The sequence below is a fragment of the Nerophis ophidion genome, linkage group LG01 (assembly GCF_033978795.1).
Source record: "Nerophis ophidion isolate RoL-2023_Sa linkage group LG01, RoL_Noph_v1.0, whole genome shotgun sequence".
NCBI classification, from domain to species: Eukaryota; Metazoa; Chordata; class Actinopteri; order Syngnathiformes; family Syngnathidae; genus Nerophis; species Nerophis ophidion.
In genome coordinates this window covers 14,707,350-14,832,556 of record NC_084611.1, presented here as the reverse complement: position 1 = coordinate 14,832,556, position 125,207 = coordinate 14,707,350, and the positions used below count along the sequence as shown (strand labels likewise).

The window sequence follows — 125,207 nt, the reverse complement described above, 5'->3', positions numbered from 1 at the left end:
GAAGACGGCGGTGTTTCTGGGTGTTGTTGATAAATTAGTTTTGCTTTGCAGAGTAGAGTTTTAACCTGCACTTACACAATATCATTGACGCACTGATGTCGGTTTTTGATGCAGTACCGCCTGAGGAAACAAAGGTCCGTAATATCATCGCTTACGTGCAGTGATTTTACAGACTGTAGATGTTGAAATCCCTAAATTCCTTGCAATAGCTCGTTGAGAAATGTTGTTCTAAAACTGTTCGACAACTTGCTTACAAATTTGTGACCCATAACCCGTGACTCATGCTCCAGTTAGTAATTTAGCATGGTAACTTGTTTGCCAATTTAGCAGGTGTACACCTCGCTGTCATATATTTTGGTATTTCACTAAGGCTAACTGTAAGCATGCTATAGTTAGCATCCTAGCACAATGCTATTAGCCTTTTCTACTTTTTGTTCCGCTCACATCCCTCATTTTTTTTGTTACTTGACGCTATCTGGTCAGCATGCTAATAACTGTTAGCATTTCAGTTAGCAATTCAAAATTCACACCAAATTTCTTCAGAAAATGAATTTTGCTGTTTTTTGAAAAAAAGCTGCTTTTTGGAGGTGCAAACTACAAAAATGGCCGCTGCATCCTTTGGTTTGTCAGTCTGGGGCGCTGTCACGCCAAATTTCTTCCCCCCGACAAAAATGTTCCCCCCGGAAGACATTTGGCGTGACAGCCCCTCTAATGCCTGAAGGACCCCAATGAGGGTGGAAGGACCTTAAAGCAGCCCACACAGCTGCCTGTTTTAAAATCATTATAATTGGCTGATTGTCATTGGTGAAAAATAACGGTGAGGAAAAAAATATTAGCATTCCAGCATGCTAACCTTTCAAGCTATTTTTGCTTCGCTAATTTTGCAGCTGTAACCCTTAAAAAGACTCATATAACTTGGTATTATCACGCCCTCTGTGGGGTCCTTCAGGCATTAGGGGGGCTGTCACGCCAAATGTCTTCCGGAGGGAAGGTTTTCGTAGGGGGTAAGAAATTTGGCGTGACACCTATCACGCCCTCATTGGGGTCCTTCAGGCATTAGAGGGGCTGTCACGGCAAATGTCCTCCAGGGGGGAAGGTTTTTGTAGTGGGGAAGAAATTTGGCATGACACCTATCACGCCCTCATTGGGGTCCTTCAGGTATTAGAGGGGCTGTCACGCCACATGTCTTCCGGAGGGAAGGTTTTTGTAGGGGGGAAGAAATTTGTCGTGACACCTATTACGCCCTCGTTGGGGTCCTTCAGGCATTAGAGGGGCTGTCACGGCAAATGTCTTCCGGGGGGAAGGTTTTAGTAGGGGGGAAGAAATTTGACGTGACACTTATCACGCCCTCATTGGGGTCTTTCAGGCATTAGAGGGGTTGTCACGCCAAATGTCTTCCGGGGGGAAGGTTTTTGTAGGGGGGAAGAAATTTGTCGTGACACCTATTACGCCCTCATTGGGGTCCTTCAGGCATTAGAGGGGCTGTCACGCCAAATGTCTTCTTTGGGGAAGGTTTTCGTAATGGGGAAGAAATTTGACGTGACACTTATCACGCCCTCATTGGGGTCCTTCAGGCATTAGAGGGGCTGTCACGCCAAATGTCCTCCGGGAGGAAGGTTTTTGGCGTAACACCTATTACACCCTCAATGGGGTCCTTCAGGCACTAGAGGGGCTGTCACGCCAAATGTCCTCCGGGGGGAAGAAATTTGGCGTGACACCTATTACACCCTCAATGGGGTCCTTCAGGCATTAGGGGGGTTGTCACGCCAAGTGTCTTCCGGGGGGAAGGTTTTTGTAGGGGAGAAGAAATTTGTCGTGACACCTATTACGCCCTCATTGGGGTCCTTCAGGCACTAGAGGGGCTGTCACGCCAAATGTCTTCCGTAGGGAAAGTTTTTGTAGGGGGAAAGAAATTTGGCGTGACACCTATCACGCCTTCATTGGGGTCCTTCAGGCATTAGAGGGGCTGTCACGCCAAATGTCTTCCGGGGGGAAGGTTTTTGTAGGGGGGAAGAAATTTGGCGTAACACCTATTACACCCTCAATGGGGTCCTTCAGGCACTAGAGGGGCTGTCACGCCAAATGTTGTCCGGAGGGAAGGTTTTTGTAGGGGGGAAGAAATCTGGCGTGACACCTATCAAGCCCTCATTGGGATCCTTCAGGTATTAGAGGGGCTGTCACCTCAAATGTCCTCCGGGGGGAAGGTTTCAGTAGGGGGGAAGAAATTTGGCGTGACACCTATCACGCCCTCATTGGGGTCCTTCAGGCATTAGAGGGGCTGTCACACCAAATGTCCTCCGGAGGGAAGGTTTTTGTAGGGGGGAAGAAATTTGTCGTGACACCTATTACGCCCTCGTTGGGGTCCTTCAGGCATTAGAGGCGCCGTCATGCCAAATGTCCTCCAGGGGGGAAGGTTTTTGTAGGGGGGGAAAAATTTGACGTGACACTTATCACGCCCTCATTGGGGTCCTTCAGATATTAGAGGGGCTGTCACGCCAAATGTCTTCCGAGGGGAAGGTTTTCGTAGGGGGGATGAACTTTGGCGTGACACCTATTACGCCCTCATTGGGGTCCTTCAGGCATTAGAGGGGCTGTCACGCCAAATGTCCTCCGGGGGGAAAGTTTCTGTAGGGGGAAAGAATTTTGGCGTGACACCTATTACGCCCTCATTGGGGTCCTTCAGGCATTAGAGGGCCTGTCACGCCAAACGTCTTCCGGGGGGAAGAAATTTGACGTGACACTTATCACGCCCTCATTGGGGTCCTTCAGGCATTAGAGGGCCTGTCACGCCAAACGTCTTCCGGGGGGAAGAAATTTGACGTGACACTTATCACGCCCTCATTGGGGTCCTTCAGGCATTAGAGGGGCTGTCACACCAAATGTCCTCCAGGGGGAAGGTTTTTGTAGGGGGGAAAAAATTTGACGAGACACCTATCACGCCCTCATTGGGGTCCTTCAGGCACTAGAGGGGCTGTCACGCCAAATGTCTTCCGGAGGGAAAGTTTTTGTAGGGGGGAAGAAATTTGGCGTGACACCTATTACGCGCTCTTTGGGGTCCTTCAGGCATTAGAGGGGCTGCCACGCCAAATGTCCTGCGGAGGGAACGTTTTTGTAGGGGGGAAGAATATTGGCGTGACACCTATTACGCCCTCATTGGGGTCCTTCATGCATTAGAGGGGCTGTCACGCCAAATGTCTTCCGGGGGGAAGGTTTTTGTAGGGGGTAAGAAATTTGGCGTGACACCTATCACGCCCTCATTGGGGTCCTTCAGGCATTAGAGGGGCTGTCACGCCAAATGTCTTCCGGGGGGAAGGTTTTTGTAGGGGGTAAGAAATTTGGCGTGACACCTATCACGCCCTCATTGGGGTCCTTCAGGCATTAGAGGGGCTGTCACGCCAAATGTCCTCCAGGTTTTGTAGGGGAGAAAAAATTTGGCGTGACAGCGCGCAAGCGGAAAAAGTTTCCAAGGATCCAAAACATTTGCAGTTGTTAATGAGCTGTAAACATTGCGTGGGTGAAAAGTACAAGTATTTGTGTAGTACTCGACCGTGTTCACACTTCCTGCAGCCCGACAACGTTTCCTCCGCGAGCGTGTTGAAAGTTCCTTTTGTGCGCGGCTAAATGACATTCCTGTTGTCAGAGTAACTAATCAGCAAGTAGCCCGGTGAGTATTATTGCACGGTTGCCACGGCAACCGCCGGTGCGAAGGCTGAAAACACCTCCTAAAAGTCCACAATGGGCACTTTCCCGTCCCGAGTGCTTCTGTGCACAGTGAAAGTGCAGGAGGTCAAACACTTTGACAGCCTCCGTACTAGAATAGAATAAAATAGAATAGAGTTTTATTGTCATTATTGCAGATCCCCTAAGATGCATATACAATATGATAATATAAATAGTAAAAATAGATAGAAATAAGAGATGTATCTATATATATGTATATATATCCACACACATGCATATATATATATATATATACATACATATACAGTGGGGCAAAAAAGTATTTAGTCAGCCACCGATTGTGCAAGTTCTCCCACTTAAAATGATGACAGAGGTCTATAATTTTCATCATAGGTACACTTCAACTGTGAGAGACAGAATGTGAAAAAAAAATCCAAGAATTCACATTGTAGGAATTTTAAAGAATTTATTTGTAAATTATAGTGGAAAATAAGTATTTGGTCAACCATTCAAAGCTCTCACTGATGGAAGGAGGTTTCGGCTCAAAATCTCACGATACATGACTCCATTCATTCTTTCCTTAACACGGATCAATCGTCCTGTCCCCTTAGCAGAAAAACAGCCCCAAAGCATGATGTTTCCACCCCCATGCTTCACAGTAGGTATGGTGTTCTTGGGATGCAACTCAGTATTCTTCTTCCTCCAAAAAGGTATATTTTCGTTTCATCTGACCACATGACATTCACCCAATCCCCTGCTGTATCATCCATGTATCCGTTTTGGTATAAACTCAACTCGTCGTGTTTGGAGGATGTCACGTGCAATACACTGCTTGTATCGCACATGATATCACACAAGTAAACACGCTGCATGACTGCTTTTATCACACATGATATTACAGACAAGTTAATACTCTGCAGGACCCCTTGGATTGCACATGATATCACACACAAGTAAACACTGCTTCTATCACACATGATATCACACACAAGTGAACACGCTGCAGATACTGCTTGTATCGCACATGATATAACACACAAGTAAGCACGCTGTAGGACTGCTTGTATCGCACATGATATCACACACAAGTAAGCACGCTGCAGGACTGCTTGTATCACACATGATATCACACACAATTAAACACTGCTTGTATCGTACATGACATCACACAACTAAACACGCTGCAGGACTGCTTGTATCGCACATGATATCACACACTTAAACACTGCTTGTATCGTACATGATATCACATAACTAAACACGCTGCAGGACTGCTTGTATCGTACATGATATCACACACAAGTAAACACGCTGCAGGACTGCTTATATCACACATATCACAAACAAGTAAACACTGTATCACACATAATATCCAACACACGTAAACACTGCTTGTATTACACTTGATATCACACACAAGTAAACACTCTGCTTGTATCGCACATGATATCACACACAAGTAAACACGCTGCAGATACTGCTTGTATCACACATGATATCACACACAAGTAAACACTCTGTTTGTATTGCACACGATATCATACACAAGTAAACACTGCTTGTATCGCACATGATACTACACACAAGTTAACACGATGCAGGACTGCTTGTATCGCACATAATATCACACACAAGTGAACACGCTGCAGCTACTGCTTGTATCGCACATGATATCACACACAAGTAAGCACGCCGCAGGACTGCTTGTATCGCACATGAAATCACACACAAGTAAACACGCTGCATATACTGCTTGTATCACACATGATATCACACAAGTAAACACGCTGCAGGACTGCTTGTATTACACATGATATCACAAACAAGTAAACACTGTATCACACCATATCACACACGTAAACACTGCTTGTATTACACTTGATATCACACACAAGTAAACACTCTGCTTGTATCGCACCTGATAACACACACAAACGCGCTGCAGGACTGCTTGTATCACAGATGATATCACACACATGTAAACACACTGCAGGACTGCTTGTTTCGCACAGGATATCACACACAAGTAGACACGCTGCAGGACCACTTCTATCGCACATGATATCACACACAAGTAGGCACACTGCAGCTTATATCGCACATGATATCCCACACAAGTAAAACACGCTGCAGGACTGCTTGTATTACACATGATATCACAAACAAGTAGACACTGTATCACACCATATCACACACACGTAAACACTGCTTGTATTACACTTGATATCACACACAAGTAAACACTCTGGTTGTATCGCACATGATATCACACACAAGTAGACGCGCTGCAGGACTGCTTGTATCGCACATGATATCACACACAAGTAAACGCCCTGCAGGACTGCTTGTATCGCAGATGATATCACACACATGTAAACACACTGCAGGACTGCTTGTTTCGCACAGGATATTACACACAAGTAGACACACTGCAGCTTGTATCGCACATGATATCACACACAAGTAAACACGTTGCAGGACTGCTTGTATTACACCTGATATCACAAACAAATAAACACTGTATCACACCATATCACACACACGTAAACACTGCTTTTATTACACTTGATATCACACACAAGTAAACACTCTGCTTGTATCGCACATGATAACACACACAAGTAAACGCGCTGCAGGACTGCTTGTATCGCAGATGATATCACACACAAGTAAACGCGCTGCAGGCCTGCTTGTATCGCAGATGATATCACACACAAGTAAACACACTGCAAGACTGCTTGTTTCGCACAGGATATCACACACAAGTAGACACGCTGTAGCTTGTATCGCACATGATATCCCACACAAGTAAGGACTGCTTGTATCGTTTGTACTATGTATTAGTACTATGTATTACTACTATGTGTTACTACTATGTATTAGTACTATGTATTAGTACTATGTATTACTACTATGTATTACTACTATGTATTAGTACTATGTATTAGTACTATGTATTAGTACTATGTATTAGTACTATGTATTACTACTATGTATTACTACTATGTATTAGTACTATGTATTAGTACTATGTATTAGTACTATGTATTAGTACTATGTATTAGTACTATGTACTAGTACTATGTATTAGTACTATGTATTAGTACAATGTACTAGTACTATGAATGAGTAGACGGGAGCAGTAATGAAGGTGTAGAAGTGGGAGGTGGATGTGTCGCGGGTAGAAAAGTGTGTTGATGAGAAAAGTGTCGATCCAGGAGATGAAAAGTTGATTGCAATGACGTCAGAGAGATTGCTGTGGTGAAAAGTTGACACTTTGTTAGTAAACAAAGAATGTTTCTTTCCTTCCTTCCTCTCATCAGCTCCTTCACCTCATTAGTTCCTTCCTCTCGTTAGCTCCTTCCTCTCGTTAGTTCCTTCACCTCACACACACGACCTGGCTACAAACACCACAACATCCGTCGTGACTTCTTCTCCTCTTTTCCGTACCGATTTTATTTTAACCCCCCGCGACCCCAAAAGGGACAAGCGGTAGAAAATGGATGGATTTTATTTTACTGAGGGAACGTTGTACGTTTGACTTTTCTTAAACTGCACTTTTTCGCAATTGCGTCTGTCCTCGCCAATCCTCAGGTCAAGCAAGAAAACAGGCGTTTTTCTTTCTTTATGCATTCTAACTCATAAATAAAAGCTAGCAAGAGTCAACTAACAGTGGAGCTGATGAGAGTCGATCTATTCCGCCTGTAAAGCACTCTACAAACCTCCATCGATATTTTATGCACACACTGTAAGTATGTATGGCATGTAGTATCCGTCACATTCGTAACAACATGTGTTATTGACACATTTTGATCATTTTAAGCGAACGGTGGTGTATTCATTTCACAGACGCACCACAGCGTTCACCTTTCTTTAAAAAAAAAAAGACTTGATGAGAGACAACAAATCAATCACTTACTGTACAATGTCTGCTCTCACTGGGATGTTTCTATCTTGCCCTTTACACAAACAATTCATCATCGTCATTCTCAGAAAAGTTGATACAAAAGTTGACCAACCCGTGGGTTTATGTCCTTAGCCTTCTACTATCCAGGTGAGAGGCGTGATGTATCATCTAAAATGACCTTTCACCAACTCCGAGGCCATGCAGCAGCTCAATAGGTCAATATAGCAGCATAGGCTGGCTAGCTCTCTCTAAAAGTAGTTCCTCTGCGTTAGCGCTGTAAAACCAATGTTGCTAATACTTGTTAATATTCAGGTCACAACATGTACATGGAGTATTGTTGGCCGTTTTTAGATGTTTTTTTTTGAGGACTTTATAAACTAGTGTACTTCCATTATCTGCATTTTAGCCATCTGTTCCTTGCCATATTTTACAATTATTATGTCTTTGTTTATTTACATTATTATGTCCTTAATTTTTACTATATATTATGTCTTTAATGTTTATTTATAATATTATGTCTTTAATGTTTAATATATGTTATTATGTATTTATTTTTGATATTATTGTGTCTTTAATGTTTATTATACATTATTATGTTTGTTATATATTATTATGTATTTAATGTTTATTTATATTATTATGTATTTAATGGTTATTATATATTATTATCTTTAGTGTTTATTGTATGTTGTTATGTATTTAATGTTTAATTATACTATGTCTTTAATCTTTATATTATTATGTCTTTAATGTTTATTATATATTATTATGTTTATTACATATTATTATGTTATTTTATATTATGTATTTATTTTTTATTTATATGATTATGTCTTTAATGTTCATTATATATTACTATCTTTAAGGTTTACTATATATTATGTTTGTATTACATATTATATATTGAATTTTTGATTATATTACGTCTTTAATGTTTTTATTATTATATCTTCAATATTTATTATATATTATTATGTCTTTAATGTTTATTTATATTATGTCCTTAATATTCATTTATATATTATGTCGTTTTTATTATATATCATTATGTCTCTGTTTATGTATATTATTATGTCTTCAATGTTTATTATATATTATTATCTTCAATGTTTATTATATATGATGTCTTTAATGTATATTATATATTGTTATGTATTCAATGTTTAATTATATTATATCTTTAATGATTATATTCTTATGTCTTTAATGTTTATTATATATTGTTCTGTTTATTGTATATTATGTATTTAATTTGTACTTATATTATTATGTCTGTGATGTTTATTATGTATTATCATCTTTAATGTTTATTATATATTATGTCTAATGTTTATTTTATATTATATATCTAATGATTAATTATATGATGTCTTTAATGTTTATATTATTATATCTTTAATATGTATTATATATTATTATGTATTAAATGTTAATTTATTTTTATTATGTCTATAACAATTTATTTATATTATGTCTTTGATTTTAATTTATGTATAATGTCATTTTTATCATATATTATTATGTTTTAAATGTTTATTTAAATGATAAATAAATAAATGGGTTGTACTTGTATAGCGCTTTTCTACCTTCAAGGTACTCAAAGCGCTTTGACACTACTTCCACATTTACCCATTCACACACACATTCACACACTGATGGAGGGAGCTGCCATGCAAGGCGCCAACCAGCACCCATCAGGAGCAAGGGTGAAGTGTCTTGCTCAGGACACAACGGACGTGACGAGGTTGGTACTAGGTGGGAATTGAACCAGGGACGCTCGGGTTGCGCACGGCCACTCTATTTATATTATTATGTCTTTAATGTTTATGTATTCATTGTTTATTATATATTTTTATGTATTTAATGTTTATATTATGTCTGTAATGTTCATTATATATTATGTTTATTACATATTATGTATTTAATGTTTATTCATATTATTATGTCGTTAATGTTTATTATATATTGTCTTTGTTCATTATATATTATCATGTATTTAATGATTATTATATATTGTTATGTATTTAATGTTATATTATGTATTTAATGTTTATAATATATCTTTACTGTTTATTATATGTATTTAATGTTTATTTATATTATCATGTCTTTAATGTTTATTATATAATATTATCTTTAATGTTTATTATATATTATGTCTTTAATGTTTATTATTTATTATTATCTTTAATGTTTATTGTATACTATTATGTATTTAATGTTTATTTATGTTATGTGGTTGTTTATTATATAGTGTTATGTATTTAATGTTTAATTATATTATGTCTTTAAAGTTTATTATATATTATAATATTATATTATGTATTTAATGTTTATTTATATTATGTCTTTAATGTTTATTATGTATCATGATCTTTAATGTGTATTATATATTGTCTGTAATTATTAGTCTTTATCATTAATGCTTATTATATATTATTATGTATTGAATTTTTATATTATGTCGTTAATTTTATTATATATTATGTATTTGTTTAGTGTATATTGTATTTTTATGTATTTATTGTTTGTATTATTATTTCTTTAATGTTTATTATATATTTTATATTTAAAGTTTATTCATAGTATGTTAATAATGTTTATCATATGTTATGTCTTTAATGTTTATTTGTATTATGTATTTGATGTTTTTTTGTATTATGTCTTTAATGTTTATCATATATTATGATCTTTAATGTGTATTATATATTTTGTCTTTAATGTTTATTATATTTTATTATCTTTTATGTTTATTATATATTATGCCTTTAATGTTTATTTTAATGATGTATATAATGTTCATTTATATTATTGTCTTTATGTTTATTTTATTATGTTGTTAATTTTTATTATATTTTATGTGTTTGTTTATTATATACTATTATGTTTTTAATGTTTATATTATTGTGTCTCTAATGTCATTGGTTTATTGTATATTTAATGTTTATTGTATATTATCTTTAATGTTTATGTAATATTATGTCTTTAATGTTTATTATATATTATCTTTAATGTTTATTATATATTATTATGTCTTTGTTTATTATATTTTTTTGTATTTAATGTTTATTTATGTTATGTCGTTAATGTTTATTATATATTATGTCTTTTTTTATTATATATTATTATGTATTTGATGTGTATTATGGATTATTATGTCTTTAATGTTTATTATATATTAATATATCTGTAATGTTTATTTTTAATATTATGTCTCTAATGGTTATTATATATTTGTATGTATTTAATGTTTATTTACATTATTATGTCTTTAATTTTTTTATATTATGTATTCAATCTTTATTTACACTATTTCTTTAATGTTAATTTTTATTAATATGTCTTTAATGTTTATTATAAATAGTTTCGTATTTAATGTTTATTTATATTATTATGTCCTTAATGTTTATTTTATATTATTATCTTTAATATTTTTTATATGTTGTGTCTTTATTGTTTATTATTATCTTTAATGTTTATTTTTAAGATGTATTTAATGTTAATTTATATTATTATGTCTTTAATGTATATTTATATTATGTCGTTAATGTTTATTTTATTTGTCTTTGCTTATTATTTATCATGTCTTTAACGTTTGTTTATATTATTATGTCTGTAATGTTTATGATATATATTTGTTTTTTACATATTACATGTATTAAATGTTAATTTGTATTATTATGTCTTTAATGTTTATCATATATTATTATGTCTTTAATGTTCATTATATACTATTATGTCTTTAATGTTAATTTATATTATGTCTTTAATGTTATGTAATATTGTCTTTAATGTTTATTATATATTATGTCTTTAATGTTTATTTTATATAATGTCTTTAATGTTTATTATATAATATGTCTCATTGTGTATTTGATGTTTATAAAATGTATTTAATGTTTATTATTATTATGACTTTCCTGTGTTTCATTTTGTTGTATCCGTTAGCATGCATATATATATATATATATATATATATATACATATATTGCAATTCAAATGGATGTTTTGTTGTTAAGTTTGTATATGCGTCTCTTGATGAAAGTCACGTGACAAAGATGATCATTGTTATGATTATCATATTTTGTTTTATTTTTAATGTCCTTCATATGTGTCTTTAAAGCTGGCTGTTGCGCAACAACAACATCCCTTATTTTGCCAACGCAGGCGGGATGTCGCGGCGCTTTTATTGTGAAGGCCGGAAGTGTGCGCTCGGCCTTCCTTCCGATGAAGTCATCTTTGTATCGCAGTCAAACACAAACGAAGTATCGACTTTATTCCACCTTTGAGTGTACATTCAGGCGCTAGCTTCAAATAAAACTAACATAAAAAACAAAACATATTCATCAAAAGAGAATTCACAAAATCAGCAGGAATAAAACAGAAAAATAAAAATAAAAAAATAAAAAAACTCACGTTTGTGCTCCAGCATACAAATACAGTATTTCATGCAGTATCAGAGTGTAGTACTACAGTAGTACACCAAACTATTTTGGCACTGATTAAATATTTAAATAAACACCTTGGAACAAAACAATATACAGTAAATACTTGGAGTCTCCATTTTATTTGATTATATCAGCAGGAATTGTTTATATTGTATTTTTGTATGTAGTGTGGGATGTTAGGAAAGGTCTTAACAAGTCAATTAAATAAAACACCGAACAAAAACCAACATATTTATTATTAACCTCCTGGAATGGAGTTATGCTGTCTTTAAGTTGAACTGGAGTGGTGATTGTGTTTGAATTAAGTCAAACAAAGAACAAAAACTAACATATTTATTATTAACTGTCTGGAATGGACTTATGCTGTCTTTAAGTTGAACTGGAAACAAAAACTAACATATTTATTATTAACTTCCTGGAATGGACTTATGCTGTCTTTAAGTTGAACTGGAGTGGGGATTATGTTTCAATTAAGTCAAAAAAAGAACAAAAATTAACATATTTATTATTAACTTCCTGGAATGGACTTATGCTGTCTTTAAAATGAACTGGAGTGGTGATTGTGTTTCAATTAAGTCAAAAAAAGAACAAAAATTAACATATTTATTATTAACTTCCTGGAATGGACTTATGCTGTCTTTAAAATGAACTGGAGTGGTGATTGTGTTTCAATTAAGTCAAACAGAGAACAAACACTAACATATTTGTTATTAACTGTCTGGAATGGACTTATGCTGTCTTTAAGTTGAACTGGAAACAAAAACTAACATATTAATGATTAACTTCCTGGAATGGACTTATGCTGTCTATAAGTTGAACTGGAAACAAAAACTAACATATTAATGATTAACTTCCTGGAATGGACTTATGCTGTCTATAAGTTGAACTGGACTGGTGATTGTGTTTCAATTATACTATATATTATACAATTATACTATTAATTAATTAATTAATCAAGTCAAATAAAGAACAAAAACTAACATATTTATTATTGACTGTCTGGAATGGACTTATGTTTTCTTTAAGTTGAACTGGAGTGGTGATTGTGTTTGAATTAAGTCAAACAAAGAACAAAAACTAACATATTTATTATTGACTGTCTGGAATGGACTTATGCTGTCTTTAAGTTGAACTGGAAACAAAAACTAACATATTTATTATTAACTGTCTGGAATGGACTTATGCTGTCTATAAGTTGAACTGGAAACAAAAACTAACATATTAATGATTAACTTCCTGGAATGGACTTATGCTGTCTATAAGTTGAACTGGACTGGTGATTGTGTTTCAATTATACTATATATTATACAATTATACTATTAATTAATTAATTAATCAAGTCAAATAAAGAACAAAAACTAACATATTTATTATTGACTGTCTGGAATGGACTTATGTTTTCTTTAAGTTGAACTGGAGTGGTGATTGTGTTTGAATTAAGTCAAACAAAGAACAAAAACTAACATATTTATTATTGACTGTCTGGAATGGACTTATGCTGTCTTTAAGTTGAACTGGAAACAAAAACTAACATATTTATTATTAACTGTCTGGAATGGACTTATGCTGTCTTTAAGTTGAACTGGAGTGGTGATAGTGTTTCAATTAAGTCAAACAGAGAACAAAAACTAACATATTTGTTATTGACTGTCCGGAATGGATTTATGCTGTCTTCAAGTTGAACTGGAAACAAAAACTAACATATTTATTATTAAATTCCTGGAATGGACTTATACTGTCTTTAAGTTGAACTGGAGTGGTGATTGTGTTTCAATTAAGTCAAACAGGGAACAAAAAAACTAACATATTTATCATTAACTGTCTGGAATGGACTTATGCTGTCTTTAAATTGAACTGGAAACAAAAACTGATATATTTGTTATTAACTTCCTGGAATGGACTTATGGTGTCTTTAAATTGAGCTGGAGTGGTGATTGTGTTTGAATTAAGTCAAACAAAGAACAAAAACTAACATATTTATTATTAACTGCCTGGAATAGCCTCATGCCGTCTTTAAGTTGAACTGTAGTGGTGATTGTGTTTGAATTATGTCAAACAAAGAAAAAAACTAACATATTCACATATAACACATTATTAACTGTCTGGAATGGACTTATGCTGTCTTTAAGTTGAACTGGAAACAAAAACTAACATATTTATAATTAACTTCCTGGAATGGACTTATACTGTCGTTAAGTTGAACTGGAAACAAAAACTAACATATTTATTATTAATTGTCTGGAATGGACTTATGCTGTCTTTAAGTTGAACTGGAAACAAAAACTAACATATTTATTATTAACTGTCTGGAATGGACTTATGCTGTCTTTAAGTTGAACTGGAGTGGTGATTGTGTTTCAATTAAGTCAAACAAAGAACAAAAAATAACATATTTGTTATTAACTGTCTGGAATGGACTTATGCTGTCAAAAAGTTGAACTGGAAACAAAAACTAAAATATTTATTATTAACTTCCTGGAATGGAGTTATGCTGTCTTTAAGTTGAACTGGAGTGGTGATTGTGTTTCAATTAAGTCAAACAGAGAACAAAAACTAACATATTTGTTATTAACTGTCTGGAATGGACTTATGCTGTCTATAAGTTGAACTGGAAACAAAAACTAACATTTATTATTAACTTCCTGGAATGGACTTATGCTGTCTTTAAGTTGAACTGGAAACAAAAACTAACCTAATTATTATTAACTTCTTTGAATGAACCTATGGTGTCTTTAAGTTGAACTAGAGTGGTGATTGTGTTTCAATTAAGTCAAACAGAGAACAAATATTTATTATTAACTGTCTGGAATGGACTTATGCTGTCTTTAAGTTGAACTAGAGTGGTGATTGTGTTTCAATTAAGTCAAACAGAGAACAAATATTTATTATTAACTGTCTGGAATGGATTTATGCTGTCTTTAAGTTGAACTGCAGTGGTGATTGTGTTTGAATTAAGTCAAACAAAGAACAAAAACTAACATATTCATTATCAACTGTCTGGAATGGACTTATGCTGTCTTTAAGTTGCACTGGAGTGGTGATTGTGTTTCAATTAAGTCAAACAAAGAACAAAAACTAACATATTTGTTATTAACAGTCTGGAATGGACTTATGCTGTCTTTAAGTTGAACTGGAAACAAAAACTAACATATTTATTATTAACTTCCTGGAATGGACTTATGCTGTCTTTAAGTTGAACTGGAGTGGTGATTGTGTTTCAATAAGTCAAATAAAGAACAAAAAGTAACATATTTATTATTAACTGTCTGGAATGGATTTATGCTGTCTTTAAGTTGAACTGGAGTGGTGATTGTGTTTGAATTAAGTCAAACAAAGAACAAAAACTAACATATTTATTAATAACTGCCTGGAATGGACTTATGCTGTCTTTAAGTTGAACTGGAAACAAAAACTAACATATTTATTATTAACTTCCTGGAATGGACTTATGCTGTCTTTAAGTTGAACTAGAGTGGTGATTGTGTTTCAATTAAGTCAAACAAAGAACAAATATTTATTATTAACTGTCTGGAATGGACTTATGATGTCTTTAAGTTGAACTGTAGTGGTGATTGTGTTTCAATTAAGTCAAACAGAGAACAAAAAAACTAACATATTTATTATTAACTGTCTGGAATGGACTTACGCTGTCTTTAAATTGAACTGGAAACAAAAACTAACATATTTATTATTAACTGTCTGGAATGGACTTATGCTGTCTTTAAGTTGAACTGGAAACAAAAACTAACATATTTATTATTGACTGTCTGGAATGGACTTATGCTGTCTTTAAGTTGAACTGGAGTGGTGATAGTGTTTTCTTGAGTGACACCACAATAATCCAAGTTGGATGATGCTGACACTTCTGTTACTGGATACTTTGCCTTGAAGACGTTTTGTAGGTGTGAGTAATTATTTGATAGTTGCTTATATATCGACTCATGTCACCGATGATGCCTCGCGAGCTTAGCCGCGGTGTAGCTGCACCTAGTAGCCTACAGCCTAGCATGTCAATGACTTTGGTATAAAAAAATAAAAAAACGTGGTCCTAAAACCCGCCATCTTGTGGACAGTGTATATAGTTAAAGAGACAGCAGTGGTCAAAGAGTCGCTGGTGAGGAGAGAAACCAGAGCGCTGCTTGGAGACTCGCCTCGTGGTCCTGAGAGAAGTACGACACGTTCACCCAACGTTCACGCGGCTGAGAAGTGGGATCTGATGGAGTCCTCTCGCAGCTGCCGGTGCTTCCCCGCGCCACAGTCCTCCGCCAGTGCGCGCCGCTCGATGCTTATCCGGTAGTTTTTCCTGCAGAAGACCCGAGGTCAGGGTGTGCGTGGCACGACTTCCAAACAGAACTCTGCCCCAGAGTGCCGCAGAAAGTTTAAAATATTGAAAATATTTTTATAATATTATATAGTATTATTCCTATAATATTTTAATATAATATTATAATTTATGATGCTGCAGAAGACAATATCTGACTAAACCGCATGTGTTTCCTTAGCGCCACATGGAGCCAAACATTCTCACATATATTGTATGCTTTTATACACCAAAATGCATCTAATTATTAAACTACTTCTTCTTCTTCCCCACATTTTGGCGCTCTCTACCCTCGACATTTTTAACCCGATTCAACTGTTCGGGAATGGCCGGCGTTTCCTTGAAAAATTCCCAAAAATTCCCAGAATTCCAGGTTTTCCGGGATATTTTTCCCCATTCAAAATGAATTGGCCATTTTTTTAAATCTTCCACCATTCCTACATTCTTCAACCCATTCCACCTTCAACACATTGGGGACGGCGTGGCGCACTTGGGAGAGTGAAAGTGCCAGCAACCAGACGATTCCTGGTTCGATCCCCAGCTTCAACCAACCTAGTCACATCCGTTGTGTCCTTGAGCAAGACACTTCACCCTTGCTCCTGATGGTGGTTAGGGCCTAACAAGTAACCCATTTTACCATTTAATTATTTTTCCAAGTTCAAAAAAATTTCCAGGATTCCTGCTTTTCCAAAGCCCTTTTTTCTGGCGACTACTCCTTCCACAGCTTCCAACCCACTTCAACTGTTCCACCATCAAAAAAATCCTTTTAATCAAATTAGTTTTTTGAACTGGAAAAATTTCCAATTTTCCCGAAATTCCAGGAATTCCGTAATACCATTACTACTACAACCTTTCTCCACCGATTTGAAACATTTCAACACCAACCATTTCAACTCATTCAGACCATTCAAGTTTTTCTATTTTTTTTTTTATCATTTTCAAAAAAATTCCCACATTTTTCCCTAAATTCCCAATTATTTCTGAAATTCTCCTTGAAATCAATGGAACATTTTTCAAAGTTCCACAATTCCCACATTTTTTATCTGATTCAAACTGTTCCAACTACAAAATATTCAGCATATTCAGTAATTGTGTGCTTTACTTCAACAATTTAAAAAAAAAATCCTGGATTTCCCATATTTCCTTTTTTTTGGGTCATTTTCCCCATTAAAAATGACTTGGCCATTTTTCAAACTTTCTCCATTCCCACGTTCTTCAACCCGTTCAAACCATTCCACCGTCAACACATTGGGGACGGCGTGGCGCGGTTGGGAGAGTGCCAGTGCCAGCAACCCGACGATTCATGGTTCGATCCCCAGCTTCTACCAACCTTGTCTAGGCCGTTGTGTCCTTGAGCAAGACACTTCACCCTTGCTCCTGATTGTGGTTAGGGCCTAAGTAGTAACGCATTTTACCATTTAATTTTTTTTCCAAGTTCAAACATTTTTCCAGGATTTTCCAGGATTCCTGCTTTTTTCCAAAGCCCTATTTCTGGCGACTACTCCTTCCACAGCTTCCAACCCACTTTAACTGTTCCACCATCAAAAAAATCCTTTTGATCGAATTTGTTTTTTGAACTGGAAAAATTTCAAATTTTCCCGAAATTCCAGGAATTGCGTAATACCATTACTACTACAACCTTTCTCCACCGATTTGAAACATTTCAACACCAACCATTTCAACTCATTCAGACCATTCAAGTTTTTCTATTTTTTTTATCATTTTCAAAAAAATTCCCACTTGTTTCCCTAAATTCCCAATTATTTCTGAAATTCTCCTTGAAATCAATGGAAACATTTTCAAAGTTCCACAATTCCCACATTTTTTATCTGATTGAGACTGTTTCAAGTACAAAATATTCAGCCTATTCAGTAATTGAGTGCTTTACTTCAACAATAAAAAAAAACAATTCCTGGATTTCCCATAATTCATTTTTTGGGTCATTTTCCCCATTAAAAATGACTTGACCATTTTTCGAACTTTCTCCATTCCCACATTCTTCAACCCGTTCAAACCATTCCAAATTCAACACATTGGGGACGGCGTGGCGTGGTTGGGAGAGTGGCAGTGCCAGCAACCGGACGATTCCTGGTTCGATCCCCAGCTTCTACCAACCTCGTCACGTCCGTTGTGTCCTTGAGCAAGACACTTCACCGTTGCTCCTGATTGTGGTTAGGGCCTAAGTAGTAACCTACTTTACCATTTAATTATTTTTCCAAGTTCCAAATTTTTTCCAGGATTTTCCAGGATTCCTGCTTTTCCAAAGCCCTTTTTTCTGGCGACTACTTCTTCCTCACTTTCCAACCCACTTCAACTGTTCCACCATCAAAAAATTCCTTTTAATCAAACTTGTTTTTTTTAAACTGGAAAAATTCCAGATTTTCCCAAAATTCCAGGAATTCTGTAATACAATTTCTCATGTTCAACATTTTACTACTACAACCTTTCTCCACCGATTTGAAACATTTCAACACCAACCATTTCAACTCATCCAAGTTTTGTATTTTTACCATTTTTAAAAAAAAAGTCCCGCTTTTTTCCCTAAATTCCCTATTTTTTCTGAAATTCCCATCGAAATCAACGGAACATTTTCAAAGTTCCATAATTCCCACATTTTTTTATCGGGTGCAAACTATTCCAACTAGAAAATATTTAACCTATTCAAAAATTGTGTGCTTTACATCAACAATAAATAAAAATAATTCCAGGATTTCTCATAATTCCTTTTTTTTCTGTGCATTTTCCCTATTCAAAATGAAGTGGCCATTTTTCAAACTTCCACCATTCCCACATTTTTCAAACCATTCCACCGTTGGGGACGCCTTGGCGCGATTGGGAGAGTGGCAGTGCTAGCAACCTGAGGGTTCTTGGATCGATCCCCAGCTTCTATAAACCTTGTCACGTCCGTTGTGTCCTTGAGCAAGACACTTCACCCTTGCTCCTGATGGTGGTTAGGGCCTTGCATGGCAACTCTCCCCATCAGTGTGTGTGAATGGGTAAATGTGGAAGTAGTGTCAAAGCGCTTTGAGTACCTTGAAGGTAGAAAAGCGCTATACAAGTATAACCCACTTTACCATTTATTTATTTTTCCAATTAAAAAAAAAAATCCAGGATTTTCCATAATTCCTGCTTTTTCAAAGTCCTATTTCCACCCTTTCTTCTGGCAACTACTCCTTCCACATCTTTTAACCCAATTCGACCGTTCCACCGTCAAAAAAGTCCTCTTAATCAGAAAACTTTTTAGATTTTCCAGAAATTCACGGAATTCCGTAATACCAACAATAATTCAACATGTTACTACTTCAATGTCTGCGATGAGGTAGCGACTTGTCCAGGGTGTACCCCGCCTTCCGCCCGATTGTAGCTGAGATAGGCGCCAGCGCCCCCCGCGACCCCACAAGGGAATAAGCGGTAGAAAATGGATGGATGGACTACTTCAATGTTTTTCCACCGATTTGAAACATTTCAACACCAACCATTTCAACTCATTCAATTTTTTTTTTTTTACCATTTAAAAAAAAAAAATCCCGCTTTTTTCCCAAAATTCCCAATTTTTTTCTGAAATTCCCATTGATATCAATGGGACATTTTTCAAAGTTCCACAATTCCCACATTTTTATCTCATTAAAACTGTTCCAACTTCAAAATATTCAGCTTATTCAGGAATTGTGTGCTCTACCTCAACACTTCTAAAAAAAAATCCCGGATTTCCCATAATTCCTTCTTTTTTATTTTTTTATTCCATTTTCCCCATTGTGAAGTGAATTATATTTATATAGCGCTTTTCTCTAGTGACTCAAAGCACTTTACATAGTGACACCCAATATCTAAGTTACATTTAAACCAGTGTGGGTGGCACTGGGAGCAGGTGGGTAAAGTGTCTTGCCCAAGGACACAGCAGCAGTGACTAGGATGGCGGAAGCGGGAATCGAACCTGCAACCCTCAGGTTGCTGGCACGGCCGTTCTACCAACCCATTCAAATTCAATTGGCCATTTTTCAAACTTCCACCTTTCCCACATTCTTCAAACCATTCCACCTTCAACACATTCCACTCCTCCTGGAGATTCAAACTACTTAGCTCGGTTGGTAGAGTGGCCGTGCCAGCAACTTGAGGGTTGTAGGTTCGATTCCCGCTTGTGCCATCCTAGTTACTGCCGTTGTGTCCTTGGGCAAGACACTTTACCCACCTGCTTCCAGTGCCACCCACACTGGTTCAAATGCAAATTAGATATTGGGTGTCACTATGTAAAGCGCTTTGAGTCACTTGAGAAAAGCGCTATATAAAATATAATTCACTAATTCACATGTTTCCGCATTCAACAAATTTCCAGGAATTCTTGTTTTTTTGGTAGCCTATTTCCACCCTTCTTAAATTCATCTACTCTTTACACTTTTATAATCTTATTTCAACTATTCCACTGTCAAAATTTTTTTCTTAGCCAGGACAAAAACCAAGTTGGTTACGGAACTAGAAAAATTCCCGGTTTTCCTGAAATTCCAGGAATTTCCCAATTAAAAACTGTTACTATTTCAACATTTCTTGACCAATTTAAACAATTCCAACACCAACCAATTCAGCTCATCCAGGACATTCATGCTCCAAATCTTTTTTTTAAAAATTCCAGCTTTTGCCAAAAATTCCCATATTTCCAGAAAGTTCCCATTGAAATGAATTGGACATTTTTCCAAGTTGTACAATTCCAACATTTTTCGACCTACTCAAACCATTCCAACATCAACACATCCTGGACAATCAAACTAACTTTTCCCAAGTTCCAAATTCTGTTTTCTCTGGAAATTCAAACTCTTCAACATTCAAACTATTCTTACATTCATACTACATTCTGTCAGCATTTTAGTTCAACTTAGAAATTGCCTCTTCTAGTTTGTTTTAATATTGTTTCTGTAAGAGAACAAACATGACCCGAACCTTCCAAATTGTTATAAATCCCACTGTTTATATGTAACATGCTTCACTGATGAGAGGATTTGGCCAACGCCGTTTTGTCCTACTAATTTGAACGCACCGCAGTGTGTTTACATGTACAACAGAAAGACGTGTTTTATGCCATTCCTTCTTCGTCTCATTTTGTCCAACAAACCTTTTATGCTGTGCGTGAACACGCAAAGGTGATCTTTGTTGATGTTATTGGAGCGTTAATTGGGCATAATTGGTCAGTGCATGACTGCAAGCTAATCGATGCTAACATGCTATTTAGGCTAGCTGTATGTACATATTGCATCACTATGCCTCCTTTGTAGGTATTTTTGAGCTCATTTAATTTTCTTATACCCTCGGTGTGTTAAATTTGTATTTACATGTCTCATGACACATTATCTGTATGTAATATTGGCTGCATGTCTGATACTTGTGTGTGCGCCATGTTGTTCCAGACCACAGTAAACGTTAAATCCATTAAATTGGACACACCAAGTTATATATTTATGTTATATATTTTGTACACACTAACAGTACACTATACTATACTTTGTACACACTAATAGTACACGTTTTATATTTAGTAAACACTAATTTATACTTTGTACACACTAATAGTACATGCCATTAAATACTTTGTACACACTATTTTATACTTTGTACACACTAATTGAACACACTATTATATACTTTGTAGACACTATTTTATACTCTGTACACACTAATAGTACACATTATTTTATACTCTCTACACACTAATAGCACACACTATTTTACACTAATAGTACACACTAGTTTATACTCTACACACTAGTAGTATACACTATTTTACACTTTATAAACACTAATATTACACTCTACTTTATACGCTCTACACACTAATAGTACACCCTATTTTATACTTTGTGCACGCTAATAGTACACAATTATATACATTTTACATACTAATGCTACACACTATTATATACTTTTCACACACTATTTTATACTTTATACACACTAATAGTACACACTATTTTACACTTTTCACACAATTATAGTACACGCTATTTTAAACTGTCTACACACTAATAGTAAACACTATTTTACACCCTAATAGTACACAGTATTTTTTATTTTGTACACACTATTTTGAACTCTCTACACAATAATAGTGAACACTTTTATACTCTGTACACACTAATAGTACACACTATCTTATACTTTGTACATGCTGATACGCAAGGTGTTTCAAAAATAGTACTGTGGATCAGACCCTGTATGTATAAAACACACAAAACGTAAACCTTGTTCTTCACAACAGGGAAGTAGTATTTGATATTCTTACCTAAAGAAGTAGTAAACAATGATCTAAGAAGTAGTACTTGATGTTCTTACCTGAAAAAGTAGTAAACTATGAGCATAACAGTTCCCAGAACAGTTCCCACGATGACGCCGGTCAAAGCTGACAATCTAAGTCCACCTGTGCAGAAAAACAATCAATGATCTCAGCAAACACACGCATTTTGACTAGGAGGAAGTAAGTATTGACAAGAAGGAAGTAAATAATGACAAGAAGGAAGAAAATAATGACCAGACAGAGGTAAATAATGACAAGAAGGAAGTAAATGTTGACCAAAAGGAAGTAAATGTTGACCAAAAAAGAAGTAAATATTGACCATAAGGATGTAAATATTGATAATAAGGAAGTAAATAACAACAAGAAGGAAGTATATAATGACAAGAGGGAAGTAAATATTGACAAAAAGGAAGAAAATAATGACAAGAAGGAAGCGAATATTAAGAAAGAAGTAAATATTGACAAGAAGGAAGTAAATGTTGACCAAATGGAAGTAAATATTGACAAGAAGGAAGTAAATGTTGACCAAAAGGAAGTAACTATTGATAACAGGGAAGTAAATAACAAGAAGGAAGAATACAATGACAAGAGGGAAGTAAATATTGACAATAAGGAAGTAAATAATGACAAGAAGGAAGTAAATATTAAGAAAGAAGTAAATAATGACGACAAGGAAGTAAATAATGACAAAAAGGAAGTAAATATTGAAAAGGAGGAAGTAAATATTGACAGGAAGGAAGCAAATATTGATGAGAATGAAGTAAATATTGACAAGAAGGAAGTAACTGTTGACAAGAAGGAAGTAAATATTGACAATAGGTGAGTAAATAATGACAAGAAGGAAGTAAATATTGACAAGAAGGAAGTAAATATTAAGAAGGAAGTACATCTTGACAGTAAGGAGATAAATAATGACAAGGACATAAATAATGAAAATAAGGAAGTCAATAATGACATGAAGGAAGTAAATATCGACAATAAGATATTATATATTGACTAGGAAGTAATTAATGACAAGAATGAGGTAAATATTGACAAAAAGGAAGTAAATATTGACAATAAGGAAGAACATTTTGACTAGAATGACGTAAATATTGATAAGAAAAAAGTAAATATTTATAAGATGGAAGAACATTTTGACTAGAATGAAGTAAATATTGATAGGAAAAAAGTAAATAATGACCATAAGGAAGTACATATTGACAAGAAGGAAGTAAATATTGACAAGGAGGAATTAAATAACGACAAGAAGGAAGTAAATATTGATAATAAGGAAGTAAACAACGACCTGAAGAAAGTAAAAATTGACAAGAAGGAAGTAAATATTGACAATAAAGAAGTCAATATTGACAAGAAGGAAGTCAATATTGATAAGAAGGAAGTAAATATTGACAATAAAGAAGTAAATACTGACAAGAAGGAAGTATATATTGACACTAATGAAGTATATAATGACAAGAAGGAAGTATATATTGACACTAATGAAGTATATAATGACAAGAAGGAAGTAAATAATGACTAGAAGGAAGTAAATATTGACAAGAGAGAGGTAAATATTTACAAGAAAGAAGTAAATATTGACAAGAAGGAAGTAAATATTGACACTAATGAAGTATATAATGACAAGAAGGAAGTAAATATTGACAAGAGAGAGGTAAATATTTACAAGAAGTAAATATTGATAAGAAGGAAGTAAATATTGACACTAATGAAGTATATAATGACAAGAAGGAAGTAAATAATGACTAGAAGGAAGTAAATATTGACAAGAGAGAGGTAAATATTTACAAGAAAGAAGTAAATATTTACAAGAGGAAAGTAAATATTGAAAAGAAAGAGAGTACATTTTGACAAGAGAGAAGTACATATTTACAAGAAGGTAGTAAACATTTACAAGCATGAAAGTATATATTGACAAGAAGGAAAAACATGTTTACAAGAAGGAAGTAAATATGGAAAAGAAGGAAGTAAATATTGACAAGAGGGAAGGAAATATTGAAAGTACATATTGACAAGAAGGAAAACATATTTACAAGAAGGAAGTAAATATTGACGAGAAGGAAGGAAATATTGACAAGAAAGAAGTAAATATTGACAAAAAGGAAGTAGATATTTACATGAAGTGTCTGAGATGTCAGGATGACTTCTCTGTATTTGTTCCAGAGTGAAGTGTTGATGTTTGAAGTTGGACAGCAGCTCCAAACTTTCATTTACACCAAAGTAATTGGCAACCACCTGTAATCAGACCATACACACACATACATATATACATGTATGTATGTATATATGTATATAGAAATATTTAATCCTAAATCTTTCATATTTATTCCTAAATCTTTAATCCTAAATCCTCCAATGGAGACAAGCCAAGAGTTATTATTGTTTATTGTTTATGTTCATCAAATCCAACATGACTTCATGTTTTAATACTTCATTCACCTTGCATTGGTACCAAGATCGCAACAGCATGCAATAAATACTTCAATACCTGCTTTTTGCAGTTTTGTCAGTACGTCATAGAATCTCGCATGCGATCAATAATCCATAAACGACAATGACTAAAGTGAGAGGAAGTGATCAATATTGGATCTTCCGGCTCCTGACCTCATAAGTTCCTGCCTCGGTGTCGGTCATCGCCATCAAGGAGAAGTCGCCGTTTCTGTCCCCGTTGGCGTCCACGGACACCTGGCCAGCGATACCTGAGCATCACATGACAGCCCTCACTCGTCACTGTTGCCATGACAACCACCACAGTGTTGCCACGACAACCCATTGGTGACACTCACACAGTCAGTGTGTCCAAACACCAACATGTTTAAGTACGTTTAATTGTTAACGACTTTTATACTACTACAACTACTATTAACTGCTTGGGAACTACAACTATTAATACTATTCACTACTTTTCTACTACTATTAACTACTTTTATACAACTATTACTTGTATTAACTATTTTCATACTACAAAAACTACTACTACTACTGTTCTACTACTACTTTTAAACTACTGCTGTTAGTACTACCACTACTCACTACTTATCGACTACTTCTACTAACGACTTTCATCTTACTGCTACTACTAATACTATTCACTATTTGTCTACAACTACTATTATTAACTACTTTTATACTATTACTGTTAATAAATACTACTACTACTACTACCACTACTACTATTCACTACTTTTATACTGCTACTTCTACTACTATTAACTTATTTCCTACTACTGCTACTACGAATACTATTCACTATTTGTCCACAACTACTATTATTAACTACTTTTATACAATTACTGTTAATGAATACTAATACTACTACTACTACCACCACTACCACTATTCACTACTTTTATACTACTACTACTACTACTACTAACTTATTTCATGCTACTGGTACAATGAATACTATTCACTATTTGTCTACAACAACTATTATGAACTACTTTTATACTATTATTGTTAATAAATACTACTACTATTACTACTACTATTAACTTGTTTCATACTACTGCTACTACAAATACCATTCAGTACTTTTCTATTGATACTACTACTAATACCTATTACTACTATTAGTATTAACAACTTTTATACTACTGCTGCTATTACTATTCACTACTTTTTTATTACTACTATTATTAACAACTTTTATTATACTGCTACTACTACTATTCATTACTTTTTTATTACTGCTATTATTAACTACTTTTATACTACTAATACTACTACTACTATGTACTACTCCAAAAACTATTACCTACTTTTATACCACCACCATTACTAAGACAATTAAAAAATATTCTGCTATTACTAGTACAACTACTATTTACTAAATTTCTACTACTGCTACTAATACTCACTACTTTTCTACTATTACTACTACAACTATTCCCTACTTTTCTACTATCACTACTACTACTTTTCTATTACATGCTTCTATTGACTACTTTAAATTTGTATTACTACTATTAACTAATGTTCTACTATAATTCCTATTTACTATTACTACTACTATTTACTATTACTTGTACTGCTACTATGTACTACTAATTACTAGTACTACTAATATTCACTAACACTACTACTCTTTACTGCTACTGGTACTACAACAATTTATCATTTACTACTACTAATACTAGTATTACTACTATTTACTATTACAACTACTACCATTATGTACTATTACTACTGCTATTTACAATTACTAGTACTATTTACTATTACTACTACTACTCTTTAATATTACTAATAACATATACTATTACTGCTACTACTACTTCTTACTATTGCAACTACTATTTAATTTTCCCAGTACTACCAATTTTTAATATTACTAGGACCACTAAAATGTACTATTATGAGTACTACTAATCTGAACTATTACTTGTACAACTAATATTTATTATTACTAGTGCTAATAGTTACAATTACTACTGCTGTTTACTATTACTGGCGATATTATTAGTAATATCTATATTTACTATTACTACAACTAATAACATGTACTATTATGAAAAATACCAATATTTATGAATGATAGTGAAAGTATGAAAGATACAATTTAATATTACTAGTATCAATATTTACTACTACTAGTTCCACTACTATTTATTACTATAACACATCATTGCTAATATTACTAGTACCTTTACTATTTACTATTATTGCTAATATTTACTATTAATCTAATAGTGTAATAATCTTTCCTATTACTAGTACAACTCCTACTTACTATTACTAGTCCCACAGATCTTTAATATTTATAGTACCACTGCTAGTAGAGAATAATAGTAATAGTCATGAATAGTAGTAGTAGAGAATAATAGTAATAGTCGTGAATAGTAGTAGTAGTCGTGAATAGTAGCAGTATTAGAAAATAGTAGTAGTAGTCTTAGTAGTAGAGAATAGTAGTCGTGATAGTAGTTGTGAATAGTTGTAGTAAATAGTAGTAGTCATGAATACTAGTAGTAGTCGTGAATAGTAGTAGTGTTATTAGTAGAGAATAGTAGTAGTAGTTGTGAATAGCAGTAGTAGTAAAGAATAGTAGTAGTAGTCGTGAACAGTAGTAGTAGAGAATAATAGTAGTAGTTGTGAATAGTAGTAATAGTCATGAATAGTAGTAGTAGTAGAAAATATTAGTAGAAGTATTAGTAGTAGAGAAGAGTAGTAGTAGTCGTGATAGTATTAATATTTATAGTACCACTGCTATTTGTTATTACTAGTGTTACTAATATTTGTTATTACTAGTACCACCAATATTTCCTATTACTAGTTCTATTAATATTTCCTATTACTACTACTACTACTATTTACTATTTCTATTTCTACTAATATTTACTGTTATCACTACTACTTACTATTGAATTTCCCCCAGGGATCAATAAAGTACTTTCTATTCTATTCTATTACTACTATTACTGACTCCTTTTCCAGATGAAACCAGACGATTGATGAAGTGAAAAAAGTGAATAGTAGTAGTTGTAGTAGTAGAGAATAATAGTAGTGGCGAATATTAGTAGTGGTAGTTGTGAATATTAGTGGTAGTAGAGAGTAATAGTAGTAATAGTAGAGAAAAGTAGTAGTAGTCGTGAATGGTGGAGAAGATAACAGTAGTAATAGTCGTGAAGAGTAGTAGTATTAGTAAAAATAGTAGCAGTAGTTGTGAATAGTAGTAGTAGTAAAGAATAGTAGTAGTCGTGAACAGCAGTAGTAGAGAATAATAGTAGTAGTTGTGAATAGTAGTAGTAATAGTCGTGAATAGTAGTAGTAGTCGAGAATAGTAGTAGTAGTAGAAAATAGTTGTAGTAGTATTAGTAGTAGAGAATAGTAGTAGTAGTCGTGATAGTAGTTGTGAATAGTTGGAGTAAATAGTAGTAGTCATGAATACTAGTAGTAGTCGTGAATAGTAGTAGTAGTATTAGTAGAGAATAGTAGTAGTAGTTGTGAATAGTAGTAGTAGTAAAGAATAGTAATAGTCGTGAATAGTAGTAGTAGTATTAGTAGAGAATAGTAGTAGTAGTTGTGAATAGTAGTAGGAGTAAAGAATAGTAATAGTCGTGAACAGTAGTAGTAGAGAATAATAGTAGTAGTTGTGAATAGTAGTAGTAGTAGTCGTGAATAGTAGTAGTAGTTGAAAATACTATTAGTAGTATTAGTAGTAGAAAATAGTAGTAGTAGTCGTGATAGTAATTGTGAATAGTTGTAGTAAATAGTAGTAGTAGTAGTCATGAATACTAGAAGTAGTCGTGAATAGTAGTAGTAGTATTAGTAGAGAATAGTAGTAGTAGTAAAGAATAGTATTAGTAGTAATGAACAGAAGTAGTAGAGAATAATAGTAGTAGTCGTGAATAGTAGTAGTAGTAGAAGAAAATAGTAGTAGTAGTATTAGTAGTGGAGAATAGTAGTACTAGTTGTGATAGTAGTTGTGAATAGTTGTAGTAAATAGCAGTAGTAGTAGTCATGAATACTAGTAGTAGTCGTGAATAGTATTAGTAGTATTAGTAGAGAATAGTAGTAGTAGTTGTGAATAGTAGTAGTAGTACAGAATAATAGTAGTAGTTGTGAATAGTAGTAGTAGTCAAGAATAGTAGTAGTAGTCGTGAATAGTAGTAGTAGTAGAAAATAGTAGTAGTAGTATTAGTAGTAGAGAATAATTGTAGTAGTCGTGATAGTAGTTGTGAATAGTTGTAGTAAATAGTAGTAGTCATGAATACTGGTAGTAGTCGTGAATAGTAGTAGTAGTTGTGAATAGTAGTAGTAGTAAAGAATAGTAGTAGTAGTAGTCGTGAAAAGTAGTAGTAGAGAATAATAGTAGTAGTTGTGAATAATAGTAGTAGTAGTCGTGAAAAGTAGTAGTAGTCGTAAATAGTAGTAGTAGTAGAAAATATTAGTAGTAGTATTAGTAGTAGAGAATAGTAGTAGTAGTCATGATAGTAGTTGTGATTAGTAGTAGTAGTAAATAGTAGTAGTAGTCGTGAATAGTAGTAATACTCGTGAGTAGTAGTAGTAGAGAATAGTACTAGTAGAGAATAGTAGTAGTAGTTGTGAGTAGTAGTATTAGTAGTTGTTGTGAATCGTGGTATTAGTAATAGTCGTGAATAGTAGTAGTAGTAGTAGTAGTCGTGAATAGTAGTAGGAGTAGTAGTCGTCGTGAATAATAGTAGTAGTTGTAGTAGAGGAGTACTATTGACTAAGATGCAGTGTTGAAAGTGTTGTAGTACCTCCAAAAGTGGTGTTCCACATGGGAGAATAGTAGTAGTCGTCATGAATAGTAGTAATAGTAGTAGATGAGTACTATTGACTAAGATGCAGTGTTGAAAGTGTTGTAGTACCTTCAAAAGTGGTGTTCCACATGGGAGAATAGTAGTAGTCGTCATGAATAGTAGTAGTACAAGTAGATGAGTACTATTGACTAAGATGCAGTGTTGAAAGTGTTGTAGTACCTTCAAAAGTGGTGTTCCACATGTGAGATATGATTTGACTTCCATTCTTCTTACTGTAACCTTGCTTCATGGCATCATGCAGAGCCACGGCGTAAAGCAGCAAAGCATCGTGGAATCCTTCCACAAACATGTTGACCTGATGATATCATATTATATATCATACTGTATATCATCTATTGTATATATCATATCATATATTATATCTCACAACATATCATTTATCATATATCATATCTAATATTATATCTCATACATCATATCGTATCTCATATCATATATTATATTTCATATCATGTATCATATCTTATACATCATATCATGTGTCGTATCATATCATATATCATAGATCATACATCATACATCATAAATCTTATCTCATATCATATATTATATCAAATATATCATATATATTTTATCATATATCATATAATTTATCATTTATCCTATTATTTATGATATCATATCTCACAATTAATATAATTTATTATATATATATATATATATCACATCATATATCATATATAGTATCACTTATCATATATCATATACAATATCATCCATCCATCCATTTTCTAACGCTTATCCCTTTTGTGGTCGCGGGGGATGCTGGAGCCTATCTCAGCTGCATTCGGGCGGAAGGCGGTGTACACCCTGGACAAGTCGCCACCTCATCACAGGGCCAACACAGATAGACGGACAATATATCACTTATCATATAGAATAATTCATCATAAATCATATATCATGTCATTTATCATATATCATATCATTTATCACATGTCATATATCATATCATTTATTATACATCATATAATTTATCATATATCATATAAGTTATCGTATATGATATCATTTATCACATATCATACACCATATTATATATCATAGCAGTTATCATACATTATATAATATTATTTCTCATATATCATAACATATATTATATATCATATCATAGTATATCATATGATGTGATATATTATACATATACACGTATACACACAGACACACACATATACACAAACACAAACACTCACATATACACACTCAGACACACGAATACACATTTAGACACACATGTATACATACTGTACAGACACACAAATACACACACATATATCCATAAAGACATATGCATATACAAATGCAGACACACACATACATACAAACCCCGTTTCCATATGAGTTGGGAAATTGTGTTAGAAGTAAATATAAACGGAATACAATGATTTGCAAATCATTTTCAACCCATATTCAGTTGAATATGCTACAAAGACAACATATTTGATGTTCAGACTGATAAACATTTTTTTTTTTTTGCAAATAATCATTAACTTTAGAATTTGATGCCAGCAACACGTGACAAAGAAGTTGGGGAAGGTGGCAATAAATACTGATAAAGTTGAGGAATGCTCATCAAACACTTATTTGGAACCTCCCACAGGTGTGCTGGTTAATGGGGAACAGGTGGTACTGCATCAAAATCCGACATCAGTGTGTAAATGATATCACCACATGGGGTCAGGAACACTTCCTAAAACCCCTGTCAGTAACTACAGTTGGTCGCTACATCTGTAAGTGCAAGCTAAAACTATGCAAAGTGAAAGCCATTCATCAACAACACCCAGAAACACCGCCGGCTTCGCTGGGCCCGAGCTCATCTAAGATAGACTGATGCTAAGTGGAAAAGTGGTCTGTGGTCTGACGAGTCCACATTTCAAATTGTATTTGGAAACTATGGACGTGTTTTCCTCCTGTACAAAGAGGAAAATAACCATCCAGATTGTTTTAGGCGCAAAGTGTAAAAGCCAGCATCTGTGATGGTATGGGGGTGTATTAGTGCCCAAGACATGGGTAACTTACACATCTGTGAAGCCACCATTAATGCTGAATGGTCCATACAGGTTTTGGAGCAACATATGTTGTCATCCAAGCAATGTTATCATGGATGCCCCTGCTTATTTCAACAAAACAATGCCAAGCCACGTGTTACAACAGCGTGGCTTCGTAGTAAAAGAGTGCGGGTACTTTCCTGGCCCGCCTGCAGTCCAGACCTGCCTCCCATCGAAAATGTGTGGCGTATTATGAAGCGTAAAACATGACAACAAGACCCCGGTATTTATATATATATATATATATATATATATATATATATATATATATATATATATATATATATATACATACATACATATATATAAGTATATATATATACTTTAGTATATATATATATTTGTATATACATACATATACATATATATATATATAATTAAATTTAATACTGTATTACACTTTAGCATATATATATCATTAATATTAATACTGCAATACATTTAGTATATATATATATAATTAATATTAACACTGAAATAAACTTTATATATAAAAAAAAGACATATATATCATTAAAATTAATCATGTAATACACTAATATAAATATATATAAATATATATATTATATATAATTAATAATACTGTAATACAATTTACTATATTAATCATTAATACTGTAATACACAGTGTATATATATATATATATATATATATATGTTAGGGCTGTGAATCTTTGGGTGTCCCACGATTCGATTCAATATCGATTCTTGGGGTCACGATTCGATAATATATCGATTTTTTCGAATTGATTCGATTCTCGATTCAAAAACGATATTTTTCCGATTCAAAACGATTCTGTATTCATTCAATACATAGGATTTCAGCAGGATCTACCCCAGTCTGCTGACATGCTAGCAGAGTAGTAGATTTTTTTTTTAAAAGCTTTTATAATTGTAAAGGACAATGTTTTATTAACTGATTGCAATAATGTAAATTTGTTTTAACGATTGAACGAACCAAAAATACGACTTATTTTATCTTTGTGAAAACATTGGACACAGTGTGTTGTCAAGCTTATGAGATGCGATGCAAGTGTAAGCCACTCTGACACTTTTTTAAAAAAAATTATAAATGTGTCGTGTTTGTGTCTCCTCTCAATTGCTCTGTTTATTGCGGTTCTGAGTGTTGCTGGGTCAGGTTCGGTTTTGGAATTGGATTTGCATTGTTATGGTATTGCTGTGTAGTGGTTTCTTAGATTGATTAAAAAAATAATAATACACTTTAGTATGACTATATCTTTAATATTAATACTGTAATACACTTTAGTATATATATCATTAATATTAATACACTTCAGTATTTATTTATATGTATATCATTAATATTAATACTGTAATACACTTTAGTATTAATATATCACTAATACTAATGATAAATAAAATATATATGAATATAATAATAAACATGTATGATAATAAAATATATATGAATATAATATGTATGATGATATGTATAAATATAATAAAATATATGTATGATGATAAAAAACATACATGAATATGATATGCATGTACAATAATATATATGAATATAATATATATGAACAATAATAATACAATATATATGAATATAATAATATATATGTATGATGATGATAAAATAAATAAAATAAACAGCTGAGATAGGCTCCAGCACCCCCCGCAGCCCTGAAAGGGACAAGCGGTAGTAAATGGATGGATGGAAAATATATATATATATATATATATATGTTTACGTACAGTTGCACAGTCGCTGCAGTGTTTGAGTCCGAGTCCTTCGCTGGCCTTCTTCATTTCCACAGAGAAGTTCTCAAAGTCGGGCTTGAGCGTCCTCAGCAGCGTCACCGTGTTCAAATATGCGTAGGCTTGTCGAGCGGCGTCGTCCATCTTGTCTCCTCGCTGCCACGAACCGTTGCCTGGCAACACACCACATATATTGAGTAATTACACATTAATACAACTTTTACACCCACAATAAATCAACTTAAAAACTGTACTTTGAACTTTTAAAAGTAAACTTATTTGTAAATCAACTTTTTAAAATAACATTTCATCAACTTTTTAAAATCTACATTAAATTAATATTAACTCAACTTTTTAAAATTAACATTAAATCAACTTTTGTAAATCAACGATTCATCAACTTTTTAAAATCAACTTTTTTTTAATACATTTTTTAAATGAACATTAAGTCTACTTCTTAAAGTCAACATTAAATCCATATTTAATCAACTTTTTAAATCAAAATTAAATCATAATTAAATCATTTTTTAAATATCAACATTAAATTAACTTTTAATTCAACAACAAATCATCTTTTTTTTATTTACTTTTTTAAATTAACATTAAGTGAACTTAATACGATATCTACTTTTTTTAAATAAACTTTTTAAAATTAACATTAAATCAACATTTTTTTAAATCAACATTTTTAATGACTATTGAATCAACTTTTTTTTAAATAGACATTAAATCAATATTAAATAAAAAAAAAAAAATTAACATCTAATCAACTTTTTCAACTCACTTTTTTTAAATTACCTTTTTTAATTGAACATTAAATCAACTTTTCCAGTTAAAATTAAATCAACTTTCTAAAATCAACATTTCATCAACTTTTTAAAATCAACATCAAATCCACTTTTTTTAAATAAACTTTTTTAAATAAACATTAAATCAACTTTTCAAAAATGACATGAAATCTACTTTTAAATGAACATTAAATCAACTTTTTAAAATCAATGTTATAAGAATGTTTAATCAACTTTTTAAATGAAAATTAAACCAACATTTAATGAACTTTTTTTTTTAATTAAGTTTTTCAATTCAACATTAAATCAACTTTTTAAATGAACACTGAATCAACCTTTTAAAATCAACATTAGATCAACTTTCTTAAATGAACATAAAATCAACTTCTTAAAAATTTATGTTTTTAAATCAAAATCAACTTTTTAAATCAACATGTCATCAACTTTTTAAAATTAACGTTAAATCAACTTTTTTAAATGATCATTAAATCAATCTTTTTAAATCAACATTTCATCAAGTTTTTAAAAGCAACTTTTTTTAAATACATTTTTTTAAATGAACATTAAGTCTACTTCTTAAAGTCAACATTAAATCCATATTTAATCAACTTTTTGAATCAACATTAAATCATAATTAAATCATTTTTTAAATATCAACATTAAATAAACTTTTAATTCAACAACAAATCATCTTTTTTTAATTTACTTTTTTAAATTAACATTAAGTAAACTTAATACGATATCTACTTTTTTTAAATAAACTTTTTAAAATTAACATTAAATCAACATTTTTTTAAATCAACATTTTTAATGACTATTGAATCAACTTTTTTTTAAATAGACATTAAATCAATATTAAATCAATTTTTTTAAATTCACATCTAATCAACTTTTTCAAATCACTTTTTTTAAGTTACCTGTTTTAATTGAACATTAAATCAACTTTTTCAATTAAAATTAAATCAACTTTCTAAAATCAACATTTCATCAACTTTTTAAAACCAACATTAAATCCACTTTTTTTAAATAAACTTTTTTAAATAAACATTAAATCAACTTTTCAAAAATGACATGAAATCTACTTTTAAATGAACATTAAATCAACTTTTTAAAATCAATATTATAAGAATGTTTAATCAACTTTTTAAATGAAAATTAAACCAACATTTAATGAACTTTTTTTTTTTAAATTAATTTTTCAATTCAACATTAAATCAACTTTTTAAATGAACACTGAATCAACCTTTTAAAATCAACATTAAATCAACTTTTTTGAATGAACATAAAATCAACTTCTTAAAAATGCATGTTTTTAAATCAAAATCAACTTTTTAAATCAACATGTCATCAACTTTTTAAAATTAACGTTAAATCAACTTTTTTAAATGACCATTAAATCAACCTTTTTAAATCAACATTTCACCAAGTTTTTAAAAGCAACTTTTTTTAAATTATTTTTTTTAAACATTAAATCAACTTTTTAAATTAAAATTAAATCAACTTTTTAAATTAATATTAAATCAATATCACATCAAGTTGTTTAAATCAACTTTTGAAATCAACAATAAATCAACTTTTTTAATTACACAAAAAATAACTTTTTTAAATCAACTTATTTTAAATTTACATTTTTAAATGAACATTAAATCCACTTCAATATTATATCTACTTTTTAAATACAGTTTTTAATTTTTTTTTTTTAAATCAACGTGAAATTAACTTTAAAATCTCCATTAAATCCATTTTTAAATCAACTATTTTACATCAACGTTCAAAGATGATGACAAGATGATAGCATGATGATGGCATGATGATGATGACATGGTGATGACATTAGAATGGCATGATGATGACATGATGATGTCATGATGATGATGACATGATTATTCACCGTAAGATGAGGCGTTGAAGAGTTCGATGTTAAAGAACATGTGAGTTCCGCTGGTCAGACGTCTCCTGTGAGCAGCTAGCATTATTTCTCTGATGTTGTTGGCGTCCATGCAGAAGATGATGACTGCAGCAAGAGACAAGACATGATTGTGTCATGCTAACAACATACATCACGACATGACGTCATGCTAGCATACATCCCAACATGATTGTGTCATGCTAACATACATCCCGACATGACATGATCATGTCATGTCAACAACATCTATGTTGCTGCTCCTCGATCTTAGCGCTGCTTTCGATACCGCCGATCATAATATTTTATTAGAGCGTATCAAAACACAAATTAGTATGTCAGACTTAGCCCTGTCTTGGTTTAACTCTTATCTTACTGACAGGATGCAGTGCGTCTCCCATAGCATTGTGACCTCGGACTATGTTAAGGTAACGTGTGGAGTTCCCCAGGGTTCGGTCCTTGGCCCTGCTAGGTGACATCATACGCAAATACGGTGTTAGCTTTCACTGTTATGCTGATGACAGCCAACTCTACATGCCCCTAAAGCTGACCAACACGCCGGATTGTAGCCAGCTGGAGGCGTGTCTTAATGAAATCAAACAATGAATGTCCGCTAACTTTTTGCAACTCCATCCATCCATCCATTTTCTACCGCTTATTCCCTTTCGGGGTCGCGGGGGGCGCTGGCGCCTATCTCAGCTACAATCGGGCGGAAGGCGGGGTACACCCTGGACAAGTCGCCAGCTCATCGCAGGGCCAACACAGATAGACAGACAACAGTCACACTCACATTCACACACTAGGGCCAATTTAGTGTTGCCAATCAACCTATCCCCAGGTGCATGTCTTTGGAACTCAACGCCAAAAAAACGGAAATGCTGATTATCGGTCCTGCTAGACACCGACCTCTATTTAATAATACAACTTTAACATTTGACAACCACACAATTAAACAAGGCGACTCGGTAAAGAATCTGGGTATTATCTTCGACCCAACTCTCTCCTTTGAGCCACACATTAAAAGCGTTACTAAAACAGCCTTCTGTCATCTCCGTGATATCGCTAAAATTCGCTCCATTCTGTCCACTAAAGACGCTGAGATCATTATCCATGCGTTTGTTACGTCTCGTCTCGATTACTGTAACGTATTATTTTCGGGTCTCCCCATGTCTAGCATTAAAAGATTACAGTTGGTACAAAATGCGGCTGCTAGACTTTTGACAAGAACAAGAAAGTTTGATCACATTACGCCTGTACTGGCTCACCTGCACTGGCTTCCTGTGCACTTAAGATGTGACTTTAAGGTTTTACTACTTACGTATAAAATACTACACGGTCTAGCTCCAGCCTATCTTGCCGATTGTATTGTACCGTATGTCCCGGCAAGAAATCTGCGTTCAAAGGACTCCGGCTTATTAGTGATTCCCAGAGCCCAAAAAAAGTCTGCGGGCTATAGAGCGTTTTCATTTCGGGCTCCAGTACTCTGGAATGCCCTCCCGGTAACAGTTCGAGATGCCACCTCAGTAGAAGCATTTAAGTCTCACCTTAAAACTCATTTGTATACTCTAGCCCATGGGTGTCAAACTCTGGCCCGCGGGCCAAACTAGGCCCGCCGTACAATTTAATTTGGCCCTGGAGGCAATATCAAATTAACATTAGAGCTGGGCCGCCGGTACTATACAGATTTTTTTTTAAAAGCTTTTATAATTGTAAAGGACAATGTTTTATTAACTGATTGCAATAATGTAAATTTGTTTTAACGATTGAACGAACCAAAAATACGACTTATTTTATCTTTGTGAAAACATTGGACACAGTGTGTTGTCAAGCTTATGAGATGTGATGCAAGTGTAAGCCACTCTGACACTTTTTAAAAAAAAATTATAAATGTCTAATGATAATGTCATTGAGGGATTTTTAATCACTGCTATGCTGAAATTATAACTAATATTGATACTGTTGTTGATAATATTCATTTTTGTTTCTCTCCTTTGAGCCACACATTAAAAGCGTTACTAAAACAGCCTTCTGTCATCTCCGTGATATCGCTAAAATTCGCTCCATTCTGTCCACTAAAGACGCTGAGATCATTATCCATGCGTTTGTTACGTCTCGTCTCGATTACTGTAACGTATTATTTTCGGGTCTCCCCCAGAGCCGCTGTAACACTGCATTCGCCGCTAATACTCATACTTGCCAACACTCCAGATTTTCCAACCATTCTCCCGAATTTCTCCAGATTTCCACCGGAACAACAATTTTGGGGGCATGCCTAAAAGGCACTGCCTTTAGCGTTGTCTACAATATGTTGTCACGGCCGCTTTTCCTCAATACAAACAGCGTGGCGGACAATTCATGTAATATATGCGACTTATACACACACTTAAGTGAATGCCGCGCATACTTGCTCAACAGCCATACAGGTCAGACTGAAGGTGGCGGTATAAACAACTTTAACACTGTTAAAAATATGCGCCGCACTGTGAACCCACACCAAACAAGAATGTCAAACACATTTCGGGAGAAAATCCGCACCGTAACACAACATGGACACAACAGAACAAATACCCACAACCCCTTGCAGCACTAACTCTTCCGGGACACTACAATATGCACCCCCCCCCGCTACCACCTAACCCCACCCCACCCATCGCATTGTCATTTTATTTTAAGATTTATTAGCCTGTGGAAAAATGCAATGTTGATATTTACCTCAGAAGGATGCAAATAGAAAAGAGGCATTAAATATCTTATTTAAATTGTATTTATTTTACCATTGATGTTTTTTTGTTTGTTTTTTGAAAGTTGATTTTGCACTATTAAGTTATATAAGTATTGCTTGTTCCATATTCAGTGGTAATTTTATTTTAATCTTCTATCTTTTTCTCCCATTCTCCCCCCCCCCCCTTGTTTAGCTGTATCTCATCTTTTTTGTAAGGGGCGCTGGAAGCCGGCAGACCCGTCAGCGATCCTGTTCTGTCTCCCTGTAATGTTTGTTTGATCTTGAATGGGATTGTGCTGAAAATTTTAATTTTCCTGAAGAAACTCTCCTGACGGAATAAATAAAGTAGTATCTAATCTAATCTAATCTAAAGCAAATCAGTGTAGCAAACTGAGCAATAATTAACAATTTATTCATGCACTTTCTCTTGCTACTTTTAAGGCTTGAATGTTTGATTAATTCATTATTATTTTATTTCCAAATTTATTATTAGCTTGTGGAAAAAGTTGATTTTGATATTTACCTCAGAAGGCTGCAAATAGAAAAGAGGCATTACATTTTTATTTAAATTTTATTTGATATGCCATTGATATTTTTTAATTATTATTATTATTTGAAACTATAAAGTTATATAAGCCTTGCTTGTTCAATATTCAACGCAACACTTGTTTGGGTCCCCTTTAAAAGGTTCATTTGTTCAACCCTTGGCTTTGTTCAGTTTAAAATTTCGGCCCACTCTGGATTTGAGTTTGACACCCCTGCTCTAGCCTTTAAATAGACCCCCGTTTTAGACCAGTTGATCTGCCGTTTCTTTTCTTTTTCTCCTCTGTCCCACTCTCCCTTGTGGAGGGGGTCCGGTCCGGTGGCCATGGATGAAGTACTGGCTGTCCTGAGTCGGGACCCAGGATGGACCGCTCGCCTGTGTATCGGCTGGGACATCCCTGCGCTGCTGATACGCCTCCGCTTGGGATGGTTTCCTGCTGGCTCCGCTGTGGACGGGACTCTCGCTGCTGTGTTGGATCCAGTTTGAACTGGACTCTCACGGTTGTGTTGGATCCACTATAGATTGAACTTTCACAGTATCATGTTAGACCCGCTCGACATCCATTGCTTTCGGTTCCCCTAGAGGGGGGGTGGTTGCCCACATATGGGGTCCTCGCCAAGGTTTCTCATAATCATCATTGTCACCGACGTCCCACTGGGTGTGAGTTTTCCTTGCCCTTATGTGGGCCTACCGAGGATGTCGTAGTGGTTTGTGTTGTGGATTGTGCAGCCCTTTGAGACACTAGTGATTTAGGGCAATACAAATAATCATTGATTGATACATCATCGTGTCATGCTAACAACATACATAATGACATCATTGTGTCATGCTCACAACATACATCACAACAAGACATGATCATGTCATGCTAAAACATACATCATGACATCATTATGTCATGCTAAAAACATACATCAAATAAAAATAATTTATGACTTATTTTTAACACTTTATGAGCGAGTGACCCTTTTGGGTCCTTGAGAATATTAGTTAACAGTCATTGCTCAAAAAAATACATATATTGACGTAAAATCTTTTTTTTTATGAATTATTGACCTATTTAAGGTTCCAATTACTTCACATCAAATATTACACTTTGAAATATTTTTGGGGTAAAATACATCATATTTTGTGTGTTTGCCATAAAAACCAAAAATGAAACGAGGCTAAGGGTAAATAATTGTTCATTTAAGGCAGGGGTGTCCAAAGTGCGGCCAGGGTCCCATTTGCGGCCCGCAGCTAATCGGTTACCGGCCCGCCACACATTCTGCAAAAATTGCCAAATTGAAAAAATAAAAAATAAAAACATTTAAAAAAAAGTGGAATGAGGTGAAATCCAAAGTGGCAATGTTGACACAAAGCTGGCATGCAGGCAGTTTTTTTCCCTTTTGTCTTTTTTTTCTTCTTTTTTTTCCATTGCTCAAAAAAAAGGACAAACACATCTATGTTATAATGAATTATTACTTACAAATTATTGCAAAAATCAATACAAAAACATTTTTAAAAAAGTGGAATGAGGTGAAATCCAAAGGGGCAATGTTGACACAAAGCTGCCATGCAGGCAGTTTTTTTTGCTTTTGTCTTTATTTTATTTTATTTTCCATTGCTCAAAAAAAAGGACAAACAAATCTATGTTATAATGAATTATTACTTTAAAATTATTGCAAAATAAATACAAAAACATTTTTAAAAAAGTGGAATGAGGTGAAATCCAAAGTGGCAATGTTGACACAAAGCTGCCATGCAGGCAGTTTTTTTCCCCTTTTGTCTTTCCATCCATCCATTTTCTACCGCTTATTCCCTTTTGGGGTCGCGGGGGGCGCTGGCGCCTATCTCAGCTACAATCGGGCGGAAGGCAGGGTACACCCTGGACAAGTCGCCACCTTTATTTTATTTTATTTTCCATTGCTCAAAAAAAACGACAAACAAATCTATGTTATAATGAATTATTACTTACAAATCATTGCAAAAATAAATACAAAAACATTTTTAAAAAAGTGGAATGAGGTGAAATCCAAAGTGGCAATGTTGACACAAAGCTGCCATGCAGGCAGTTTTTTTTCCTTTTGTCTTTCTTTTCTTTTCTTTTTTTACATTGCTCAAAAAAAAGCACAAAGAAATCTATGTTATAATGAATTATTACTTAAAAATTATCACTTTTAAATATTTTATGTGGAAAAAATATTGCATATGTTGTGTGGTTCATCAAAGTTTTGACAAAAGAGCATACAAAAAACTAAATAATAGTTCAAACTTAAAATTGACGGATATATTGGAAGTTGATCTTGAAATTTAAGTGTTAAAAGTAAAAAAAAATAATAATAAAAATGCATCACTTTATGAGTGGGGAACCTTTCGGATCTCAAATATATGTGGTCGGATTTTATTTAACTTTTCACTGTGATTACTCAAAAATATTAAATAATTAAAATCGATGGTGTCCTGTATTATTGATTTTTGAGGGCTTTAATTGCTAAATAAAAGAACTCTCCTGAAGGAATCAATAAATTACTATCCATCTATCTATCTACCTAAATACTGCATATTTCAGTTTTACTATAAAAAACGAAGTTGTCTTTGAGAGAAAAGGCATAAAACCTTATTTGTTTTACTTTATATCAACCTCAAGTTGATATAGAGATGTACTGTAAGCATTAAGTAAATAAATAAAATATTAATTTGACTTATTTTTAACATTTTAGTGACTGAGACCGCCCTGCGATGAGGTGGCGACTTGTCCAGGGTGTACCCTGCCTTCCGCCCGATTGTAGCTGAGATAGGCGCCAGCGCCCCCCGCGACCCCGAAAGGGAATAAGCGGTAGAAAATGGATGGATGGATGGATGACTGAGACCTAAGGATTAAAAAAAAATCCATATATTTTGTTATGGTTTTATAATGAAAAATATTAAAATGGCCCAAGCATGCTTAAATTTTTCCGTGTGCGGCCCTGTGTGGAAAAAGTTTGGACACCTCTGATTTAAGGGGTTATCCGGCTTCGCCGTTTCCCGTAGTCTTCCCTCGACGGCCAGCTAATACAAAGCACACGCTAGTTTCTTTTAATCACATCCACTGGAGCTCGCATTCTCGTTGTCTCTCCTTTGACAAATGGACAAAAAATTTCGGTAAGTAGAATCCCAGCTGACCTGGACATTGGAAAGTTGTCTGAGAAGTGTTGTATCCCAAATAGCTGCAATCGCGTTCTCTTAAGGCAGGGGCGGGCAATTAATTTTTTCCGGGGGCCACATCGACAATATTTCAATTAAATTTTACTCAATATCATTTTTCATATACTGTAAGATAAATAATAGTAATAATAATAATAATTTCATTTAACGTAACTTAACTTTTTACAAAAGCAGATTCTTTTTGACGGTTTTGTGATTTTAACATTGTCTTACACAACACTTCTCGATGTATAATACAATGCAAAAATGTTCATTTCTGTCACTTTATCCTGCATCCTCTATAAAAGTCCAACATTTTTCCCCGTCAGATTTGGACAACCATCTGTTGTCACACCTGCCAGCTTGTCCCATTTCAGTCCTGACATGTCCAAACACGCATTTACCTTCTGTGATTGTCACTTTAATTGACTGCATGGTTGCCAGCTCTTCCGTGATTTGAAAGTCTGCGGTTATCCCACGTAAGAAGATGAGCAGCTGGGTGGTGTCACGTACATCGCAGCTCTCACCCAAAGCCGGCGAAAAACAGTCCAAGTCGGCCGTTCTGTTCTTCAGCTGAAGCTCCAAGTTTCCAGCGATGGTCTCAACCCGCCTCGTTACAGTGCGTCGGGAGAGTGACACGTTCTCAAATGCGCCCCTCTTCTCCAGGCATATCAGTCCAATAAGCAGTCCTTAATAAACTCTCTGTCAGAAAACGCCTTACTTTTTCTGGGGATTTTGTGAGAAGTGACTAAACTAATCCTGACGGCCGCATCTCCGGGGGTGTGAAATTTGGCAAAAAAGTCCTTGTTGGGTTTGCCATTTTACCATCAACGCATCAGCCCCCCTTGAGCACTCTTCATCCGACAAATTATTTTGTAATTTATGATTGGCCTCACATGGGCCGGACAGGGACGCACAAAGGGCCGGACGTGGCCCCCGGGCCGGAAAATGCCCATGTCTGTCTTAAGGTATTCATGCGTGATTTCCACGAGTGTCTAAGTTACGAAACCGCTTTACCATGAAGCTGGCTGTGGCGCGTTTTTTCTGACGTCACTTCCTGTGTGGGTGTGGTCTTTCTGGCGTCACTTCCTGTCCGAACTCAGTTTGTAAACGATCAATGAGTCCGTGCAAAGCTAAGAGCCGTAGATTCAAGAAATAGCTGGCGCACTTACCCGTGTAAAAAATTATCCAGGAAGGGGAAAGCTAAACGCTGGTTTAGCGTGGCTGAAACGAGGCTTAGACTAAATAATTCTTTGTTTACGGGGTTATCCGGCTTCGCCGTTTTCCGCAGTCTTCCCTCGACGGCCAGCTAATACATAGCACACGATACCTTTTTTAAAAAAAAATCACATCCACAGGAGCTCGCATTCTCGTTGTCTCTCCTTCAACAAATGGACGAAGTTTTTCGGTGTGTAAAATCGCAGCTGACGTGGACATTGGAAAGTTCTCTAGCCGTCTAAAAAGTGCTGTATCTCGAATAGCTGCAATCGCTTTCTTTTAAGGTATTCATGTGTAATTTCCACGAGCGTCTTCATTTTCCAGTGGTTAGCTCCCAGTTAGAAAACCGCTTTATCATGAAGCTGGCTGTGGCGCGTTTTTTCTGACGTCACTTCCTGTGTGGGCGTGGTCTTTCTGGCGTCATTTCCTGTCCGAACTCAGTTTGTAAACGATCAATGAGTTCATGCAAAGTGAAGAGCCGGAGATTCAAGAAATAGCTGGCGCACTTACCCATGTAAAAAATTATCCATGAAGGGGAAAGCTAAACGCTGGTTTAGCGTGGCTGAAACGAGGCTTAGGCTAAATAATTCTTTGTTTAAGGGATAAAGTTATCCGGCTTCGCCGTTTTCCACAGTCTTCCCTCGACGGCCAGCTAATACAAAGCACACGATACCTTTTTTTTTTTTAAATCACATCCACAGGGCGTGGTCTTTCTGGCGTCACTTCCTGTCCGAACTCAGTTTGTAAACGATCAATGAGTCCATACAAAGTGAAGAGCCGGAGATTCAAGAAATACACGGCGCACTTACCCGTGTAAAAAATTATCCAATGAGGGGGACCTTAGAACATACTTGCCAACCCTCCCGGATTTTCCCGTAAACTCCCGAAATTCAGCGCCTCTACCGAAAACCTTCCGGAAGACATTTTCTCCCGAAAATTTCCCGGAATTCAGCGGAGCTGGAGGACACGCCCCCTCCAGTTCCATGCGGACATGAGTGGGGACAGCCTGTTTTCACTCTCCGCGTTCCCACTATATAAACAGCTTGCCTGCCCAATCACGTTACAACATCTACAGATTTTACTAAAAAACTGCACACACAAAGGAGACGACGCAGAAGAACGAGGAAGTTACAGCCATGTAGAGTGATTCTATGTTGTCTGTCGCCATCTCCTGGTAAATGTTGGTTATAGCGTTATGGGGTTGCTTTTTGATTGGCCAACAATTTATGTGGTGGTGCGCACCTGACTGCAAGTGACTCTTGCCAGTACGCAAATGGCAGAGCAAAGGTTACTCAAATAGTGAAAGGTAAGTGTTGTTGTTTTTTTTAGTAACCAGCAAGCACAGTACAGTTAGTAGAACAACTGTGTTTTTATTACTGTGTATTTGATAGGTGTCGTCTGAAATTCAACTATTTATTTTATTTATATATGTAATAAAATAGGGCTTTACGGTGGCAGAGGGGTTAGTGCGTCTGCCTCACAATACGAAGTTCTTGCAGTCCTGGGTTCAAATCCAGGCTCGGGATCTTTCTGTGTGGAGTTTGCATGTTTTCCCCGTGAATGCGTGGGTTCCCTCCGGGTACTCCGGCTTCCTCCCACTTCCAAAGACATGCACCTGGGGTTAGGTTGATTGGCAACACTAAATTGGCCCTAGTGTTTGAATGTGTGTGTGAATGTTGTCGGTCTATCTGTGTTGGCCCTGCGATGAGGTGGCGACTTGTCCGGGGTGTACCCTGCCTTCCGCCCGATTGTAGCTGAGATAGGCGCCAGCGCCCCCCGCGACCCCGAAAGGGAATAAGCGGTAGAAAATGGATGGATGGATAGCTAGTCCAAAGACATGCACCTGGGGATAGGTTGATTGGCAACACTAAAGTGGCCCTAGTGTGTGAATGAGTGTGAATGTTTTTTGTCTATCTGTGTTGGCTCTGCGATGAGGTGGCTACTTGACCAGGGTGTACCCCGCCTTCCGCCCGATTGTAGCTGAGATAGGCGCCAGCGCCCCCCGTAACCCCAAAAGGGAATAAGCGGTAGAAAATGGATGGATGGATATATAGCTAGAATTAACTGAAAGTCAAGTATTTCATACATATATATATATATATATATATATAAATGTATGAAATATATATGAAATACTCGAGTTGGTGAATTGTAGATGTAAATATACTCCTCCCCTCTTAACCACGTCCCGCCCCAACCACGCCCCCGACCACACCCCCAACCACGCCTCCGCTCCACCCCCGACCACGAGGTCTCAATGTTGGCAAGTATGCCTTAAAACTCTCGGGATTCGGACACTCGGCACCGTCTTAAAAGTACAGCGGCTTCCTGTGACCCCCGGCCAGAGGTCCAGGGCACAGATAGCAAGCCCATCAAAATCTCTGCGGGAATTTTCTCGTTTTTAAGTTATCGTGCCATGATTTTACCAGTCCGGCCCACTTGGGAGTAGATTTTTCTCCATGTGGGCCCCCGATCTAAAATAAGTTGGACACCCCTAATCTGAATGGATCATTGATGATGTCACGCTTAAGGCTCGTCTTTGTGGCGACGGCGAGTGAAAAAGCCCAAAAAAGGCGGCGGCGGCGGCGTTAATGAGCAAGATTCCGAGCGCGGATGGAACATTCCTCACCGTCGTGTGACTGAAGTCCTGGCCGGGACAAACTTCACCTCAGTGCCGGACTGCGCGGCACCTTTAATTAGGGCACACACTGCTGGCCCTGTGTCCGCTCGCTCGCTCGCCACGCGCGCCAACGCAAGCAAGGCTTTTTTTTTTTTTTTTTGCAACCTCCGCCTTTCTCTACTCTCCCGCGCGACGGTCCGAAGTAGGCGGAAGGTTTCAGGCGCGAGGACGGCAAGTCAACTAGAACGTCGCTGGATCCCCCAAGGAAAAAACACAGAGGCGCCTCAAACCTTATAAACCAAGGGTGTCAAACTCATTTTAGATCGGGGGCCGTATGGAGAAAAAATCTACTCCTAAGTGGGCCGGACTGGTAAAATCCCAGAATGATAATTTAATGACGATCCTCCTGGTAGGGGCGTATCCCTTTATGGAGGATGCCTATGTGTGACTTTAGACTGGTGCACAGACAGTCACCACACGATACTTGACAGAACCGGGTCAGGGTCCAGTGGCATGGAGTCCAAGACGACTGGGGACCCTTTTCTGCTGCAGCCTTCTTCCGCCATCGCTGCCGTCGTGGTAGTTCTTAAATCTACTGTCTTTGAGGTCTTCACCGTATCCCTGGCTAAGGGGCAGTCAGGTACTAGGTCTTTGCCGAGGGCCACCTTGGGGTAACAGTGGTAAATTATCACAGAATGATAATTTAAAAATAATCATCGAGTATGACAATCCTCCTGGTAGGGGTGTATCCCTTTATGGAGGATGCCTGTGCGTGACTTTGTTTTGACGTGGGGAGACTGGTGCACAGGCAGTCACCACACGATCCTGGACAGAGCCGGGTCAGGGTCCAGTGGCATGGAGTCCAAGACCACTGGGGACCCTTTTCTGCTGCAGCCTTCTTCCGCCATCGCAGCCGTCGTGATAGTTCATAAATCTACCGTCTTCCGCCTGCTCCGCCGTCGAGGTCTTTTCCGTATCCCTGGCTAAGGGGCAGTCAGGTACTAGGTCTTTGCCGAGGGCCACCTTGGGGTAACAGTGGTAAAGGGCTTAACCTCCTCGTGCCCCAAGACCCAATAGAGGAGCCTCCACTGCCGGATTCATTTTAACGTCATGTCCAGGACTCAAAAAGCTTAAAAATACCTTTCTAGAGTGTCCGCCCTGATATCAGTAGGTCTTGAGTTCAAACACCGACCGAGACATACCAAAAACTATGAAAATGGTACCCATTACCCCCCTGCTTGGCACTCAGCATCAAAGGTTGGAATTGGGGGTTAAATCACCAAAAGTGTGTCCCGGGCGTGGCCACTGTTGCTGCTCACTGCTCCCCTCACCTCCCAGGGGGTGAGCAAGGGGATGGGTCCAATCCAGAGGACAAATTTCACCACACCTAGTGTGTGGTGAACCTTTTTTAACTTTAGAGACAACTTCCGATTGTTTTCTGTCATGATCCGTGGCCTTGATCATCCATCCATCCATCCATTTCCTACCGCTTGTCCCTTTTTTTGGGGTCACGGGGAGTCACTGGCGCCTATCTCAGCTGCACTCGGGCGGTAGGCGAGGTACACCCTGGACAAGTCGCCACCTCATCGCAGGGCCTTGATCATGTTTTTGTTATGTTCTGTTATTTTTGGACTCCCTTAGTTCCTGTTTTGTGCACCTCTGGGTTTGTTTTGGTTTCTATGGGGATTAATTGCGTTCACCTGCCTCTGATTAGTGGTTGGCACGCTCACCTGCAGTCGACAACTAATCAAAGAGCTATTTAATCACACTCGTCCTGGCTTCTTTGTTTGCTCCATGCTCTCGTCACCTAAGTTTCCTTGTCGGTATTTCAAAGGAGCTCGGTTGGTAAAGCGGCCGTGCCAGCATCTTGAGAATTCCAGGTTCGATCCCCGCTTCCGCCATCCTAGTCACTGCCGTTGTGTCCTTGGGCAAGACACTTTACCCACCTGCTCCCAGTGCCACCCACACTGGTTTAAAATGTAACTTAAATATTGGGTTCACTATGTAAAAGTGCATTGAGAAAAGCGCTATATAAATATCATTCACTTCACTTGTCTCATAGCCCCTGCTAAGTTTAGCTTCGAGTGCGATTGGCACGTGTTTCTTGCGACTTGTTTTCTGTTCTTGGCGGTGCTTTGATTTTTATTCCAAGAATAAATCATGCTCCTACCAGCACGTCCTGTTTGGAGTGGTCCGTTTGCATCCCGGGGGAACAAACATCGCAGCAAGCTGCAACCCCGCCGTACCAGTTTTCTTTGTTTAAAAATAGAACAAGCACATTCTGAAAATGTACAAATCATAATATTGTTGGTTTTTTTTGTTGTGGTTACTAGTATTCTACCTTTATTTGTCTTTATTTGTGTAGAAATATCAATCAATCAATCAATGTTTATTTATATAGCCCCAAATCACAAATGTCTCAAAGGACTGCACGAATCATTAAGACTACAACATCCTCGGAAGAACCCACAAAAGGGCAAGGAAAACTTACACCCAGTGGGCAGGGAGAATTCACATCCAGTGGGACGCCAGTGACAATGCTGACTATGAGAAACCTTGGAGAGGACCTCAGATGTGGGCAACCCCCCCCCTCTAGGGGACCGAAAGCAATGGATGTCGAGCGGGTCTAACATGATACTGTGAAAGTTCAATCCATAGTGGCTCCAACACAGCCGCGAGAGTTCAGTTCAAAGCGGATCCAAGACAGCAGCGAGAGTCCCGTCCACAGGAAACCATCTCAAGCGGAGGCGGATCAGCAGCGTAGAGATGTCCCCAACCGATACAGGCGAGCGGTCCATATATGGGGAAACAACTACAAATGTGCGTACAAAAAAGATCAATTAAAATAATACATAATGTTGGATATAGAGAACATCCATCCATCCATTTTCTACCGCTTATTCCCTTTCGGGGTCGCGGGGGGCGCTGGCGCCTATCTCAGCTACAATCGGGCGGAAGGCAGGGTACACCCTGGACAAGTCGCCACCTCATCGCAGGGCCAACACAGACAGACAGACAACATTCACACTCACATTCACACACTAGGGCCAATTTAGTGTTGCCAATCAACCTATCCCCAGGTGCATGTCTTTGGAAGTGGGAGGAAGCCGGAGTACCCGGAGGGAACCCACGCATTCACGGGGAGAACATGCAAACTCCACACAGAAAGATCCCGAGCCTGGATTTGAACCCAGGACTGCAGGAACTTCGTATTGTGAGGCAGACGCACTAACCCCTCTGCCACCGTGAAGCCTTATAGAGAACATACAACCCTTTATTTATTAAATCACAATTATTTAAATTCAACTATTTGGTGCATTCGCAAACAGCTAAAATGATGTATAAAGCAAACTGGAACCTGCTAGCCAAGAATGTACAACACTTCTCAACAAAAAAAAGGAGAAATATAACCTCAGAAGAAAGTCTAATTTAAAACATCTGTATGCTCGTACAACACTTAAAAGTTGAATATATCAGTGTGTGGAATTAAATTATGGAATGGATAAAGCAAATAAATCCAACAAAGAACCAATATGATTCAGTTTAAGAGACGGTTCAAACAATAAGTGTTCACAAACTACACAGAACAAGAATTATGATCAAAATCTTGAACACTTTTTTTTCCGTTTATTGAGACAAAGATTATTTATGCATTTATTTTTATGCTTACTATGGTATATTACCTATTTAGTATATATATATATATATATATATATATATATATATACAGTCAAGAAAATAAGTATTTTAACACCCTGCTAGTTTTGCATGTTCTCCCACTTAGAAATCATGAAGGGGTCTGAAATTTTCACGGTAGGTGCATGTCCACTGTATGAGAGATAACCTAAAAAGAAAAATCAAGAAACCACAATCTATGATTTTTTAACAATTTACATAAGTATTTGAACACCTGTCCATCAGCTAGAATTCTGACCCGTAAAGACCTGTTAGTCCGCCTTTAAAAGTCCTCCTCCACTCCACTGTATTATCCTGAATCAGATGCACCTGTGTGAGGTCGTTAGCTGCATAAAGACACCTGTCCACCCCATACAATCAGTAAGACTCAAACATTCAGCCTGACTAAGAGCAAAGACACCAGAGACAAAATTGTACAACTCCACAAGGATGGAAAGGGCTCTGGAGAAATTGCCAAGCAGCTTGGTGAAAAAAAGGTCCACTGTTGGAGCAATCATTAGAAAATGGAAGAAGCTAAACATGAGTGGAGTGGAGTCCCATACAAGATATCACCTGGTGGGGTCACAATGATGCTAAGAAAGGTGAGGAATCAGCCCAGGACTTGGTGAATGACCTGAAAAGAGCTGGGACCACAGTTTCCATGGTCACTGTTGGTAATACACCAAGACGTCATGGTTTGAAATCATGCATGGCGCGGAAGGTTCCCCTGCTTAAACCAGCACATGTTAAGGTCCGTCTCTAGTTTGCCAATGACTATTTGGATGATCCAGAGGAGTCATGGGAGAAAGTTTTGTGGACAGATGAGACCAAAATTGATCTTTTTGGTCATAATTCCACTACGCGTGTTTGGAGGAAGAAGAATGATGTGTACCATCCCAAGAAAACCATCCCTAATGTGAAGCATGGGGGTGGTAGCATCATGCTTTGGGGGTGTTTTTCTGCTCATGGGACATGACGACTGTACTGTATTAAGGAGAGGATGACTGCAGCAATGTATTGTGAGATTTTGGCCAAAAACCTCCTTCCCTCAGTCAGATCATTGAAGATGAGTCGTGGCTGGATCTTCCAACATGACAATGACCCAAAGCACACAGCCAGGAAAACCAAGAAGTGGCTTCGTAAGAACCATATCAAGGTTCTGGAGTGGCCTAGCTAGTCTCCAGACCTAAATCCGAATGAAAATCTTTGGAGGGAGCTGAAAGTCTGTGTTACTCAGCGACAGCCCAGAAACCTGACTGATCTAGAGAAGATCTGTGTGGAAGAGTGGGCCAAAATCCCTCAGGCAGTCTGTGCAAAACTGGTGAAGAACTACAGGAAACGTTTGAACTCTGTAATTGCAAACAAAGGCTACTATAGATAAATATTAATGTTGGTGTTCAAATACTTATTTTCAGCTTTTTTGTTAAAAAAAATCATAGATTGAGATTTCTGCATTTTTCTTCTTAGGTTATTTTAGGTTATACCCATGTTATAAACGATTCCTTTTTGTCGGCGTGTGTGCAGATATTGTTCTCTCACTATTATCTGGGAAATACGTCCAATTCAACAGGGGAAGTGCACTTTTTTTTGTGCCTTGGTTTATGCTCTCTGCCTCATAAAATATGGCTAGTACGAATTCCAAAACCAATGAAGTTGTCACGTAAATGGTAAATAAAAACAAAATAGAATGATTTTTCTATCCTTTTCAATCTATATTCAGTTGAATAGACTGCAAAGACAAGATATTTAAAGTTCGAATTGGAAAACCTTGTTATTTTTGGCACATATTAGCTCATCTGGAATTTGATGCCAGTGCCCTCCATAGCGTTTCTACTCGTATGCATTCTTTGCTCGCCAATCCAAGCGACGTTTATAACTTTTACAATATAACTAAAACAAATCTTTCTCACTAAAGCATCCCATGTGTGATGTCTGTAGGAGTGTTTTCATGCATTTTGAAATGCATTAGCTTATATGCTAACACGTTTACGAGTGCCTATGTTAGTATTATTAGCTTACGATGGCAATTTTTTTCGTTTTTTTTTTTCCCCGTTTCAGTTTCACAAAATCGTCAGTAAAATCATTACAACTGGACGTGCGAAACAATATTAATTTTGTTGACATTTTTTGTCAAGACTTATTTTCACTCGACTCAAAGCACCATAAAAAGTCTTAAAAAGTCTCAAATCCAATCAATTGAATTTAAGGCCTGACTACTTACTATACTAGAAAGTATCCAGTGACAATTGTGTCTGCATTGTTCAACTTACTGCGTCATGAGCTTGATTTCATGAATTATTGTGACTACTATATAAAACTGATACATTACCACTCCACTTCAACTAAAAGTCAGCATAAGTCCATTTGAGACAGAACTAACATTGTTTTTTGTTTTGACTCATTTCACTTGATCAAACCTTCTCTAACATCCACACTACTAAATAATACAAGCATGTATGATTCCAGCTGATATCGTATGGAATCAATGTCAGTATCGGCCAATACTCCAGGTTCCACTATCAGTATGGTGTGGGATTTAAAAAAAAAGTAGTATTATTTGACAAAGTGTTTTGTGGCGATGCTTCCATAAATCAGTTTTAAGAGTTCAAAGTTGGCAGCCTTTTTTAACCACCTGGCCAACCTCAGCCTTAGAAACAGGAGAGTCCCCAGACTCATAAAAATACGTGTAGGTGGGACTGAGGGGGTCTTCCGAGTATTCACTCCACGGTCCACAAGGTCCTGAGTGGAGGTCAGCAGCACAGGTGAAGTAAGGTGAAGAACTTGGAGCCTTGAATATGTCAATAATTCATAACATTGATTTTGATTCATTATTATTTTTGGAGCAATGGCATTTATTTAAATCAAACTAAAATTATTGAGGACCGAAAAGGGTCCCCACTCAAAAAAAGGGTTTTTATTATTATTGTCATTATTAATTTTGTACTTTTAAACTTAACTGTCAATTATATATATATATATATATATATGTGTGTGTGTGTGTGTGTGTGTGTGTGTGTGTGTGTGCGTGTAAAAACAAAAACAAAAAAAATAAAAAATGTAATATTTCCCCCAAATAAATATTTTAAAGTGCAATATTTGATGTGAAGTGATTGGAGCCTTAAATATGTATATGCATTGATTTTGATTCATTGTTATTTTTTAAAGCAATTACATTTTTTTTAATCCAACTAAAATTATTGAGGACCCATAATGGTCCCAAAAAGTGTAAAAAAAAAAAAAAAAGTCATATTATTATTTTTGTATTTTTATACCAATAATAACCTAATTATTTTACACTTATCCGTCAATTCAAATTTTATATTATTTTTTTGGGTGGGTTAATTTTATGCTCTTTTCATCTAGGAAAACTTTGTTTTCATGTTAAGAACAAAAAAATATGCAATATTTTTCCCGAAAAATATTTCAACATTGATTTTGATTCATTATTATCTTTTGAGCAATGACATTTTTTTTTAATCCAACTAAAATTCTTGAAGACCGAAAAGGGTCCCACTCAAAAAAGTGTTAAAAATAATTCATACATTTTTTTTTGTTGTATTTTTTAAACCAAAAAAACCTAATTAATTTTACACTTATCCATTAATTATAATTTATTTATTTTTGTATTTTTTTGTTGCCCTTTTTGTCCAAGAAAACCTATTTTTTATGTTAAAAACGAAAACAAATATTAAATATTTTCCCAAAATAAATATTTTAAAGTGTAATATTTGATGCGAAGTAAGTTATTATTTGGTTTGTTTGTTTGTTTTCAAAACGTTCAACGCTTAAAGCTCTAGATCAACATCAAATCTACCAGTTGCTTATAAGTTTTTATTATTTTAATGCCCTTTTTGCCAAAGAAAAGTTTATTATACGGCAAACACACAAAATATGCAAAATGTTCCCCATAAAAGTGGAACAATTGGTGTGAAAGTAATCAGAGCTTTAAAAAGGCCAATTATTCATAACAACATTGATTTTGATTCATTATTATTTTTCAAGCAATTATTTTTTTTTAAATCACACTAAAATTATTAGGGATCCAAAAGGGTCACACTCAAAGTGTTCAAAATAAATATATGTTCAATGCTTAAATCTCAAAATCAACATCAGATCAGATAAAAAATTCAAAATGTTCCCCATTTAAGCAGAACAAAGTAAAAAGGTAACAAATTTCTAACAACATTGATTTTGATTCATTATTATTTTTTTAAGCAATGAATGTTTTAAAAACAAAAAGAATCCTACTTAAATGATTGGGGTTCTAAAAGGGTCCCACTCATAAAAGTGTTCAAAATAAGTCATATGTTTTTTTTATTGTTTTATGTTCAAAACCTGTCAGATCCATCCATTGCTTATAAGTTTTACTATTCTTTTATTTAGTTTATTTTCTATGCCCTTTTGTCAAAGAAAACTTTATTTTTATATGGCAAACACACAAAATATGCAACGTTTTCCCCGTAGAAGTGTAATATTTGATGTGAAGTAATCAGACTTAAATTAGTCAATAATTCATAACAACACTGATTATGATTCGTTATTATTTTTTCAAGCAATGAATTAAATTAAATCTGAAAATTTGTTAGTTAAGGTGGTGACTCTCCAGGAGGATGGGGACCGGGGAAGGAGGTGGGTGGGTGTACGGATCGGTGAAACTCGGCCCTGTCGCCATCACGTCTCCACTTCATCGCTGCCACCACAGCCTGGGGGGCAATAGACTACAGACTGCGGTGAAGTAGGCCGGCTTCGTCACTTGAAGAAGCCTACAACTTTTGGTTGTGTTTTCCGCTCCATTTGCTGAATGGCGATATACGATATATATCTCGATATTTTTTCCGTAAAGTAAAAACAAAACAGTCGTAGTTACCTGAGATACCCTGTACGTCATTATAATGACTTAGTAATTTTGTAAGTCAAAATAATGATAAAATAATGGCTTACTAAGTAAAATTAATGACTTACAAAGTCAAATTAATGACTTACTGTAATAAGTGTTTAAGAAAAAAAAAAAAGAGTTAAAAGTGGGGCAACATGCTGACATATGTTCAACTCATCATGCTGAATTTATTACAGCATCTGGGAAGCCTGTAGTTGAACCTTAACAACAAAGCGCTGCTGGAAACCTTGTAAATTCTCGGGCAACCCAAAAGAATCCCACACATAAAAGTGTTCAAAATAAGTAACAATTTTTTATTTTTTTATTTTTTTAAATCGTTCAACGCTTAAAATTTCTAGATCAACATCGTATCTACCCATCGCTTATAAGTTTTTATTAATTTTTATGCCCTTTTTGCCAAAGAAAAGTTTATCATAGGCAAACACACAAAATATGCAAAATGTTCTCCATAAAAGTGGAACAAATAGTGTGAACGTAATCGGAGCCTTAAATAAGTAAACAATTCATAACATTGATTTTGATTTGTTATTATTTTTTAAGCCAATCAATGTAAAAAATATATCACACTAAAATTATTGGGGACCCAAAAGGGTCCCAATAAAAAAAGTGTTCAAAATAAGCTATAGTTATATATATTTTTGGGGATTATTGTTTGATACATTGAATGCTTAAATCTCTAGATCAACATCAAATTTACCCGTCGCTTATAAGTTTTTATTATTTTTCTATACCCTTTTTGCCAAAGAAAAGTTTATTATACGGCAAACACACAAAATATGCAAAATGTTCCCCATAAATATTCAGAGCCTTAAATAAGTCAATAATTCAGAACAACATTGATTTTGTTTTGTTATTATTTTTCAAGCAATTAAAAAAAACATCTAAATTCTTGGGGACCCAAAAGGGTCCCACTTATAAAAGTGTTCAAAATAAGTTAGAATAATTAAATATATATTTTTTTTTTGTTTAATACTTTCAATGCTTAAATTTACAGATCAACATCAACTCTACCTGTCGCTTATAAGTTTTTATTACTTTCTATGCCCTTATTGCCATAGAAAAGTTTATTATACGGCAAACACACAAAATATGAAAAATGTTCCCCATAAAAGTGGAACAATTGGTGTGAAAGTATTCAGAGCCTTAAATAAGTCAATAATTCAGAACAACATTGATTTTTTTTGTTATTATTTTTTAAGCAATTAATTAAAAAAAAAAAAATTCACACTGAAATTCTTGGGGACCCAAAAGGGTTCCACTCATAAAAGTGTTCAAAATAAGTTATAAAAATTACAAAAACAAGTTTTATTGTTTAATACTTTCAATGCTTAAATTTCCAAATCAACGTCAAATCTACCAGTTACTTATAAGTTTTTATTATTTTTGATGCCATTTTTGCCAAAGAAAAGTTTATTATACAGCAAACACACAAAATATGCTAAATGTTCTCCATAAAAGTGGAACAACTGGTGTGAACGTAATCAGAGCCTTAAATAAGTCAGTAATTCATAACAACATTGATTTTGATTTGTTATTTTTTTAGGCAATAAATAAAAAATAATAATAAATTAAAAATATCACACTAAAATTCTTGGGAACCAAAAAGAGTCCCACACATAAAAGTGTTCAAAGTAAGTAACAATTTTTAATTTATTTATTTATTTTAAATCGTTCAACGCTAAAAAATCTCTAGATCAACATCATATCTACCCATCACTTATAATTTGTATTATTTGTTATGTACTTTTTGCCAAGGAAAAGTTTATCATAGGCAAACACACAAAATATGCCAAATGTTATCCATAAAAGTGGAACAAATGGTGTGAACGTAATCGGAGCCTTAAATAAGTAAACAATTCATAACAACATTGATTTTGATTTGTTATTATTTTTTAAGCCAATCAATGTAAAAAAAATATCCCACTAAAATTATTGGGGACCCAGAAGGGTCCCAATCATCAAAGTATTCAAAATAAGCTATATTTATATATTTTTTTCGGATTATTGTTTAATACGTTGAATGCTTAAATCTCTAGATCAACATCAAATTTACCCGTCGCTTATAAGTTTGTATTATTTTCTATACCCTTTTTGCCAAAGAAAAGTTTATTATACGGCAAACACACAAAATATGAAAAATGTTTCCCATAAAAGTGGAACAATTGGTGTGAAAGTATTCAGAGCCTTAAATAAGTCAATAATTCAGAACAACATTGATTTTTTTTTGTTATTATTTTTTAAGCAATTAATTAAAAAAAAATTTAATTTAATTTAATACTTTCAATGCTTAAATTTCCAAATCAACGTCAAATCTACCTGTCGCTTATAAGTTTTTATTATTTTTGATGCCATTTTTGCCAAAGAAAAGTTTATTATACAGCAAACACACAAAATATGCTAAATGTTCTCCATAAAAGTGGAACAACTGGTGTGAACGTAATCAGAGCCTTAAATAAGTCAGTAATTCATAACATTGATTTTGTTTTGTTATTTTTTTAAGCAATAAATAAAAAATAATAATAAAATGAAAAAAATCACACAAAAATTTTTGTGAACCCAAAAGAGTCCCACACATAAAAGTGTTCAAAGTAAGTAACAATTTTGAATTTATTTATTTATTTTATTTTAAATCGTTCAACGCTAAAAATCTCTAGATCAACATCATATCTACCCATCGCTTATAAGTTTTTATTATTTGTTTTGTATTTTTTGCCAAAGAAAAGTTTATCATAGGCAAACACACAAAATATGCAAAATGTTCTCCATAAAAGTGGAACAATTGGTGTGGAAGTATTCAGAGCCTTAAATAAGTCAATAATTCAGAACAACATTGATTTTGATTTGTTATTATTTTTTAAGCCAATCAATGTAAAAAAAATATCACACTAAAATTATTGAGGACCCAAAAGGGTCCCACTCATAAAAGTGTTCAAAATAAGCAATATTTATATATATTTTTGGGGCTTATTGTTTAATACGTTGAATGCTTAAATCTCTAGATCAACATCAAATCTACCCGTCGCTTATAAGTTTGTATTACTTTCTATACCCCTTTTGCCAAAGAAAAGTTTATTATTCGGCAAACACACAAAATATCCAAAATATTCCCCATAAAAGTGGAACAATTGATGTTAAAGTATTCAGAGCCTTAAATAAGTCAATAATTCAGAACAACATTGATTTTGTTTTGTTATTATTTTTTAAGCAAATAATAAAAAAAATTAAAAAAAACACACACCAAAATTCTTGGGGACCTAAAAGGGTCCCACTCATAAAAGTGTTCAAAATAAGTTATAATAAGTTATAATAATTATATATATATATATATGTATATATTTTTTTTGTTTAATACTTTCAAGGCTTAAATTTCCAGATCAACATCAAACCCACCTGTCGCTTATAAGCTATTATTATTATTTTTGATGCCATTTTTGCCAAAGAAAAGTTTATTATACAGCAAACACACAAAATATGCTAAATGTTCTCCATAAAAGTGGAACAACTGGTGTAAACATAATCAGAGCATTAAATAGGTCAATAATTCATAACATTGATTTTGATTTGTTATTATTTTTTAAGCAATAAAAAAAAAAAAAAAAAAAAAATCACACTAAAATTATTGGGGACCCAAAAGTGTCCCACTCATAAAAGTGATTAAAATAAGTTATAATTATTATTTTTTGGATTATTGTTTAATACATCCAATGCTTAAATCTGTAGAATCTAGATCAATGGTTCTTAACCTGGGTTCGATCGAACCCTAGGGGTTCGGTGAGTCGGCCTCAGGGGTTCGGCGGAGCCTCTGTCGCGGAGGTCAAGATACACCCTAGTCATCGTGTAAATAAAAACTTCTTATCTGCGTATTTTGGATACCCCCAAACATTGTTCCCTTTAATTTTCCATCTGATTTGCAGGTGTGTAATTTGTTGTGATGTTCATGCACGGTTCATTTTGTGCACCAGTAAAAAAAACATGTAACTTTGCCTGGAATTTGAAAAACATTTTTATTTTTCACTAAAGAGGTGAATGCGCATATGAAACTGGTGGGGTTCGGTACCTCCAACAAGATCTAGATCAGTGGTTCTCAAATGGGGGTACTTGAAAGTATGCCAAGGGGTACGTGAGATTTTTTTTTAAATATTATAAAAATAGCAACAATTCAAAAATCCTTTATAAATATATTTATTGAATAATACTTCAACGAAATATGAATGTAAGTTCCTAAACTGTGAAAAGAAATGCAACAATGCAATATTCAGTGTTGACAGCTAGATTTTTTGTGGACATGTTCCATAAATATTGATGTTAAAGATTTCTTTTTTTATGAAGAAATGCTTAGAATTAAGTTGATGAATCCAGATGGATCTCTATTACAATCCCCAAAAAGAGGGCACTTTAAGTTGATTACTTCTATGTGTAGAAATCTTTATTTATAATTGAATAACTTGTTTATTTTCCAACAAGTTTTTAGTTATTTTTATATCTTTTTTTTTCCAAATAGTTCAAGAAAGACCACTACAAATGAGCAATATTTTGCACTGTTATACAATTTAATGAATCAGAAACTGATGACTTAGTGCTGTATTTTACTTCTTTATCTCTTTTTTTCAACCAAAAATGTTTTGCTCTGATTAGGGCAGGGGTAGGGAACCTATGGCTCTAGAGCCAGATGTGGCTCTTTTGAGGGCTGCCCCTGGCTCTCAGATAAATGTTAGCTGACATTGCTTAACACGATAAGTAATTAATAATTCCGCTGGTAATCACAGTGTCAAAAATAACGTTCAAAATATAAAACAGTCCCATGCATTTTAATCCATCCATCCGGTTTCTACCGCATCTGTTCAAGAAGCCGCATTAATGGTAAGAAGCATTTTATCTATTGTTGGTTATCTTCAGAATAACAGTGTTGTTAAAAAGAATAATTGACTTATTATACACTAAAAATGTTGGTCTTACTTAAAAATGCACGCATTTAATTGTATTCAATGTTAAAAAAAAATATGGTACATCACTAAAAAAAGGTTGAGAACCACTGATCTAGATCAACATCAGATTAGATAAAATGTGCAAAATATTCCCCATAGAAGTCGAGCAAAAAGTAAATTGTGTAAAGTGATTTTGATTCATTATTATATTTTGAGCAATGGCAGTTTTAATGGAAACTTTTTTGCAACTTTGTTAAATGTCATATTATTGTGAGAACCCAATTGAAAAACAAAAAACCTCGGCCGGTCTTGGGGTCAGAAAAGGAAGGTCTCCCTACCTTGTATGTCCAACATGTTCTGGACGACGTCCTCCGGGTCCAGGTGGTAAGAAGCATTTTATCTATTGTTGGTTATCTTCAGAATAACAGTGTTGTTAAAAGGAATAACTGACTTATTATACTCTAAAAATGTTGGTCTTACTTAAAAATGCACACATTTAATTGTATTCAATGTTAAAAAAATATATATATATTTGGCTCTCACGGAAATACTTTTTAAAATATTTGGCTTTTATGGCTCTCTCAGCCATAAAGGTTCCCGACCCCTGGACTAGGGGGTACTTGAATTAAAAAAATGTTCACAGGTGGTACATCACTGAAAAAAGGTTGAGAACCACTGATCTAGATAAAATGTGCAAAATATTCCCCATAGAAGTGGAGCAAAAAGTAAATTGTGTAAAGTGATTTTGATTCATTATTATATTTTGAGCAATGGCAGTTTTAATGGGAACTTTGTTGCAACTTTGTTAAATGTCATATTATTGTGAGAACCCAATTGAAAAACAAAAAACCTCGGCAGGTCTTGGGGTCAGAAAAAGAAGGTCTCCCTACTTTGGGTGTCCAACATGTTCTGGACGACGTCCTCCGGGTCCAGGCGGTAAGAAGCATTTTATCTATTGTTGGTTATCTTCAGAATAACAGTGTTGTTAAAAAGAATAATTGACTTATTATACTCTAAAAATGTTGGTCTTACTTAAAAATGCACGCATTTAATTGTATTCAATATTAAAAAAATATATATGGCTCTCACGGAAATACTTTTTAAAATATTTGGCTTTTATAGCTCTCTCAGCCATAAAGGTTCCCGACCCCTGGATTAGGGGGTACTTGAATAAAAAAATGTTCACAGGCGGTACATCACTGAAAACAGGTTGAGAACCACTGATCTAGATCAACATCAGATTAGATAAAATGTGCAAAATATTCCCCATAGAAGTGGAGCAAAAAGTCAATTGTGTAAAGTGATTTTGATTCATTATTATATTTTGAGCAATGGCAGTTTTAATGGAAACTTTTTTGCAACTTTGTTAAATGTCATATTATTGTGAGAACCCAATTGAAAAACAAAAAACCTCGGCCGGTCTTGGGGTCAGAAAAAGAAGGTCTCCCTACCTTGGGTGTCCAACATGTTCTGGACGACGTCCTCCGGGTCCAGGTGGTAAGAAGCATTTTATCTATTGTTGGTTATCTTCAGAATAACAGTGTTGTTAAAAAGAATAATTGACTTATTATACTCTAAAAATGTTGGTCTTACTTAAAAATGCACGCATTTAATTGTATTCAATGTTAAAAAAATATATATGGCTCTCACGGAAATACTTTTTAAAATATTTAGCTTTTATGGCTCTCTCAGCCATAAAAGGTTCCCGACCCCTGGATTAGGGGGTACTTGAATTAAAAAAATGTTCACAGGCGGTACATCACTGAAAAAAGGTTGAGAACCACTGATCTAGAACAGCATCAGATTGGATAAAATGTGTAAAATATTCCCCATAGAAGTGGAGCAAAAAGTCAATTGTGTAAAGTGATTTTGATTCATTATTATATTTTGAGCAATGGCAGTTTTAATGGAAACTTTTTTGCAACTTTGTTAAATGTCATATTATTGTGAGAACCCAATTGAAAAACAAAAAACCTCGGCCGGTCTTGGGGTCAGAAAAAGAAGGTCTCCCTACCTTGGGTGTCCAACATGTTCTGGACGACGTCCTCCGGGTCCAGGTGGTAAGAAACATTTTATCTATTGTTGGCTATCTTCAGAATAACAGTGTTGTTAAAAATAATAATTGACTTATTATACTCTAAAAATGTTGGTCTTACTTAAAAATGCACGCATTTAATTGTATTCAGTGTTAAAAAAATATATATGGCTCTCACGGAAATACTTTTTAAAATATTTGGCTTTTATAGCTCTCTCAGCCATAAAGGTTCCCGACCCCTGGATTAGGGGGTACTTGAATTAAAAAAATGTTCACAGGCGGTACATCACTGAAAAAAGGTTGAGAACCACTGATCTAGATCAACATCAGATTAGATAAAATGTGCAAAATATTCCCCATAGAAGTGGAGCAAAAAGTCAATTGTGTAAAGTGATTTTGATTCATTATTATATTTTGAGCAATGGCAGTTTTAATGGTAACTTTTTTGCAACTTTGTTAAATGTCATATTATTGTGAGAACCCAATTGAAAAACAAAAAACCTCGGCCGGTCTTGGGGTCAGAAAAAGAAGGTCTCCCTACCTTGGGTGTCCAACATGTTCTGGACGACGTCCTCCGGGTCCAGGTGGTAAGAAGCATTTTATCTATTGTTGGCTATCTTCAGAATAACAGTGTTGTTAAAAATAATAATTGACTTATTATACTCTAAAAATGTTGGTCTTACTTAAAAATGCACGCATTTAATTGTATTCAATGTTAAAAAATATATATATGGCTCTCACGGAAGTACTTTTTAAAATATTTGGCTTTTATGGCTCTCTCAGCCATAAAAGGTTCCCGACCCCTGGATTAGGGAGTACTTGAATTAAAAAAATGTTCACAGGCGCATCACTGAAAAAAGGTTGAGAACCACTGATCTAGAACAGCATCAGATTGGATAAAATGTGTAAAATATTCCCCATAGAAGTGGAGCAAAAAGTCAATTGTGCAAAGTGATTTTGATTCATTATTATATTTTGAGCAATGGCAGTTTTAATGGAAACTTTTTTGCAACTTTGTTAAAATGTCATATTATTGTGAGAACCCAATTGAAAAACAAAAAACCTCGGCCGGTCTTGGGGTCAGAAAAAGAAGGTCTCCCTACCTTGGGTGTCCAACATGTTCTGGACGATGTCCTCCGGGTCCAGGTGGTCTCGGCCGGCCACCGAGTAGGTCTGGACGCTGACGTCGTCCATGAGGTGGTAGATGCCCTCCACCGTGAAGAAGCAGTCCCGGTCCACCTTGTCGTCCTCGTAGACCAGCAGGGCGCTGGTCCAGGAGAACATGGTGAAGATGGCGCGGAAGACCTCGGCCATCTTGCTGTAGGACGGAGCGATGCGCGTCAGGTGCGAGAACTCGCCCGTCTTGTCCCGGAAGGCGGCGGCCAGGGCGCCCGCCGTGATCACCGGGATGTTCCAGTGCGACGCCAGCCGCACCACCGCCGCCGCCTCGTACTCGCACACCGGACCCAGGATTAAGTCCGGCCGGGCGGCGCAGGCGCGCTCCAGCAGGCGGAAGACGGCGTCGTTGGCGCAGTCCGAGTCGTCGAAGCGGACGTCGAAGCGGACGCCGGAGAAAGGCGCGCCCGCCGCCTGTAGCCTCGCCTGCGCGTAAAGCACCGCCGGCGCCACCCGCGCGTAGGAGAAGAGGTAGGAGTCGTTCCGGGGCAGGAAGACCACCACTTGGACGTCCTCGTCAGCCCCGCGCGACCCGGCGAGGAGCGACAAGAAGACGGACAAGAAGACGGAGGAGAAGACGCGCGCCGCGCGGTGGTTCATGACGTCACGGTCGTCCCGCATCTTCGAAACGGAACCGAAGACTTTCCAACTTCCCGCCGCGGCTTGAGCGAGTGTCTCGGTTCTGTTTCGAAGCTCACACTTTAAAGGGTCTTCTGGGAGCTACGTCATCAGGACACGCCCCCCTCTACCCGTCACGGCCGATACGGCCCGCCAATTCGATATACCCACCGACGGCATGTGCTGCCCGACGCTACTCACTGAGCATGCGCAATCAATTCCTCATCAACGCTCCCAGGTTTTATCCAATCCAATCCACTTTATTTATATAGCACATTTAAACAACAATAACGTTTCCAGAGTGCTGCACAGCCATGTTAACAACAATTGTAAAAAAATAAAAAAAAATAAAAAAATAAAATTTAAAAAAAAGTATATATATATATATATATTATGCTCCACCAATGACTGAATAAAAACAAAAAATAAATGAATATAAAACCAATAAAAACAATATAAAAACAAATATGATTAAAAACTATTTTAAAGGGTAAAATCAATTAAAACAGTAAAATAGAAATCAAAGTGTATATAAAAAACACAGAGGACAACAGAGAACAGAGGACCACACAACTCACGTAGTGTTAAAAGCCAAAGAATAAAAGTGGGTCTTAAGACGAGACTTAAGACACTCCACTGTGGAAGCAGTTTATCGACTAAAACAGGGGTCGGGAACCGTTTTGTCTGAGAGAGCCAAAAAGCCAAATATTTTAAAATGTATTTCCCTAAGAGCCATTTTTAAGTAAGACCAACATTTCCAGAGTATAATAGGTCTCTTATTCTTTGTATCCATCCATCCATTTTCTACCGCTTATTCCCTTTCGGGGTCGCGGGGGGCGCTGGCACCCATCTCAGCTACAATCGGGCGGAAGGCAGGGTACACCCTGGACAAATCGCCACCTCATCGCAGGGCCAACACAGATAGACAGACAACATTCACACTCACATTCACACACTAGGGCCAATTTAGTGTTGCCAATCAACCTATCCCCAGGTGCATGTCTTTGGAAGTGGGAGGAACCCGGAGTACCCGGAAGGAACCCACGCATTCACGGGAAGAACATGCAAACTCCACACAGAAAGAACCCGAGCCTGGATTTGAACCCAGGACTGCAGGACCTTCGTATTGTGAGGCAGACGCACCGTGAAGCCCATTCTTTGTATTAACATTGTTATTCAGAAGTTAACTGTGGAAGGAGCGTGGCCTGCGGGCCTGCAGCAAAGCGGGATCTTGCCAGGACCGGCCTCAAAATCAGCGACAGGTGCGTAGACGGCCCACTTGGACCTTGTTATCTAATCACCTGTCACTCTGTTATAAGCAGCAGCCGGGAGGAGAGACAGGTTTGGGGCTGGTGCCGGAGCGCGAGCGAGGACGAAAGAGAAAAAGACAATTGCTGGAAGGCAACTGAGAGAAAAATAAAATAAAACAATATTGTAACCCTAAAACAGGCTATTGGTGGTCCAAAGAACCCCCAGGAGGGCAAGCCCCCACACTAACCAATAAAAAATAAATGACTTCTTACCATTAACGCAACTTCTTGAACATAAAAAAGCATGGGAATGTTTTATATTTTGAACGTTATTTTTAACACTGTGATTACAAGCGGAATTATTCATTACTTATCCTGTTAAGCAACGTCAGCTCAGATTTATCCGAGAGCCAGATGCAGTCATCAAAAGAGCCACATCTGGCTCTAGAATCATAGGTTCCCTAAAACCTGGACTAAAACGTTGATGTATTGTGGGCATTTTTGGCGGTTTTCACAACAAAAACGGTATAAATTAGGGGTGTGGGAAAAAATCGATTCGAATACGAATCGCGATTCTCACACTGTGCGATTCAGAATCGATTCTCATCCATCCATCCATCCAATTCCTACCACTCATAGAAGTGTTCAAAATAAGTTATAATTATTATTTGATGCATCCATCCATATCCTACCGCTTAAATGAAGTGAATTATATTTATATAGCGCTTTTTCTCTAGTGACTCAAAGCGCTTTACAGAGTGAAACACAATATCTAATTTTTACATTTAAACTAGTGTGGGTGGCAGGTGGGTAAAGTGTCTTGCCCAAGGACACAACGGCAGTGACTAGGATGGCGGAAAGCGGGTATCTAACCTGCAACCCTCAAGTTGCTGACACGGCCGCTCTACCAATTGAGGTATACCGCCCCTTTTCTTGGGGTCGCAGGGGGCGCTGGCGCCTATCTCAGCTACGATCGGGCGGAAGTCGGTGTACACCTTGGACAAGTCGCCACTTCATCGCAGAAAATCTATTTTTTTTCTTTTATTATTATTTTTTTTTAATCAATCCAACAAACCAATACACAGCAATACCATAACAATGTAATCCAATTCCAAAACCAAACCTGACCCAGCAACACTCAGAACTGCAATAAACAGAGCAATTGACACAGAACAAACCAAAAGTAGTGAAACAAAAATGAATATCATCAACAACAGTATCAATATTAGTTATCATTTCAGCATAGCAGTGATTAAAAATCCCTCATTGACATTATCATTAGACATTTATAAAAATTGAAAAAAAACGACAATAGTGTCACAGTGGCTTTAGTTAAAAAAAATATACATTATTGCAGTGGGTTCCCTCCGGGTACTCCGGCTTCCTCCCACTTCCAAAGACATGCACCTGGGGATAGGTTGATTGGCAACACTAAATGGGCCCTAGTGTGTGAATGTGAGTGTGAATATTGTCTGTTTATCTGTGTTGGCTCTGCGATGAGGTGGCGACTTGTCCAGGGTGTACCCCGCCTTCTGCCCGATTGTAGCTGAGATAGGCGCCAGCCCCCCCGCGACCCCGAAAGGGAATAAGCGGTAGAAAATGGATGGATTGCATTGGGGCGGTATAGCTCGGTTGGTAGAGTGGCCGTGCCAGCAACTTGAGGGTTGCAGGTTCGATTCCCGCTTCCGCCGTCCTAGTCACTGCCGTTGTGTCCTTGGGCAAGACACTTTACCCACCTGCCCCCAGTGCCACCCACACTGGTTTAAATGTAACTTAGATATTGGGTTTCACTATGTAAAGCGCTTTGAGTCATTAGAGAAAAGCGCTATATAAATATAATTCACACTTCACAATCAGTTGATAAAACATTGTCCTTTACAATTATAAAAGCTTTTTTTTTTTTTAATCTACTACTCTGATATCATGTCAGCAGACTGGGGTAGATCCTGCTGGAATCCTATGACTGGTTTTGAATCGGAAAAATATTGTTTTTGAATGGAAAATCGCGTTGAATCGAAAAAAAAAATTCGATATATAATCGAATCGCCACCCCAAGAATCGATATTGAATCGAATCGTGGGACAGCCAAAGATTCGCCGCCCTAGTATAAATGCTGGATTATGTCTAGACCAGGTGTGTCCACACTGAAGCCAGGCGGGCCCAAACCATGGAAACAACCTTGAGAACTTGTTGAATTAGGTCCCGACGTTGAGAGACTCAAATACAACGTTGAAACAACACCAACCAAGGTTCTGACGTCGATTCGACAGTGAAATTTAGTCATTTTCCAAACAATAGAATAGAAGAATAGAATTGAATGGACTTTATTGTCATTATATCTGCATAGAACGAGATTAAGGACTCCAATTTAAGGTGCAATAGTGGGAACAAATATGGGGTAAAAATAAATAACACAATCAGTAATAAAGGAAAAACTAACAATTGAAGTAAACAGACTACTATCCAATAAAAATAATAAGCAATCCTGTAGAAGATACAAAACACTATAGAAATACAAAATGCTGTAAAATATACAGAACAAGACAAGAGTACCGAAGTAATTAATAGTCCCGGACGTATTGCACTTGAAGGCGGGCACGTGCACACATAGGGCCCTATGGGTGCTTGAACCCTTGCCCTTCTTTGCCTCGTCTTAAAAAGTGCCCTCTGCCTGTGTTTTTGTTTTTGTTTGTTTTGTTTTTCTTTAAACAACATTAATAAATTTGTCAGACCTGGACATGGATTGTGTGTGCTCCTTCGACGCAGAGGGACTACAGGACGAGCCAGGCGGGAATTAAGGTACATGTTTGTTTTTATTAATACTCAAAATACAAAAAAAAAAGGCAAAACAAAAAGCGCGCTCGATGGCGGATACTAATCTATACTAAAACGTAGAACAAAAACACCACAATGGCAATGCTATCTATTTCTATCTATTTCTGATGGACAGAAAGAAAATAACTTAAGTAGTGGCTGTGATAATTGGGAACAGGTGCGGGACTGAAGGCAGGGGCGTGACCAGGAGGGCAAGGTGAAAATCAATCAGTTGTCATGGTAACAAAAACAAACCAGGAAGTGAAAAAACAGAACAAGAGTCCAGAAAACAAAACAAAACATGATCAAACGTGAAACCAGATTTACGGGCGTGACAAAATTCCTGTTAGGGATGTAAAAAAAAAACAAAAAAAAACAGCGGTACAAAAACTCCACCGGTTTGAGAGAGAGAGGGCGAGTGAGTGAGTAAGTGAGAGGAGAGAGAGCCAACTGCGGGCCTGAGGAGACGTGACATTGGAGCAACTTGAACCTGTGAGCTATGGTCTAGTCGTCGTCCGCTTATTCAGCATCAAATACGGGTAATATTTCCGAAAAAACGCTGTATTATTCTATTATTCAATGTGTCAGCTTCTGTTTTTGCCGGACGTCGGAGCACGGCGCATCAATTCCGCACAGAGCACAGCGGATCGTGCGGGACAGGAAGTAGTGTATAAAATACAAAATAAAATATCGGGTTAATTGTCAAAATAAAATGCACTGCGTTTACGGCGGATCACATTTCTCTCACAATAGAGGTTTTGATATTAAGTTGTATTGCGTTTCAGTTGTTTAGTCTGAGCATTAAGTAAGAAAGACCACTTGATGGTGTTTTCATCAAGTTAAGGGAAGAAGGACAGATTTTCACATTGAAGTTTTTTCCATTTGGGTATTTATTTTTTATTATTTTTTTGAAGTTCATGTTGCACTAATCAATGTTCAATATTAAAGTGCTTATCTTTAACAATAAATAGCCTAATAATAAACCAGTGTTTTGTTGCTTTTCATGTCTTCCTGTGATAATGTGAATTAACTCACTATGACGATAATTTGTTGACACAAAAAAAAATGGCAATCACTTTTACCTACAAAGGACACACAGCTAAGTAGTTAGCTTCCTATTAGCAAATTTAATTTTACATTAATTTCCATATTGCGTAAAGGACCCAAAAAAAAAATTCCTGTCGTCACGTCTGATTTTCCTCCATACAAACGGCGTGTCGGCACATTCACATCATTTATGTGGCTTTTGCACACACATAAGTGAATGCAAGGCATACTTGGTCAACAAACAGCCATACAGGTCACACTTAGGGTGGCCATATAAACAACTTTAACGCTGTTACAAATACGCACCGCACTGTGAACCCACACCAAACAACAATGACAAACACATTTGGGGAGAACATCCGCACCGTAACATAACTTAACAAATACCCAGCACTAACTCTTCCGGAATCTACAATATACACCCCCGCTACCACACACATAAGTGAATGCAAGGCATACTTGGTCAACAGCCATACAGGTCACACTGAGGGTGGCCATATAAACAACTTTAACGCTGTTACAAATATGCACAACACTGTGAACCCACACCAAACAACAATGACAAACACATTTGGGGAGAACATCCGCACCGTAACATAACGTAACAAATACCCAGCACTAACTCTTCCGGAATCTACAATATACACCCCCGCTACCACCAACCCCCCTCCCCCCACACATAAGTGAATGCAAGGCATACTTGGTCAACAGCCATACAGGTCACACTTAGGGTGGCCATATAAACAACTTTAACGCTGTTACAAATACGCACCACACTGTGAACCCACACCAAACAACAATGACAAACACATTTGGGGAGAACATCCGCACCGTAACATAACGTAACAAATACCCAGCACTAACTCTTCCGGAATCTACAATATACACCCCCGCTACCACCAACCCCCCCACTCCCCCCCACACACATAAGTGAATGCAAGGCATACTTGGTCAACAGCCATACAGGTCACACTGAGGGTGGCCATATAAACAACTTTAACGCTGTTACAAATATGCACCACACTGTGAACCCACACCAAACAACAATGACAAACACATTTGGGGAGAACATCCGCACCGTAACATAACGTAACAAATACCCAACACTAACTCTTCCGGAATCTACAATATACACCCCCGCTACCACCAACCCCCCTCCCCCCACACATAAGTGAATGCAAGGCATACTTGGTCAACAGCCATACAGGTCACACTGAGGGTGGCCATATAAACAACGTTAACGTTGTTACAAATACGCACCTCACTGTGAACCCACACCAAACAACAATGACAAACACATTTGGGGAGAACATCCGCACCATAACATAACGTAACAAATACCCAGCACTAACTCTTCCGGAATCTACAATATACACCCCCGCTACCACCAACCCCTGAGGCCGACTCACCGAACCCCTAGGGTTCGATCGAACCCAGGTTAAGAACCACTGGGGTAGGATATTGTATAGGGGCGAATTATTATTATCAGAAGTTAGAGTCCAAGATGGTGACAGCTCTGGGAAAGAGGCTGTCTCTGAGCCTGTTTATTCTGGCTCTGATGCACCTGTAGCGCCTGCCCGATGGTAACAGGTTGAACAGGTGGAAGCCAGGGTGTGTGATGTCCTTGGTGATGTTGTTTGCTTTCTTGAGGCAACGGGAGTTGTGTAAATCCTTCAGGGAAGGGCAGACTTTATGACCCTCTGAATCGCCTGTTTGTCTGCTTCAGTGCAGCTGGGGTACCACACTGTTATGCAGTACGTCGGCGGGCTCTCGACAGCCGAGCGATAGAAGGTCAAACAATACTTTAATATAACAAGCTACATATTCCCCCGCGACCCCAAAAGGGAATAAGCGGTAGAAAATGGATGGATGGATATTTAATTGAAGATAATTAGCATCTTATTACAGAGAAAAATGTTCAATTGTTAGTATGAGCATAACCCTTTATATAACAGGCTACATATCTTTTTCAACTCGAATGTAAAAATATACATAAATATTAAAAAAATAATACTTACTTTAAAAATACATATAAAACTGCTAGATTGCTAGTATGGACATAGACTTTTATATAACAAGGTACATATTTAATGAAAGATAATTACCGTAAATTTACATGAATTTGAAAGTAATTTAAGAAAACAGAAAATGCTACGTATAATTAATTTGGTATTTTTCTGTAAAAAAAAAAAAAAGAAATAAATAAACATAGTTTGTCATTACTGGCATATTACTTAAAATAACAAGCAGATTGTTTATCTACAGGTAATGTCTGCAATTCCACAGTTTTATACACTATTTTAAGAAAATTGAAAAATTACAGTACAAATTTAAAGTAATTTACCGTAAAAATAGGATTAAATTTTTTTTTCTTTACAGTGCTGCACCTCCAAAACCCTCAAATCTAGACTCCAAACATCCCAGAACAAGCGAGTCAGGTTACGTCTAGACCTCCACCCCAGATCACACCTCACTCCGACCCACTTCTCCAAAGTGGGCTGGCTCAGGATGGAGGACTTGCAATGAGCCTAGTCTATAAAATCCGCTACACCTCCCTGATACCGAAGTACATGTCAAACTACTTCCAGAACGTAAATGACCGCCATAACCACAACACCAGGTTTAAAACAAACCGCTTTAAACCCAGATTCCGATCTAACAAAGGTTTTAACTCAGGGGTCACCAACCAGGTAGCCCGTAAGGACCAGATGAGTCGCCCTGCTGGCCTGTTCTAAAAATAGCTGTAATAGCAGCACTTACCAGTGAGCTGCCTCTATTTTTTAAACTTGATTTATTTACTAGCAAGCTGGTCTCGCTTTGCTCAACATTTTTAATTCTAAGAGAGACAAAAGTTAAATAGAATTGGAAAATCCAAGAAAATATTTTAAAGACTTGGTCTTCACTTGTTTAAATAAATTCATTTATTTTTTTTACTTTGCTTCTTATAACTTTCAGAAAGACAATTTTAGAGAAAAAAATACAACTTTAAAAATGATTTTAGGATTTTTAAACACATATACCTTTTTACCTTTTCAATTCCTTCCTCTTCTTTCCTGACAATTTAAATCAATGTTTAAGTACATTTATTTTTTTTATTGTAAAGAATAATTAATACATTTTTATTTAATTCTTCATTTTAGCTTCTGTTTTTTCCACAAAGAATATTTGTGAAATATTTCTTCAAACTTATTATGATTAAAATTAAAAAAATGTATTCTGGCAAATCTAGAAAATCTTTAGAATCAAATTTAAATCTTATTTCAAAGTCTCTAGAATTTATTTTAAAATTTTTGTTCTGGAAAATCTAGAAGAAATAATGATTTGTCTTTGTTAGAAATATAGCTTGGTCCAATTTGTTATATATTCTAACAAAGGGCAGATTGGATTTTAACCTATTTAAAACATGTCATCAAAATTCTAAAATTAATCTTAATCAGGAAAAATGAGTGATGATGTGCCATAAATTATTTTATTTTTATTTTTTTCAAAAAGATTCGAATTAGCTAGTTGTTTTCTGCGATGAGGTGGCGACTTGTCCAGGGTGTACCCCGCCTTCCGCCCGATTGTAGCTGAGATAGGCGCCAGCGCCCCCCGTGACCCCAAAAAGGGAATAAGCGGTAGAAAATGGATGGATGGATAGTTATTTTCTTCATTTTTTTTGGGTTGAATTTGGAAATTTAAAGAGTCGAAATTGAATATAAACTATGCTTCAAAATTAAATTTTTTTCCTGTTTTCTCCTCTTTTAAACCGTTCAATTAAGTGTTTTTTTCATCATTTTTTCTCTACAAAAAACCTTCCGTAAAAGGAAAAAAAATGTAAGACAGAATGACAGACAGAAATACAATTTTTTTAAATATATGTATAGATTTATTTATTAAAAGTTAATTGAGCAAATTGGCTATTTCTGGCAATTTTTTAAAGTGTGTATCAAACTGGTAGCCCTTCGCATTAATCAGTACCCAAGAAGTAGCTCTTGGTTTCAAAAATGTTTGGACCCCTGTCTTAACTCAATCTCCTTCTATGCCACATCAATGTGGAATGTACTCCCAACAGGTGTAAAAGAAAGTGTATCTCTATCCTCCTTTGAAACTAAAACAACACCTCCAGGCAACTACAACCCGAGATTGACACCCTCCCCCAATCGCATCCCACAAATGTAAATAATCCAATTTATATACTTGTTCTTATGCTTCCTGAACTCACTACATATCCTACCAAGTCAGACCTACACTGTTTCAATGTCCGTTTCTCTGATGATACAATTGTTGATGACTGAAGTGCTGATATCAACCAGACCTAACCCTCGGGCCCCAACCCCCTCCACATACCACCCACCGGATTGTATATAATGTAAATATACTGATGATTAACTTGTGTGATGACTGTATCATGTTGATTGATACCATGAATTGATTAACGTGTACCCTGTCTTAAACAAGTTGAAAAACGTATTGAGTGGTCAATTGTACGGAATATTTACTGAACTGTGCAATCTACTAATAAAAGTGTCAATCAATAAATCAATAGAATTAATGAGACCTAATAAATTAGACCTAAATTGATTAAAACTGATATATTAGACTTAATTGATGAGAACTAATCGCTTAGCGCTAATAGATGAGAGCTAATGGGTCATGTTGAGAGTAGACAAGTTCATGAAGACACATTCCTAAAAATGACTTCAAGTTTTGTTTGAAAAACTGGAAAGTCCCTCAAGAACTATAATTCACGGCGGAAGGATACGTGCTGTACCAAGTACCTGACATTTGACTACACATGACTACTGCGCACGTCGTGTATGAAAATAAGTGTCCTCAAAGGACTTGCAGACATGAGTTCCTGACAAATACGTTACTGTGGCTCCCTCTTGTGGCCAAACTAAATGATCAGTAAATGAAGATGTAATACATTTACTTGGTTAGTGTACAATGTACTTGATTGCCTGACCAATACGTTACTGTGGCTCCCTCTTGTGGCCAAACTAAATGATCAGTAAATGAAGATGTAATACATTTACTTAGTTAGTGTACAATGTATATCAGTGGTCCCCAACCACTGGGCCGCGGACCGGTACCTGGCCGCGGAATAATTTTTTTATTAATTTAAAAACATTTTTTAATAAAAACATTTTTTACATATTTTTTTACTTTTAAAAAACATTTTTTAATAAAAACATTTTTTACATATTTTTTTTACTTTTTATTTGTTATTAAATAAACATAAAATACACAAGATACGCTTACAATTGGTGCACCAACCCCCCCCCGCCCCCCCAAAACCCCTCCATTTTTCATGACAAAAACCTGCCTTTTTCATGACAAAGAAAAAAAAAAAAAAAAGAGAGAATCCCTCACCAGGCCACGGGAAAAATTATCAAGCGTTGACCAGTCCGCAGCTACAAATAGGTTGGGGACCACTGATGTACATGATTGCCTGACAAATATGTTACTGTGGCTCCCTCGTGTGGCCAAACTAAATGATCAGTAAATGAAGATGTAATACATTTTACTTAGTGTACAATGTACATGATTGCCTGACAAATACGTTACTGTGGCTCCCTCTTGTGGCCAAAACCGAACAACGCAGATCCACTTTCCAACTTCTAATCACTTCACATGATCGGTATATGAAGATATTTACTTAATGTACTTGTACACGTTTACTGCATTAGTAGTATAGTGTATAGTTTTTTACTGGTAATATTGACCCTTTATGTCCTCATAAATGTAACATTGAAGATAAAAATGGTGTATTTGGCAGTGTTAATAGGAAATTATCAATAATATTTCAGCTTGCTCACAGGAAGTTGCTCTTTGTGTTTGTTGTCATTTTTGCATTCGCGTCATTACTCATTTTACTTCTCTTTCGACTTGGATTCAAGATTGTCATTTATTTCACTATCAAATATAACATTAAACTACTTACCATCACTTTAATATTTGACTATAATAACATTAATATTTAATTATTAATTATAACTTTAATATTTAACTATTAATTATAACTTCAGACTACTCACCATCACTTTAATATTTGACTATTATAACTTTAATATTTATTTTTAATTGTAACTTTAATATTTAACTATTAATTATAACTTTCGACTACCAACTTTAAACTATTTACCACCACTTTAATATATAACTATTAACTACAACGTTAATGTTTAACTATTAATTATAACTTCAAACTATTTACCACCAGTTTAAAATATTTAGCTATTAACTATAACTTTAATATTTAACTATGAATTACAACTTTAAACTATTTGCCATCACTTTAATATTCAACTATGAATTATAACTTTAATATTTAACTATTGATTATAACTTTAAACTATTTACCACCATTTTAATATTTAACTATCAACTATACCTTAAAATATTCAACTATTAATTATAAATTGTATTTAATATGTAAGTATGAATTACAAAATTAATATTTAACTATTGATTATAACTTTAAACTATTTACCAGCACTTAAATATTTAACTATTAACTATACCTTAAAATATTTATCTATTAATTAAAAATGTAATGGTTAACTATTAATTAACTATTTAATATGTAAGCATTAATTATAACTTTAAATCATTTAAAATTACTTTAATATTTAACTATTAATTATAACTTTAATATTTAACTATTAATCATAATTTTAATATTTAACTATTGATTATAACTTTAAATTATTTACCACAACTTTAATATTTAACTATTAACTATACCTTTAAATAATTATCTATTAATGATAAATGTAATATTTAACTATTAATTATAACTTTAATATTTAAGTATAATTATAACTTTAAAGTACTTACTATCACTTTAATATTTAACTATTAATTATAAATTTAATATTTAACTATTAATTAAAACTTTATTTAACTATTAATTATAACTTCAAACTATGTACCACCACTTTAATGTTAAATCATTAACTATACCTAAAGATATTTATCATTCATTATAAATTCTATGTTTAATTATTAATTATAACTTTAATATTTAAATAAGCATTATAACTTTAAAGTATTTCCCATCACTTTAATTATAATCTTAATATTTAATTATAACTTTAAACTATTTACAAGCACTTTAATATTTAACTATAATTTCAAACTAATTACCACCGCTTGAATATTTAACTATTTACTATAACTGTAATATTTGACTCTTAATTATAGATGTAATATTTAACTATTAATGATAACTTTAAACTATTTACAATAGGGAGATGTTTAGGGCACGTCCAACCGGTAGGAGGCCATGGGGAAGACCCAGGACACGTTGGGAAGTCTCCCGGCTGGCCTGGGAACGCCTCGGGATCCCCCGGGAAGAGCTGGACGAAGTGGCTGGGGAGAGAGAAGTCTGGGCTTCCCTGCTTAGGCTGCTGCCCCCGTGACCCGGCCTCGGATAAGCGGAAGAAGATGGATGGGTAGACAATCACTTTAATATTGAACTATTAATTATTACTTTAATATTGAACTATTAATTATAACTTTAAACTATTTACCATCACTTTAATATTTAACTATTATTTTCACTTTAACTTAACATGTATCTAACTATCACTTTAATATTTAACAATAAAATATCACTTCAATAATTGACTATTAAATATAACTTTAATATTTAACTGTTATTTTAACTTTAACATTTACTACCACTTTAATATTTAACCATCACTTTACTTTTTAACCATTTAAAGGTGCCATATGTAGGAATGTGGCCAGAAATGGTACTGCAATCCCGGTCAAAATTCAGTAGGCTCCTCCCCCTATCCGTTACTGAGGTTGCCAGATACCAATCTGAATCCTACTCCAAAGAACTTCAAATGGCAATGGACGCTGTAGGTTTCTCTGGTTTATGCTTCCTGCAAGATGGTTCATTAAGTAGTTATGCCACATTTGACTGATGTCCGTTAGTATTTTGTAAAGTTACGCGGCAATATTTCCGGGGGTAGTGGGGACAGATTGTTGGCATTAGCTTGCTGAAATGTCAAGTTTGACCGCCTGTATGACCATGTCTCCATTTCCATCTATTACAAGTAATACAAAAAGGTAAATGCCTGACTTACCTTTCAAGGAGGGACTTAGCAAGTTTGGCGTCAGATGAAAAAAAAAAATCTTGAATGGCCTCCATCTTTTGTTCCTGGCTGTGTCATGAATAAGTTGAGAATGGTAACTTTTAGATGTACTAAGGTCTGACATGTTTAATAACTTTACCAGTGGCAGTCGCCAGACCAAGATGACGTAACTGACACGCTCACATACAGAACTTTCTCATTGGTCAAACGGCGGAGGGCGAGGCATCGAGATGAAAACAATATCAAGATTTCGGGGCTGTAAATCTAATTTTGAAATGAGCATATGAACTATTGTTATCAGTTATAGAGGCGTTGGAAAAAACGTTTATTAATAGTGTCTTTTGACACATCAGGTCCATTTAATTATTACATATGGCTCCTTTAACTATAACTTTGATATTTAACAATTAATTATAACTTTAGGACAAGCGGTAGAGAATGGATGGATGGATATTTAACTATAAATTATAACTTTAATATTTGACTATTACTTTAATATTTAACTATTAATTATAACTTTTATATTTAACAACAACTTCAATATTCATCCATTTATCATAACTTTAATATTTACCTATTAATTATAACTTTAATATTTAAGCATCACTTTAATATTTTAACTACTAACTGTAACTTAATATTCAACTATAAATTATAACTTTAATATTCAACTATCACTTTAATATTGAACCATTAATTATAACTTTAATATTAAATTATTACTTTATTATTTACCTATGAATGATAACTTTGATATTTAAATATAACTTTAATATTTAACTAATAATTTATCTTTAATATTTAACTATTGCTTTACTTAAATAATCAACCATTAACTATAATTTTAATATTTTATTATTAATTATAACTTTAATATTTAACTATCACTTCAATAATTAACTATTAATTATAACTTTAATATTTAACAATTAAATATAACTGCAATATTTAAGTATCACCTTAACATTTTAACTACTAACTATAACTTTAATATTTATCCATAAATTATAACTGTAATATTTAAGTATTATTTAACCATCACTTTAATATTTAACTATTATCAATATTTAATTATCACTTTAATATTTAACTATAAATGATAACTTTAATATTTAAATATTACTTTAATATTTAACTACTAACATATCTTTAATAGTTATTGCTTTCCTTAAATATTTAACTATCAACTCTAACTTTAATATTCAACTATTGATTATAACTTTAATATTTAACAAACAGTTCAATATTAAACAATTATAACTTTAATATTTAACTATAACTTCAATATTTGACTACTAATTATAACTTTAATTATTATCTATTAATTAAAACTTTGATATTTAACTATTCATTATAACTTTAATATTTAAGTATCACTTTAATATTCTAACTATAACATTAATATTTAACTAACACTTTATTATTTAACTGTTAATGATAACTTTAATATTCAATTATCACTTTAACATTTAACTATAAATTACAACTTTAATATATATCGCTTTAATATCTAAATATAACTTTAATATTTAACTACTAACGATATCTTTAATATTTAACTATTGCTTTACTTAAATATTCAACCATTAAGTATAACTTTAATATTTAACTATAAATTATAACTTAAATATTTAAGTATAACATTTAACCAATCAACTATAACTTTGATATTGAACTATTAATTTTAACTTTAATATTTAATTATTAGAGGACAAGTGGTAGAAAATGGATGGATGGGCACTTCAATATTTAACTATTAATTATAACTTTAATATTTAACCATTAGCTACAACTTTAATATTTGAACACTATCACTTTAATATTTAACTGTCACTTTAATATTCAACCATAAGCTAGAAATTTAATATTTTACTATTACTTTAATATTCAACCATTAGCTAGAACTTTAATATTTAACTACTATCACTTTTAATATTTAACAATTGAAACTTATTGTACAGAATAACTTGTAATCTCTTGTAACTATCAATTTTAAGTTATCGCAACTATTATTTCTAACTTATTACAACTATTAATTATACCTTATTTTAGTTTCTATTGTAAATATTATTGTAACTCATCGACCCCGACTTGGGGACTTAATCCAGGTGTGTCAGCCTCTAGGTCATACTATCAGAAATTCACAATATTTGTGGTGCCAGCCTCTAGGGGACTGAATCCAGGTATGTCCAATCCTCCTGGTGTCAGCCACTTGGCAATTCATTCCAGGTGTGTCCCATCTTCTTGGCGTCAGTCTCTAGAAAACTGAATCAATGTATGCTCTATCATTTTAATATCCGCCTCTAGGTCACTAATTCCAGGTGTGTCCCATCCTTTTGGAGTCAGCCTCTAGATCACACTGTCAGGTATGTCCCATCTGGAGTCAGTCTCTGGAGGACTGAATCCAGGTGCGTACCCAACCTCTTGGAGTCTGCCTCTAGGGGACTGAATCCAGGTGTGTCCTATCTTCTTGGAGTCAGCCTCTAGGTCACTCTTTCCAGGTGTGTCCCTTCTTCTTGATATCAGCCGATAGAAGACTGAATCCAGGTTGCCTTATCTTCCTGGTGTCAGACAATTAGCAATTAATTCCAGGTGTCTCCCATCTTCTTGGTGCCAGCCTCTAGAAGACTGAATACAGGTATGCTCTATCATCTTAATGTCAGCCTCTAGGTCATTAATTCCAGGTGTGTCCCATCCTCTTAATGACAGCCTCTCGGTCACACTGTCAGGTATGTCCCATCTTGTTGGAGTCAGCCTCAAGGTCACGCTGTCACAATACCCCATCTTCTTGGAGTCAGTCTTTAGAGGACTGAATCCAGGTGTGTCCCATTTTATTGGAGTCAGCTTCTAGGTCACACCATCAGGTATGTCCCATCTTCTTGGAGTCAGTCTTTAGAGGACTGAATCCAGGTGTGTCCCATTTTCTTGGAGTCAGCCTCTAGGTCACACCATCAGGTATGTCCCATCTTCTTGGAGTCAGTCTCGAGGGGACTGAATCCAGGTGTGTCCCATCTTCTTGGAGTCAGCCTCTAGGTCACACCATCAGGTATGTCCCATCTTCTTGGAGTCAGTCTCTAGGGGACACCCATCTTCTTGGAGTCAGCCTCTAGGTCACACTGTCAGGAATGCCCCATCTTCTTGGAGTCAGTCTCTTGGGGACTGAATCAAGGTGTCCCATCTTCTTGGAGTCAGCCTCTAGGTCACACCATCAGGTATGTCCCATCTTCTTGGAGTCAGTCTCTAGGGGACACCCATTTTCTTGAAAGTCATTCTCTAGGGGACACCCATCTTCTTGGAGTCAGCATCTAGGTCACACTGTCAGGAATGCTCTATCTTCTTGGAGTCAGTCTCTAGGGGACTGAATCCAGGTGTGTCCCATTTTCTTGGAGTCAGCCTCTAGTTCACACCATCAGGTATGTCCCATCTTCTTGGAGTCAGTCTCTAGGGGACTGAATCCAAGTGTGTCCCATCTTCTTGGAGTCAGTCTCTAGGGGTTACCCATCTTCTTGGAGTCAGCCTTTAGGTCACACTGTCAGGAGGGCTCTATCTTCTTGGAGTCAGTCTCTAGGGGACTGAATCCAGGTGTGTCCCATCTTCTTGGGAGTCAGCCTTGAGGTCACACCATCAGGTATGTCCCATATTCTTGGAGTCAGTCTCTAGGGGACTGAATCCAGGTGTGTCCCATCTTCTTGGAGTCAGCCTCTAGGGTCACACTGTGAGGAATGCACATCTTCTTGGAGTCAGTCTCGAGGGGACACTGTCAGGTGTGTCCAATCTTCTTGGAGTCAGCTTTTAAGTCACACTGTCAGGAATGCCCCATCTTCTTGGAGTCAGTCTGTAGGGGACTGAATCCAGGTGTGTCCCATCTTCTTGGAGTCAGCCTCTAGGTCACACCATCAGGTATGTCCCATCCTCTTGGAGTCAGTCTCTAGGGGACACCCATTTTCTTGGAGTCAGCTTCTAGGTCACACTGTCAGGAAGGCTCTATCTTCTTGGAGTCAGTCACTAGGGGACTGAATCCAGGTGTGTCCCATCTTCTTGGGAGCCAGCCTTGAGGTCACACCATCAGGTATGTCCCATATTCTTGGAGTCAGTCTCTAGGGGACTGAATCCAGTTGTGTCCCATCTCCTTGGAGGCAGCCTCTAGGTCACACCATCAGGTATGTCCCATCTTCTTGGAGTCAGTCTCTTGGGGACTGAATCAAGGTGTCCCATCTTCTTGGAGTCAGCCTCGAGGTCACACCATCAGGTATGTCCCATCTTCTTGGAGTCAGTCTCTAGGTCTTGTGCCAGCTGTTCAGCTTCCTCCACAGCAAGTCCGTGTAGTTGGAGGTCGCCTGCAACGACGTCGAGGCATCGAGTGCAAGGTTTGCTTCGTGGTCTTCTCAAGCTTGCGGCCCTCGAGTCACACTGGAGAATGGCTCCGGTCGGATGGTCTGGTGGAAGGCAGAGGACAGTGCCTCTCTTGGGTCTGGCCTAGGCGTGGCGAAGGGGGTTTGCGCGTTCCCATGGCCCTGGAGAGCGACACCGTCTGGAGCTCGCTCCTGGTCGGGTCTCCAGGGTAGGTCCCAGACAAACAATGACCCCAACGTGTTGGTACATTATGAAGTGGCAACCCCACCAACCCAGGAGGAACCCCTTTTGTTACAAAACCGACTTTCATTCCATGTTTACCTGATAAAGTATGGGTGGTTTACCATCGAACGTTCACTCTGTGTGAGAAATGGGATGAGGAGCAAGTGAAAAGAAATTGAGGATGATCAGGATCACCGTCTGGATTCAGGAATTTACAAATGGAGATGTTTATATTTGTGGGGGGAGTAAGAAACCATTGCAATAATAAATCAGTCTTGTGGGTCCAATTATTGTTTTTGCAAATCTTTGAAAATATCTTACATAAAATCCTTCCACTCCTTTAAATAAATCACAACAAACAATAGCGCAACACTAAAAAACTTGACGACAACGCTGTATGTTGATGTCATAACTGTACAGCATCGAGATGTCGTACCATCACTTCAACACAACAAAAGTACAACGGTGTAAGACAAGATGGTGATCTCTTCCCTGAAGCTCGGCTGATCTTCTCCTCAGCACTTTAGTTCTCCTACAGTTCTTCCCTGAGCTTGCGGATGGTCAGGTGATTCAGACCGTCGCTCGTCGCCTTGATGATCCTCCAGGCATCGTGATGCATGAGACCCTCCAGGGAACTCCCATTTATTGTCAAGACCTCATCCCCAACCTCCATCAGACCGGACAGCTCAGCAGCTCCCCCTGTGGTGGGAAAGCATAGAGACCGCCGACTAAGTCGAATTCCTCTTCATAAAAACTCAGAAAAACCTTCATTGTTTTCGCATCAGACATAGAGACCGTCGACTAAGTTCTACATGGACTACATGGTACATGGACTCCTCCACTTAGGGCAGGCTGTCACCACCGACCCGGAGAGGGCAACAAACACGTCTTGTCGCCTGTGTCTGCGCCACCTTAAACCCGGCGTATAAATATGACGTGCCGGGACGTTAAAACATACTCGCCATCCTTGAGACCTCCGAATTCGGGATATGTTGGGCGGGGGTGTGATGGGGGAATATATTTTATAAGTATTTCTTATATATATATACTGTATGTTTAAATAATCTGTTCATGAATGAGTATAACCGTTCGGCCACCGTGTTCAATGTACATAAATATACTGAAGACAAAGATGGCAAAAAATATTGCTATGTTACATAAAATTAAAAACTCTGTGAATCAAAAGGCTCTTATCATCCATCCATCCATCCATTTTCTACCGCTTATTCCCTTTCGGGGTCGCGGGGGGCGCTGGCGCCTATCTCAGCTACAATCGGGCGGAAGGCAGGGTACACCCTGGACAAGTCGCCACCTCATCGCAGGGCTAACACAGATAGACAGACAACATTCACACTCACATTCACACTTATCATGTTATATAATTATTTCATACTCCCATATCTTAACTATTGTGTTGAAATCTGGGGAAACAATTACAAATCAGACATCAACTCTATATTTTTACTTCAAAAGAAAGCGATTAGAATTGTAACTTATGCGAATTATCATGACCATACCAATGCTCTGTTCATTAAATTAAAAACATTAAAACTGCACGATCTTGTTGACCTCAATACTACTATTGTGGCTTTCAAAGCTCATAACCACATGCTGCCTGGGTGTTTACAAGTGAGATTTAAACCCAGAGAGAATCCCTATGACCTCAGAGGTTCAGCTTTCTTTCAGAAAGCAAAAATAAGAACAAGCTTAAAAAGTAGATATGTTTCTGTTAGAGGAGTTCAACTGTGGAACAGCTTGGATGATTCCTTAAAATGTTCCAGTTCCATCCACACATTTAAAAAACACTTTAAGACCAATGTCTTGAAAAAATATATCACTCTTGAATTAACATTGTAGTTAATACTATGATTAATGTTAATTAAAAATTAAACATGAGATATAAATAATAATAGAAGTACAATTGTTTGTATATATTGTATATATAATTAGTGCAAAGGTCTATATGTACACAGGGATATTTCACATGCCTGTACTGTGTATAAAATTGAACTACGTTCATGTTGTTTATAATGTGTATTTATAATAAGTTGTGCAAAGGACTTTTTATAACTTTCGGAAGTTTATTTTGTACTTGAAATTGTTTATAGGGTTAGGCGCAATAAGTGTTTAACTTCAGCCTAAACCCTTTCGGTCTGTAACATTTTTCATTTTCAAACTATGAATTTACAACTTTTTATTTTCAATCTATGAATGTACAACTGTTTTTTTGCTTTGTTGACCATTGACCGAAGAACAATAAACTTGAAACTTGAATGGAGAAGTCTGATCAACAAAATTTGCGGGCGGCATATATCTTCCCCTTCGAGCTCTCCTGGATGAACTGAAATTATTTTTTCCAATCATTTTGGAACTTGCAAGCGTACTTTTTCTTCTTACTTGTCGTCGCCATGACTGTCTCTTCTTCGTTCTTCTGCTTCGTCTCTGTTATGTTTTTGGACATTACTACTTGCCGTAGTTTTGAAGCAATGCATGATGGGTATCCGGATGTTGTGTGTCAGTGTATTAACGAGCCGGCTGGAATAAACACACGCTGAGAAATAGCTCCGTGCCTGCCTACTTTATGGGTTATGGATAAACCTATGGATAACGGAGACATATATAATAGTCTCCTTTTCAGGTGACATATTGTTTTCCAGGTGGAAATCGGGAGAAATTCAGGAGGGGGGCTGAAATTCGGGAGTCTCCCGGGAAAATCGGGAGGGTTGGCAAGTATCTGTTAAACGACTCCTAAGAGTCTCCCCCAAATATCACCTTTGAATATGCGTTTCACAGTTAGAGGCTTGTCTCCATGACTTGAGGACTTTCCCCCATCCAGGCTGAAGCCAAGGCCAGCAGACGTCTTGTGAAGCTCAACTTTCAAAACCCCGTCTGGACCTAGAATTTCATAAAATGAGACTTTACCATTCTTGAACTAAATAGAAGAATAGACATTCTGGTTTGCAGAACGGTCTGATTTCTTCGGCTATGTATACAAGTTCTTACTGCTTACTGAATACAAGTACTTATTGCTCCATCACCTGCTCTTTTCTCCAAAGAAATGTTGAGGGCTGAGAGCTCCGTCAGTGGCTTGCAGGCTGAGTCGTGTCTTTCAGAGGAACCTTTTTCATTCTTTATACTTCTGCAAATAACTACTCGGGCTTGATTGGAGCCTTTGGCTTGATGGAGGCAAGAAACTGCCTCGCCGTGGGTTTTACCGTCCAAACAAGTTCCGTTTATCGATAAAATCTGGTCACCCCTCAGAATGGTTCCTTCCAGGCTGGCTGCACCTTTGCTGAACACCCGATGGACCTGGTGACAGATTCACACCCCCGGGTGACTTAGTACTTGGAGTACAAAGACTTGGGAGCAAGCACAGATTTCAGACATTCATTGTATCTGCAGTACTGTATTGTACTTTCTCGTATTGTGGTACTTGTAGTAGTGTATGTCCTATTGTGTGTATGTCCTACACACAATAAACATGATTATAGGACATATACACAGTAAACATGTTTATAGGACATACACACAATAAACATGATTATAGGACTATACTAGTACCAGAATACCGTACAACCCTAGTCCATTTATAGTCAATAGTACTACAGTGTGTACAAATGCACACCAACAAGCTTAGAATAGAAAGAATAGAATAGAAAGTACTTTATTGATCCCTGGGGGAAATTCAGCAAACTTACAGTGATGATCTTTTGCTCCAGGTCACTTCCTCCGGCAATACTGAAGCCAAGTCCTGAGCCTTGGTCCTTATGCAGGACCACAAGGCGAGTGTGCTTGGTGACCTGCGCAGACCCAAGACGAAACTAGTTTACTGATATCTGCGCACGAAAGGATGTAGAAGGTAGGAAGCCGTCATGCGGTACCTCTGTGGAAGCAGGACAGCACAGCTCATTCGTCGTTTGCAGAGAACCTCTGGACCTGAACACAAAATACTGTTGAGACATTACGGAAAATAAAGGCACCTTAACTGGTTCAACAGAGTTCCTTACTTGACTGAGGAGTCAGACTGCGGCTTAGTGCTATCAGAGTTTCTCTCAGGTGTTTCTAGCGTGTTACTTTGGCCTTCTTTAGTCCGCTCTATCATTATTTGTGTTGCAGAAGGTGACAAGCCCACGGTCTCTGTGGCAGGGGAAGGAACGGGTACCTCAGTTTTATCCTCAACGCCATCCGTTCTGGCTAACAGGTCGCATGTGCTCAGTTTTCCCAGTTCTGGCATACTGAGAGCCCTGGCTTGCCTCAACCGGTGGCAGGAAAGTCTGGCATGTTTCCTCCGCAGCACAGGTGGGGTCGCTGGTGTAACATCCAAACCTTTTGGCACTTTAGAGACAAGACTGTCCTTAGTCAGGTAAACCGTATTAGAGCTTGTATAAGCAGGGTCGAGGTTTATCAAAGTGATGTTTGACAGAGGTTTTTCCGATGAGCAGGGTGGTGTCGAGATGTGTTGCTGTGCCTGGTAGTCAAAGTTTGCCAAGCCCAGATAACCTGCGATCCTTTGGTTTAGTGAGGCTCCGTATGCCAGAGCATATGACGGATTATCACTACATTTAGCCAGAGGTTTGTCAAAGTGTGCCAGGTTTTCGAAGGACTTTATCTTGTGTTGGACCGAGAAGGGATTGTAGTCCACAGAAAACGGAGTGTCTGTAACAAAGCTTCGCCTTAGAATTGTCTTTTTGTGCAGCTTGGAGATGCCGGATTTGGGGTTATCACCCGTCTCAGCGGGTTTCAAGGTACTATTTGTATCTGAATGACGATCCTTTATTTGATCAACTAGACCATTTGATGTCCTTTCTTTCGAAGCACAGTTCGTAAGGACATGGGTGCCCGATTGTGCAAATGAATCATTTTTAGAGTCCACTGTGCGCTTGTTTGCCACGGTAGGTGAGGTACCAGAGAAAGAGTACAGTTGAACTTCAATGAACGTTCTTTGAGTGGCAGGTCGGTGTGAGAGCGCCTGCGGTTTTGACATCGTCGTAATGCCTACGTCGGTATCAGTCTCCTTGCTTGGAGTGAGAGGTCGAAATGTGTCACCTGAGGCATGGTGCCAAGTCCCACCTTCACCACATTTGGATAGCGCATCACCGTTTTTATCAAGTTGGTTACTGGCCTTCAAAGTGGGAAACCTTGCGTCGTCTGGTGGTAAATCTCTCACCTGGTTCAAGACCACATTGCATTTTGAAAGAACTGGACTTGGACTCTTGGTAAGATTGTGCAGTGGCTCCTCTAGTGCTTTGTTACTCTTTGTCCGTAGCCCCTTAAGTTTAGGGCTACTGTCAACTTGAAATGTATCATGAAACTTAGGGATGGGTCGAGCATTTGGGATTTTTTCAGTACTAGACTCTGCTCCGCTTGAACCGTCAGTAGTCACATTGTAAGTCTGCTTGAATGACGTTTGTTCAGGTGGTTCTGCATTCAAAGGTTTGATTGCATCGGAGTCCAGCAAGGCGTCATGAGGCAGGTGATCGGGACAGTCAAGCGAGCTGAGGTTGCCATGAATACTAAGTCTTCCAGGATGAAATGCCTCGTCACGTTTGTCCGAGTCGGACCCAAAGGCACTAATGACGTGACACTCCATCGGGGATAGAGACATTGCAGGTGCTTTCTCCATGGCTGAGACGTCCTTCCATTGGGAGTTCTGTGAGCGTTCTTTGCTCGCTACGTAGGAGGGGTCGGTAAAGACTCTTGTCCTCTGACTCGGCTCGTTGTTGTGTGAAGGCAAAAGCAATGGTGTGTTGGAAGGTACACCTCCATCGGGAGAAAGTACTTGGTCATTACCAGAGCAACGCTCCCCTTTCTTTTCATCCAAAGGTGGGTTCCTAAGACTGTAAGCGCCAGTCGACAGTTTATTGAGTTTCTCACAAGTCGAGTCACCAATTGAGTCACAGTGATCGGCATTGGAGTCTTTACCTTTATCCAGCACATCAAACCTTTCTGGGCTTAATCTATTTGAGACTGAAGATCTGTCTTCCTTAGGTTGGTTAGCATAAGGAGAACAGTCCGATACTGCTGTATCAGCATGAAAAAAGGTAGTGTTTTCACTTGGACTATACAATAAGGCATAATCCTGCCGACTTGACTGTGCTGGAACTTGAACGTCACCTTTCTCAGATATGTTTTCGGCAGGTAGGGTGTTGCTGGGAGACTTGTCAAAAGTGGGGCTCATTTCTTGTATAATATCATCGATGTTGGAGATGAGGATTGGACTATTTGTTTGGGGTTTCAGGTCACAACGTCTGATCTTTGCATTTGACGCTTGGTCCTCATCCGATGATCCACGTAAAGATTTGTCCGGGATCAGACTTATGTCTCCATCACTGCTCCCAAAGGACATCGCCATTGGGGACCGCCCAGCTACAGCTTCAATCCAAAATGAAAAAAGTAGAAAGTGGTGAAAAAAAAGTGTTGCCAGTAGGGGTGTAACGGTACGCCATCGTCCCGGTTCGTCACACACTATTCTAAAGTCACATTACGGGAATTTAGGGAACAGTAACAAACAGCAGTTTTTAGTTTAGTTATAGTTATATTTTAATCAAATTCTTATAATAATTATAATCATAATAGATTTTATTTGTAAAAAAGCATTTTACATTGAGCAAACAACCTTAAAGTGCCACAGTGGAATTTTTTTTTAATAATAATAATAATAATGAAATGATAATAACTAAAACTAGAAACAGCCTAATAGCTAGAAGCAGCATGCATATCTATAAAAAGGCTTTTTTTTAAAAAAGAAGGGTTTTTAAGCCTTTTTTAAAAGCATCCACAGTCTGAAGTGCTCTCAGGTGGTCAGGGAGAGCATTCCACAGACTGGGAGCAGCGGAGCAGAGAAAAGCATTTTAGTCATTCAACATTTTAGTCGACTAAAATAACAGTAAACTTTGTCTGCAAAGTTGTCTCGAAACCACTTTTATGAGGGTTATTGCAGAGCATCTTAAAAACTAAATTTACAACAAGACCTGCCCTCCATAAATATTTCAATAAGTACATTTCACAGTAACCTGATTGTGTGTTATTTTAGCTTAAATTAAGCATTTTTCTTGTAGCTGAGATAGGCGCCAGCGCCCCCCGCGACCCCGAAAGGGAATAAGCGGTAGAAAATGGATGGATGGATGGATGTTGAATAATATATGACTAAAATGGTCATACTAAGAAACAAACTAGTTTTATTCCAGATTGCGTATAATCACACCAAGTGTGCACAATGTTTGACTTCTTGGCCACAGTCCTGTTTAAGTACAGCAACCAGTGATATAAAAGTAACGTATATTGTGTGTTACCATGAAAAATAACAAATCTGCTCTTCCGGGTTGCAAAATTGTGCAATAAATATCAAAACAGTGTGCCGAGTACATCGATTAAACGGCTATGTTGCCTTTTAAATTGGCTCGTCCATGGTGTAGAAGTAGTCTTAGTCCTGCTCTACCATCTTTACCGATACAGTATGAGTCATTTGGAAATGTTAGCTTTGGCCCACTTCTTTTTTTTTACCGGAGAAAATGGAGCCACAGGGTTTTTATAAGGTTTCCTGTTTGAAGTGCGTCCATATGTCTTCTCTTTCTTCCAGGCCTGGAAGACATATTGTGTTGAGGTTTGTAACGATACACAGACGGTAGTTCTGATTGGATTTCTTCTGTAGTTTACCTCCCACAGGCTACTGTGACTGGATAACTTGTCCCAAACGCCTAAAAAAAACTAATTGAATATGATTGGATTTTGTCTCTGTCAACACGTTTGTCTGGTTTTGTCAAATCATTTTGTGTTTGTTTCAGTCAATGTGCCTTTGTTTTGATTCTTTATCGTCCTAAGTTAGTCAAGGCAAGGTCTCTGCAATTTTTGACAAGTCAAATTGAAGACTTTTTAATGACCATCAAGAAAACAATTTAAGACCCATAAGAAGAAAAAAATACAAATGATCCCTGTAAAGTTGTGCCGGTCTTTCGCGATATATATTTGTCCGACAAATACTGACCAGGTACTTTAGTTTTGTTTTTATTCATGATTAGTGGCCTCAAAAATCCAAACATTTAAAAGCGGGACTGAAGTTTAGGTATTTGTTTTCGATCATATTTGTAAGACTTTTCAACGTCGTACTTAAGACTTTTTATGAGAGTTAGATGGCATTTAAGACACTCTAAGTCCATGGATTCAAATGATTGGATGATGGGTTCCGCACTGCCAGCAAAGGACTCTGTCCTTTGCCATGGCAAGGACCCTATTGAATCTGCTGTGTTTTATTATTATTATTATTCCGCCGCCTCTTTGAACCTTAATTTGACCCACTGACCATGCTTCAAAACTCACCAAATTTCACACACTCATCAGAACTGGCGAAAATTGCCATCTAATAAAAAAACCAAACCCCAAAAATGAAAAATGCGCGCTAGCGCCCCCTACGAAAAAAAAAAAACAGACTGCTTGTAACTTCCGTTAGGAATGTCGTAGAAACATGAAACGAAAACCTCTGTGTAGGTCTGACTTAGATCTACATTTCATAATAGTATGTTCTCGGGCAAAAATCAACAGAAATTTTGCAAAAACCCATTCAAAGCAAAATTTTTGCAAAAAAATGCTATTTTTGCCTCTTTGAGCTGTAATTTGACCCCCTTAAAATGCTTCAAAACTCACCAAACTTGGCAGACACATCAGGACTTGCAGAAATTGCAATCTAATGAAAAAAAAAAAAAAAAAAACTCAAAATTGCGCTCTAGCGCAATTTTTCAATAAAACACAGAAAAAACTGCTTCCAGGAAGAAACCACAGACAAAACTGCTTGTAACTTCCGGTAGGAATGTCGGAAAGACATGAAACAAAAACTTCTATGTAGGTCTCACTTAGACCTACATTTTAATAATTGACAGCTATCAGAAATAATCAACAGGAAGTTGGCAATTACCCCTTCAAAATAAAAGTTTTGTAAAAACCCGTCACCTTTTTCAAATCGAAACTCCTCCCAGTGCGTTTGTCGTTTCGGCTTCAAACTCGCACAGGAGAGAGATTGAACCCTTTTAAAAAAAGTGGTCGGACAAAGTTGTGATAAGTTCTACGGTTTTGATTTTATGCGCCTTCAAAGAACCCCTGCGCAAATTTTCCAAAAAAATATCATTTTTACCTCTTTGAGCTGTAATTTGACCCCCTTAAAATGCTTCAAAACTCACCAAACTTGGCACACACATCAGGACTGGCAACAATTGCGAGCTAATGAAAAAACCAAACCCCAAAACTCAAAATTGTGCTCTAGCGCCCCCTAGGAATACAACACAGACAATACCCTAATTTGACCCCCTTAACATGCTTCAAAACTCACCAAAATTGACACACACATCGGTATGGAGCGGCAGACCAACTTATTAAGCAACCAAACCCCAAAAATTAAAATTGCGCGCTAGCGCCCCCTAGGAAGAGACAAAAAACAGACTGCTTGTAACTTCCGTTGGGAATGTCGTAGAGACATGAAACAAAAACCTCTATGTAGGTCTGACTTAGACCTACATTTCCAACAAAACACTTCTATAGCAAAAATCAACAGGAAGTTGGCAAAAACCCCTTCAAAACAAAATTTTCGCAAAAAAGTCAATTTTTGCCTCTTTGAACTGAAATTTGACCCCCTTAAAATGCTTCAAAACTCACCAAACTTGGCACACACATCAGGACTGGCAAAAATTTCGATGTAGTGAAAAAAACAAACCTTAAAACTCAAAATTGCACTCTATTGCAATTTTTGAATAAAACACACAAAAAACTGCTCCTAGGAAGAGGAAACAGATCAAACTGCTTGTAACTTCTGGTAGGAATGTCGGACAGACATGAAACAAAAACCTCAATGTAGGTCTCACTTAGACCTACATTTTGATGATTGGCATCTTTCAGTTGAAATCAACAGGAAGTTGCCAATTACCCCTTCAAAATAAAAGTTTTGTAAAAAGCTGTCACCTTTTTCCAGACAAAACTGCTTGTAACTTCTGTTAGGAATGTCGTAGAGACATGAAACAAAGACCTCTATGTTGGTCTGACTAAGATCGGGACTCGGGACAGGGCGGCGGCGGCCAACGGCGGACCCGACCAACGCTGCTTGCAGCTTTAATTATTATTATTCTTTCTTCCGCAACGATACTCGCCAAAGCGCTGTATTTGACCCACTGACCATGCCTCAAAGCACACCAAAATTGACACACGCGTCGGTGAGGAGTTTCTTCCCAACATATTAGGGAGCCAAACCAGAAAAATCAAAATTGCGCTCTAGCGCCCCCTAGGAAAAAAAAAAAAAGAATTGCTTGTAACTTCCGGTAGGAATGTCGTAGAGACATGAAACAAAATCCTCTATGTAGAACTGACCTAGACCTAAATTCCCCATCAGAAACTCCTATACCTAAAATCAACAGAAATTTTGCAAAACCCTTTCAAAGCAAAATTTTCGCAAAAAATGCTATTTTTGCCTCTTTGAGCTGTAATTTGACCCCCTTAAAATGCTTCAAAACTCACCAAACTTGGCACACACATCAGGACTGTCAGAAATTGTGATTTAATGAAAAAAAAAAATTATAAAACTCAAAATTGCGCTCTACAAAATTTTTTGAATGAAACACAGAAAAAACTGCTTCTAGGAAGAAAACACAGACAAAACTACTTGTAACTTCCGGTAGGAATGTCGGAAAGACATGAAACAAAAACTTCTATGTAGGTCTTACTTGGACCTACATTTTAGTAATTGACAGCTAGCAGAAATAATCAACAGGAAGTTGGCAATTACCCCTTCAAAATAAAAGTTTTCGTGAAAACCCGTCACCTTTTTCAAATCAAAACTCCTCCCAGTGCGTTTGTCGTTTCGGCTTCAAACTCGCACAGGAGAGAGATTGAACCCTTTTAAAAAAAGTGGTCGGACAAAATTTTTATAAGTTGTCCGGTTTTGATTTTACGCGCGTTCAAAGAACCCCTGTGCAAATTTTCCTAAAAAATTTATTTTTTGCCTCTTTGAGCTGTAATTTGACCCCCTTAAAATGCTTCAAAACTCACCAAACTTGGCACACGCATCAGGACTGGCAACAATTGCGAGCTGATGAAAAAACCAAACCCCAAAACTCAAAATTGTGCTCTAGCGCCCCCTAGGAATACAACACAGACAAACTGCTCCTAGGAAGAAAACAAAGACAAAACTGCTTGTAACTTCCGGTAGGAATGTCGTAGAGACATGAAACAAAAACCACTATGTAGATCTGACTTAGACCTACATTTGAATAATTGACATACTTTGGCAAAAATCAACAGGAAGCTAGATATTTTCACTTCAATACAACAACTGCATTACTTTCACAATGCATTAAATAGTGGGACGAAGGCGTCTTGAGCCCTGGGGCTCGGGGGCAGCAACCCAAGGCGCGCTCGCACCTTCGCACCCTAATTTGACCCCCTTAACATGCTTCAAAACTCACCAAAATTGACACACACATCGGTATGGAGCGGCAGACCAACTTATTAAGCAACCAAACCCCAAAAATTAAAATTGTAAGCTAGCGCCCCCTAGGAAGAGACAAAAAAGAGACTGCTTGTAACTTCCGTTAGGAATGTCGTAGAGACATGAAACAAAAACCTCTGTGTAGGTCTGATTAAGACCTACATTTCCAATTAAAAAGGTCTATACCCAAAATCAACAGAAATTTTGCTAAAACTCATTCAAAGCAACATTTTCGCAAAAAACGCTATTTTTGCCTCTTTGAGCTTTAATTTGACCCCCTTAGAATGCTTCAAAACTCACCAAACTTGGCACACACATCAGGACTGGCAGAAATTGCGATCTAGTGAAAAAACCAAACCTTAAACCTCAAAATTGCGCTCTATTGCAATTTTTGAATAAAACACAGAAAAACTGCTCCTAGGAAGAGGAAACGGATAAAACTGCTTGTAACTTCTGGCAGGAACGTCGGACAGACATGAAACAAAAACCTCTGTGTAGGTCTCACTTAGACCTACATTTTGATAGGTGGCATCTTTCAGTTAAAATCAACAGGAAGTTGGCAATTACCCCTTCAAAATAAAAGTTTTGTAAAAATCCGTCACCTTTTTCCAGACAAAACTGCTTGTAACTTCTGTTAGGAATGTCGTAGAGACATGAAACAAAGACCTCTATGTTGGTCTGACTAAGATCGGGACTCGGGACATGGCGGCGGCGGCCAACGGCGGACCCGACCAACGCTGCTTGCAGCTTTAATTATTATTATTATTATTCCGCCGCCTCTTTGAACCTTAATTTGACCCACTGACCATGCTCCAAAACTCACCAAATTTCACACACTCATCAGAACTGGCGAAAATTGCCATCTAATAAAAAAACCAAACCCGAAAAATGAAAAATGCGCTCTAGCGCCCCCTACGAAAATCAAAAAACAGATTGCTCGTAACTTCCGTTAGGAATGTCGTAGAGACATGAAACAAAATCCTCTATGTAGAACTGACCTAGACCTAAATTCCCCATCAGAAAGTCCTATACCTAAAATCAACAGAAATTTTGCAAAACCCTTTCAAAGCAAAATTTTCGCATAAAATGCTAATTTTGCCTCTTTGAGCTGTAATTTGACCCCCTTAAAATGCTTCAAAACTCACCAAACTTGGCACACACATCAGGGCTGGCAGAAATTGTGATCTAATGAAAAAAAAAAAAAAAAAATCTCAAAATTGTGCTCTAGCGCAATTTTTCAATAAAACACAGAAAAAACTGCTTCCAGGAAGAAACCACAGACAAAACTGCTTGTAACTTCGGGTAGGAATGCCGGAAAGACATGAAACAAAAACTTCTATGTAGGTCTCATTAAGACCTACATTTTAGTAATTGACAGCTAGCAGAAATAATCAACAGGAAGTTGGCAATTACCCTTTCAAAATAAAAGTTTTGTAAAAACCCGTCACCTTTTTCAAATCGAAACTCCTCCCAGTGCGTTTGTCGTTTCGGCTTCAAACTCGCACAGGAGAGAGATTGAACCCTTTTAAAAAAAGTGGTCGGACAAAATTGTGATAAGTTCTAAGGTTTTGATTTTACGCGCCTTCAAAGAACCCCTGCGCAAATTTTCCCAAAAAATATCATTTTTACCTCTTTGAGCTGTAATTTGACCCCCTTAAAATGCTTCAAAACTCACCAAACTTGGCACACACATCAGGACTGGCAGAAATTGCGATCTAATGAAAAAACCAAACCCCAAAACTCAAATGTGTGCTCTAGCGCCCCCTAGGAATACAACACAGACAATACCCTAATTTGACCCCCTTAACATGCTTCAAAACACACCAAACTTGGCACACACATCAGGACTGGCAACAATTGCAAGCTAATGAAAAAACCAAACCTCAAAACTCAAATGTGTGCTCTAGCGCCCCCTAGGAATACAACACAGACAATACCCTAATTTGACCCCCTTAACATGCTTCAAAACACACCAAACTTGGCACACACATCAGGACTGGCAACAATTGCAAGCTAATGAAAAAAACAAACCTCAAAACTCAAATGTGTGCTCTAGCGCCCCCTAGGAATACAACACAGACAATACCCTAATTTGACCCCCTTAACATGCTTCAAAACTCACCAAATTTGACACACACATCGGTATGGAGCGGCAGACCAACTTATTAGGTAACCAAACCCCAAAAGGCGGCGGCGGCGGCCAACGGCGGACCCGACCAACGCTGCTTGCAGCTTTAATTAATATTAATACTGTAATAAACTTTATATATAAAAAATACATATATATATCATTAATATTAATCATGTAATACACTAATATATGTATATATAAATATATATATTATATATAATTAATAATACTGTAATACAATTTAGTATATTAATCACTAATATTAATACTGTAATACACAGTATATATATATATATATATATATATATATATATATATATATATATATATGTATATATATTAGGGCTGTGAATCTTTGGGTGTCCCACGATTTGATTCAATATCGATTCTTGGGGTCACGATTCGATAATATATCGATTTTTTCGAATTGATTCGATTCTCGATTCAAAAACGATATTTTTCCGATTCAAAACGATTCTGTATTCATTCAATACATAGGATTTCAGCAGGATCTACCCCAGTCTGCTGACATGCTAGCAGAGTAGCAGATTTTTTTTAAAAGCTTTTATAATTGTAAAGGACAATGTTTTATTAACTGATTGCAATAATGTAAATTTGTTTTAACGATTGAACGAACCAAAAATACGACTTATTTTATCTTTGTGAAAACATTGGACACAGTGTGTTGTCAAGCTTATGAGATGCGATGCAAGTGTAAGCCACTCTGACACTTTTTTAAATTTTTTTATAAATGTCTAATGATAATGTCAATGAGGGATTTTTAATCACTGCTATGCTGAAATTATAACTAATATTGATACTGTTGTTGATGATATTCATTTTTGTTTCACTACTTTTGGTTTGTTCTGTGTCGTGTTTGTGTCTCCTCTCAATTGCTCTGTTTATTGCAGTTCTGAGTGTTGCTGGGTCAGGTTCGGTTTTGGAATTGGATTGCATTGTTATGGTATTGCTGTGTAGTGGTTTGTTAGATTGATTAAAAAAAGAATAATACATTTTAGTATGACTATATCTTTAATATTAATACTGTAATACACTTTAGTATATATATCATTAATATTAATACACTTCAGTATATATTTATATGTATATCATTAATATTAATACTGTAATACACTTTAGTATTAATATATCACTAATACTAATGATAAATAAAATATATATGAATATAATAATAAACATGTATGATAATAAAATATATATGAATATAATATGTATGATAATATGTAAAATATATGTATGATGATAAAAAAACATTCATGAATATAATATGCATGTACAATAACAATAAAATACATATGAATATAATATACATGAACAATAATAATACAATATATATGAATATAATAATATATATGTATGATGATGATAAAATAAATAAAATAAACAGCTGAGATAGGCTCCAGCACCCCCCGCAGCCCTGAAAGGGACAAGCGGTAGTAAATGGATGTATGGAAAATATATATATATATATATGTTTACGTACAGTTGCACAGTCGCTGCAGTGTTTGAGTCCGAGTCCTTCGCTGGCCTTCTTCATTTCCACAGAGAAGTTCTCAAAGTCGGGCTTGAGCGTCCTCAGCAGCGTCACCGTGTTCAAATATGCGTAGGCTTGTCGAGCGGCGTCGTCCATCTTGTCTCCTCGCTGCCACGAACCGTTGCCTGGCAACACACCACATATATTGAGTAATTACACATTAATACAACTTTTACACCCACAATAAATCAACTTAAAAACTGTACTTTGAACTTTTAAAAGTCAACTTATTTGTAAATCAACTTTTTAAAATAACATTTCATCAACTTTTTAAAATCTACATTAAATTAATATTAACTCAACTTTTTAAAATGAACATTAAATCAACTTTTGTAAATCAACGATTCATCAACTTTTTAAAATCAACTTTTTTTAATACATTTTTTAAATGAACATTAAGTCTACTTCTTAAAGTCAACATTAAATCCATATTTAATCAACTTTTTAAATCAAAATTAAATCATTTTTTAAATATCAACATTAAATTAACTTTTAATTCAACAACAAATCATCTTTTTTTAATTTACTTTTTTAAATTAACATTAAGTAAACTTAATACGATATCTACTTTTTTAAAATAAACTTTTTAAAATTAACATTAAATCAACATTTTTTTAAATCAAAATTTTTAATGACTATTGAATCAACTTTTTTTAAAAATAGACATTAAATCAATATTAAATAACAAATTTTTAATTCACATCCAATCACCTTTTTCAAATCACTTTTTTTAAATTACCTTTTTTAATTGAACATTAAATCAACTTTTCCATCCATCCATCCATCCATTTTCTACCGCTTATTCCCTTTTTGGGGTCGCGGGGGCGCTGGCGCCTATCTCAGCTACAATCGGGCGGAAGGCGGGTACACCCTGGACAAGTCGCCACCTCATCGCAGTCAATTAAAATTAAATCAACTTTCTAAAATCAACATTTCATCAACTTTTTAAAACCAACATCAAATCCACTTTTTTTAAATAAACTTTTTTAAATAAACATTAAATCAACTTTTCAAAAATGACATGAAATCTACTTTTAAATGGACATTAAATCAACTTTTTAAAATCAATATTATAAGAATGTTTAATCAACTTTTTAAATGAAAATTAAACCAACATTAAATGAACTTTTTTTTTTTTAATTAAGTTTTTCAATTCAACATTAAATCAACTTTTTAAATGAACACTGAATCAACCTTTTAAAATCAACATTAAATCAACTTTCTTAAATGAACATAAAATCAACTTCTTAAAAATATTTTTTTTTAATCAAAATCAACTTTTTAAAATCAACATTTCATCAACTTTTTAAAATTAACATTAAATCAACTTTTTTAAATGACCATTAAATCAATCTTTTTAAATCAACATTTCATCAAGTTTTTAAAAGCAACTTTTTTTAAATATATTTTTTAAATGAACATTAAGTCTACTTCTTAAAGTCAACATTAAATCCATATTTAATCAACTTTTTAAATCAACATTAAATCATAATTAAATCATTTTTAAAATATCAACATTAAATAAACTTTTAATTCAACAACAAATCATCTTTTTTTAATTTACTTTTTCAAATTAACATTATGTGAACTTAATACGATATCTACTTTTTTTAAATAAACTTTTTAAAATTAACATTAAGTCAACATTTTTTTAAATCAACATTTTTAATGACTATTGAATCAACTTTTTTTAAATAGACATTAAATCAATATTAAATCAAATTTATTAAATTCACATCTAATCAACTTTTTCAAATCACTTTTTTTAAGTTACCTTTTTTAATTGAACATTAAATCAACTTTTCCAATTAAAATTAAATCAACTTTCTAAAATCAACATTTCATCAACTTTTTAAAACCAACATTAAATCCACTTTTTTTAAATAAACTTTTTTAAATAAACATTAAATCAACTTTTCAAAAATGACATGAAATCTACTTTTAAATGAACATTACATCAACTTTTTAAAATCAATATTATAAGAATGTTTAATCAACTTTTTAAATGAAAATTAAACCTACATTTAATGAACTTTTTTTTTTTAATTAAGTTTTTCAATTCAACATTAAATCAACTTTTTAAATGAACATTGAATCAACCTTTTAAAATCAACATTAAATCAACTTTTTTGAATGAACATAAAATCAACTTCTTAAAAATGCATGTTTTTAAATCAAAATCAACTTTTTAAATCAACATGTCATCAACTTTTTAAAATGAACGTTAAATCAACTTTTTTAAATGAACATTAAATCAACCTTTTTAAATCAACATTTCATCAAGTTTTTAAAAGCAACTTTTTTTTAATTAAATTTTTTTAAACATTAAATCAACTTTTTAAATTAAAATTAAATCAACTTTTTAAATTAACATTAAATCAATATCACATCAAGTTGTTTAAATCAACTTTTGAAATTAACAATAAATCAACTTTTTTAATTACACAAAAAATAACTTTTTTAAATCAACTTATTTTAAATTTACATTTTTAAATGAACATTAAATCCACTTCAATATTATATCCACTTTTAAATACAGTTTTTAAAATTCTTTTTTTTTTTTAAATCAACGTGAAATTAACTTTAAAATCTCCATTAAATCCATTTTTAAATCAACTATTTTACATCAACGTTCAAAGATGATGACAAGATGATAGCATGATGATGGCATGATGATGGCATGATGATGATGACATGGTGATGACATTAGAATGGCATGATGATGACATGATGATGTAATGATGATGATGACATGATTATTCACCGTAAGAGGAGGCGTTGAAGAGTTCGATGTTAAAGAACATGTGAGTTCCGCTGGTCAGACGTCTCCTGTGAGCAGCTAGCATTATTTCTCTGATGTTGTTGGCGTCCATGCAGAAGATGACGACTGCAGCAAGAGACAAGACATGATCGTGTCATGCTAACAACATACATCACGACATGACGTCATGCTAGCATACATCCCAACATGATTGTGTCATGCTAACATACATCCCGACAAGCCATGATCATGTCATGTCAACAACATCTATGTTGCTGCTCCTCGATCTTAGCGCTGCTTTCGATACCGTCAATCATAATATTTTATTAGAGCGTATCAAAACACGAATTAGTATGTCAGACTTAGCCCTGTCTTGGTTTAACTCTTATCTTACTGACAGGATGCAGTGCGTCTCCCATAACAATGTGACCTCGGACTATGTTAAGGTAACATGTGGAGTTCCCCAGGGTTCGGTCCTTGGCCCTGCTAGGTGACATCATACGCTTTCACTGTTATGCTGATGACAGCCAACTCTACATGCCCCTAAAGCTGACCAACACGCCGGATTGTAGTCAGCTGGAGGCGTGTCTTAATGAAATCAAACAATGGATGTCCGCTAACATTTTGCAACTCAACGCCAAAAAAACGGAAATGCTGATTATCGGTCCTGCTAGACACCGACCTCTATTTAATAATACAACTTTAACATTTGACAACCACACAATTAAACAAGGCGACGCGGTAAAAAATCTGGGTATTATCTTCGACCTAACTCTCTCCTTTGAGTCACACATTAAAAGCGTTACTAAAACGGCCTTCTGTCATCTCCGTAATATCGCTAAAATTCGCTCCATTCTGTCCACTAAAGACGCTGAGATCATTATCCATGCGTTTGTTACGTCTCGTCTCGATTACTGTAACGTATTATTTTCGGGTCTCCCCGTGTCTAGCATTAAAAGATTACAGTTGGTACAAAATGCGGCTGCTAGACTTTTGACAAGAACAAGAAAGTTTGATCACATTACGCCTGTACTGGCTCACCTGCACTGGCTTCCTGTGCACTTACGATGTGACTTTAAGGTTTTACTACTTACGTATAAAATACTACACGGTCTAGCTCCAGCCTATCTTGCCGATTGTATTGTACCATATGTCCCGGCAAGAAATCTGCGTTCAAAGGACTCCGGCTTATTAGTGATTCCCAGAGCCCAAAAAAAGTCTGCGGGCTATAGAGCGTTTTCATTTCGGGCTCCAGTACTCTGGAATGCCCTCCCGGTAACAGTTCGAGATGCCACCTCAGTAGAAGCATTTAAGTCTCACCTTAAAACTCATTTGTATACTCTAGCCCATGGGTGTCAAACTCTGGCCCGCGGGCCAAATTTGGCCCGCCGTACAATTTAATTTGGCCCTTGAGGCAATATCAAATTAACATTAGAGCTCGGCCGCCGGTACTATACAGCGGCAGAGCCGCTGTAACACTGCATTCGCCGCTAATACTCATACTTGCCAACACTCCAGATTTTCCAACCATTCTCCCGAATTTCTCCAGATTTCCACCGGTACAACAATTTTGGGGGCATGCCTAAAAGGCACAGCCTTTAGCGTTGTCTACAATATGTTGTCACGTCCGCTTTTCCTCATTACAAACAGCGTGCCGGACAAGTCATATAATATATGCGACTTATACACACACTTAAGTGAATACCACGCATACTTGCTCAACAGCCATACAGGTCAGACTGAGGGTGGCGGTATAAACAACTTTAACACTGTTAAAAATATGCGCCGCACTGTGAACCCACACCAGACAAGAATGTCAAACACATTTCGGGAGAACATCCGCACCGTAACACAACATGGACACAACAGAACAAATACCCACAACCCCTTGCAGCACTAACTCTTCCGGGACACTACAATATGCACCCCCCCGCTACCACCTAACCCCACCCCACACCCCCGACCCCAACCATCGCATTGTCATTTTATTTTAAGATTTATTAGCCTGTGGAAAAATGCAATGTTGATATTTACCTCAGAAGGATGCAAATAGAAAAGAGGCATTAAATATCTTATTTAAATTGTATTTATTTTACCATTGATGTTTTTTTGTTTGTTTTTTGAAAGTTGATTTTGCACTATTAAGTTATATAAGTATTGCTTGTTCCATATTCAGTGGTAATTTTATTTTAATCTTCTATCTTTTTCTCCCATTCCCCCCCCCCCCCCCCACCTTGTTTAGCTGTATCTCATCTTTTTCGTAAGGGGCGCTGGAAGCCGGCAGACCCGTCAGCGATCCTGTTCTGTCTCCCTGTAATGTTTGTTTGATCTTGAATGGGATTGTGCTGAAAATTTTAATTTTCCTGAAGAACCTCTCCTGACGGAATAAATAAAGTAGTATCTAATCTAATCTAATCTAAAGCAAATCAGTGTAGCAAACTGAGCAATAATTAACAATTTATTCATGCACTTTCTCTTGCTACTTTTAAGGCTTGAATGTTTGATTAATTCATTATTATTTTATTTCCAAATTTATTATTAGCTCGTGGAAAAAGTTGATTTTGATATTTACCTCAGAAGGCTGCAAATAGAAAAGAGGCATTACATTTTTATTTAAATTTTATTTGATATGCCATTGATATTTTTTAATTATTATTATTATTTGAAACTATAAAGTTATATAAGCCTTGCTTGTTCAATATTCAACGCAACACTTGTTTGGGTCCCCTTTAAAAGGTTCATTTGTTCAACCGTTGGCCCGCGGCTTTGTTCAATTTAAAATTTCGGCCCACTCTGGATTTGAGTTCGACACCCCTGCTCTAGCCTTTAAATAGACCCCCATTTTAGACCAGTTGATCTGCCGTTTCTTTTCTTTTTGTCCTTTGTCCCACTCTCCCTTGTGGAGGGGGTCCGGTCCGCTGGCCATGGATGAAGTACTGGCTGTCCTGAGTCGGGACCCAGGATGGACCGCTCGCCTGTGTATCGGCTGGGACATCCCTGTGCTACTGATCCGCCTCCGCTTGGGATGGTTTCCTGCTGGCTCCGCTGTGGACGGGACTCTCGCTGCGGTGTTGGATCCAGTTTGAACCGGACTCTCGCGGTTGTGTTGGATCCATTATGGATTGAACTTTCACAGTATCATGTTAGACCCGCTCGACATCCATTGCTTTCGGTTCCCCTAGAGGGGGGCTGGTTGCCCACATATGGGGTCCTCTCCAAGGTTTCTCATAATCATCATTGTCACCGACGTCCCACTGGGTGTGAGTTTTCCTTGCCCTTATGTGGGCCTACCGAGGATGTCGTAGTGGTTTGTGTTGTGGATTGTGCAGCCCTTTGAGACACTAGTGATTTAGGGCAATACAAATAATCATTGATTGATACATCATCGTGTCATGCTAACAACATACATAATGACATCATTGTGTCATGCTCACAACATACATCACAACAAGACATGATCATGTCATGCTAAAACATACATCATGACATCATTATGTCATGCTAAAAACATACATCAAATAAAAATAATTTATGACTTATTTTTAACACTTTATGAGCGAGTGACCCTTTTGGGTCCTTGAGAATATTAGTTAACAGTCATTGCTCAAAAAAATACATATATTGACGTAAAATCTTTTTTTTTTTATGAATTATTGACCTATTTAAGGTTCCAATTACTTCACATCAAATATTATACTTTGAAATATTTTTGGGGTAAAATACATCATATTTTGTGTGTTTGCCATAAAAACCAAAAATTGAAACGAGGCTAAGGGTAAATAATTGTTCATTTAAGGCAGGGTGTCCAAAGTGCGGCCAGGGTCCCATTTGCGGCCCGCAGCTAATCGGTTACCGGCCCGCCACACATTCTGCAAAAATTGCCAAATTGAAAAAATAAAAAATAAAAACATTTAAAAAAAAGTGGAATGAGGTGAAATCCAAAGTGGCAATGTTGACACAAAGCTGCCATGCAGGCAGTTTTTTTTCCCTTTTGTCTTTTTTTTCTTCTTTTCTTTCCATTGCTCAAAAAAAAGGACAAACAAATCTATGTTATAATGAATTATTACTTACAAATTATTGCAAAAATAAATACAAAAACCTTTTTAAAAAAGTGGAATGAGGTGAAATCCAAAGTGGCAATGTTGACACAAAGCTGCCATGCAGGCAGTTTTTTTCCCCTTTTGTCTTTCCATCCATCCATTTCCTACCGCTTATTCCCTTTTGGGGTCGCGGGGGGCGCTGGCGCCTATCTCAGCTACAATCGGGCGGAAGGCGGGGTACACCCTGGACAAGTCGCCACCTTTATTTTATTTTATTTTCCATTGCTCAAAAAAAAGGACAAACAAATCTATGTTATAATGAATTATTACTTTAAAATTATTGCAAAAATAAATACAAAAACATTTTTAAAAAAGTGGAATGAGGTGAAATCCAAAGTGGCAATGTTGACACAAAGCTGCCATGCAGGCAGTTTTTTTCCCCTTTTGTCTTTCCATCCATCCATTTTCTACCGCTTATTCCCTTTTGGGGTCGCGGGGGGCGCTGGCGCCTATCTCAGCTACAATCGGGCGGAAGGCGGGGTACACCCTGGACAAGTCGCCACCTTTATTTTATTTTATTTTCCATTGCTCAAAAAAAAGGACAAACAAATCTGTGTTATAATGAATTATTACTTTAAAATTATTGCAAAAATAAATACAAAAACATTTTTAAAAAAGTGGAATGAGGTGAAATCCAAAGTGGCAATGTTGACACAAAGCTGCCATCCAGCCAGTTTTTTTTCCTTTTGTCTTTTTCTTTTCTTTTTTCCCATTGCTAAAAAAAAAAGCACAAACAAATCTATGTTATAATGAATTATTACTTAAAAATTATCACTTTTAAATATTTTATGTGGAAAGAAATATTGCATATGTTGTGTGGTTCATCAAAGTTTTGACAAAAGAGCATACAACAAACAAAATAATAGTTCAAACTTAAAATCGACGGATATATCGGAAGTTGATCTTAAAATTTAAGTGTTAAAAGTACAAAATAATAATAATAATAAAAATGCATCACTTTATGAGTGGGGAACCTTTCGGATCTCAAATATATGTGGTCGGATTTTATTTAACTTTTCACTGTGATTACTCAAAAATATTAAATAATTAAAATCAATGGTGTCCTGTATTATTGATCTTTGAGGGCTTTAATTGCTAAATAAAAGAACTCTCCTGAAGGAATCAATAAATTACTATCCATCTATCTATCTACCTAAATACTGCATATTTCAGTTTTACTATAAAAAACGAAGTTGTCTTTGAGAGAAAAGGCATAAAACCTTATTTGTTTTACTTTATATCAACCTCAAGTTGATATAGAGATGTACTGTAAGCATTAAGTAAATAAATAAAATAATAATTTGACTTATTTTTAACATTTTAGTGACTGAGACCGCCCTGCGATGAGGTGGCGACTTGTCCAGGGTGTACCCTGCCTTCCGCTCGATTGTAGCTGAGATAGGCGCCAGCGCCCCCCCGCGACCCCGAAAGGGAATAAGCGGTAGGAAATGGATGGATGGATGGATGACTAAAACCTAAGGATTAAAAAAAAATCCATATATTTTGTTATGGTTTTATAATGAAAAATATTAAAATGGCCCAAGCATGCTTAAATTTTTCCGTGTGCGGCCCTGTGTGGAAAAAGTTTGGACACCTCTGATTTAAGGGGTTATCCGGCTTCGCCGTTTCCCGTAGTCTTCCCTCGACGGCCAGCTAATACAAAGCACACGCTAGTTTTTTTTAATCACATCCACTGGAGCTCGCATTCTCGTTGTCTCTCCTTTGACAAATGGACAAAAAATTTCGGTAAGTAGAATCCCAGCTGACCTGGACATTGGAAAGTTGTCTGAGAAGTGTTGTATCCCAAATAGCTGCAATCGCTTTCTCTTAAGGCAGGGGCGGGCAATTAATTTTTTCCGGGGGCCACGTCGACAATATTTCAATTAAATTTTACTCAATATCATTTTTCATATACTGTAAGATAAATAATAGTAATAATAATAATAATAATTTCATTTAACGAAACTTAACTTTTTACAAAAGCAGATTATTTTTGACGGTTTTGTGATTTTAACATTGTCTTACACAACACTTCCCGATGTATAATACAATGCAAAAATGTTCATTTCTGTCACTTTATCCTGCATCCTCTATAAAAGTCCAACATTTTTCCCCGTCAGATTTGGACAACCATCTGTTGACACACCTGCCGGCTTGTCCCATTTCCGTCCTGACATGTCCAAACACGCATTCACCTTCTGTGATTGTCACTTTAATTGACTGCATGGTTGCCAGCTCTTCCGTGATTTGAAAGTCTGCGGTTATCCCACGTAAGAAGATGAGCAGCTGGGTGGTGTCACGTACATCGCAGCTCTCACCCAAAGCCGGCGAAAAACAGTCCAAGTCGGCCGTTCTGTTCTTCAGCTGAAGCTCCACGTTTCCAGCGATGGTCTCAACCCGCCTCGTTACAGTGCGTCGGGAGAGTGACACGTTCTCAAATGCGCCCCTCTTCTCCAGACATATCAGTCCAATAAGCAGTCCTTAATAAACTCTGTCAGAAAACGACTTACTTTTTCTGGTGATTTTGTGAGAAGTGACGTAACTAGTCCTGACGGCCGCATCTCCGGGGGTGTGAAATTTGGCAAAAAAGTCCTTGTTGGGTTTGCCATTTTACCATCAACGCATCAGCCTCCCTTGAGCGCTCTTCATCCGACAAATTATTTTGTAATTTATGATTGGCCTCACGTGGGCCGGACAGGGACGCACAAAATGCCCAGGTCTGTCTGTCTTAAGGTATTCATGCGTGATTTTCACGAGTGTCTAAGTTACGAAACGGCTTTATCATGAAGCTGGCTGTGGCGCTGTCTTTCTGACGTCACTTTCTGTGTGGGCGTGGTCTTTCTGGCGTCACTTCCTGTCCGAACTCAGTTTGTAATCGATCAATGAGTCCGTGCAAAGCTAGGAGCCGGAGATTCAAGAAATAGCTGGCGCACTTACCCGTGTAAAAAATTATCCATGAAGGGGAAAGCTAAACGCTGGTTTAGCGTGGCTGAAACGATGCTTAGGCTAAATAATTATTCGTTTAAGGGGTTATCCAGCTTCACCGTTTTCCGCAGTCTTCCCTCGACGGCCAGCTAATACAAAGCACACGATACCTTTTAAAAAAAAAAATCACATCCACAGGAGCTCGCATTCTCGCTGTCGCTCCTTCAACAAATGGACAAAGTTTTCGGTGTGTAAAATCCCAGCTGACCTGGGTATTGGAAAGTTCTCTAGCCGTCTAAAAAGTGCTGTATCTCGAATAGCTGCAATCGCTTTCTTTTAAGGTATTCATGTGTAATTTCCACAAGCGTCTTCATTTTCCAGTGGTTAGCTCCTAGTTACAAAACCGCTTTACCATGAAGCTGGCTGTGGCGCGGTCTTTCTGACGTCACTTCCTGTGTGGGTGTGGTCTTTCTGGCGTCACTTCCTGTCCGAACTCAGTTTGTAAACGATCAATGAGTTCATGCAAAGCTAAGAGCCGGAGATTGAAGAAATAGCTGGCGCACCTACCCGTGTAAAAAATTATCCATGAAGGGGAAAGTTAAACGCTGGTTTAGCGTGGCTGAAACGAGGCTTAGGCTAAATAATTATTCGTTTAAGGGGTTATCCGGCTTCGACGTTTTCCGCAGTCTTCCCTCGACGGCCAGCTAATACAAAGCACACGCTATCTTTTTTATTTTAAAAATCACATCCACAGGGCGTGGTCTTTCTGGCGTCACTTCCTGTCCGAACTCAGTTTGTAAACGATCAATGAGTCCATACAAAGCGAAGAGCCGGAGATTCAAGAAATACACGGCGCACTTACCCGTGTAAAAAATTATCCAATGAGGGGGACCTTAAAACATACTTGCCAACCCTCCCGGATTTTCCGGGAGACACCCGAAATTCAGCGCCTCTCCCGAAAACCTTCCGGAAGACATTTTCTCCCGAAAATTTCCCGGAATTCAGCGGAGCTGGAGGACACGCCCCCTCCAGTTCCATGCGGACATGAGTGGGGACAGCCTGTTTTCACTCTCCGCGTTCCCACTATATAAACAGCTTGCCTGCCCGATCACGTTATAACATCTACGGATTTTACTAAAAAACTGCACACACAAGGAGACGACGCAGAAGAACGAGGAAGTTACAGCCATGTAGAGTGATTCTATGTTGTCTGTCGCCATCTCCTGGTAAATGTTGGTTATAGCGTTATGGGGTTGCATTTTGATTGGCCAAAGATTTATGTGGTGGTGCGCACCTGACGGCAAGTGACTCTTGCCAGTACGCAAATGGCAGAGCAAAGGTTACTCAAATAGTGAAAGGTAAGTGTTGTTGTTTTTTTTAGTAACCAGCAAGCACAGTACAGTTAGTAGAACAACTGTGTTTTTATTACTGTGTATTTGATAGGTGTCGTCTGAAATTCAACTATTTATTTTATTTATATATGTAATAAAATAGGGCTTCACGGTGGCAGAGGGGTTAGTGCGTCTGCCTCACAATACGAAGTTCCTGCAGTCCTGGGTTCAAATCCAGGCTCGGGATCTTTCTGTATGGAGTTTGCATGTTCTCCCCGTGAATGCGTGGGTTCCCTCCGGGTACTCCGGCTTCCTCCCACTTCCAAAGACATGCACCTGGGGATAGGTTGATTGGCAACACTAAATTGGCCCTAGTGTTTGAATGTGAGTGTGAATGTTGTCGGTCTATCTGTGTTGGCCCTGCGATGAGGTGGCGACTTGTCCAGGGTGTACCCTGCCTTCCGCCCGATTGTAGCTGAGATAGGCGCCAGCGCCCCCCGCGACCCCAAAAGGGAATAAACGGTAGAAAATGGATGGATGGATAGCTAGTCCAAAGACATGCACCTGGGGATAGGTTGATTGGCAACACTAAAGTGGCCCTAGTGTGTGAATGTGAGTGTGAATGTTTTTTGTCTATCTGTGTTGGCTCTGCGATGAGGTGGCTACTTGACCAGGGTGTACCCCGCCTTCCGCCCGATTGTAGCTGAGATAGGCGCCAGCGCCCCCCGTAACCCCAAAAGGGAATAAGCGGTAGAAAATGGATGGATGGATATATAGCTAGAATTAACTGAAAGTCAAGTATTTCATACATATATATATATATATATATATATATATATATATATATAAATGTATGAAATATATATGAAATACTCGAGTTGGTGAATTGTAGATGTAAATATACTCCTCCCCTCTTAACCACGTCCCGCCCCAACCACGCCCCCGACCACACCCCCAACCACGCCTCCGCTCCACCCCCGACCACGAGGTCTCAATGTTGGCAAGTATGCCTTAAAACTCTCGGGATTCGGACACTCGGCACCGTCTTAAAAGTACAGCGGCTTCCTGGGACCCCCGGCCAGAGGTCCAGGGCACAGATAGCAGACCCATCAAAATCTCTGCGGGAATTTTCTCGTTTTTAAGTTATCGTGCCATGATTTTACCAGTCCGGCCCACTTGGGAGTACATTTTTCTCCATGTGGGCCCCCGATCTAAAATAAGTTGGACACCCCTAATCTGAATGGATCATTGATGACGTCACGCTTAAGGCTCGTCTTTGTGGCGACGGCGAGTGAAAAAGCCCAAAAAAGGCGGCGGCGGCGGCGTTAATGAGCAAGATTCCGAGCGCGGATGGAACATTCCTCACCGTCGTGTGACTGAAGTCCTGGCCGGGACAAACTTCACCTCAGTGCCGGACTGCGCGGCACCTTTAATTAGGGCACACACTGCTGGCCCTGTGTCCGCTCGCTCGCTCGCCACGCGCGCCAACGCAAGCAAGGCTTTTTTTTTTTTTTTTTTGCAACCTACGCCTTTCTCTACTCTCCCGCGCGACGGTCCGAAGTAGGCGGAAGGTTTCAGGCGCGAGGACGGCAAGTCAACTAGAACGTCGCTGGATCCCCCAAGGAAAAAACACAGAGGCGCCTCAAAGCTTATAAACCAAGGGTGTCAAACTCATTTTAGATCGGGGGCCGCATGGAGAAAAAATCTACTCCTAAGTGGGCCGGACTGGTAAAATCCCAGAATGATAATTTAATGACGATCCTGCTGGTAGGGGTGTATCCCTTTATGGAGGATGCCTATGTGTGACTTTAGACTGGTGCACAGACAGTCACCACACGATACTTGACAGAACCGGGTAAGGGTCCAGTGGCATGGAGTCCAAGACGACTGGGGACCCTTTTCTGCTGCAGCCTTCTTCCGCCATCGCAGCCGTCGTGGTAGTTCTTAAATCTACTGTCTTTGAGGTCTTCACCGTATCCCTGGCTAAGGGGGAAGTCAGGTACTAGGTCACCTTGGGGTAACAGTGGTAAATTATCACAGAATGATAATTTAAAAATCATCATCGAGTATGACGATCCTCCTGGTAGGGGCGTATCCCTTTATGGAGGATGCCTGTGCGTGACTTTGTTTTGACGTGGGGAGACTGGTGCACAGACAGTCACCACACGATCCTTGACAGAACCGGGTCAGGGTCCAGTGGCATGGAGTCCAAGACGACTGGGGACCCTTTTCTGCTGCAGCCTTCTTCCGCCATCGCAGCCGTCGTGGTAGTTCTTAAATCTACCGTCTTCCGCCTGCTCCGCCGTCGAGGTCTTCACCGTATCCCTGGCTAGGGGTCAGTCAGGTACTAGGTCTTTGCCGAGGGCCACCTTGGGGTAACAGTGGTAAATTATCACAGAATGATAATTTAAAAATCATCATCGAGTATGACGATCCTCCTGGTAGGGGTGTATCCCTTTATGGAGGATGCCTGTGCGTGACTTTGTTTTAACGTGGGGAGACTGGTGCACAGACAGTCACCACACGATCTTGGACAGAACCGGGTCAGGGTCCAGTGGCATGGAGTCCAAGACCACTGGGGACCCTTTTCTGCTGCAGCCTTCTTCCGCCATCGCAGCCGTCATGGTACTTCTTAAATCTACCGTCTTCCGCCTGCTCCGCCGTTGAGGTCTTCACCGTATCCCTGGCTAAGGGGCAGTCAGGTACTAGGTCTTTGCCGAGGGCCACCTGGGGTAACAGTGGTAAATTATCAAAGAATGATAATTTAAAAATCATCATCGAGTATGACGATCCTCCTGGTAGGGGTGTATCCCTTTATGGAAGATGCCTGTGCGTGACTTTGTTTTAACGTGGGGAGACTGGTGCACAGACAGTCACAACACGATCCTTGACAGAACCGGGTCAGGGTCCAGTGGCATGGAGTCCAAGACCACTGGGGACCCTTTTCTGCTGCAGCCTTCTTCCGCCATCGCAGCCGTCGTGATAGTTCATAAATCTACCGTCTTCCGCCTGCTCCGCCGTCGAGGTCTTCACCGTATCCCTGGCTAGGGGGCAGTCAGGTACTAGGTCTTTGCCGAGGGCCACCTTGGGGTAACAGTGGTAAAGGGCTTAACCTCCTCGTGCCCCAAGACCCAATAGAAGAGCCTCCACTGCCAGATTCACTTTAAAGTCATGTCCAGGACTCAAAAAGCTTAAAAATACCTTTCTAGAGTGTCCACCCTGATATCAGTAGGTCTTGAGTTCAAACACCGACCGAGACATACCAAAAACTATGAAAATGGTACCCATTACCCCCCTGCTTGGCACTCAGCATCAAGGGTTGGAATGGGGGGTTAAATCACCAAAAGTGTTTCCCGGGCGCAGCCACTGTTGCTGCTCACTGCTCCCCTCACCTCCCAGGTGGTGAGCAAGGGGATGGGTCCAATCCAGAGGACAAATTTCACCACACCTAGTGTGTGGTGAACCTTTTTTAACTTTAGAGACAACTTCCGATTGTCTTCTGTCATGATCCGTGGCCTTGATCATCCATCCATCCATCCATTTCCTACCGCTTGTCCCTTTTTTTGGGGTCACGGGGAGTCACTGGCGCCTATCTCAGCTGCACTCGGGCGGTAGGCGAGGTACACCCTGGACAAGTCGCCACCTCATCGCAGGGCCTTGATCATGTTTTTGTTATGTTCTGTTATTTTTGGACTCCTTTAGTTCCTGTTTTGTGCACCTCTGGGTTTGTTTTGGTTTCTATGGGGATTAATTGCGTTCACCTGCCTCTGATTAGTGGTCGGCACGCTCACCTGCAGTGGACAACTAATCAAAGAGCTATTTATTCACACTCGTCCTGGCTTCTTTGTTTGCTCCATGCTCACGTCACCTAAGTTTTCTTGTCGGTATTTCAAAGGAGCTCGGTTGGTAAAGCGGCCGTGCCAGCATCTTGAGAATTCCAGGTTCGATCCCCGCTTCCGCCATCCTAGTCACTGCCGTTGTGTCCTTGGGCAAGACACTTTACCCACCTGCTCCCAGTGCCACCCACACTGGTTTAAAATGTAACTTAAATATTGGGTTCACTATGTAGAAGTGCATTGAGAAAAGCGCTATATAAATATCATTCACTTCACTTGTCTCATAGCCCCTGCTAAGTTTAGCTTCGAGTGCGATTGGCACGTGTTTCTTGCGACTTGTTTTCTGTTCTTGGCGGTGCTTTGATTTTTATTCCAAGAATAAATCATGCTCCTACCAGCACGTCCTGTTTGGAGTGGTCCGTTTGCATCCCGGGGGAACAAACATCGCAGCAAGCTGCAACCCCGCCGTACCAGTTTTCTTTGTTTAAAAATAGAACAAGCACATTCTGAAAATGTACAAATCATAATATTGTTGTTTTTTTTTTGTTGTGGTTACTAGTATTCTACCTTTATTTGTCTTTATTTGTGTAGAAATATCAATCAATCAATCAATGTTTATTTATATAGCCCCAAATCACAAATGTCTCAAAGGACTGCACGAATCATTACGACTACAACATCCTCGGAAGAACCCACAAAAGGGCAAGGAAAACTTACACCCAGTGGGCAGGGAGAATTCACATCCAGTGGGACGCCAGTGACAATGCTGACTATGAGAAACCTTGGAGAGGACCTCAGATGTGGGCAACCCCCCCCCCCCCTCTAGGGGACCGAAAGCAATGGATGTCGAGCGGGTCTAACATGATACTGTGAAAGTTCAATCCATAGTGGCTCCAACACAGCCGCGAGAGTTCAGTTCAAAGCCGATCCAAGACAGCAGCGAGAGTCCCGTCCACAGGAAACCATCTCAAGCGGAGGCGGATCAGCAGCGTAGAGATGTCCCCAACCGATACAGGCGAGCGGTCCATATATGGGGAAACAACTACAAATGTGCGTACAAAAAAGATCAATTAAAATAATACATAATGTTGGATATAGAGAACATCCATCCATCCATTTTCTACCGCTTATTCCCTTTCGGGGTCGCGGGGGGCGCTGGCGCCTATCTCAGCTACAATCGGGCGGAAGGCAGGGTACACCCTGGACAAGTCGCCACCTCATCGCAGGGCCAACACAGATAGACAGACAACATTCACACTCACATTCACACACTAGGGCCAATTTAGAGTTGCCAATCAACCTATCCCCAGGTGCATGTCTTTGGAAGTGGGAGGAAGCCGGAGTACCCGGAGGGAACCCACGCATTCACGGGGAGAACATGCAAACTCCACACAGAAAGATCCCGAGCCTGGATTTGAACCCTGGACTGCAGGAACTTCGTATTGTGAGGCAGACGCACTAACCCCTCTGCCACCGTGAAGCCTTATAGAGAACATACAACCCTTTATTTATTAAATCACAATTATTTAAATTCAACTATTTGGTGCATTTGCAAACAGCTAAAATTATGTATAAAGCAAACTGGACCCTGCTAGCCAAGAATGTACAACACTTCTTCTCAACCAAAAAAAGGAGAAATATAACCTCAGAAGAAAGTCTAATTTAAAACATCTGTATGCTCGTACAACACTTAAAAGTTGAATATATCAGTGTGTGGAATTAAATTATGGAATGGATAAAGCAAATAAATCCAACAAAGCACCAATATGATTCAGTTTAAGAGACGGTTCAAACAACAACAAGTGTTCACAAACTACACAGAACAAGAATTATGATCAAAATCTTGAACACTTTTTTTTTCCTTTTATTGAGACAAAGATTATTTATGCATTTAATATTTTTATGCTTACTATGGTATATTACCTATTTAGTATATATATATATATATATATATATATATATATATGCACCTGGGGATAGGTTGATTGGCAAAACTAAATTGGCCCTAGTGTGTGAATGTGAGTGTGAATGTTGTCTGTCTATCTGTGTTGGCCCTGCGATGAGGTGGCGACTTGTCCAGGGTGTACCCTGCCTTCCGCCCGATTGTAGCTGAGATAGGCGCCAGCGCCCCCCGCAACCCCGAAACGGAATAAGCGGTAGAAAATGGATGGATGGATGGATATATATATACATACAGTCAAGAAAATAAGTATTTTAACACCCTGCCAGTTTTGCATGTTCTCCCACTTAGAAATCATGGAGGGGTCTGAAATTTTCACGGTAGGTGCATGTCCACTGTATGAGAGATAACCTAAAAAGAAAAATCAAGAAATCACAATCTATGATTTTTTAACAATTTCAATAAGTATTTGAACACCTGTCTATCAGCTAGAATTCTGACCCGTAAAGAACTGTTAGTCCGCCTTTAAAAGTCCTCCTCTCCACTGTATTATCCTGAATCAGATGCACCTGTGTGAGGTCGTTAGCTGCATACAGACACCTGTCCACCCCATACAATCAGTAAGACTCAAACATTCAGCATGACTAAGAGCAAAGACACCAGAGACAAAATTGTACAACTCCACAAGGATGGAAAGGGCTCTGGAGAAATTGCCAAGCAGCTTGGTGAAAAAAAGGTCCACTGTTGGAGCAATCATCAGAAAATGGAAGAAGCTAAACATGAGTGGAGTGGAGTCCCATACAAGATATCACCTGGTGGGGTCACAATGATGCTAAGAAAGGTGAGGAATCAGCCCAGGACTACACGGCAGGACTTGGTCAATGACCTGAAAAGAGCTGGGACCACAGTTTCCATGGTCACTGTTGGTAATACACCAAGACGTCATGGTTTGAAATCATGCATGGCACGGAAGGTTCCCCTGCTTAAACCAGCACATGTTAAGGCCCGTCTCTAGTTTGCCAATGACTATTTGGATGATCCAGAGGAGTCATGGGAGAAAGTTTTGTGGACAGATGAGACCAAAATTGATCTTTTTGGTCATAATTCCACTACGCGTGTTTGGAGGAAGAAGAATGATGTGTACCATCCCAAGAAAACCATCCCTAATGTGAAGCATGGGGGTGGTAGCATCATGCTTTGGGGGTGTTTTTCTGCTCATGGGACATGACGACTGTACTGTATTAAGGAGAGGATGAGTGCAGCCATGTATTGTGAGATTTTGGCCAAAAACCTCCTTCCCTCAGTCAGATCATTGAAGATGAGTCGTGGCTGGATCTTCCAACATGACAATGACCCAAAGAACACAGTAAGTGGCTTCGTAAGAACCATATCAAGGTTCTGGAGTGGCCTAGCCAGTCTCCAGACCTAAATCCGAATGAAAATCTTTGGAGGGAGCTGAAAGTCTGTGTTACTCAGCGACAGCCCAGAAACCTGACTGATCTAGAGAAGATCTGTGTGGAGGAGTGGGCCAAAATCCCTCAGGCAGTCTGTGCAAAACTGGTGAAGAACTACAGGAAACGTTTGAACTCTGTAATTGCAAACAAAGGCTACTATAGATAAATATTAATGTTGGTGTTCAAATACTTATTTTCAGCTGTATCACACATATAAATTGTTAAAAAAAAATCATGGATTGAGATTTCTGCATTTTTCTTTTTAGGTTATTTTAGGTTATACCCATGTTATAAATGATTCCTTTTTGTCGGCGTGTGTGCAGATATTGTTCTCTCTCTATTATCTGGGAAATACGTCCAATTCAACAGGGGAAGTGCACTTTTTTGTTGTGCCTTGGTTTATGCTCTCTGCCTCATAAAATATGGCTAGTACGAATTCCAAAACCAATGAAGTTGTCACGTAAATGGTAAATAAAAACAAAATAGAATGATTTTTCTATCCTTTTCAATCTATATTCAGTTGAATAGACTGCAAAGACAAGATATTTAAAGTTCGAATTGGAAAACCTTGTTATTTTTGGCATATATTAGCTCATCTGGAATTTGATGCCAGTGCCCTCCATAGCGTTTCTACTCGTATGGATTCTTTGCTCGCCAATCCAAGCGACGTTTATAACTTTTACAATATAACTAAAACATATCTTTCTCACTAAAGCATCCCATGTGTGATGTCTGTAGGAGTGTTTTCATGCATTTTGAAATGCATTAGCTTATATGCTAACACGTTTACGAGTGCCTATGTTAGTATTATTAGCTTACGATGGCAATTTTTTTTTTTTTTTTTTTTTCCCCATTTTAGTTTCACAAAATCGTCAGTAAAATCATTACAACTGGACATGCGAAACAATATTAATTTTGTTGACTAACATTTTTTGTCAAGACTTATTTTCACTCGACTCAAAGCACCATAAAAAGTCTTAAAAAGTCTCAAATCCAATCAATTGAATTTAAGGCCTGACTACTTACTATACTAGAAAGTATCCAGTGACAATTGTGTCTGCATTGTTCAACTTACTGCGTCATGAGCTTGATTTCATGAATTATTGTGACTACTATATAAAACTGATACATTACCACTCCACTTCAACTAAAAGTCAGCATAAGTCCATTTGAGACAGAACTAACATTGTTTTTTGTTTGACTCATTTCACTTGATCAAACCTTCTCTAAAATCCACACTACTAAATAATACAAGCATGTATGGTTCCAGCTGATATCGTATGGGATCAATGTCAGTATCGGCCGATACTCCAGGTTCCACTATCAGTATGGTGTGGTATTTTAAAATAGTAGTATTATTTGACAAAGTGTTTTGTGGCGATGCTTCCATAAATCAGTTTTAAGAGTTCAAAGTTGGCAGCCTTTTTTAACCACCTGGCCAACCTCAGCCTTAGAAACAGGAGAGTCCCCAGACTCATAAAAATACGTGTAGGTGGGACTGAGGGGGTCTTCCGAGTATTCACTCCACGGTCCACAAGGTCCTGAGTGGAGGTCAGCAGCACAGGTGAAGAACTTGGAGCCTTGATTATGTCAATAATTCATAACATTGATTTTGATTCATTATTATTTTTGGAGCAATGGCATTTATTTAAATCCAACTAAAATTATTGAGGACCAAAAAGGGTCCCCACTCAAAAAAAGGGTTTTTATTATTATTGTCATTATTAATTTTGTACTTTTAAACTTCTCTGTCAATTATATATATATATGTGTGTAAAAACAAAAACAAAAAAAATTCAAAATGTAATATTTCCCCCAAATAAATATTTTAAAGTGCAATATTTGATGTGAAGTGATTGGAGCCTTAAATATGTATATGCATTGATTTTGATTCATTGTTATTTTTTAAAGCAATTAAATTTTTTTTTAATCCAACTAAAATTATTGAGGACCCATAATGGTCCCAAAAAGTGTAAAAAAAAAAAAAAAAGTCATATTATTATTTTTGTATTTTTATACCAATAATAACCTAATTATTTTACACTTATCCGTCAATTCAAATTTTATATTATTTTTTGGGGTGGGTTAATTTTATGCTCTTTTCATCTAGGAAAACTTTGTTTTCATGTTAAGAACAAAAAAATATGCAATATTTTTCCCGAAAAATATTTCAACATTGATTTTGATTCATTATTATCTTTTGAGCAATGACATTTTTTTTTAATCCAACTAAAATTCTTGAAGACCGAAAAGGGTCCCACTCAAAAAAGTGTTAAAAATAATTCATACATTTTTTTTTGTTGTATTTTTTAAACCAAAAAAACCTAATTAATTTTACACTTATCCATTAATTATAATTTATTTATTTTTGTATTTTTTTGTTGCCCTTTTTGTCCAAGAAAACCTATTTTTTATGTCAAAAACGAAAACAAATATTAAATATTTTCCCAAAATAAATATTTTAAAGTGTAATATTTGATGTGAAGTAAGTTATTATTTGGTTTGTTTGTTTGTTTTCAAAACGTTCAACGCTTAAAGCTCTAGATCAACATCAAATCTACCAGTTGCTTATAAGTTTTTATTATTTTAATGCCCTTTTTGCCAAAGAAAAGTTTATTATACGGCAAACACACAAAATATGCAAAATGTTCCCCATAAAAGTGGAACAATTGGTGTGAAAGTAATCAGAGCTTTAAAAAGGCCAATTATTCATAACAACATTGATTTTGATTCATTATTATTTTTCAAGCAATTATTTTTTTTTAAATCACACTAAAATTATTAGGGATCCAAAAGGGTCACACCCATTAAAGTGTACAAAATAAAAATATGTTCAATGCTTAAATCTCAAGATCAACATCAGATCAGATAAAAAGTGCAAAATGTTCCACATATAAGTAGAACAAAGTAAAAAGGTAACAAATTTCTAACAACATTGATTTTGATTCATTATTATTTTTTAAGCAATGAATGTTTTAAAAACAAAAAGAATCCTACTTAAATTATTGGGGATCTAAAAGGGTCCCACTCATAAAAGTGTTCAAAATAAGTCATAAGTTTTTTTTTTATTGTTTTAGGTTCAAAACCTATATAGATCAAAATCAGATCCATCCATTGCTTATAAGTTTTTACTATTTTTTTATTTTGTTTATTTTCTATGCCCTTTTGTCAAAGAAAACTTTATTTTTATATGGCAAACACACAAAATATGCAACGTTTTCCCCGTAGAAGTGTAATATTTGATGTGAAGTAATCAGACTTAAATTAGTCAATAATTCATAACAACACTGATTATGATTCGTTATTATTTTTTCAAGCAATGAATTAAATTAAATCAGAAAATTTGTTAGTTAAGGTGGTGACTCTCCAGGGGGATGGGGACCGGGGAAGGAGGTGGGTGGGTGTACGGATCGGTGAAACTCGGCCCTGTCGCCATCACGTCTCCACTTCATCGCTGCCACCACAGCCTGGGGGGCAATAGACTACAGACTGCGGTGAAGTAGGCCGGCTTCGTCACTTGAAGAAGCCTACAACTTTGGTTGTGTTTTCCGCTCCATTTGCTGAATGGCGATATACGATATATATCTCGATATTTTTTCCGTAAAGTAAAAACAAAACAGTCGTAGTTACCTGAGATACCAAGTACGTCATTATAATGACTTAGTAATTTAGTAAGTCAAAATAATGACAAAATAATGGCTTACTAAGTAAAATTAATGACTTACAAAGTCAAATTAATGACTTACTGTAAATAAGTGTTTAAAAAAAAAAAAAAAGAGTTAAAAGTGGGGCCACATGCTGACATATGTTCAACTCATCATGCTGAATTTATTACAGCATCTGGGAAGCCTGTAGTTGAACCTTAACAACAAAGCGCTGCTGGAAACCTTGTAAATTCTCGGGCAACCCAAAAGAATCCCACACATAAAAGTGTTCAAAATAAGTAACAATTTTTTATTTTTTTATTTTTTTAAATCGTTCAACGCTTAAAATTTCTAGATCAACATCGTATCTACCCATCGCTTATAAGTTTTTATTAATTTTTATGCCCTTTTTGCCAAAGAAAAGTTTATCATAGGCAAACACACAAAATATGCAAAATGTTCTCCATAAAAGTGGAACAAATAGTGTGAACGTAATCGGAGCCTTAAATAAGTAAACAATTCATAACATTGATTTTGATTTATTATTTTTTAAGCCAATCAATGTAAAAAATATATCACACTAAAATTATTGGGGACCCAAAAGGGTCCCAATAATAAAAGTGTTCAAAATAAGCTATATTTATATATATTTTTGGGGATTATTGTTTGATACATTGAATGCTTAAATCTCTAGATCAACATCAAATGTACCCGTCGCTTATAAGTTTTTATTATTTTCTATACCCGCTCGACATCCATTGCTTTCCTCCTCTCCAAGGTTCTCATAGTCATCATTGTCACCGACGTCCCACTGGGTGTGAGTTTTCCTTGCCCTTATGTGGGCCTACCGAGGATGTCGTAGTGGTTTGTGCAGCCCTTTGAGACACTAGTGATTTAGGGCTATATAAGTAAACATTGATTGATTGATTGATATACCCTTTTTGCCAAAGAAAAGTTTATTATACGGCAAACACACAAAATATGAAAAATGTTCCCCATAAAAGTGGAACAATTGGTGTGAAAGTATTCAGAGCCTTAAATAAGTCAATAATTCAGAACAACATTGATTTTGTTTTGCTATTATTTTTCAAGCAATTAAAATATAAATAAGTTAGAATAATTATATATATATATTTTTTTGTTTAATACTTTCAGTGCTTAAATTTCCAGAGCAACATCAAATCTATTTGTTGCTTATAAGTTTTTATTACTTTCTATGCCCTTTTTGCCAAAGAAAAGTTTATTATACGGCAAACACACAAATTATGCAAAATGTTCCCCATAAAAGTGGAACAATTGGTGTGAAAGTATTCAGAGCCTTAAATCAGTCAATAATTCAGAACAACATTGATTTTTTTTTGTTATTATTTTTTAAGCAATTAATAAAAATAAAAAAATCACACTGAAATTCTTGGGGACCCAAAAGGGTTCCACTCATAAAAGTGTTCAAAATAAGTTATAACAATTACAAAAACAAGTTTTATTGTTTAATACTTTCAATGCTTAAATTTCCAAATCAACGTCAAATCTACCAGTCACTTATAAGTTTTTATTATTTTTGATGCCATTTTTGCCAAAGAAAAGTTTATTATACAGCAAACACACAAAATATGCTAAATGTTCTCCATAAAAGTGGAACAACTGGTGTGAACGTAATCAGAGCCTTAAATAAGTCAGTAATTCATAACAACATTGATTTTGATTTGTTATTTTTTTAGGCAATAAATAAAAAATAATAATAAATTAAAAATATCACACTAAAATTCTTGGGAACCAAAAAGAGTCCCACACATAAAAGTGTTCAAAGTAAGTAACAATTTTTAATTTATTTATTTATTTTATTTTAAATCGTTCAACGCTAAAAAATCTCTAGATCAACATCATATCTACCCATCGCTTATAATTTTTATTATTTGTTATGTACTTTTTGCCAAAGAAAAGTTTATCATAGGCAAACACACAAAATATGCAAAATGTTCTCCATAAAAGTGGAACAAATGGTGTGAACGTAATCGGAGCCTTAAATAAGTAAACAGTTCATAACAACAATGATTTTGATTTTGTTATTATTTTTTAAGCCAATCAATGTAAAAAAAATATCACACTAAAATTATTGAGGACCCAAAAGGGTCCCACTCATAAAAGTGTTCAAAATAAGCAATATTTATATATATTTTTGGGGCTTATTGTTTAATACGTTGAATGCTTAAATCTCTAGATCAACATCAAATCTACCCGTCGCTTATAAGTTTGTATTACTTTCTATACCCCTTTTGCCAAAGAAAAGTTTATTATTCGGCAAACACACAAAATATCCAAAATATTCCCCATAAAAGTGGAACAATTGATGTTAAAGTATTCAGAGCCTTAAATAAGTCAATAATTCAGAACAACATTGATTTTGTTTTGTTATTATTTTTTAAGCAAATAATAAAAAAAATTAAAAAAACACACACCAAAATTCTTGGGGACCAAAAAGGGTCCCACTCATAAAAGTGTTCAAAATAAGTTATAATAAGTTATAATAATTATATATATATATGTATATATTTTTTTTGTTTAATACTTTCAAGGCTTAAATTTCCAGATCAACATCAAACCCACCTGTCGCTTATAAGCTATTATTATTATTTTTGATGCCATTTTTGCCAAAGAAACACACAAATATGCTAAATGTTCTCCATAAAAGTGGAACAACTGGTGTAAACATAATCAGAGCATTAAATAGGTCAATAATTCATAACATTGATTTTGATTTGTTATTATTTTTTAAGCAATAAATAAAAAAATAAAAATAAAAAAATCACACTAAAATTATTGGGGACCCAAAAGTGTCCCACTCATAAAAGTGATTAAAATAAGTTATAATTATTATTTTTTGGATTATTGTTTAATACATCCAATGCTTAAATCTGTAGAATCTAGATCAATGGTTCTTAACCTGGGTTCGGTGAGTCGGCCTCAGGGGTTCGGCGGAGCCTCTGTCGCGGAGGTCAAGATACACCCTAGTCATCGTGTAAATAAAAACTTCTTATCTGCGTATTTTGGATACCCCCAAACATTGTTCCCTTTAATTTTCCATCTGATTTGCAGGTGTGTAATTTGTTGTGAGTTCATGCACTGTGTTGGGTTTGTTGTGATGTTCATGCACGGTTCATTTTGTGCACCAGTAAAAAAAACATGTAACTTTGTCTTGAATTTGAAAAACATTTTTATTTTTCACTAAAGAGGTGAATGCGCATATGAAACTGGTGGGGTTCGGTACCTCCAACAAGATCTAGATCAGTGGTTCTCAAATGGGGGTACGCGTACCCCTGGGGGTACTTGAAGGTATGCCAAGGGGTACGTGAGATTTTTTTTAAAATATTATAAAAATAGCAACAATTCAAAAATCCTTTATAAATATATTTATTGAATAATACTTCAACGAAATATGAATGTAAGTTCATAAACTGTGAAAAGAAATGCAACAATGCAATATTCAGTGTTGACAGCTAGATTTTTTGTGGACATGTTCCATAAATATTGATGTTAAAGATTTCTTTTTTTATGAAGACATGCTTAGAATTAAGTTGATGAATCCAGATGGATCTCTATTACAATCCCCAAAAAGAGGGCACTTTAAGTTGATTACTTCTATGTGTAGAAATCTTTATTTATAATTGAATAACTTGTTTATTTTCCAACAAGTTTTTAGTTATTTTTATATCTTTTTTTTTCCAAATAGTTCAAGAAAGACCACTACAAATGAGCAATATTTTGCACTGTTATACAATTTAATGAATCAGAAACTGATGACTTAGTGCTGTATTTTACTTCTTTATCTCTTTTTTTCAACCAAAAATGTTTTGCTCTGATTAGGGCAGGGGTAGGGAACCTATGACTCTAGAGCCAGATGTGGCTCTTTTGAGGACTACCCCTGGCTCTCAGATAAATGTTAGCTGACATTGCTTAACACGATAAGTAATGAATAATTCCGCTGGTAATCACAGTGTCAAAAATAACGTTCAAAATATAAAACATTCCCATGCATTTTAATCCATCCATCTACCGCATCTGTTCAAGAAGCCGCATTAATGGTAAGAAGCATTTTATCTATTGTTGGTTATCTTCAGAATAACAGTGTTGTTAAAAAGAATAATTGACTTATTATACTCCAAAAATGTTGGTCTTACTTAAAAATGCACGCATTTAATTGTATTCAATGTTAAAAAAAAATATATGGTACATCACTAAAAAAAGGTTGAGAACCACTGATCTAGATCAACATCAGATTAGATAAAATGTGCAAAATATTCCCCATAGAAGTGGAGCAAAAAGTAAATTGTGTAAAGTGATTTTGATTCATTATTATATTTTGAGCAATGGCAGTTTTAATGGGAACTTTGTTGCAACTTTGTTAAATGTAATATTATTGTGAGAACCCAATTAAAAAACAAAAAACCTCAGCAGGTCTTGGGGTCAGAAAAAGAAGGTCTCCCTACTTTGGGTGTCCAACATGTTCTGGTAAGAAGCATTTTATCTATTGTTGGTTATCTTCAGAATAACAGTGTTGTTAAAAAGAATAATTGACTTATTATACTCTAAAAATGTTGGTCTTACTTAAAAATGCACGCATTTAATTGTATTCAATGTTAAAAAAAATATATATGGCTCTCACGGAAATACTTTTTAAAATATTTGGCTTTTATGGCTCTCTCAGCCATAAAAGGTTCCCGACCCCTGGATTAGGGAGTACTTGAATTAAAAAAATGTTCACAGGCGCATCACTGAAAAAAGGTTGAGAACCACTGATCTAGATCAACATCAGATTAGATAAAATGTGCAAAATATTCCCCATAGAAGTGGAGCAAAAAGTCAATTGTGTAAAGTGATTTTGATTCATTATTATATTTTGAGCAATGGCAGTTTTAATGGAAACTTTTTTGCAACTTTGTTAAATGTCATATTATTGTGAGAACCCAATTGAAAAACAAAAAACCTCGGCCGGTCTTGGGGTCAGAAAAAGAAGGTCTCCCTACCTTGGGTGTCCAACATGTTCTGGACGACGTCCTCAGGGTCCAGGTGGTAAGAAGCATTTTATCTATTGTTGGCTATCTTCAGAATAACAGTGTTGTTAAAAATAATAATTGACTTATTATACTCTAAAAATGTTGGTCTTACTTAAAAATGCACGCATTTAATTGTATTCAATGTTAAAAAAATACATATGGCTCTCACGGAAATACTTTTTAAAATATTTGGCTTTTATGGCTCTCTCAGCCATAAAGGTTCCCGACCCCTGGACTAGGGGGTACTTGAATTAAAAAAATGTTCACAGGCGGTACATCACTGAAAAAAGGTTGAGAACCACTGATCTAGAACAGCATCAGATTGGATAAAATGTGTAAAATATTCCCCATAGAAGTGGAGCAAAAAGTCAATTGTGTAAAGTGATTTTGATTCATTATTATATTTTGAGCAATGGCAGTTTTAATGGTAACTTTTTTGCAACTTTGTTAAATGTCATATTATTGTGAGAACCCAATTGAAAAACAAAAAACCTCGGCCGGTCTTGGGGTCAGAAAAAGAAGGTCTCCCTACCTTGGGTGTCCAACATGTTCTGGACGACGTCCTCCGGGTCCAGGTGGTAAGAAGCATTTTATCTATTGTTGGTTATCTTCAGAATAACAGTGTTGTTAAAAAGAATAATTGACTTATTATACTCTAAAAATGTTGGTCTTACTTAAAAATGCACGCATTTAATTGTATTCAATGTTAAAAAAATATATATGGCTCTCACGGAAATACTTTTTAAAATATTTGGCTTTTATGGCTCTCTCAGCCATAAAGGTTCCCGACCCCTGGACTAGGGGGTACTTGAATTAAAAAAATGTTCACAGGTGGTACATCACTGAAAAAAGGTTGAGAACCACTGATCTAGATCAACATCAGATTAGATAAAATGTGTAAAATATTCCCCATAGAAGTGGAGCAAAAAGTAAATTGTGTAAAGTGATTTTGATTCATTATTATATTTTGAGCAATGGCAGTTTTAATGGTAACTTTTTTGCAACTTTGTTAAATGTCATATTATTGTGAGAATCCAATTGAAAAACAAAAAACCTCGGCCGGTCTTGGGGTCAGAAAAAGAAGGTCTCCCTACCTTGGGTGTCCAACATGTTCTGGACGACGTCCTCCGGGTCCAGGTGGTAAGAAGCATTTTATCTATTGTTGGTTATCTTCAGAATAACAGTGTTGTTAAAAATAATAATTGACTTATTATACTCTAAAAATGTTGGTCTTACTTAAAAATGCACGCATTTAATTGTATTCAATATTAAAAAAATATATATGGCTCTCACGGAAATA

General features: G+C 36.5%; 3 protein-coding genes across 4 annotated transcripts in view; all 3 read right to left on the bottom strand.

Annotated features, from left to right (window-relative positions):
- Positions 1–11,843: 11,843 nt before the first annotated feature.
- LOC133550797 (atrial natriuretic peptide receptor 3-like) lies at positions 11,844–64,024 on the bottom strand. The gene is made up of 8 exons (XM_061896845.1): positions 63,289–64,024; positions 36,370–36,492; positions 33,688–33,863; positions 30,080–30,215; positions 25,242–25,336; positions 24,755–24,872; positions 22,676–22,760; positions 11,844–16,339 (listed from the first exon to the last, which is right to left on the bottom strand). Exons 1-8 carry the CDS (start codon positions 63,980–63,982, stop codon positions 16,228–16,230), a joined length of 1,539 nt encoding a protein of 512 aa, XP_061752829.1. The 5' UTR covers positions 63,983–64,024; the 3' UTR covers positions 11,844–16,227.
- Positions 64,025–81,966: 17,942 nt separating this feature from the next.
- Positions 81,967–88,303, bottom strand: LOC133550785 (uncharacterized). Of its 2 annotated transcripts, XM_061896825.1 has the most exons (6): positions 85,763–88,302; positions 85,637–85,691; positions 85,454–85,555; positions 84,794–85,064; positions 84,528–84,650; positions 81,967–82,454 (listed from the first exon to the last, which is right to left on the bottom strand). In XM_061896825.1, exons 1-6 carry the CDS (start codon positions 88,105–88,107, stop codon positions 82,288–82,290), a joined length of 3,063 nt encoding a protein of 1,020 aa, XP_061752809.1. In that variant the 5' UTR covers positions 88,108–88,302; the 3' UTR covers positions 81,967–82,287. The 2 variants fall into 2 exon arrangements, with proteins under 2 accessions (XP_061752809.1, XP_061752817.1); XM_061896833.1 differs by lacking the exons at positions 81,967–82,454; positions 84,528–84,650 and having other exon boundaries at positions 84,876–85,064; positions 85,637–85,705; positions 85,763–88,303.
- Positions 88,304–89,283: 980 nt separating this feature from the next.
- LOC133534881 (atrial natriuretic peptide receptor 3-like) overlaps positions 89,284–125,207 on the bottom strand; it is a 37,586-nt gene continuing 1,662 nt past the window's right edge. Inside the window, exons 2-4 of the mRNA XM_061894974.1 lie at positions 99,670–99,792; positions 96,851–97,030; positions 89,284–89,336 (exon numbers count right to left, since the gene is read on the bottom strand). Of these exons, the coding sequence (XP_061750958.1) occupies positions 89,284–89,336; positions 96,851–97,030; positions 99,670–99,792 (356 nt within the window). The remainder of the gene's footprint in view (positions 89,337–96,850; positions 97,031–99,669; positions 99,793–125,207) is intronic.

What these genes read in the sequence shown, in the direction of transcription:
- LOC133550785 (XM_061896825.1), bottom strand. Translation starts at nt 88,107, where the DNA reads ATGGCGATGTCCTTTGGGAGCAGTGATGGAGACATAAGTCTGATCCCG. An exon ending in GCTGTCCTGCTTCCACAGAG is followed by an intron (nt 85,556 to 85,636) that starts GTACCGCATGAC and finishes GGGTCTGCGCAG; the next exon opens with GTCACCAAGCACACTCGCCT. An exon ending in TGGAGCAAAAGATCATCACT is followed by an intron (nt 85,065 to 85,453) that starts GTAAGTTTGCTG and finishes ATCTGTCACCAG; the next exon opens with GTCCATCGGGTGTTCAGCAA.
- LOC133550797 (XM_061896845.1), bottom strand. Translation starts at nt 63,982, where the DNA reads ATGCGGGACGACCGTGACGTCATGAACCACCGCGCGGCGCGCGTCTTC. An exon ending in GAACATGTTGGACACCCAAG is followed by an intron (nt 36,493 to 63,288) that starts GTAGGGAGACCT and finishes CTCTTGCTGCAG; the next exon opens with TCATCATCTTCTGCATGGAC. An exon ending in ACTGCAGCGACTGTGCAACT is followed by an intron (nt 30,216 to 33,687) that starts GTACGTAAACAT and finishes TGATATCATCAG; the next exon opens with GTCAACATGTTTGTGGAAGG.